At 39.7% G+C, this 144,179-nt stretch overlaps 1 protein-coding gene across 1 annotated transcript; it reads right to left on the bottom strand.

The window, feature by feature from the left end:
* Window positions 1-47,552: 47,552 nt before the first annotated feature.
* CD82 (CD82 molecule) lies at window positions 47,553-128,732 on the bottom strand. The gene is made up of 9 exons (XM_070936056.1): window positions 128,586-128,732; window positions 85,643-85,729; window positions 67,500-67,572; window positions 65,642-65,766; window positions 64,314-64,388; window positions 58,055-58,162; window positions 53,569-53,757; window positions 51,559-51,642; window positions 47,553-49,543 (listed from the first exon to the last, which is right to left on the bottom strand). Exons 2-9 carry the CDS (start codon window positions 85,703-85,705, stop codon window positions 49,466-49,468), a joined length of 795 nt encoding a protein of 264 aa, XP_070792157.1. The 5' UTR covers window positions 85,706-85,729; window positions 128,586-128,732; the 3' UTR covers window positions 47,553-49,465.
* Window positions 128,733-144,179: the final 15,447 nt, after the last annotated feature.

Raw genomic sequence — 144,179 nt, 5'->3', positions numbered from 1 at the left:
CAATGAAAAGTGTTATTATCAACTCACTTGATTCATCATGGGACAGTTTTATGTCACATTTAGACACTATCAATCTAGGATATTTATCCATAGAAAGTCTATCCAATAAATTGATAGCAGAAGACAATTCAAGAAGAAATCGTTCTAGCAATCACACAGAACACAAACCTTATAGGAAAGTAGTTTTCCAAGAAAAATATAATGAAACATTTAAATGTCACAATTGTGGATCCAGGGAACACAATAGAAGAGATTGTCCCAAAATTTCAAAGGAAAGACATAGGTCAGAATATAGGAACGAATACAATTATAGACAGTCTTCCATAGATAGACATAGATATAGAAGCCCACCAAATTACAAAGAGAATAGAGGGGGCAGAGATAATTCAAAGGATAGAAAATCTGGTTCACTGAATGGATTAAATAAACAAGACAACACTAAAATACAGCAAAATGAGAACAATAATTGGCTTATTGATTCTGGAGCAACTAATCACACCACTAATAACAAAAATATATTGTCTTCATTTACAGAAGATAAATTTGTAATAAAGGTAGCTAACCAAGAAAAGGTTCAAGTATTAGGCAGAGGAAATGTAACCTTGCCTGGTCTAGGAAAAATAGAGGGGGTATTGTTAATACCTGAAATACCTCATAACATACTAAGTGCCATAAAACTAAGTAGAGATTCTGACATTAATATAGTTTTCTCAAAAGGAAAAGCGACTTTGGAGAAGAATAAAATAAATATAGGCTCTGTGATGATTAAAGGAGGCCTACCTTATCTGATAACAAAGGAAAAATGGTTGCATAACATTGATTCAAATATGGAAGATTGTATTGAAGCAGATGATGAAAATATTAGCAACAGTGACAATGATGAATGTAAAATATCTCATGATCACGCAGATGCACACAATGAGAAAAAACCAAAAATAGGTAAACCAATTCATGATGAGTGTGCTCACATCTTACATAGGAAGTTAGGACATGCCAGTTTTCCTGTAGTACAAAAAATGACTGAACACGCAGAAGGTGTCAAAATAAAAAATTGTGAAAACTATTTGGAATGCTCAGTATGTAAATCTACAAAACTAAAAACTAGTCCCAGGCCAAGAAAATCTACTAGATCAACTAACAAAATTTTTGACTTAGTACACATGGACTTAGTTGGCCCATTAACTCCATCAATCACCTATAGAAAACGTTACTTCCTGACAATAGTAGATGATTATAGCCGTTATGGGTTTGTTTATACATTAAAACACAAAGATGAAACCTTTCAAAAATTTAAGGAATTTTACAAACGCATAGAAACACAACACAATATCAGAATAAAACAAATTATGACAGATAGGGGATGTGAATTCATGTCTAAAGAATTCTCCCAATGGTTAAAGGATAGAGGAATGCTACATTACACGTCTAGTCCATTTTCTGCTTTTCAGAACGGGATTGTAGAGAGAAAGAATTCCACATTACAAACCATGATTAGATGCACATTGGAGGATGCTGGCTTAAGCAAACAATTTTGGTCAGAAGCCTTACATTATTCAAATTACACACAAAATAGAACCTGGTCCAGTATTGTAAATAAGACACCATATGAAGTAATGTATAATAGGAAACCAAAATTAGCACACATGCACATATTTGGAGTCACTGCAGACGTACACATACCTAAACAGTTGAGAAGAAAGGGAGAAAACGTATCCAGAAGACTCAGATTTATGGGATATGAAACTGGCACCAAAGGGTACAGATTCATTGATAATAATAACAAATTTATAGTTTCCAGAACAGCTGTGTTCCATGAACAGGCCAACTGGTCTAAATTACATCTTAATGAAATATTTCCAAATAAATGTAAAGATACAAAATCTCATGGGAAAGGGACCATAGAAAAACAGAATATCAACAAATATAAAAGCAAAACCAAAACTTGGACAAATAGCCAACACAAAATAAAGACAGACACACTAACAAAAAAAGAAGCAAGATATTTGCATGATAACAATAGCAAACCTGAAAGAGTCATTAGAAACAACAGAAATCAAATGCCAAATAAATACAGAGATTACATAATGCATATGGATGGTGAGCCAATAACGCCTAATAATTATGAGGAAGTGTTAAAACTCCCTCGTGAAGAAAAAGAAAAATGGGAATTAGCTATGAAAAAAGAGATGGAAAGTTTACAAGGTTTAAATGTATTTACACCTGCAATTGCACCTAAAGATAAAACAATTATTGGTACCAGGTGGATATATAAAATTAAGAACTTAGAAGGAGGCAATACTCTATATAAAGCTAGATTAGTTGCACAAGGTTATGCACAGAAATATCCGGAGGACTATACTGACACGTATTCCCCCACTGTAAGAACAGAGAGTGTCAAAACAGCTCTAGTGGTAGCATCAGCACTCAATCTTGATGTATTTCATTATGACATACAGACTGCGTATCTACACGCAAAACTAGATAAGGAAATATACGTAAGAGCACCTCACAGTCAATACACCAACAAAAATGAAATTTGGCTGTTGAACAAGAGTTTATACGGATTAAAACAATCTGGTAAAAGATGGTATGATTGTTTAGTAAAAGTACTTAAGACCATGGATTTCAACGCTACCACTGCTGATAACTGTTTCTTTGTCAAAAAGGGTGATGATTACATTGAATTTGTGTTGATTTATGTAGATGACATTTTATATATAGGAAAACACAAAGAGAGAAGAGAAACTTTTGTAAATAAGTTAAATGAACATTTCTCGTTGAAATCTCTAGGTAAAGTGAACAAATATCTTGGTGTTCAAATTAATAAGACTAGAAGGGGATTCAAACTTACTCAGAGAGATAAGATTATAGAACTTTTAAATAAATGCAATTTAAACAATGCCAAACCCTGTGATACTCCTATGCAAACTGATTTTCTTAGAAATACTGATGAATCTTCACCTGAATTCAAGGATAACACGTTTTATAGATCAATCATAGGTTCACTTCTTTATATATCTAATTGGACTAGACCAGATATCGCCTTACCACTCAATTTATTATCCAGACACGTCAGCAAACCAACAATGTATCACTGGGAAGCTGTTAAAAGAATTTTAAGATATCTGAAAAGTACACTAGATTTTTGCTTAGTATTAGAACCTAGTGATAATAAAGAACCAAAGCTTGCATGTTATGCAGATGCGGACTGGGCTGGAGACACATCATGCAGAAAAAGTACATCTGGTTATATTTTTCTCTTAAATGACTGTCCAGTTTACTGGTATACTGGTAAACAAGAACTAGTAGCCACTTCAACGACAGAAGCGGAATATGTTTGTTTATCCAAAGCTGCAAATAACCTTGTATGGTTTAATGATTTAATTTCAGATGTTTGGAAAAAACCTGCTTTGCCTTTTGTTATGCATGAAGACAATAAAGCAGCCATTGAAATATCTAGATCTGATGCCATTGGACAAAGGTCCAGGCATATAGATATAAAATTTAAACATGTGAGACAATTATCTCAGGATGGATTTATTAAAGCAGTGCATTGTGATACTTCAGAACAATTAGCTGACATATTGACAAAGCCTTTACCTACTAAGCAACACAAATATTTAACATCTAAATTGTATGTCTTGTATTGTCCTGAATCTGAATGTAATTGGTGTTGTATAACGAATCGGCATTTAGAGGGGGATTTGTCAGATGTAAATGCCTTATTCTCTAATGTGTAAATAGTATATGAATGGGGTATCAGGGGTTAACTTATTCTTCACTTCTTAATGTATTCATAATTCACCACTCCCACTTATAGCTCCACCCATTGTATATATAAGGAGCCACCTACACCCTTTTCCTCGCTTCTATCTGTGAATATTCAGTGAATATAGAATGCCTATTGTAAATAAAAGGAAGTATATTTAAACCTTTAACTCTCACTAATATTATTGAGTCTGATCCTGAAAATATTGCAACACTCACATTGTCACAGACCCATGGTGGTGTCACGTGACATATAGGGAGTTTTTTCCCCTTCGCTAAACTGGGCCTGGGCGTGGGCAGTGTGTGATGCATCCGGCCTGCAGGCTGGGAATTTGACAGCCCTGCTGTAGAAGCAAAAACAATTTCGGCCAGGGTTGATTGTATATTTGTAAACCTGAAGGAGAAATGCTAAGCCAAGGAGCTTCAAGAATGGTTCTAAGTATAAATGCTATCCTGCTACTGGATTTAGAATAAGAACATTATATTTGCATAAGGATGAAATAGCCTACATTAATCCCAGAAATTCATTTTTCCAAAGACAAGAAAATCTTTTTAATCTGCCTCCTCTCCTCTTCACCACTGCCAAACAAATCCATAAAATGTCTCCATCAGCTTTCTTGCTGCTTAAGCAGAGTCTGGCAAGGGAAATCACACAGAGTCATGTGGCGTGAAATGGTCCCTTAGCCAAGATATTTACTGAATGATGCATTTATTGGTCTACTTAATGTTGAAATGGTTGAATATATAGATTCTTAATGTACAAGCACTGAAAGAAGTGTATGTACTTGGAGATTAGAATGGCCCCAACTCTGTTGGTCTTTCATAACTTGGCTGTGTACCCAGGCCTGGGGCTCCAAATTCATTAAGGGCCTTGTTTCTTGGCTTCTCTATTAATTGCTTAATTGGTTAATTATCTCAGCTGCTGTATGCATTTTATTTTTTTGAATGTTTTTATTCATTTTAAGTGTTTTATAGTTTTAGAATTGTAAGCTGTCCACAGTCACTTGATGGGCAGCTATATAAATTGAACCAATAAATGTAGCTCACATTATCAGTGAGAGAATGTTATTCAAATTGTTGCCCATAGTGTTACAAGATTATGGGTAACTGTAAATCCAGGTATAGATTATTCTTCTCAGGAGCCATAGAGAATTCTGCCTCCTCCTCCAAAGATTAGAGATGTGGTTTGAATAGACCACATTATTTGAGACTGGAACTATGTCTCTGGTCTTCAACAATGATCTATCAATCTTATGACTCTTGTACCAAATTGTACTGTTCACTTCTTCTTGAAGCCATGTTGGGGATTGAAAAAAGGAACGTAGAGGAAGGCATAAAGAGTCAATGGATTTTCAGGCTTTCTTCTTTCCCCAACCTCTTTAAATATTTAGAGTTTGTTGAAGGTCTAAATATGGGAAGATAGCATAGAAAAGGGCAATGAGATGCAAAGGTATCTTCTTCAGCATTTCTGCTCATCTCTCTGCTCTGCTCTTTCGGTCTGCAGCTGGGAGAGGTTTAGGGACTTAAAGAGCTCCTTTAAGAATTGAAAAAAAAAAAATCCTGGGATAGTCTTATCAGATTTTCTGGCAGTGATATATTATGAAACCTGTGCACAAAATGCATTTTTTAAAAAATGTATGATTGATAAAAAATGTCATATTTGAAAGCTCCTCAAGCTTGTAATTAATATCAGTCCAGTTCAGAAGCCAGGATACATTTTCTGATTGTGGTACGGCATATACTGTACCATATTTTTCGGAATATAAGACACATCAGAGTATAAGATGTGCCTTAGTTTTTGGGGAGGAAAAGAAGAAAAAAGCTGATTGGCAGGTGGATCGGCCTCCCAGAATACCCCTAGTCAGCTGTTCCCAGAGGTGAATTTTAGCAACAGGTTCTTTGGTTGTGAGCTCTGTGCCTTGCTTTTTTTTTTTTGCCTCTGAAACTTCTGAAACTCTGTTTCAGAAAAAACTTTTTTTCCTACCTCTGAAAGCCTCTGAAACAGAGCTTCAGAAGAAAAGCCCCTGAAGCTCTGTTTGGGGGCTTCTTTTCTGAAGCTCTGGGGGCTTTTTTTCTGAAGCTCTGTTTGGGGGCTTCTTTTCTGAAGCTTCATTTCTGATGCTTTTTTCAGCCTCTGAAACCTCCGTTTGAGAAACTCGGCTGGGCTACATTCGGAGTGTAAGACGCACCCAGATTTTCACCCTCTTTTTTGGGGGGGAAAGGTATGTCTTATACTCTGAAAAATACGGTACTTTACAGCTGATCTAACCTGTACCTCCATATTTCACTAAACAATGAGGTTTTACTTAGCTCTTTTATCCTAGTTCTCCAAAAGCATTCCCATCATTTGCTAAGAATTATAATCAGTGAGTGTTTTTGTATCACAGCCACCTCACTGACCTTGGCTGACCGTGTAAAAAGTAAGTAGACTCTGCTTTTGTTAGCACTTGGATGGAAAAACCACCAGAAATCCCACAGCAGTAGTCTAGACTGAAACATTAAATAACTAATGGGAAGCACATCAAGCAACTGGTTGTTACAATTTTTAATGGGTGTATTTATTTATTAGATGCCTAATCTTGCTTTTCTTTCTGCAGTTTGCAATGGAATGTGTGGATGAGCCTGGGGAAAGAGATGCTTCCTAAAAACTGATCAGACAGAAGTGGCAGGAGTTCCGAATGGCTTAACAGTCAAAGAAAGAAACTTAGGAAGGAGCCACCCAGAGGTGAAATGCTCCTGGTTCGGACCAGTTTGGCCAAACCAGTAGTGATGGCGGCCGGTGGTTCGGAGAACCGGTAGCGATGGCTGTACAAGGCTCTGCCCACCCACCCGGTCGTGGTTACTTTGTGGTTTTAACCAGGAAGTAACCTGTTTTTTACCCTCTGCGCATGCGCAGAAGGATTTGCGCATGCACAGTGGATCCGTGCATGCACATGACATGCACGCACGGTGCGTGCACTTCCGAAACAGGTGGGAAGGTAAGTAGATTTCATCCCTGGACCCACCCTAATGGATCGAGCATTTAAAAGTGGCAGTAGGACATATATATTTTTAGACTTGCAAGATTTGTTAATGTATAATAAAGTATAATTCATTAATCTAGTCCTATTTACCATGCCAGATGGATTCTAGGCAGTATCCATAGCTCCCTTTTTTCCCTCTTTTTCTTCAGTACAACACAACCCTGCGAGGTTAGGTAGAGAGGATGTCTGGTCCCAAATCACCCACTGAATTTCCATGTTTGAGGATGGACTTTCACTTACATCTCTTGTTCCAGTTTAGTATCTGGAACAATAATAGGGAAGTACATGTAGTCCTCAACTTACAACCACAATGGAGCCCAAAATTTATGTGGCTAACTGACAAATTTGTTAAGTGAGTTTGGCCCCATTTTAAGACCTTTCTTGCCTCAATTATTAAGTGAATCACCGAAGTTATTAAGTTGGAAAGCTGGTTGTTAAGTGGATCTGGCTTCCCCATTGACTTTGCTTGTCAGAAAGCTGCAAAAGGGGATCGTGTAACCCCGGGACACTGCAACCATCATAAATGTGAGTCAGTTGTCAAACATCTGAAAGTACCGTATTTTTTGGAGTATAAGACGCATCTTAGTTTTTGGGGAGGAAAATAGGAGGGGGGAATTCTGTCTACCAGGTATTCATCTGGCTAGTCCTTAGTCTGGTCAGCTTCAGCATTAGTTCACTTGCTGGTTTTGAGGTTGGGGCTGGTTGGGGCTGAAAAACAGCTTCAAAAGCTGATCATCAGAGGGAGCTCCAGTGACTAAAGCAGGTGAAGCACGGAAGGCGTAAGAGAAGGCAGCAGCTGTTCCGGGTAGCCATTTTGGGCATCGCGCATTGCGTTTTCAGCCTCCAAATGCTTGAAGGGCTCTCAAACGGAACCTTTGGAGCATTGGTAGGTTTCAAAAATTTTTACTACCAGTTCTGTGGGTGTGGCTTGGTGGGTGTGGCATGGCTTGGTGGGCTTGGCTTAGTGGGCATGGCAGGGGAAGGATACTGTAAAATCTCCATTCCCACCCCACTCCAGGGGAAGGTTACTGCAAAATCCCCATTTCCTCCTGATCAGCTGGGACTTGGGAGGCAGAGAATAGATGGGGGTGGGGCCAGTCAGAATTTTTACTACCGGTTCTCTGAACTACTCAAAATTTCCACTACTGGTTCTCCAGAACTGGTCAGAACCTGCTGAAACCCACCTCTGCTTTGGAGGCTGAAAACGTGACACACAGAGCCCAAAAATACAAGCCATTGTCGGTGACAATCTCTGCAACCAGGAAGAGGACACACGGAGACCAAAGGGTGGGGGCCAGCAGATGGGCGGGGTTACATTTGGAGTATAAGACGACCCAAATTTTCAGCCTCTTTTAGGAGGGAAAAAAGTGTATCTTATACGCCAAAAAATATGGTAAATCATGTGACCGTGGAAATGCTGCATCAGTCATAAGTGTGAAAAACGGTCCTAGGTCAGTTTTTTCAGTGCCGCTGTAACTTTGAACAGTCAAATTAACTGTTGTAACTCGAGGACTATCTCTATGTCCAATAAAAAAATCCAAGTAAAACCTGAAGTAGCTACCTGGTAAATTAGTCACATGGAAGAGATCTCTTTGCAGCACTGAATATGCCATTGTTAGATGTTTCCTGATGAGAGGAAGCATCTTGCAGTGATTAGAATGTTAAAAATTAAGACAAAAGATTTGGGTTCAACCTACCCTTAGCAATGAAGGTGGGGTAACCCAACTTCAAAGGATAAAATTGGAGTGAGAATATGAAGTGCATCACCTTAGCTTCTGGAAGATATAAATGCAACAAACAAGGCTTCAGGTTCACAAGTCAGGCAAACAATATTGTAGTAAGAAGACATTCATTCTGAATCTTTGCCTGGGCAACCTATTTGGGCTATTCAGCCTTCTTTCTTTCAATACTTGACATGGAAGTGGAAAATAAGCTGAACATGGAGCATTTCTGCACAGGAAACAGACTAGCAGCTGCTGGACTTGGAGGAAATGGAAAAGTATGATGGAACTAAGAAACTATGCGGAAGATCCCCCTCAGAGTAAATAGGTTGTAAGTACAGACAATCCCCATTCCTGATTCTGTGATGCCTATTCCTCAAGGAACCTGCGAGTTTCATATTTCAGCAATGAAAGTTATAGGGTAAGCAAGCAAACATAGTTAAGATTGAAAAAATTAGGGGTCCAGGTAGTGGTTGTGACATTTCTAAAGTCCTGCTCAACCAGATTGGACTGTTCCTATTCTCACAACATTACATTTTTGTTCAAAATGAACAACAGTCATATTGGTAGGATTAGTGTATAATTTGGTTAAATTACAGGTCAGGAAGCCTCAGTACAGACAGACCATTGCGAAATAGCCTGGCTCCAGATTGGCAAAAGAGTACACCAGGGTTGTTCACCAGTGGTGGGTTGCTCCCAGTTCTATCCGGTTCTTTAGAACCAGTAGTAAAAGCAGCGGGAGGCTCCATCCACCGCCCAGATGTCATAATTGACGATCTGCGCATGCGCAGAAATGTGCGTGCGTGCTCCTGTTGTGAACCAGTAGTAAAGGTAAGTAGAACCCACTCCGGAGGGAGGGAGGGAGGGGGAGAGAGAGAGAGAGAGAGATTGTTTGTCGTGGAGAAAATCTACCTATGGCAAGGCTGTCAAATTTGTGGCCCACTGGCCACTCCCACATCTGGTTTAGCAAAGGGGGGGAAGTCGCAATATGTCATGAGACAACACCATGGCGACGTGAGTTTGACACCCCTGACCTATGGGGTTACTGATGGTCAAAAATAACTTGATGACATATAATCAATCAATTAATCAAATGCATGTTTATTATATGTACATAAAATAAAATAAAATTTAGTTTTATTCCTAGACCATTTCAAGGTTTTTTCAGAAGTATATTCCTTAGCAAGTGTTCAAAGAGGCAAAGCTATTCCTCAATTTGAAAAGGGTGGTATACTTTTCTTCTAGGTCCTACAAAGTGTACTTGATGGGCATAATATATAAGCCACCATGTTGTTCTTTATAGGTGATAGATAGAGCTCTGATTTTGATCCAAGACCAAGAATGTGAAAAGAAAACAGCAAAATACATCAAAGCAAATCGGAGAATAATTCACCTTCACTAGGTCATGGGATCATTTATAAGCGTAGCTTTCAGGAAAACTGAAAAACAAATCTTTTTCACTCTATTAGCTTACCAGTTTGGTCATGATTAATATTCTACTCTGCATATAACAAAGATAATGTTGAATACACATCAACACTTCAGTTGGCCGTCAGTTAAAACTTGCAGTGATGTTTCCATGAAATCAGGTTGATGGATTCTCCTTTGAGAAAATATCTACAGTCCCTCCTGGGACTGTCTAACATTCAGTTTCTTTTTTAGAACTTCCTTTCTGATAAATTCCTCATTAAGCAGTGCTAGTTAAAAACAGCTGCCTACTTTTGACATACAGTTATTTCTTTCCTGCCCTGTGGAACTTTAGTATTTAAGAATACTGCAGTTGGACTGGCAGTCTGAAAGAAATCTTCCACCATAAATTGATCTTAAATCTGCAGGTGACATAAAATCTATTTCCCCAACTCTGGTTCCTCAACTTTTTGTGGCCAACAGAATGAGAAGAAAAATGCTAAAAAAAGAAAGTGGTTCCTGCTTTTCCTACCACGTGTGAGATTAGAAATCCCCTAAGAAAAATACCAAATGACATGTGATTCCATTCAGGAAAATGACTTAAAGGAAGTATCACATCAGCAGAAAGAAAGAAAAAATCAGGAAAAATATTTGTATTGATGTATTCTTAGAAATAAATTAATACAATGCATAGCAATATATAATTTTAATTTTTAGTGAATCCCACTCAACAAAACTGGTTATCTTACAAGGACTAAGAAGAAGAATGAAACATTAAACCATTAGTAAAGTACAATAAAAAAAATAAGTTCAGTAATTTCATAAATACCAGGAGATGGAAAAGAAACCTCTTGACCAGTTGCATAGCATAATACACAGCATAGCGGATACACACCTACTCCTAGTCCAGTGCCTAAAATAAAAGGCAGGATTCTTTTCAAGGCTGTTTTGAAGGACAGCAGGATCCTTCCATGCATCCGGTAGTACAACAGAGATGATATCCCTCCTGGTTTTCACAAGACGGCATTATTAATAGATGGGACCCAAAGCCTGCCTATCAAATCTCATAGGATGAGCAGAGACAGTTGGAGAATAGATAGGTCCTTAAATAATTAAGTTCTGTGAAAGACAACCAGCATTTTGCATTGCACCCAGAAGCCTACTGACCACCAGTGTTTCTTGTGTAACAGTGGTATGTATATATGTATGTATGTATGTATGTATGTATGTATGTATGTATGTATGTATGTATGTGTTTGTTTGTTTGTTTAATTTATCTATCACCCATCTCCCCAATAGGGCAACTCTGCGCATTACCTGTACATATTGAGGCATTCCCATTACTAAGAGCCCTGGTTGATGGTTAGAATGCAGTATTGTGGGCAAACTCTGCCCAGAGCCTGGGGTTCGATCCTCACAGGGCTTGAGATTGACTCAGCCTTCCATCCAGGGGTGAAATGCTTCCGGTTCGGACCGGCTCGGGCGAGTAGGTAGCGATGGCGGCAGGCAGTTCGGAGAACCGGTAGCAAAAATCTCTGCCCCTGCCCCCCCATGCCCAGCTGAGCCCGGCGATCATCAGAACCTTTTTTTCCTTTTAAATGGCTCTGACCAGCCAAGCTCTGACATCCCAGCTGAGTTGCCTGCTAATCAGACAACTCAGCTTGGATTGCCAGAGCTATGTAAAAGAAAAAAAGTTTCTTTTTTTCTCCCCCGCCCCCTCCCAGCCTCCAGCTTGCTTACCTTAACTGCTGATCGCATGACGATCGCAATCCATGCATCAGCAAGCAACTGAATCTCCCTGCCTGCAATCAAGCTCATCGGTGAGCAGCTCTTTCTGCCTGCCTGCCTGCTTGCCTAGACTTGTGGACTTCAACTCCCAGCAAAGCTGGCTGAGGAATTCTGGGAGTTGAAGTCCACAAGTCTTAAAGTTGCCAAGGTTGGAGACCCCTGTTCTATTGGGTAAGTTTTTTTCCCATTTGGGAGCTTTAAAAAATAGTTAATTGGGGTTTTTTTTAGTTGTTCTTTTTTTAGACCTAGCCATTTAAAGTTTAGGAAGTTTTAAATTTAGCTGCTTTTATATAAAAATAAAAATAAAATAAAATAATATTTGTGCAGCTTTCTGAGATTTAGTGTGTTTCTGTAGTGTTTCACTCTAACTACCCAAACACACAAAATCTCACAAAGCTGTATGTGGAATTTTGTGTGTGTAAAAAGTGTGAAAGTTGGTTTTTTGGGCTTTTTGTGGCTGTGTGAGGTTCCTGCTTGTTGCGGGGCCATTTTGAGTCTAGCACAGCTGCTTTTACATTGTGGGTGAGCCAGTTGTGTTGTGTTGTGTTGTGTTTTGTAGGTTAAAAAAGGGCAAAGAAGTGACATTGACTTGGCCACGCCCACCCAGTCACCTTACCACCAAGCCACACCCACTAATTAAGCCACGCCCACAGAACCGGTAGCAAAAAAAAATTAGATTTCACCCCTGCTTCCATCCTTCCGAGATTGGTAAAATGAGATTGTTGGGGACAATATGTTGACATTGTAAACCGCTCAGAGAGTGCTATAAAGACTATGGAGCAGTATCTAAGTGCTATTACTATTGCTACTATGTGTGCCAGCTGTAGCTTCCAAGTGTCTTCAAGAGCAGCTCCATGTAGAGTGCCTGAAGTGGCATAAAAGCACTTTACACACACACACACCCCGTAGCAGTAATAGCAACATTGCATTTTCTGCTGTAATGTATCATTTTCGAGATATTTGAATACAAATGGGAGGTTGAACGACTGGCCTTGTGATGCGACCAGAACAATCTGGAACTGAACACACTCAAAACCGTAGAAATTGTGGTAGACTTTAGGAGAAACCCTCCCATACTACCACCTCTTACAATACTAGACAACACAGTATCAACAATAGAGACCTTCAAATTTCTAGGTTCTACCATATATCAAGACCTAAAATGGACACCTTACATCAAAAACATCATCAAAAAAGCACAACAAAGAATGTTCTTTCTGTGCCAACTCAGAAAGCTCAAACTGCCCAAGGAGCTGCTGATACAGTTCTACAGAGGAATTATTGAGTCTCTCATCTGCACCTCTATAACTGTCTGGTTTGGTTCTGCAACCCAACAAGACAGACATAGACTTCAGAGGATAATTTGAACTGCAGAAAAAAACAATTACTACCAACCTGCCTTCCATTGAGGACCTGTATACTGCACAAGTCAAAAAGAGGGCTGTGAAAATATTTATAGACCCCTCTCACCCTGGACATAAACTGTTTCAACTCCTACCCTCAAAAGAACACTATAGAGCACTGCACACCAGAACAACTAGACACAAGAACATTTTTTTCCCAAACACCATCACTCTGCTAAACAAATAATTCCCTCAACACTGTCATACTATTTACTAAGTCTGAAGTACTATTAATCTTGTCATCGTTCCTATCACCCATCTCCTCCCACTTTTGACTGTATGACTGTAACCTAGTTGCTGGTATCCTTATGATTTATTGATTGACTGTTTCCTAATATGATTTGATTGCTTATTTGTACCCTATGACTATCATTAAGTGTTGTACCTTATGATTCTTGATGAACGTATCTTTTCTTTTATGTACACTGAGAGCATATGCACCAAGACAAATTTCTTGTGTGTCCAATCACGCTTGACTAATAAAGAATTCTCTTCTCTTCTCTTCTCTTCTCTTCTCTTCTCTTCTCTTCTCTTCTCTTCTCTTCTCTTCTATTCTATTCTATTCTATTCTATTCTATTCTATTCTATTCTATTCTATTCCATTCCATTCATGAATAATGGCTGAATAATATTAACTTGGACAGGCAAATTAATTCTTTTTATAGGTGAAATAGAGAATTAATATTAAATTTTGTATTTTATAGGGTCTTTCATAACACCAAGATATCCATTTTATGTTCCCCAGTTATTTAAACTGAGTATTGTCACTCACCAGAAAGAAGTATAGATAGAATTTCAAAAACGGGTAGCTATGGTGGAAGGTGGGTAGCTGGATATACCAGAAAAAGAATTAAGTTACATCCAGCTATTTTTTAAATCATTCAAGGTGTGTCATCTGATGTTTTGTGAAATAGGAAGTCCATCCTTTTGATCTTTCCTCTTTATGCGCAAAACGTTCTTCGAAGGCAGACAGGCACAGCATCTGAACTGCAATATGGGAAAAGAGTGCATTTGATTCCATTAATTCCAATTCCTCTCTCATATTTTATCCAGTGTGGCTTTGTGAGCCTCCATTTCCATTATCAGCCATTCGTGTTGTTTAAAGGCACTCAGACTTCTTCCGTCAGTGCAGACTTCATTTATGGCTTTGCACGTTGGCTTTGAGGAACTTTTGTCAAAAAGACCGTTTCTCCTAACCACAATATTGTGGTTTTCCTTTGTTGGTGGTGCTTCGTACAAAGAGCGTATCCTCAAAGGTGGAAAAAAAGCCTCCAAATGGATGCTGAACCAGAAATGTAACCCCTGGATGCAGTTATATTTTCATTACGCTTCAGCAGAATGGAACTTAATATACTGCAGTAGCTGCTGCAAGGAGAGGGGCTTATTTTGCTGAGTCAGTGCAAGATTGTACAAGTTTTGGTGAAAGACAAACCTCAGCATAAATGGAGGTGGGTTGTTCCACCTGTCCCCCCAGTGCTTGCCTAGATACTTTATGTCCAACTCATGATTGATTGATTGATCGATCAATTAAATCTTTATTCAGTCATAGACCAGCATGACCAACTCAAGATATTAAAAAAAAACACCAGGAAGATTGCAATTTCTTGACAAATATTTGTTTTAATTGCATGGTCTGCCAGTACAGATTCCATCATAGTACAAACAACAATATCACAAAGAGTCCTCTAGCTTTCCTAGCATCCTTCAAAATTTTCATTTAGAGTAGCATCTATGGATGTTAAAGGAGCCACTAAGGGAGTAAGTGGCATATAAATACCAGTGGTGAAATCCAATTTTTTTTTACTATTGATTCTGTGGGCATGGCTTGGTGGGCATGGTGTGGCTTGGTGGGCATGGCTTGGTGGACGTGGCTTGGTGGGCATGGCAGGGGAAGGATATTGCAAAATCCCCATTCCCTCCCCACTCCTGGGGTAAGGATATTTCAGTGTTTGGGGATGTGGGTTTTACATGCGTTTACATTTTGTTGCCTAGAACCAGCCATGTTCCTTCTTCTCCCAGTTTAGACTACCAAGGATGATTGGGAGTTGGGGTGGAGCGGCAAGCTTTCCACCAGCCAATAGTATCATGAAGAATGATTCTGCATCTCAGACTCTTCTGTAGAGCGAGAAAACTAAGACGGGACCTGTGTCTAAAACATTACAGGAAGATAAACAATGGCTTCAATCAGTGTTTCTCAACCTTAGCAACTTTAAGATGTGAGGACTTCAACTCCCCAGAATTTCCCCCGCATGCACATCTTAAAACTGCCAAGGTTAAGAAACATTAGCCTCACTAGATGACTACTGCTGGGAAGAATTTGGTTTGTGGTTGCTTGTCTTTGTGATGTTGCTCCCACCCCACATTAGTGATAGTATGTTAGGTCTTTATTTTAGTTTTATAACAGTCTAGTCGATGAATGGAGAAAAGTGATAGAGGAATTGCTTCTGCTTTTCCCTTCAGATGCCTCTTCCCAAAATATCCCCTTCAAAACAAATGTCCCTGCTTATTTAGGGCAACTAAGTCCTCCAGTTTGTTGTGTTTGTGTTCTAAGAATGATGGCATAGGTAAGCTGCTGCTGGGCTATGTACATATTCAAGAGAACATTCCCCATTCCTTTTAAATAGAGCTTTATGTGCCACCCCACATTTAAAAAGCATGTTTCCTAACCAAGTCTTGAATGGCCAAATCAAACGGAGTAAAATCAACTAGTCAAAGGAACTGGCAGGAGATTGGCTTCAAAGCAATTGACTTGACTTGCTGTCATGCTGTGAATGAAGTTGGCTATGAGGCAGCATTAGGTGAAGCTGACTATCTATGAGTTTGCCGCCTTTATTTTTTTTTTCAAAGCAGCGGTTTGGTGGTTCACACTGGAACCAGCTGAAACTTTTGGGTAACAAACCAAAGTTTGTGCTGTCTATGGAGATTCTTGGTCATCCAGGTCATGGTTGTCTCAAAAGTGCTTTTTCAAAAGGCAAAGGGACTTAGGGTTTTTTTTATTTTGTTTTATTTTTTTCCTTGAGGAAGATGTTTCGCTTCTCATCCAAGAAGCTTGTTCAGTCCTGACTGAATGAAATTTCAGTCAGAATTGAAGAAGCTTCTTGCATGGGAAGCAAAACATATTTCTCAAAGAAAAAAAAACTCCAATTGCCTTTTGGAAAAGCACTTTGAGGTCTCCTTTGGGTGTAAAGGTTAAAGGGAATGTCACCTTCAATTACCCTTTTTCCAATTGGAGACTTCTCTTGCTCTGGATCTTGTGGTTCTGGTCATAGAAAGGAGACTAGTCCACATTCAGATGTAAGGAATCAGGCCAGAGGTGGGTTTCAGCAGGTTCTGACCAGTTCTGGAGAACCAGAACTGAAATTTTAAGTAGTTCGGAGAACTGGTAGTAAAAATTCTGACTGGCCCCACCCCTATCTATTCTCTGCCTCCCAAATCCCATCTGATCAGGAGGAAATGGGGATTTTGAAGTAACCTTCCCCTGCCACGCCCACCAAGCCATGCCCACCAAGCCATGCCACGCCCACCAAGCCACACCCACAGAACCGGTAGTAAAAAAAATTGAAACCCACCACTGAATTAGGCCCTCCAACAGATATTTCATTTTCAGAACCATCAGCACTAGAATTCCAGATGCATCATGAAGGTCATTTCAAATATACCTGCTCATCTTAGGACAGCATTGGCAAGGAGAAGTCATCTTCATATTATTCTGCTTTAATATCTAACTTGTACTCCTACAGTGAACCAACAAGAAGAGGGGGGTAGCAACAGGCTTGTGGAAAGGCTAAGGTTTGCAGAAATACAAGAATAATAATGAAAAAAACATTTATTTATTTTTGATTTATTTATTTAGATTGTCAAACATGTACAAGATAACAGGTATAAGTATAAACATGGACATGAACATAGGAAATGAGTACAAATAAATAGGGACAGTAGGACAGGGACAGTAGGCACGCTGGTGCACTTATGCACGCCCCCTTTACGGACCTCTTAGGAGTGGGGTGAGGTCCACGGTAGACAATTTAACGTTGAAGCTGTGGGTGTCTGAGGATGTAACAACAGAGTCAGGTAAAGCATTCCAGGCATTGACCACTCTGTTGCTGAAGTCGTATTTTCTACAATTGAGTTTGGAGCGGTTTACCTTGAGTTTGTATCTATTGTTTGCCTGAGTATTATTGAGGTTGAAGCTGAAGTAGTCATTGACAGGTAGGACATTGTAGCAGACAATTTTGTGTATTATGCTTAGGTCATTAAAACATTAAAAGAGAAGGAAGCCAATACACTCCAACAATGATGGAGGGCATTCAATAGGACATTATAGAACTATAGAACTATAGAACTCTATAGAACTATAAGGTTCTATAGAGAATATGGAAGATGACCGTGACAGAAATATGCAGGAACTATTACCTCGGCAAAAGGGGCTGAAGTATTTTTTTAAAAGTCTGGATCAATGAGATAACATTTGGAAATGCCTCGGGTAACTGCTCCCCTAATTCAGTATAAGAAGAAGGAGGAGGTACAACGTAATCAGGCTTTCAAGATTCTCAATAAAAATAGTGTTAGCCTTCCTGTGGAGTTAATTTCCTGGTTTTGTCTACCTAGTGGAACTGACAGATGCTGACCAATTTTGGAGGGAAGCTGAAAAACTGGGTAAGACAAGATGAATCAGAGTTTCTTAGAAACTCTGGCTGGCTGGCATTGTAAATATTAGAAGGACACTATTTCTACTTTCCTAATTACATAATTGGTGGGTTATGCCCAATTAAAGAACAATGATAAAAGATCAGGCAATGCAATGACCTGAAATAAATATTTTGCCTTTAGTGCAAGAGAGGCACTCAGCAAGGTCCTGAGTAGACCGCTGGCAAATATCTGCCTACCCCGCAAGTCAGCAGCTGTCTGCTTGCATGGCACCAACCCAGATGTTACGTTATGCCTGCTGGCAACTCTGAGCACTGTATTCTAGCCATTTGAGTAAACACCACATGCCCAGATAGGCGAGAGACAGGACAAGTCAGCTAGGCATCTTTCTTAAGATTTTAATCCATTTGTCTTTTTAAAGAACAGCAACAATTTTGCACTGCTAAAAACATATACATTATGCATTAATTTAGCAATGTTTGTATGTGGACAACTTGTATAGCAGTACACTAAATGGGATTTATTTAATGCAGAAGCAAATCAATTTTAGGGTGGGAGAGATTACACTTTTATTTGAAGCGGAGGAGAAGCTGAGGACAGCATTGACATCATAAGATTGCGGTGAAGATTTGTTCACTGGAGAAGCCAATGAAAAAAAGAAAGTGTGAAGGGGGTTAGGTGATTCTTCAGGTTAATTCTAAACAAACCAGGAGTTTGTGGGACTGCACAAACCACGTCTTGTTATCTTTTTGCATTTATCGCATGTGTGATATGTGATATGTAAAAAAAAGAGACAGGGCTATAATCATGCAATAATAGCCACCATCTTTTCACCTTTTGACACTCTACCATGCTTTTGTCTTCATTCATGGCTTCCTCGTTTTAAACAAACAAAAAAAATCAAGATTTTTTTAAAATACTTTTTTTGTCATTCTCAACTTTCCAGAGAATCTTCCATCCTGTTTTTGAGACATCTGTTTTCTACATCAAACTGCTCACTCTATAGTATGCACTTAAACAGCTAACTTTTTTTCACTCATCACACATTTTTTTACACATGAAAGTGTATGTATATATCAGGGGTGGGTTCTACTTACCTTTACTACCAGTTCGCAATGGGATCGCACGTGCGCGATCCCTTCGCTCGTGCGCACGCCTTGCTTCTGCACATGAGCAGAAGCTTCTGCACATGAGCAGAAGCTTCTGCACATGCGCAGATTGCTGATGATGACATCCAGGGCAGTGGGCGGGGCCTCCTGACGGTTTTACTACTTGTTCTTGCAGCCCACCACTGGTATATATGTATGTACAGTATCTATACATAATACCCCTCATGCACACACACGCATTTCAAAATCTCACCTACAGTACTGTATTATGTAAGTCAAGACAAAATTTCAAATCACTCTGAAATAAGAAGTGGGAAAAGGTAGGATTTTATCAGGAGCATAAACAAGAACCCCAGTCAGGGGGCTCTCAATAGAGAGCCAGCAATGAAACCATGGCTCTTTCCCATGACAATTGGATTTTATGAGGTCTGGAAAAGACAGAAGAAACCTAGAGTTTCAAACAGAAGGACACTAAGATTATGATAGATCCATAAATGATAAAAACACAGGGTTGGAAGGTCTTCTAGTCTAACCCTCTGCTCAGTACAGATCCTCCATTTAGCAGCATCTCTGGTAGATAACCATCTACCCTCTGTTCAAAACCTCTAGCAGAGATAGTGGCTGAATAAACAAAGATAGGAAATCCACAGAAAATACCAAAGATGGAATAGCTGTCGGTGGCAACCACTGAGTGCTCCTTAGACCTCCAACCTCTAAGTTGGCTGAATTAAACACAGAAATCAAACAATCATCCAGATTGCCAATCTGACAGCTCTCTAAATACTGCATGGAAGTATACAGGTGAGCTGCAAGGACTGATCATGTTTATTTCCATTAGAAGTAAAAATTTTGAATCCATTTCTACACTTAGACACATCTGTGGGTTCAATTTCTAACAACAAGGAAGGTTTAAAGAGACTTAAGCAAAGTCTCTGATTTTCCCCACCTCTTTAGGATTACAAAAACTAGTAGAATGTTGGTGGTTCTCCTTTAATTGTTCTTTGGAGGATAACAATGGTCAGGATTTATTTTATTTATTTATTTAGTTTCTCAAACATGCACGAGATAACAGGAATAAGTATAAACATGGATATTAATACAGGAAATGGGAATGAATAAATGGGGACAGTAGGACAGGGAGGGAAGGCACGCTGGTGAGCTTATGCACGCCCCTTACAGACCTCTTAGGAATGGAGTGAGGTCAACAATAGACAGTTTAAAGTTAAAGTTATGGGGGGTTGAGGATGTAACAACAGAGTCAGGTAGTGAATTCCAGGCATTGACCACTCTGTTGCTGAAGTCGTATTTTCTGCAATCAAGTTTAGAGCGGTTTACCTTGAGTTTGTATCTATTGTGTGCTCCTGTATTATTGTGGTTAAAGCTGAAGTAGTCATTGACAGGTAGTACGTTGTAGCGGATAATTTTGTATACTACGCTTGGGTGGGACTATAGGTGGCATAGTTCTAGGTTGTCCAAGCCTAAAATTACAAGCCTGGTGGCATAAGGTATTTTGTTGCGAGCAGAGGAGTGGGGTAGTCTTCTCGTGAAATACCTCTGGCCTCGCTCAATTGTATTAATGTCCAATATATAGTGTGGATTCCAGACAGATGAGCTGTATTCAAGAATTGGTCTAGCAAAGTTTTGTATGCCCTAGTTTGCATACTTAGTTAGTTAGATTGCAGGTAAACATCTCCCTTTTCCTCCAGGTCTGCAAAGATCATTTTGCATAATCAGATGTTTCTGCCTAATGTTGCTTCCCTTTCCACTGCCTGCTCACTGATGCACTCAGTTATACGTGCATATTGAAAAGTATACAATGAGAGGTCTAAGAAAGGGGTAGAAAACAGGTAATATAATTAGTTATGTCAGACTCCCCATCCTGTCAACAACACACACACACCCCATTTTTAAAATGATCACTTTATTTTAGAGTATTGTTTCTCCGTAGAACATATTTTCCTTTTTTAATTTATTTATTCAATTTCTACAGCCGTCCATTTGTATTCTGTCTAGAAAAAAAAGATATTTTCTTAGGAAAAGAAAAATTAATTGAGAGTAGTTAAATCCCTATGGATAGAGAGATAGATGGGTTGATCTATAATTTTCCTAGCAGGGTTCTTTCTTGTTTTAAAAGTTGCGTGACAGACACAAGTGCTGCAGAATAAGTTGTTCTGGAGCACAGGGCAAGGAAACTTTTTCTGCTCGAAGGCGGCAGCAGTGTATTAGAGAAGCTGTATTGGAAAATGACTCCATAAAGTGAATGCTAACTTTCCAAGACCTTGTCAACCCACTAACTCAGAAATTGATGGACGTATCTTATTCATCTGTTGGGTAGAGTTCTGTGGGTGGCCTTCACATGTTATAAATGCATTTCAATAAAAATAAAATGCACCACATAAAATATAATAATTAAACATTTAATCTACTAACACAGTCCACTTTATATTGATCTACATAATAGCCACATAAAAAAATAATAATAAAACACTCTCCTAATGGCAAGAGAAGTTTTACAGCAGCATCGCAGTCTAACAATAGGTAGTCCTTGACTTACGACCACAATTGAGCCCAAAATTTCTGTTGCTAAGTCAAACGGTTGTTAAGTGAATTTTGCCCCATTTACAACCTTTCTGGCCACGGTCGTTAAGTGAATCCCTGCAATTTAGTTAAGTTAGTAACATAGATACTAACATACTAACATAGTTACTAAGAAATGAATCTGGCTTCTCCATTGACTTTACTGGTCAGAAGGTTGCAAAAGGTGATCATGTGACGCCAAGACACTGCAACCGTCATAAATATGAGTCAGTTGCCAAGCATTTGAATTTTGATCATGTGACCATGGGGATGCTGCCATGGTCAAAAGTGTCAAAAACAGTCATAAATCGCTCTTCAGTGCCGCTGTAACTTCAAACGGTCACTAAATGAACTGTTGTAAATCGAAGACTTCCTGTAATCCCAAATTTAAGAACTTTATTACCATTTATTAATCATTTATTATTACATTTATGCCCCACTGCATACTTCTTGCCTTCTATCGTCAACTATTTCTGGAAGGCTGAGAATTTTGGAGCCAATGGCATTTCCTGTATAAGGCCATTCCAGAAGGTTAGGGTCACTGGCAGGATTCAAATAATTTAACAACCAGTTCTCTGCCCTAATGACCAGCTGGGTGGGAATGGCCATGGTGGGCATGGCCAGGAGGTGTGACAGGCAGCACTTGGCCTCCTTAACCCCCCCGGAAGCAAAAACAGGCTGGGGGGGGGCATGCCGCACTCCCACACCTCATTTTGGGCCTAGTAGGTCTCCCTGCAGCCTCCTGGGAGCAAAAACAGGGCACAGGGAGGCGTACCACACCTCTCATGCCCCATTTTGTGCCTAGTAGGCCTCCCTGAAGCCTCCTGGGAGCAAATATAGGATATGGGGGGGGGCACACCAAACATTCCCATGCCCCGTTATGGGCCTAGTAGGCCTCCCTGTACTTACCTGGGAGCCAAAACGGGCACGTGGGGACTCTTGGAAGGGGCAGGGACAGGCAGGGCCTGCCAGCAATTTAAAAACCGTTTTGTCCGAACCGGCCCGAACCGGCTAAATCCAACCACTGGTTAAGGTTACATCATGAGAACACAGCTCCAAAGTCTTCAATAAAATGGGCCAAGATGAACACTTCCTTTGTTTAAAGGGGCACCCTTAAAAAACTTCAATGTGCGACCCCCCCAAAGTTAGGTGGAAAACAAAAATAATTCCAGTTATCACCTTAACTTAATCCAGTCTTTAACTGTATTACCAACACTATTTAGTTTCCTTTTTATTATTCCCTCCCCTTTATTGAAGTATATAGCTAGCCAGTATTCTAAACTGCCAGTTGTTAAATTTTAGCCAAACCATATTGTTGGTTTATTCTTAGCAGTTATTACAGAAATCAGATGTTTGCTTTTTCTGCCAAAATATCTGAATATGAATTGAATTAATCTGTCCATTCTCCAATTATGAAAAAGGCAGTCAAATTCTAGAAGCAACTTTTTCCTATTTCTTTAAGAGGCTTGAAAAGACCAAATGAGTGAGCTGAAAGAAGCAGATGCTCTTTTGCAGAAGAAGAGTAAAATCTTGAAATGTAAGGGATTCTTCAGGAAGACTGAGTGCTAAGCATGCATATAGTGGTGGCAAATTCTAGGTGTAAATGGATTAAGCAGCCAGGAACAATTCTCAGTTACACAATGTTGCTTTCTGGAGAGGAGGTGTTCTAGTCTTTTTATTTCCTTTTTTTGTTTTCTCATTGTCTCCTTTGAATGATATATAAATGTTGTTTACTTCTATGTCCCTTTTAATGGCATATTTGCCTGAATACCAAGCTTATAGCAGTTCCCTAATATTTTTTGGATTTAGCTTGGTCTAGGATGCTCACAGTTCCCTAGTTGAAACTATGATTTTAAGTCTGTCCAATTAAGGAGTTTTCTTTTTTTTCCCCAATACACTTTATTAAGCTTTTATTACATTAAAAACATAAAAAATTATTTCACTCAACAACAGCTATTTGTGGTGTTTTTCTTATGACGATAATTTGTGCATTATTTACAAAAATTAGATTGTGCGTATTTAAATTCTTATTTTATCTATTACTTATACTTAATAACTATCTATCTTTAATCTATCTCCATTCTATCCAGTTATACAACTGTTCCACACATTGTAAAATATCGATGCCTGTTTATCTTTTAGACTCAACGTTAATTTGTCCAATTCATGACCTTTTGTATGACCAGTTTCTCTGCAGGTGTGCATGGCTGTTTCCAATATTGAGCGTAGGCAATCCTGGCAGTGGTTAATATGTGTAGTACTAGATATTTTGTGCCCTTCACACACACACACACACACACACACACACACACACACACATATATATATTTCTTACTTCTTCGTAGGGTTTATGTATGTTTTTCTTCTAGCCAGGTTTTCCCTACGTAGCCAAGGTTTTTTTGTAGCTCCAGCTCAGTAGAATCACATCTACTCGGTTCTGGGCTTTTTTCCTTTCTAACACCTAGCAAGCTCTAACTGCTAGGTGGGAGACCTAAATAGATCCATTTCTAGCTTGTTAGCTGTCATCAGTAGGCCACACCCATATCTTATGTATCCTCCCTGTAAAGGTACAGTATACGTACAGCTATGTAGGGAAAACCTGGCTAGAAGAAAAACATATATATATTTGAAGATCCCCAATAGGAAGAGTTTCGGTTCTAAGTCTAATTGTTTATTAGTAATTTCCTGTAGCCAATCTTTAATTTTTAGCCAATATTTATGAACCTCAGGACAGGACCACCACATATGGTAGTATGTTCCCACTTTCTTTTTACATTTTCAACATATGGGGCTCATTTTAGAGTACATTTTCGCTAATCTCAAAGGGGCTAAGTGCCACCTGTAGAACATTAAGGAGTTTTCATCATGTATTCTGACTGGCAATTGGTGTTCATGGATGCACTTTGCTAGACTTCTGCCTGTCTGTCCTACATAATGGTTGTTACAGTTCTTACACTGTATGTTGTAGATGACTTGAGTTTTTTCTCTTCTTGTGGGGGACTAGGTCCTTTGGTTTACTTAAGGAAACAAAAAGACCAAAACACCTCCTTGCCTGCAATCAATATCCAGATAAGCAGTGATTAACACCAGGATTAATACCAAACCAACAATCAAGCACTAAACAATACCCCAATCAAGGAACTACCTACTCAGATAATCTACCAGTAAACAACAGTCTAATGAAAAAAGTACCAAGAAGAAAGCAACAGTCCCACCAACACTGACAAGACAAGCCACCATATATAAACAGATAGCAAATCCCACTCTTTTCTAGCACTGAAGATGTTACCTAGTTGGGTAATAAAATGTCTACAAGAAAACAACCAAGCTCAGAGAGCTCTAAGGAGTCCATAGTTCAACCCTCAACTACAAATATTCATCTTTATTGGAAACATTAAATCCCAGGACCAAGAAACAATGATAAAGAAAATCTACAAATGCATATTTTGTAACATATGTGCTTGTGACACTATCAGAGAAATCATATTGGATTTTACATTTAGGATGACCATTGCAAGTTATTCTTTGCCCCTATCCAAGCAAACTATAGTAAAAGAAAATAATAATAATTGAAATAATAACAGCTAAGTTATTTTCCAGGAAAAGCCATGAAAAAGGCTCATTCTCTCTCTAATAAGTCTTGGGAAAGTTCATTTCTTTCCATAAAGTAACTAGTTCTGCATCAAAGAACCTATGAAATGTGAAAGGGCAAAGAGCTTATTAAAGAGAATTCAACACACTAGAGAATTCCCCTTGCTCAACAGATATAGCTTCAAACTAAGTATGAAGAAGTATTTTGGTGAAACTGTTTATTATCATCCTTACACAAGCATCTGCTATCTTTGGTGTCAGTAACCACAGCTGTAAATCCTCTTGACCCACTGAATCTTGTAAAGTCTCATCATAACTACCAGATCCTTGGCCATCCGTATCTCACTCTCTCATGCTGTCTGCTCCCTAACTCTCACATGATGCAGCTGGTAAATGAAGTACTTCTTTCCTGCTTCTCACATGGCTGTAGAAGACGTAGAAACTGATCAGCAAAGCAAGTTAGGACATAATAGTTTTTATGTCACATAACAGGGTCGTCCTTAAAAAAGAAAATCAAGTCACAAGTAAGTTACTAATTTTTACTGGTCAAAATAAAACAAAATTATTTTCCCCCCATCCTACTAGCAGCTTACATGAAAACAGTGATAGTATGTTAAAGATTATAAAAATCAGAATGCCACATTTTATTTAAATTGATTTTCTGTTCTTCTTGTAGAAAACATGCTTCAAAGGGTTTGGAAACCCTTAGAACAGTTTCTGAGTGCAGGAGTTGTAGAGATGGTGGGAAAATTTTGGGCTACTCCTGTTATGGTAGTCTTAATAATACCTAGAACTACCAGTATTGGGGATTTCCACAATTGTACCCAAAATCATTTGGCTAACTTCTATAGGAAACTGTTGGGCAGAAGGATGGGTCATTTGTATAAGCAGTATTCCCATTCTGTGTTGGTCCATGATGCTTAAGAACAAGCATCAGAAGTAGCAGAAGTAGCAAAATAGGAGCAAGGTCTCTAAATGCTTTTTTCTGATAGTCATATGCCTCCCTCAGTCTTTGTTCAGGCAAATCACTAAAAAATATGACATATCAGCTTTCTCCTCCAGAACTCCATTCCAGACAGCCATGCAGTTTCTATTCACCAATTTATTTTTAAATTTAAAGAGTGTATGTGTATGTGTGCGTGTGCGTGTGCGTGTGCGTGTGTGTGTGTGTGTGTGTGTGTGTGTGTGTGTGTAGGCAAAGCGACAGTGTCTGAATGTCCAAATTCTTGGAAGGCAGGTAGTCATCCTTCCCACCCTTTTCCTAAACTAGTCTACTTATTGCCATCTTTCTTCCACCAGTCAGTCTCTCCCAAGCTGATAGACTCTTCCCCATCAAAGTGATGCACATAGTAGTAAGCATTTTATTTATTCCAAAGGTAAATAAGCTTTCCCGAGCCTATTGTTCAGCATGCCTCTAACTGAAATTGTAACTCAGATTTCAAACAAATGAGGGTAAACCCAAAGGTAAAATAAAAGAAATGCTCTATTAGTCTCATCTCAAATCAGCTCCAACAGCTTGCCTTTTAGAAACTGTTCTTTTTTTGTATGATAGACAAACTACTTCACAGAATTTGTATGGACATGAAAAAAAAAAACCACACACACACAGAGGGGGATTAACGGATTCTATCAACCTCTGTGATGTTTTATGGGTTTGGCTTCAAAAATGCCTGTTACAACCCAAGTGACAATATCCTTATTAGCATTTTACCTTGGCAGCATATATAGGATTCTACCACCTCTGTTCATGAGATAGCCGTTGGGCAACCCTTGTCATGCTATACAGACAAACAAATTAATTCATCACACTTTGCGATACTCACAGTTTCCTTCCATTTTCCGAGTCCCTGAGAAAATAAGCTCTTGCAAAACAGCTCCCGTAAATTATGTTGGTGTTATACCTCAAGCATTGCTCCTCCTGCTGCTGCTTCCCATACTAGAAAAGTGTTTGATCTCATTTAACATGGTTCAAATACCGTAGGAAACAACAAAAAGCTCAGAATCGTCCATCTTCCCAGTCATGTGTAAAAAAGCGTCTTACAGAATTTACAGGTCATAGTTTACAAGATGGGAGAATGTTTGTGCTAAGACTTTCTTATTATGAAACATCTTTAAGGTCTCATGATGCACAGCTCTGTTCTTTCGTTATTTGTAAATATTAAAGAACAAGCCTACGCTTTTATTTATTTTTTTTTAAAAAAAGAACCAAATATCTACATTTAGAAATAATTTACGCATTAAGAGTAACCATTATTTTAAAATATGCATTTACTATATAGGAGTTATAAATTGCTCCATTCCAAAGGTTTCTAAGCAGTGAAAAATACAAGAACAGTGTTGGAAAATACATCAGTGCATTAGTAGCTTTCTTGTAGATTTACACCAGGATCGTTAACTCCCTTCTGTTATTTCATATCTGCTTGAAGGCACTGGAAGAGATCATCCAGCAGGTTAGGCTTTAGTATCATCAGCACGCTGATGATACCCAGGTTTACCCCATTATTCCAGGTCTCACTGGAGATCAGAGGTGGGTTTCAGTAGGTTTTGACCAGTTCTGGGGAACCAGTAGTGGAAATTTTGAGTAGTTCGGAGAACCGGTAGTAAAAATTGACTGGCCCCGCCCCCATCTATTCTATGCCTCCCAAGTCCCATCTGATCAGGAGGAAATGGGGATTTTGCAGTAACCTTCCCCTGGATTGGGGAGGGAATGGAGATTTTACGGTATCCTTCCCTTGTCACGCCCACCATGCCATGCCCACCAAGCCATGCCACACCCACCAAGCCACACCCACAGAACCGGTAGTAAAAAAATTTGAAACCCACCACTGCTGGAGATGCTGGCCAAGTCTTGTCCCAACACCTGGAAGGTCTGGTGGGTAAGAAGTAAACACTGAACCTTAACATGATTGAGTGCTTATACTTTGGAGTTCCCTTACTGTTCCAGTGGCAATGCTGCAGTTGCACTCTACTTAAAAGAGTCTATGACTTGGGGGTACTCCTAGATTGCTGGTTCCTACTGGATCAGCAAATGGAAACCATACCCAAGATGACTTTGGTCCATCTCTGCCTGGTGTACCAGTTGCAGCACCTGGACATGAGGAACTTGCCTTTGTGGCTCATGCCACCATAATTTTTTCACTTAAATTACTGCCTTGCACTCTACATGGAGCTATAATTAAAGATCATCAGGAACCTTCAAGTGATATCAAAGCCCAAATGTGCAATGAAAGTCAGTAGGATACATATTATACCAGTGCTATAACAGGCCTTGCATTGGATCATATTCATTCAGAAGTGCAACTGAAAATCCTGGATTTCATCTATCAAGCTGTTCTTTTTCAGCGTCATGTTAGTTTCAGGGCTGCAATTCTTCCAACAAATTCAAGTGTTCTGGGAGCAACAGAGGGTTATACCCCATTTTCAGAAGGCCACCATCTTTGCTTCAAGTCCTAGGGTCCAGTTATGTTCCTCATCTGTAGCATTTATTCTGCCCAGTCTATCTTAGAAATTTTAATCAAGGCAAGGAAGTCAAATCTACTGTTAGAGAAACAAGGCTACCAAAACTCCACCAATATCAATCTCCCTAAGAAAAAAATTGTTAGGAAAATTATCTCTTTCATGTATGTATTTCTGGATAAATTCTATATTTTCTGTATTTCTTTTTGCCCAGCTACATTGCTATCTAGACATTGTGTGTGCGCATATATGTGTAAAGCACATGTAAAATCACAGCAATTTCTCTTGCCAGCACCTTGGCAAGCAAGCTTGCTTGCCAAGTTTCAATAATGTCTCTGCTTCAAGCAGTCGCAGTTCCAAGCCTACACCTGGAAAAGAAGATTTTTTTATTATTATTTCCAGCATTGGCTAATTGTAAAGAGTGAAAAGAAACATATTGGGAGACTAATGAGCCTCCATTTAGATTAAATGAGAACCTAAGGATGATGATGATGCCCGTAGAAAAGATGCTGCTCTAGCAAAGCAAGTAATGTCTGGGGAAGAACAATCAAATGCAGACTCTGGGTAGAGGAGAAACCTCCAGAACTAATCAGCGAGTGAGCAATGACAGTCAAGCGTGAACTGCCATCATCTGCCGGGGCTCATCTGAATAGCACAGATCAGCAGTGGAGCTCAAGTTCAGAAGACAGCTGCCTGCCATTTGCAATTAGTATTAGCAGCATGGGAGGCAAGCTGGCTGGCTACTAAATATGTTTTTCTGGTGACTTGAAATCCAACTTGCTTGCTATTTTCCCTAACCCTACCATTTCTTTGCCTTAACCCTTTTGCAAACAGATGTTCCACACAAAAGAAACTTTTAAGCTAAAAGGCAGCATTTTGTTTCTTGAATTTAAACAAACAGGAAGGAAAGAATTGATTTAAATTTGAAGCCTGCGATTCATTTGGGAACAAAATATCTCAAGGAAAAGGTATGCCTATAGATATGCCTATGTTTGCATAATCCACAGTAGGCAATAGTTAAATTCATTCAGGATGTATACTAGAGCAGGGCTGTCAAACTCCCAGCCTGTGGGCTGGATGCATCACGCACTGGCCACGCCCATGCCTGGTTTAGCAAAGGGGGAAAAAGTCCCAATATGTCACGTGACGCTGCTGTGACGCCATGAGTTTGACACCCCTGTACTAGAGTACGAAGATAGCTTTGAAGAAAGAATGCAAGAACCACTAAGTAATTGTCAGTTTAGACTTGGGGATGAGAAAGAAACTCAGGATAACCTCATTTTGATTCTGCTTGGTATAAGAGAGGGCAAAGAGATACTCTCTCAGGCTTTCAAGGTTCTGTTATTCTACCTGATAACAGTCCATTGTGTATAAGGGCCCTTTAGTTTTGTTGGCTTTAACCTTTTGGAGCCTTTTCAGATAAAATTGTAATTCCATATAGTACATAATACAGTATTATGTACTCACTCAGTTGAAGTGAGAGGGAAATCTGTTCTTCCTCCACCCCTCCACCCTCACTCATCCCTTCCACTACTCGCTTCCTTTCTACCAACTCAGACAAGCAATCAAGCAGCAAACCACCGCTTATTCAAGGAATTACTAAGAAGAAACACTAACAGCAAGCTACTGTATAAGAATAGAGATCAAGCCCTACTCCCTTCTAATACTGAAGATGTAATCTGCTAATGAAACATCTGCAAGCAAACAATCAAGTTCAGAGAGCACCCAGGGCTCCACAACTATTCTACTCACTCAAACCTTCTGTATGTGAAGGCTCAGAATATTGTCTTGTTCGGACTCTAGGTCAAGTGACTTACTTAGCCTGTTGGTGTGCTTCTACAACAGATGGCTGATTACATGACTACTTCAGATCTATAAGTTCTGCTTTTTCTAAAGCCTCATATGTAAGGACAGAACCTGCAAGCTTTGATTCTCCACTATAGGGCCTCAAACAGGCTCATAACATTCAACAAGTCACTCAAAATAATGTACACATTGCATCCAAAGAGTTGTGCAATTTTAGGACAATGAAGCAACTGCTCTAGGATATGGTAAAGGTAAAGGTTCCCCTTGCACATGTATGCTAGTCGTTCCTGACTCTAGGGGGCAGTGCTCATTTCCTTTTCAAAGCCGAAGAGCCAGCGCTGTCCAAAGATGTCTCCGTGGTCATGTGGCCAGAATGACTAAATGCCAAAAGCGCACGGAGCGCTGTTACCTTCACACCAGAAGTGGTCCCTATTTTTCTACTTGCATTTTTTACGTGCTTTCGAACTGCTAGGTTGGCAGAAGCTGGGACAAGTAACAGGAGCTCACCCCATTATGCGGCACTAGGGATTCGAACCGCTGAACTGCCAATCTTTCAAACGACAAGCTCAGCATTTTAGCCACTGAGCCACTGTGTCCCTTCTAGGATATGGGTAGCTGCTTATTTGAATGGATTACCCATGTGTAACACATTATCTCAAGCAGTTGCATTTTTCTTCCTAGTTCTGCAATAGGTAATTTTAAAATCTGTTTCTTTTGAAGCAAGTTCAGCAAGTCAGGGACAATATGAATATTCACTGTGAATCCCAAAAAACATGCACCTTGATTGTAATATAAACACAAGTAAATAGAAGGAAGTAACCTTGGAATAGTTTGACTTTCCATAATGTCTTGATGAAAACTACTACTCTCAAAGCTGCTAGCTTTCCTAAAGAAGATAGCAATAGCAACAGCACTTAGACTTATATACCGCTTCATAGTGCTTTACAGCCCTCTCTAAGCAGTTTACAAATGTCAGCATATTTCCCCCAACAATCTGGGTCATTTTACTGACTATGGAAGGATGGAAGGCTGAATCAACCTTGAACTGGTGAGACTCGAACTGCCAAACTGCTGGCAGCCGGCAGTCAGCAGAAATAGCCTGCAGTACTGCATTCTAACCACTGCACCATAAAACAGAGCTCATAAAAACAGTGCAGGAGCCAAAGAGTTAATATCACTCTCCTTCATACCCCAGCCCAGTGATGCTCAGGTACCCAAATAGATTATTACTAATTCAAACAACATGTAGGTTAATGAAGTTTCTGGATGGCAGCCTTCAATGAGAACAGGTCTTTCCATCTTCTGATTTTCTTAATTAGAGCTGCAGAACAAGTAAACTCTTTGAACGATGTTACTCTTGTAATTTAGGGAACTACGTCTTCTTAACTAGAGAGCCAAGGTACGCAACTTGTAATCATAAAGTCCCACATAGCTTTTGGAAAATGTTGAGTGTAGTTCTGCAGAGGTATGTATGTGTGTACGTATGTACGTACGTACGTATGTATGTATGTATGTATGTATGTATGTATGTATGTATCCCCATTTCCATGCACAGATCAACACTCAATCAACCGAGCTTGTTATTTATAAGAAGCTGTACATTTGAAAACAAATTATATTGATTGCTGCGGGGGTAGGGGGAAGACTGTACTAAACATTGGGATGGAGGGAGTATGTGACATGAATGATGGATAATAATATATCCTTTTATTTGTTTTAACAGAATAACAGAATTGGAAGGGACTCTGTAGGTGTTCTAGTCTAACCTGCTCAGGCAGGAAACTCTATACAGTTTCAGATAAAAGGTTGTCCAATCTCTTCTTAGAGAGTGTTAGAATTGTGGGTGTTGGAGCATCCACAACTTGTGGAGGCATATCGTTTCACTGATTAATTGTTCTGTCAGGAAATTTTTCCTTAGTTCGAGGTTGGTTCTCTCCTTGATTAATTTCCATCCATTGCTTCTTCTTCTGCCTTCAGGTGCTTTGACCCCCTCTTCTTTGTGGCAGCCCATTAGATATTGGAATACGATTATCCTTTCATCCTGGGTCCCCATTTTATTAAATTAGACATAATCAGTTCCTGCAAATGTTCTTCGTATGGTTTAACCTCCAATCCCCTAAACATCTCTGTTGCTCTTCTCTGCACTCTTTCTAGAGTCTCAACACCTTTTTAAAATTGTGGTGACCAAAACTGGATGCAATATTTCAAGTGTGGCCTTACCAATGCATTATAAAGTGGTACTAACACTTCACTTATCTTGATTCTATCCCTCTGTTAATGCAGCCTAGGACTGTGTTGGCTTTTTTGTCAGCTGCAGCACACTGCTGGCTCATATTTAAGTGATTGTCCACTAGACCTCCAAGTTCCCTCTGCTGTTAATACTATTGAGCCAGGTACCCCATATTCTATACCTGTGCATTTAGTTTATCTTGCCTAAATGTAGAACCTTACTTTTCTCACCATTGAATTTGATTTTGTTAGATAGAGCCCAGTGTTCAAGTCTGTCAAGATCCTTCTGTATCTTGAGCCTATCTTCTGGGTTGTTGGCTATTCCTGCCAGCTTGGTGTCATCTGCAAATTCTCTTCTCTCATCTAAATCATTGATTTAATGAAAGACAGACATGATTGACTTTAAAATGTGTTGTATGACCAAGCTGAAGGTATTTGCTCTTGTATACACCAAAGTTTCTTCCAACAACAGAATTTTCATTAATCTTCTAGGCCTGCTAACATAGCAGAGTTAAAGCAAGAAAACTGCATGAATATCCCAGGGAATAGGAAGTGGGAAGATAGTTTATTAACTCTCAATAAAGTTGGACATAACAAAAGATAAAAAAGAAATTACAGTCCAGAAATGGCCAACTACATCTATAATGAGAAGGTCACAGGACAGCTTTATGCAGTTACTCTGATACTTCCTGTGATGGGGGACCACTCTCATTTCAGATGCATGCAACATTTTGTAACCCTGCAAAACTTGCTGAATCCACCAATTTTGCTACCCAGAGAAAAAGGATAGGAAATAGTCAGCACTTTCCAACAGCTCTTTCAAAACAAAGTTTCAAGGAACAGAAACTGAGAGAAGATAGCACTTGTAATTGTGTTTCCCTGAAAATAAGACCCTGTCTTATATTTTTTTTTAACCCTGAAATAAGTGCTTGGCCTTATTGTCATGAGCTCAAAAGCTTGATTGGGCTTATTATCAGGGGGTATCTTATTTGGGGAAAACAGGGTAATGAATCTAGTGATTCACTCTTCTTTGCCCTTTACCACACTATTAGATTCATAACCTTGACTATCATTAACTTTAGTAATATTAAGTTTTCTTAATTATTCACTTAATGTTTGTATTTTATCTTGCAGTTAATAGGCATGGAGCAGAAGAAGTCTGGTGCAGCTAGGTGTCGGCAAAGGGCCATCATTCAACAAAAGGCTTATCATTGGCCCTGTGATCCAGCTGTTCTTTTTTTCTGTTGCTGCCTATTTCACTATCACTTTGGGAGAATCCATGCTGTGACAGGAGAAAAGGGAAGGGAAACTTGCCATTCCATGTCTTTTCCTATAGCTGGCTTCTGTGATTAAGCAGGCACTGTACAAGAAACATACACATGTAGATATTGCAGTTTTTCTCTGATTCTGATATGATTAACTATGATAGACATATCTCAAAGGTGCTTTTTCATAAAGGCAAACAAACAAACAAGCAAACCCAGGCCAGTTGTGTTTTGAAAAAGCACTTTTGAAACAACTATGACTTGGTTGATTGAGAATCTCCATAGACGTTTAGGATATACATAGACAGTCTTCTGAAAAGTCCTTGCAGTTCTCTCTCTCTCTCTCTCTCTCTCTCTCTCTCTCTCTCTCTCTCTCTCTCTCTCTCTGTGTGTGTGTGTGTGTGTGTGTGTTTCATATGGCTGCCACAAAAAGTCAAAAGAGCGGCATCTGTGTCAGTGGTAATTTCTGAATTTAACCACTGCTCCCACTAGGTTAAAACAAATGATAAGCTATTTATATCCATAGGATAAAATAATCACACATAACATGAACAAGCATTGTTTTATATCAATGTTTTCCTAGAGAAGTGTTACTTATTTATTTTTGTTTATTCAAATTTGTTATATCTGCCCAACCACAATGGATTCTGGGCAGCATATAAAATGATCTAAAATAGACTGGTTTGTCTTGTGGTTTTATTTTGTATGGAGGGGTTGGGTTAGCAGTTTGTTTTTTTTATATGCTGCCCAGAATCCATTGTGGTTGGGCAGATATAACAAATATGATCTCAGTATACATAAAAAGACAAAATACATTTGTCAAGAATTATAAGGTATAACACTTAATTATAGTCATAGGATACAAATAAGCAATCAAATCATACTAGGAAACAATATAAATTGTAAGAATAAAAGCAACAAAGTTACAGTCATGCAGTCATAAGTGGGAGGAGATGGGTGATAGCAATGATGAGAAAATTAATAGTAATAATAATGCAGTCTTAGTGAATAGTTAGACAGTGTTGAGGGAATTATTTGTTTAGTAGAGTGATGGCTTTCGGGAAAAAACTGACCTTGTGTCTAGTTGTCCTGATGTGCAGTGCTGTATAGCGTCATTTTGAAGGTAAGATCAATTCAATAGGCGGTGGCAGCAAATGGTAGCAAGCGGCGACAGCGGCAAGCGGTGGCGGCTAGCAGAGGTGATAGCCAGGGAACGCTGTTGCAGGCTCCAGTGTTCTCTGGCTGAGGCAGCAGACACAGAGGAGGCAGCAATAGTGCCATTTCTGGTCAGCCAGACCGCTGATTGGCAGGGCTACGGAAGGCCAGGATCCAGCTGTCGATCAGCTGACCGGTGGTAGGCGCAACAGAGTGGAGCCCTGATGAGCCACATACTGGGGCTGGGAGGCAGAGGCAGATTTTTTGTTTTCTTGTTTTCTTCCCCAAAAGCTAGGTGCATCTTATGGTCCGGAGCCAGGGGTGAAATGCTATTGGTTTGGACTTGTTCGGCCGAACCAGTAACGACAGCGGCGGTTGGTTCGGAGAATGTTGCATATCCAGGAAGTTGAAGGGTTCTGATTGGCTGTTAGAATGCTGTTGTTCTTATTGGTTGTTTCGTTGACAGCTCTGCTATATAAGGAGCTGTATTAGAGCGGGAAGTGAATTCTGAGGTAATTGCCTTGTTACTAAATAAAGTGCTGTTGATTACGAGCCGAGTCCGGCCTGTCAGTTATCCGACTGGGATGAAATAGTGGCGACGAAGGTGGTCGGAACCTGTGAAGGTGTCAGTGAGTGATTCTGTTCTACCCCTCGCTGGCCAGCAGATTGTGCGGGCTGATTACATAGCACAGGGAGAGGCAAATGGCGGCTTCACAACATTTCGCTCCTTTCAATCCAGCAACAGAGTCTTGGGAGGCATTTGTAGCCCGATTTGATTGCTTCCTGATTGCCAATGACTACTGTGAATTGTCTAGCGAAAGAAAACGGGCATACTTTCTAAGTTTCTGTGGGCCTGAAATGTTTGAGACTGCAATGACTCTAATGGTTCCTCAGTCTGTGCATGCGGGGACCTGGGAGGATTTCATGGCCAAGTTAAAAAAACATTATGCTCCCGCCCCATCCAGAATTGCCTGCCGTCAACATTTTTATCATCGGGACCAAGCTGAGGGGGAGTCCATTAGCCAATATGTGGCAGCCCTGCGTAAAGCGGCTAGGCATTGTCAATTTGTGGACTTAGACGATTACCTGTTAGATCGATTGGTTAGTGGCGTGAGAGATGAGAACCTTAAAAGACGCTTAATTGCCAAATCAGAGCTGTCTTTCCAGGAAGCTCTGGATGAAGCCTGTGCCGCTGAACTAGCCTCTCTCTCATTGGCGGATTTGCCCAGGAGTCACTGTCAACCCGCGAACAAAAGTGAACCAGTGCATTTTAACGAGGCAGAATCCAGTGACGACGACTTTCCCGGGCCGGACAGCAAGGTGGATCGCATCGCGGAAGCGCAGCGTACTGTGAAACAAGCGCAAGGGGACTGCCGGAGCTGCGGGGGTCGTCACCTCAGATCCGTGTGCTATTTCAAAGGAGCAACCTGCCACCGGTGTGGACGTCTGGGCCACATCGCGTGGGTGTGCAGGTCACTAAAACCGGCGGAGCTGCCAAAACCCTCCAAGGGGGATAGACGGGGCCCTGGCAGATGGGGGGCACGACAAAATGACACCACGGGATGGGGCCGTGAGCCTGGTGGAGTTAACTGGGTGCATCTAGGGGTGGCTACTCGCCCTAAAATTAACTTATCTGTCAATATTGAGGGCTCTCCATGCCTTATGGAAGTGGACACGGGATCGGCCAATTCTATCGTGTCTTGGAGCACGATTAAGCAGTTGGTGCCTCATATCGCTAAACGCCGCCTGAACCCCTGTCACCTGAAATTAAGAGACTATCAGGGAAACGAAATATCCATAGTGGGGTGTGGACAATTCCGGGTTCAATTTAAAGATTTTGCTGGTCGGCTACCATTGGTCGTAGTAGAGGCCCCATTGCCGAGTTTATTAGGTTTAAATTGGTTCCAGGCATTGGGGCTCCAGATCTAAGGGGTGAATGCTATACGTCCATCAGATTTGGATACGCTTGTGCAGGAATTTCCTACAGTTTTCAATGGCAAGTTAGGCTGCTACAAGGGCACCCCTGTCTCGTTTAGCCTGGATCCATGCATTCCCCCCCGCCGTTTGAAACCTCGACGGGTTCCTTTTGCACTGCGGGAGAGGGTGGATGCAGAATTGGATAAACTGATTGCACAAGGGGTGTTAGAGCCTGTGGAATTTGCCAGTTGGGAGACACCTATTGTAACACCTATTAAACAGGATGGCTCAGTCCGCATCTGTGCAGACTACCGGGCGACCTTGAATAAGGCTCTCCAGGGTCACGCTTATCCAGTACCTGTGGTGCAGCATCTGTTGCACTCCTTGGGCCAGGGGTCGGTTTTTGCCAAGCTTGACCTGGCCCAGGCATACCAACAGTTACAAGTTGATGACCAGACTGCTGAAGCACAGACTATTGTGACCCACCGGGGGGCGTTCCAGTGTCGCTGGTTGCAGTTTGGGGTTAGTGTTGCCCCGGGGATTTTCTAGAGCATGATGGAACGGATGCTGCAGGGAATCCCCGGGGTCATTCCGTATTTTAACGACGTGTTAGTTGCGGCAACTAGCACGCCTCAACTAATGGATAGATTGCGACAGGTTCTCCGGAAATTCAGCGACGCCGTTCTCAAAGTCAACAAATCCAAATGTAAGGTGGCGGTGCGGCAGGTGGAATTCTTGGGGTTCCTAATAGATAGTTCTGGGATTCACCCAACGGCGGCTAAGACAGCAGCTATTACGGATGCTCCAACCCCTAGTTGCAAAGCTGAGTTACAATCCTTCCTCAGCCTATTAAATTTTTACGCTGTATTTATTCCGCATAAAGTGACAATCGCAGAGCCACTCCGCCTGTTAGACCGAAAGGCAAGTTGGAAATGGGGTGCTAAGGAAGCAGCTGCGTTCCACGCTGTGAAGCGCCTCCTGGTATCTAACGCAGTACTCACACAGTTCTCTGCCCGCCTCCCATTAATGCTAGCTTGCGACGCATCCCAGTATGGGGTGGGGGCGCTGTTAAGCCACAAATTGCCTTCAGGCCGGGAACTGCCCATTGCATATTTCTCTAAAACACTGGCCCCAGCTGAGCGGAATTATTCTCAGCTAGATAAGGAGGCCCTCGCATTGGTGGCTGGGGTTAAACGTTTTCACCACTACCTGTACGGCCTGTCTTTTGTATTGTACACTGATCATAAGCCCCTATTGGGCATTCTTGCGGGTGACCGGCAAGCACCTCTGATTTTATCCCCCCGCATGACTCGCTACTCTGTATTCTTGGCATCGTACTCATACTCGTTGGTTCACCGCCCAGGAAAGGACATCACCCACGCAGATGCCTTGAGCCGTTGCCCCGTCCCGGACCTTCTTTCTGATCCCGTTCCTGTTTCCACTGTGTTTCTAATTGAGGATTCTCCACTGTTGGTCACCGCGGCGGAAGTTGCCCGTCTATCCGCGAAAGACTACATATTGTCCCAGCTGCTCGAGTGGATGGACAGGGGGTGGCCGCAAGGACCATTCGCACCGGAATTCCAGCCCTACGCTACGAGGAGACTCGAACTGTCCACCCAGGCCGGCTGTTTGCTATGGGGACACCGGGTTGTGATTCCCCCGCCCCTCAGAAACTCATTGCTACGCCAATTGCATAGGGGACACCCGGGGGTGGTGCGTATGAAAGCGTTGGGCCGGTGCTATATGTGGTGGCCACTCCTAGATCGGGATATCACAATGTGGGTCGATAACTGCCCACAGTGTCAGGAGCAAATGCCTATGCCAGCTAAAGAATATCCTGGGGAATGGGAGAAGCCAGGTGGGCGGTGGTCTCGCTTACACATTGATCTCGCTGGCCCATTACAGGGCCAATCATTCTTGGTGGTGGCAGACGCATTCTCCAAGTGGGTTGAGGTTGTCCCTATGCGATCCACTACTGCAGAGGCCATCATTAAGGCATTACGCCGTATGTTCGTCACACATGGGTTGCCGGATGTGATTGTATCTGATAACAGGCCCCAATTTACAGCTGCTGAGTTCGAGGGGTTCCTGGCACACCAGGGTGTCCGCCACTGTCTGATACCACCGTTCCATCCATCTAGTAATGGATGTGCGGAACGCGCCGTAAGGTCGGCGAAGGAGGCCCTAAAGAAGATAGGTCAGGGCTCTTGGGATGACCGGGTGGAGGAGTTCCTAATGGCACAGCATACTACTCCTTGCCAATTAACGAATAAGAGCCCCGCCGAGCTTTTAATGGGCCGTAAGCTCCGTACGACCCTGGATAGGTTACACCCCACATATGGACATGGCTGTCCTTTAGATTCTTGCAGGAGGTTTAAACCGTTCCTCATAGGGGACTTAGTATATGCCAGGAAATATGGAGGCCTGCCTTTATGGGTGGCTGGGACAGTAGTCGGGATAGCGGGGCCACATTCCTACTATATAGAGGTAGAGGAGGGGAAGACGTGGAAGTGGCATATAGACCAGTTGAGGGCACGGAAACTGCTATCAGACTACCGGAGCGGTGTGGACAACCAAAGTATCTGGAAAGACAGCACGGTTGTGGGGGCCGATACTCAGGATACTTTCAGAGCACCATCCCCAACATGTAGTGAATCAGGGGGTTTACCTGCACCGACTAGTAGCGGAGAGTCCAGGGAAGTTGGGGGTAGAAATAGGAGACATTCCGAGAACACTCAGGCACAGAAGGAGCAGTCAAAACCACTGCCAAATCTGGTGGAAGGAGTGGCACCCCGGAAGGATTCGCCGACGGCCGGCATATTTGAGTGATTATGCATGCGATTGATGCCAGTGTATGTTCAAGCTTGGTGGGAAGGAATGTTGCATATCCAGGAAGTTGAAGGGTTCTGATTGGCTGTTAGAATGCTGTTGTTCTTATTGGTTGTTTCGTTGACAGCTCTGCTATATAAGGAGCTGTATTAGAGCGGGAAGTGAATTCTGAGGTAATTGCCTTGTTACTAAATAAAGTGCTGTTGATTACGAGCCGAGTCCGGCCTGTCAGTTATCCGACTGGGATGAAATAGAGAACCAGTAGCGGCGGCAGCATGAGGCTCTGCCCACCTGCCTGGTCATCATTACTTCCTGGTTTTAACCAGGAAGTAACCTGTTTTTTACCCTCTGAGCATGTGCAGAAGGGTTTGCGCATGTGCAGAGGGCCCAAGAATGCATGTGATGCACGCGGCGTGTGCACTTCTGAACTGGTACAGAAGGTAGGTAGATTTCACCCTGTCCGAAGTTTATCAATCAAATAAGTAATTTGATTGCTTATTTGTCTTATGGAGCAAAAAAATATGATAATTCCCAAATAATTTTAGCATAGTTTAAAAAACAGGACATCCAGGAAAATCAACCCAAAATCTCAGTTGCACCTGTTTGCCTTCATTGCCACACCCACTGCAGCTCTCACCTCCTTCCTAAAACCATTAAATTTGACTTTCAGGCACCAAATTATTGTCCTTACCTGCATCACACAGAACAGATGATGAAAAGCTGTTAACACTGGAAACAGCTTAGATCTTTCCAGCATCTGCAGTTTATGGGATTTGCATACCATATTTCTTTTATTTTTATTTCTATTTCAAAAAGAAGAAGAAGAAGAATGACTAAAATCCCAAATAGCATATAGTAGTATCCTTTTCCAAGTTTCATTGTGAGGCTTGCCAGTTCTCACATTGCATTTTTCCTGAAAAGAATGGAGAATCCTGTACGGCATCTGCTCATAAAAGATAAGCTTGAATATGAGATGAACGTCCCTGCCAAAGGAAGGAGAGGGAAGAAAAACTAATCTGCTTCTTTCAATATATTGTTGCAAAATCTATGAAGACCCCTCTCATTTCCAAAGTTAATCTTTAGACAAAGTGGCCTTCCTTTTAGATAAAATCCAGATTTCTTCAGAGAAGGCCTTCAGTTATAGAGTCTGGGGATGACCCCTGCTGGCATAAAGTGAAAAGTGCCATGGATAAACAGGAAGAAGAAGGGATGAGAAAAACTGAGGGCTGAATGGTGCCAAGAAATGAAGCCCTTGATTGAAGGCCACCCTTGCTTGCTGTGGTCCTCAACATTTGTCCTTTTCCTGTTTGGTCTGTTCTCTGGCCTTTGTACATCTGCTGTTTCCTTCCCCAGGATGCATATGGGCTCCTAAAAGAGAATACTAGAAAGGTGCTCCAGGATATAACCTCATTCAAATGCAGCTGTTGCCAAAAGCTTAGACATTGGAGATAGCATTCTTCTTCATACCTTCATATTTCCTATCTGAAGTTGCCCTGATTTGATTAATGGGAATTATTCAAGGGTTGTGAGCATGCTTTTTTTTTTTTAAAAAAAAAAAACCCTCTTCCATGCTATTGTCACACATAGGTTACCGATGTGGCAATATAACAAGTTATGAATGGTATTTCGAGCCTGCTGACACCACTGGAGGAATTTATATCTTATTACTTTGAACCCACAAGTAGGCCAAGATAACTTTTCTTTTTCTGTGAAAATTGCTACTCATCAAACAGTTAGGAGTTCTGCCAAACATTGTTTTGTTACCGTTTACAGCTGTATTATTTTTCTGTATTGTGCTTGATTTATTTTGTGTAACAGCTGGAGCCTTTGGAGGGAGGGAATTTATAAATGTTACAAATAAATAGGGAATGAATGCTTTCTAAGACATGCTGGATCAGTAACAAAGAGGTTTAATTTTCTTTCTTGTGTTTCGGTAGCCATGATCAATCATTCAAAGCGATTAATTTTATTCAATCACTTGTTAAATAAATAACACAGTATTGAGCTGAGCTTATACCCTGCTTTTATTTCAAGTTCAACTTCCAGCAGTTCCAAATGCTGCTGGTGCTTCAGCCAGCAAAAGCGGAGCTCATGAGGGCCGTGTGCGGCCCTCCCGAGCTCCGTTTTCCTGGCAGAGGGTTGCAGGAGGCTGTGTCAGCCAAAAATGGAGCTCAGGCGGCTGTTTTCGCTGGCTCAGACCACCACAGTAGTGGTGGGTTGCCCCAGTTCGGACCAGTTCACAAGAACTGGTAGATAAAACCGGTGGGAGGTCCTGCCCACTGCCCCGGATGTCGTCATCGTCAATCTGCGCATGCACAGAAGCTTCTGCACATGCACAGAAGCAAGGTGTGCACAATCCCATTGCAAACCAGTAGTAAAGGTAAGTAGAACCCACCCCTGCACCATAGGTGCCCCTGACATGAGTGATGTTGAGCTGGCCATGCCCATCCTGTCCTCTGGAGGTCAAACACAACCCTGATGCGGCCTTCAATGAAATCGAGTTTGACACCTCTGCCTTAAAGCATTCCTTAGACTTGCTCTGTGGAATCATATAACCATCATATAACCTGATCATATAACCATCCTCCATGCACATGGATATGTACAAACAAGCTATTTCCCCTGACCAAGCTCTCAATATCAGTGCTTGGACTGGTGGTGTGGAGGCAGACATAAGCTTTTGGCAGACACAAGCAGACCCTACTTTTGCAAACTAGTTGGATTTACGTCACTCCTTCAACCCAACATTAAGCAGCAATGCAGAACAATCCTGCTTTACAGAGTTACTGGTCAACAGCATTTTAACTAAACCCATTACCAAATCTCAGACCATGTGTTCTGTTCATAGTTTAGTGTCTTATGTGAACAAGTTGAGAAAATTAGGATAATAAATTAGGGATATAATATGTCAACATGCTCTCTTAATTGCATAAGAAGACAACTAAGAAAAGCAACTATGAGGCAAGTAGAACCTATTTTGAACTTTTAAAGAGAAGACAATATAATGCCAGATATTTGGCTAAATTACTGTCTTCCTGCTCCCACTATAAAGCTGAAAAAAAATATTTCCATTGCTTTCTCAACGCTGTGCAATTTCATGAAAACTTTCAATATGTTCACCTTGTTTATTGCTGAGTAAATGAATGATAGTATTTTTTCTTTTTCTTCCTACTCAAGCTCATGTTTAAGGAATTTAAGCTTATATTATAATTAGAGCCAAAGGAGAAATCATTCCAAAGCCCACCAAAAAACTAGACAGTTAAAATAGATCCTATTCCTCAGACAACATGAAACAGAAAGAAAAGCTGTAATAAAGTTTGTACATAAACATTTCCCTGCACAGAATAACAATTGCCATCAGCACTAGTTTTGGAAGTGGTTGAAATGGAAGAATTTACTACCCTGTTTCCCCCAAAGTAAGACACCCCCTGATAATAAGCCCAGTCGGGCTTTTGAGTGCAAAAGGGCAAGCGCTTATTTCAGGGTTCAAAAAAATATAAGACAGGGTCTTATTTTTGGGAAAACACGGTAATGGCTAGGTCTGAGAAATGTATTATTTGTGCAATGTAGTGTTAATGTTACACTAGAGATGGATAATGTTGGGAGATGAGCTTTTGGCACACATTGTAACTTCTAAATCAGCACTAATTCTCATGTTGTCTAGTTGTTACAGATTAGTGCATATCGAGAGCTCAGTTTCTTACTGCTGACTGTGCAAGACATCAATTGGAATTAATACAGCCGAAACCTACATGTATGTGTAGTTTTGGTGGCATTTTCATGTAATTAGAAGATTCTTATGAAGGATGAGAAAATGAAATGACACCCAGTTTTTTGGGGGGAAATAAAGCGACACCCAGTTGTTTGCTACAGCTAAATTGAAAAGATTTTATTCTATATGAAAATGGAGACTCCAGTTCAAAAATTAAACAGAGTAACATTAATTTGGAAGAAACTCACAATGATCATATGTCTTTTATTATAAAGGACAGTATTTCAGAACGTTGTCCTTTAGATTTAATTATTTGTTACTGGTTTTGTTCTTGAATTTTTTTTAAAAAAAAAAAACCCAATAATTTTTTTTTTAAAAAAATTAACCTTATGAAGCTCTTTCAGATTTTTGCCTTTTCCAGGTTTGCCCGCCCCCCAGGAAAATATGGTCACTGTAAGCAAAGGGCAATGGAGACCAGGTAAGTATTCTCTACTTTAAATTCCTTCCTCTAAGCACACCAAAAATGGTGTAAACTTGCACTGTGTTCCTTAAAAGAGATTCGGGAGTAAGAAAAGGAAAAAAGGAATTTTAAAGACAATGCAAGATATCCAGGACTTTGCTAATTTCATCTCAACCCAATAATTTCCTGCTATTTTGCTGGTAGGACTTTGTTGCTGCAGTGAAACAAAAGTGCCAATCCAACCAGTCCAGTTGCAATGGAATAGTCTTAGGTGACCTGCTGTTGGAGATGGCATACAAAATGAGGAATGGGGGAGAAAACTTCTCAATCCTTGCAGCAAGATGAGAAACCTACAATTCTTGGTTAAATTGAAACCCTTGAAGTCATTCCTAGAAGTTCTACATGCAACATTATTCTTCTGTCACATGGTTCCTCTCACTATCCAATGGGATGGGTAGGAGGGGAAATGGAACCACCCATTCTTGGTTCTAGTCCCATCTCTGTTGTCATGAAGCTTTATACAGATTACATCTCCCTCCCTTTTCACTCAAGAATGATGCAGTCCTCTTGACAGAAGGTGGGAGGGGGAGGGAAAGCTTCCCTACTAATAAAGGAGCTTGGCTCTAACAGATCCTTTATATATTAATTCTATTTTCATTCTGCCTAAATTTGACTCTTGAGTGACTCACAAAAATATAGAGCAACATAAAAAAATATAATAAATTAACCTGTTTATCAAATATACCAAAAGAGCTACAAAATAATTAGAATATGGCACTCCAGGCAATCATCACATAGAATATAATGACCAGGGGAGTCCCATCTAGTCTTCCTCAAGGCCTGGGAGAGTAGTCAGGTCTTCAACATCTTCTTCAGCACCATCGGGGGGAAGCCAGATGGATCTCAAGGGGGAAACCTCATTCCAAAGGGCAGGTGTGCTACGTAGGTGAATGTCCTGAGTCCTGAAATATGGCATGCATGCTCTGCCAGATTATACCAGACAGAAAGCATAGGAGACAGTGAGTCAGTCAAATAACCTGATCCTGTGCCATGAAGGTAATAACTGTTGTAGTCCGCCAGCAATCTGCGGAGCTGGCAGCGGAGTCGGATAGTGAGGAGACTGGGGAATCTGAGGAAGGCCTGGATGAGGGCTCTGTGTTGGAGGCAGAGATGGGGCCAGGGCCATCTGGGAGTGATACGCGGACTCCGGAGCCTCCAGAGTCAGACAGCAGAGAGGCAGAGGAATAGGAGGAGCCTGTTCCTAGTGCGTGCATGCGCAGAGCTGCCAGAAGGCACAAACAGTTAATCAGGAGTAAGGCCTGGAGATGATTGGCCCCTTCCATAAGGCTTAAAAGAGGAGCAAAGGCATATGGGCACTTTGCAGGAAAGCAACATTGTTAGTTCTGTTCCCAGTAGGCATCTCTGTTTGATTCTGGACTCCGTGTGACTTTGCCAAGATGGTCTTTGGCAGCGTGTCAAAGGAGATAAAGGTTGGTGATTATCCTGAAGGACTTCTCCCAATTGCAACTAATTGGTTCTCAGCTGTCAATGAAAGTAATTCACAGCTGTTGCAATGAGAGGTTTTTGGGTCTACTCATGTGTTTTAATGACTCAGTAAGCCTAGGTCACAATAATCAGCATGTTGAATTTCTCCCCAAAACACATTAACCAATGGATCTTGTAGAGGTGAGTTGTCACATGGGCATAATGAGGTAAACCCATCATTGCTTGTGTTGTTGCATTCTGGACCAGCTGAAGTTTTTGAGTAGTCTTCAAGGGCAGCCCCACATAGAGTGCATGCATTAATGTTCTACATAAGGCAGTGAATAGACAAGGATGTGAATGGTTGTCTTGAGGACTGACCAAGTCCTATGCTATCTATTTTTGCTTCTACAAAACCATGTTGAGCAATGTTCACCTCACCTCACCAATTGAAATCCAAAGCAATTTTTACTTTACTACCCTTCACCCAGATATTGTCACTCTCTTACAAAGTTGCATGTTGAATCCAGGCCTTGAGAGTAAGCTTAATCCAGTCCTGTCCTTTATGCAGGGTATATTACTGCAGCAGCCCCAAACAATGGTAATTAAAATTCTCCTTAAATACCTCAGTTGTCTCAAATTTGATGATATGTATCTTTACGTATTATTAAACTTTCATAATTCAAATGTAAATTTAAATTCTATATTTTTACTTCTATATTTTACTCATTATTCTATATATTTACTCTTTTTTATTTAAAAGGAAACTGTTTAGATAATTCATTGTGGCACTTAAACAGAAACTCTGTAAAAAAAATTTTAAAAAGGATTAGTCTGAATTCTGGGGTCATTTATTTCTTGATTTGGGAGAAGTAATTTGTTGTAAAGAATTGAACAAAATTATGGACACAGTAAAAAAAAAAAATCTAAGCTAAACATGAATAGTCTAAATTCAAGAATTCTAAGTATTCTCCAGGCAATATATAAAGCTGTCCAAAACATTACATTCCTAGGACTAAGGATAGCTGCATTGACTTCATTATTATTATTTTTTTTAAATATAGCATCAGCACCCTCTAGTGGATTCCAATTTTAGAAGCTTGGCAAAAAGTAATAATAAAGAAAATGTTAGCTAAATGTGTCTATAGAGATTCTTAGTCATCCAGATCATGGTTGTTCCAAAGGTGCTTTTTCAAGAGGCAACTGGACTTTCTGGTTTTTCTTTGAAGACGTTTCGCTTCTCATCCAAGAAGCTTCTTCAGCTCTGAAGCAAAACATCTTCAAAGAATAACTAGAAAGTCCAGTTGCCTCTTGCAAAAGCACCTTTGGAAAAAAATGTAAGCTACCGTGTTTCCCCAAAAATAAGATCCTCTTATATTTTTTTTGAACCCTGAAATAAGTGCTTGGCCTTATTTTCGGGGAGGTCTTATTATTTTGGGATGTGTGGAGCAAGACAGGGCTCCTCTTGCCATCTTACCTGATTTCCAGTTCTGTTTCCCTAACCCTACCAGAGGAAATGGTGGGGACCAGCTGCGCATGCAGTGAAATATTTTTGGGGAGGTCTTATATTCGGGCGGGGGGGGTATTTTAGTGCATGTGCTCAAAAGCCCGATTGGGCTTATTATCAGGGGATGTCTTATTTTCAGGGAAACAGGATAGTTATCAAATCCTTTTTCTTTCCTTTTAATTGTGATTCTACTTTATGAGATATACTATATCACATTTCCTTTGGGAAGTGTATTTGTGAACTTATCTAGACCAACAGAAGTTTCTTTTGTTTCTTCTTATTTAGCACAAGTAGGTTAGGACCAGTGGTGGGATTCAGCCAGTTCGCACCACTTCAGGAGAACCGGTTGTTAACTTTCTGAGCAGTTTGGCAAACTGGTTGTTGGAAGAAATAATTAGGGCAGAGAACCGGTTGTTAAATTACTTGAATCCCACCAATGGTTAGGACTACATAAAGTAGGGAGGTCCCACACATAAAAGAACATTGGGGAAAAGTCATTGTTTGAAACAGGCTGCTAAAACTTATTGTGGCCAATCCAGTTCTATTGCTCAACAAATGCTCATCAAAGTAAGTATTCCTGCTGAGCGCAGGAGATCCCCATTTGCATCATTAGCCTCCTAAACAAAGATAGGTTGACACTACAACAAGAATGAAAGTAGAAATGTTTTAATTTTTTTTAAGCAAATGTTTTATTATTGAAATACCCGCCCATTATTTGTTAAATCTGTACATGCATTTGTTTCAATTGGAAGTGGTTTCTAAAAACAAACAAAAAAAAAAATCCAAAATGACTCCAATGTTCTTCTATTCAGAGCTGAATCCAAGAGAACAAGAACCATCGCATAAACACCTTATCAGTGAAGTTTATCAGATGAAGCATGAAGTGATGCATACACAGCCTAGCATTACAATCCATTCAAAAATGAAACAGCGATTGGTGGATGATGGCAGTAGAGCCAACCTGGACCATTGTTTCAAATAAAATGACCCATGTTTGCTAGAATGTTAATGTGAAATTATTCAAATGATGGACTCTGAATCATCCAACTGTCTTACTGCACAAAATCTATCAAATTCACCCCTTGTTACAGTTAAGAAATTATAATATTTGCAAGGTAGGAAAGCATGGGAATGCAGGTACTCTTAACTAGATTTGGTCTCTAAATTAACTCAGACCCATTTCATTTTCCCGCAATAGACAAAGATCAAGTTTCCTATTTGCAAAAACTACCTTCTGTGCCATGAGATGATGGAATGAAGCATTCATGCTTTGATCTATACATTAATAATTGTTAATGTAAGGAACTTGTAGTTCTGGACATGTTAACTTTTCCTGGTTGCCTTCTTTGGCACACCTCAAATAGAAGCTCTCCATGCAAAACCAGAGCCATGGTGTCAGGAGAGAATGCTAATGATACTGTGACCACAATCTGGACTTTCTTTTTCAGAGTTTTATGTACTAGCAGCTGTTCCATAATCTGGGAAGGAGAGATTTCCCTTACAAAACTGGGCTGTTTCCTTGCATTCACCTTAGAATATAGATGCTTGCATGGCTTTTGTATAGAGAAGCATCTCCCAGTACAAATATCAACAGTAAGTTCTTCACAGTGACTCCTGCAACATGGGTTCTGGTGGCAACAACAGTGACTCCAAGGTCACAGGATCCCCAACTAGAGAGGCAAGAAGAGCTATGTACTTTCCTTGGTACATATAAACTAAAGGCCAGAAAAAGTGTTCCCTACCACTACTGGCATGAAGAATAATCAATTCTGTATAAGTTCACCATAATAAAGACAAGACAAAATTACAGAAGATTCATACTAATGTGAGTGGAAATATATATATATATAGTCTCCATCACCACCTCAAATAAAGTTGGCAAACCAGGAGTAGATGTCAGAGAGCCAGGACAGATTCATCCTTGGAGATGCGGTCACTAAAATGACTCCAATGTAATGGACTCCCAAAGGGAGAAGTATGGCAGAAATGAGAAAAAATGATATCAGATTTTCCATATCATACATTCCTGTTTCAAAAGGTAAATGGTGGTATTTTAAGCTTGGTGCCTTACAGTCCAATTCTTGATCTGTCTGGTGTCAATTCAATAGATCAGAGGAACTGAAGCTAAAAAAGATAGAGGCATCCGATTATTTAGAGGAGAGATGCTCCTCTCTACAGCGTGTTTTTCTAAAAGCATGTGATTAAAAAAATATCAAACCACAACAGCTAGAACCCCCTCCCTCCAAATCTTCCTCGATGAACAGTATAAGGATTATGTACATATAGCAAACAGCTGCAACAATTGGAATATGTGAATACTCTAAGCTTAGTCACACTCGACAAATGTGGATAAAAGGAAGGGAGGAAGAGGTGCTGGCAATAAAGGTGCAGGATATCTCACAAGGAGGAGAAGATTTAAATGGCCTGTTTCATAAAAGAAAGTCAAGAGATAAAAGGAGACTGCCCAAGTCCCTCAAATAATTCATCAATACTGCACAACCTAATTGAGCTGCAGCAACACCGCAGAGTTGTCACCAGAGGGATGAAGACAGTCTGAGTTTAAGAAAGGGGCATTTTGTATGTTCTGGGGCAGCTCTCAAGACCATCAGTCTCTCAGTACTTGGGCACTTTGGTGTAGTCTTCAGTGTGAATGTTCTTGCAGAGGCAGATAGAGAGCACCATTCCCAGCAACTGCAAGAGAAAAAAGGAAGGAAGGATGAAAAGGATGGTCCTTTCACTTATAAAGAAATGGGGAATCCCTGGACAGAATTTAGCTTTTCAGATTTACACCAAACACATTCATATAATGGAATGTAAGAATAAGCCAAAGCGTGTTTTCTGGTTTTAGCAAGAGCACTTAGAGTTATATACTGTACCGCTTCATAGTACTTTTAAAGCCCTCTCTAAGTGGCTTACAGAGTCAGCATATTGCCCCCAACAATCTGGGTCCTCATTTTACCAACCTTGGAAGGATGGAAGACTGGGTCAACCCTGAACCAGGGAGAATTGAACTGCCGAACTGCTGGCAGTCAGCAGAAGTAGCCTGCAGTACTGCATTCTAACCACTGCACCACCACATGTTTTATTTCAACACCCTTTACCTTTTCAGTCTTTTTGGTTCTCCTCCTCCTGTCAAAACTGCAATTAAAAGGTCCTCCAGAGAGGGAGCTATATTTTTCTAGCATTACTGCAAAAAACACTTTCATTCTTGAATGAGTTTTGCTACAGTTAGTTTTTGCTTACTGTCGGTCATTGGGACTGGGAACTCCATTGCTAAGTGATACATTCATAATATGGGGCATCACATGACTGCACCAATTTATGACGATAGTTCCGGTAGTCCCCATTGCTGTTGTTAAGCGAATCCTATGAGGTTGCAGTATTCCACAGTCACAAAATTGCCACCTGCAATCTCCTGCCTGATTCCCCATTGACTTTGCTTGTTGGAAGGTGGCACAAAATGTGATCACATTTTGATATTGCAACATTGTAATTGCATGCAGGTTGCTGAGCATACAAATAGTGACCACATGATTGTCGGATGCTGCAATGAACACAACTATAAGAACCCCTCGTAAGTACCCTTTGTTCAGCATCATTGTAACTTTGAACAGTCACTGAATGAGGGGACTGCTGCATTTAGTTTCACATATTTAATAAAATGTTCCAAATAAAAATGTAAGAAGCAGCTAATGAACCATATTTAGCCTGCCGTGATCAATGATTTGTCATCATATTGAAACATGTCAGGACAAAAATGAAGCATCAGCAGATAGGAATTCATACATAATAAAAATGAAAATCAGAAACTTGCTAAGCTGAGGTAAATCTCAACCAGCCATGGGAGAAAGAACGATCATTCTAATTGAGAGACTGCCACAAAAAAGATGTAGAATTGTAGATGGAGCAAATATCCAGATCTCCTCAGATATTTGGGTTTTTTGGTTTGGATCCATTTACATCTGGTTTGTAGTATCTCCCTCAGGGGCATTCTCTCTCACTTTCCCCTCTTTGTTTTCAATCACAAACAATAATTGCTAGTGTGAATGAATTGAAGCTGGCAGGAAAACTTTTAATCAAAGCTATCCTCTTTAAAAGGCTCCAATCATCAGGTAGATCTAGATTTTTTTTAAAAAAAATAAATGTACTTTTAGCCAAGACATAATAAAAACTAAGGAATAGAAAGACCAATTCATACTTTTTGGAAAATTGATTATGGAGAATATATTTAAGTACATTTTTCACTTGGATATCACTTCTGGATTTTGTGTCCGTGATGAAAAAAAATATGAAACTTTGACTTTTGTTTTGTTGATCAGAAAGATTTGTCGTTATAGAATTGGCTAGATATATACTAATGTGTAAAAGCAAAAAGTTGAGGCTAGAGTGTTTTTAATCTTGTATTGTGCTAAAAAGAGTCGGAAGTCAACGCCTTCCCCTTCCCCCTTTTTTCCCCTTGTACCTTACACTTTCTTTTCCACTGTCTTTTTCCTTCCCCTAATTTCCTATTTCTATTTTTCTTTGTATTTTATATATTAAATAAATAAATAATAAAAAAGGAAAATTGATTAACTTCCACCAAGTACCAAGTATTCATAGGCCAAAGAGCCAATGTACTGTACTTACAGAGAATATTTTGCTTTGTTTGTAATTATAAACAGTCACTAACAAAAAAGTTTACAAAATGCAGGAAAATGAACACCTACCTCAATGACCGCAACCCCCGTGCACACTCCAAGGATGATGCCAAGGTTGTCTTGTAACCAATTCTGCACACCTTTCATACATCCCTGGAAGATACGTACCACATCTGATTTACCAGGATTGTAAGATTATGGATAATAATTACCAAAGCAGGACAATGTTATTGAGCTAGAACAGGGGTCAGCAACCTTAAACACTCAAAGAGCTATTTGGACCCATTTTCCACAGAAAAGAAAATGCCGGGAGTCACAAAACCTGTGACTTGATGTCACTCACTCCCACCCAGTCACATGACACACACACACACCCCAGCCATCCCTACCCAGCTGGTCATTAGGGCAGAGAACCCACTGTTAAATTATTTGCCACACCAGCACCCACCCTCCCTCTTTCTCTCTCTTGCAAGAGGCAACTGGACAGCAGAGAAATACATTTATCTGAAATTTTAACTATACGGCACATAACAAGAAACTGTGTCAGGGAGAACCTGTTATGACCTATCATCACTTAATTTCAATGTGAGGAATTTCAATCACTCTTTCACAACTTGACTTCTCCCTGATGGCACTGGATTTCTTTAACAGCACAACTCCGGAATGATAGGCGTGTAGTGCAAGTAGCCTCTGGAGAGCCATCGCATCCTTCCTTCCTTCCTTCCTTCCTTCCTTCCTTCCTTCCTTCCTTCCTTCCCCTCTCCTCTGATTTCACCTCTTTCCTTTAATCCTTAATATTATGGTTCATTATTGTTAGTATTTATTAAAGAATGCTGTGTAGCTTAGAAGCTCTCAGCAAAAATAACAGCAGCTGTTCTTTGTGGCTGAAGCTATCCCGTGCTGTTATTTTCTTTCTTTCTTTCTTTCTTTCTTTCTTTCTTTCTTTCTTTCTTTCTTTCTTTCTTTCTTTCTTTCTTTCTTTCTTTCTTTCTTTCTTTCTTTCTTTCTTCCTTCCTTCCTTCCTTCCTTCCTTCCTTCCTTCCTTCCTTCCTTCCTTCCTTCCTCTCTCTCTCTCTCTCTCTCTCTCCTGCCCAAATTTTGACCGATTTCCTCTCCGACCTCCCGATGAACAGATCCCAACCCCCCTTTTTGGACTCTGGACCACCGGGCCTTTATTTTCTCCATTTATTGGGGGAAATTGGATTTTTATTGAGTCTTCCCCCTGCCCCACGCCAAAAGGAAAGCCAGCTGGGCCAGCTATTTTGGATAAGGCCAAAATAAATTAGAAAGCTATTATTTTCTCTTTATTCCAGGATTCTCTATCTCTGACAAACAAGGATTTTTTCCAGGATATCTTATTTCCTTACTGCTGACTTGTGACCCAATTAGAGTCCTAAGGGATGTTGGACACTGAATGTGAACCATACCCATTAGAAATACTTCTGCACTAGAGGAAAAAGCAGCACTTATATATTCAAAGTGAAAAAGTAAATTTTGGAGCCAATAAAGTAAACTTAAGAACTGCATATTATAAAAATCTATTCCAGGATTTTGTCACCAAAAAGTCATTATCAGGATGCGTCTTGAAAACTCACAAAATATACTGCCAAGATAACAGCAACGCCAAGACTTTTATTTTGGAGAATGACGGGGAATGGGGAGTTTGTAATCATGTTAAGGAGATGCCCGTGATTACATTCACATACCTCTTTCAACACTTTGCCTTCAACCAGGAAGACAACTGAGAGCAACTCAAAAGTCATCAAAAAGAAGGCAAGATTTTATATTCTCCTCCCAAAAACTTTTCAGACCAAATGCCAAACAAAATGAGAGTGAAGGGAAGAAGAGAAAGCAGATAAACAAAAGCTGCCATCATTCATTCATTCATTCATTCATTCATTCATTTTGTCAAGCATATATAAGATAACAGGTAAAAGTATAAACATAATTTGAATACATGAAAAGAGTAAGTAAAAAGGAATATTAGGACAGGGATGGTAGGCACGGTGGTGCACTTATGCACGCCACTCTTTTCTTTTAAAAATCAAGAGACAGAACTTCCCAAAATGAGGCACTCACCTGCTTTTTAACTGGCCAGTCATCCACTGTTGAAGAGTTGGAAAAAGTATTCAGGGAGCAGAAACCCACTTCGGCCAGGGAGTTAAAGGAGTCATTGAAACAAGAGCAAGGATAGAGTGTCTGGTTTCTTTCCTGAAGAACTGTGTTGTTTTTCCAAGTTTCTGGCCCAGTCCAACCACAGCATTGCAACTATGTTTAAAAGAAAACATCACCTTGTTACTTCCTGTTCAGTGTCACAGGGCCATTTTGTCAACTATCGAAACGACTCTAACTGAAGCCATAAAAGTTTCTTGTTTCGTTTTTCAGTTGCCATGCTTGGGGGGGGGGGGGTAGGAGGGAGATTTGTGGAATGTAGAATGTTTCCTTTCAGAGTGCCAGACTATAACACTGATAAGGCTCGTGAGAGCTTGAAGCTGACCCAGCGTATCCTAGCAACGGCAGGATGGGAGTACTAAGAGGCTCATCACGTACTTGGTTGGGTAATGTGATCTGGGACACAAGAGGGGTGGCCAGTATCTATCTTTTAATTATGCCAGAATTGGCTTGACTTTTGAACCTGCCGATATGATGTGCCCAATAAACAAGATCTTTGAAAAAGCAACAGCCTCCGAGTCTTGAACTAATTGGGAGCATTACTCGGAACCAAGACACATTTTGTTTGAGAGGATTCTTTTGCTTCTCTCTTTTGCTAACTATTACACTTTCTTTAGTGGAACTATCTTGCTTAATAAAATTCTACGAGTAGCTTACAATTATTTAAAAAAAAAAACACTAGCAAAAATTGCATGGACTTGTCCATGTAGTTGCCAAGAATCAGAATTGGACAAACAAAACAAAACAAACCACACCTTCGCTTTAATATAGCAACACTCACTTCCCTTTACAATCTAAGATAGTAAAACTCAAGCAGCAAATGCCACGTTAATTGATTTGATAGATAAAATGAAGTTAGCTATTTTGTGAGTTTGGAATAAATTTTAAGGAGAAAAAAAAATAGTAGCAAGTCACATAAAAGCAGAATCCTCCTCCTTACCGCTTAGTCACATTAAAGGCAAAATATATCAAAAGTTAATATCTGCAGGATCCCTATATTTACACTGCCATGTCAAATGCATCTCTATTAATTCTAGAGAATTTATTTCAATCTGTACAATTTACAAAATGCCAACAAAATGTCCCTCTTTTAGAGATTTAATATGATTCTACTTGTCACGCTAGAAAAATAAGCAGGAGTGGGTTGAGTTTTTTCCCCCCCTTTGGGTAACTTTGGGTGTCACTTTATGTGTGTTGGGCAGCTGTATACATTTATTTAATAAATAAATGTTATAATTTTCACTGTTAGGTATGAGATGGGTAGCATATTTTGTAGCCATTATTACAATTTTTATTATTAAAAATGAATAGGCCTCTCATATGAAAGCACATATGAAACCACTTCACCTGTCTGGAAATGTGAGAAGTTCATTGTGATAGAACTGTGTCAGACTATCTTCAGAAATGGTGCTATTAATAAGAAGTCAAGGGCTTCTATGGAAATGGCTTACAGATCAATGGATAGAGCTGCTGACTGAGGAGCTGCCTCCATATAAGGTCTATTAAGAATTCCTTAACCAAAATGGCATTATAGTACACTGAAGCTGGATGCAACTTTTCCAGCACCCTATTTGCTTGTGAATTTCCTATCCAGTTTCAAATGGAGGGTAACAATTGTAAAACCCAACATAGCCACCAACAAAATAGATGCTCTCATAAAGTTGTATATTCTTCCACTTCCACAGTATCATCTGTTAGTTCTGGAATGGCATTCTGGAACAGCAGGCAGTTAGATTTCATTCTGCTTGAAGATCTCCAGATCCAATGCAATGCCCTGAATTGCTAGTTCTTTGAAAGTGATTGAAGAAATATGTTATAGAGGCACTTCCCAGTCTTATTCATAAACACCAGCTTGAGGACAATTGTTAAGAATAGCCAGTCACCAAAAGATGGAGCTCTTCTACTATTCTCTCCTTTTTGCTTGTGGTTGAAATAGGATTATATAAAAAGTTGGCAAGACTTTTAATTTGTGAAGAAAGACCAAGTAGGCCTTAATTATATAATATACTGTACTGTATGTAAATAAGAGCCGGTTTGCTGTTGGGAATAGAATATATAAATAGAAACCTGCTGAAAATGTTAATAGTAATCTGTGCAATAGTTACAAAACCATGAGAAGACATTATAACTTTTGGACCAACTGAGAGTTTACTTATTCCTAAGTAGCTAAAATGAATTTCATTATTTCATTTCTGGTTTTCAAAGACCCTAACTGATGTTATGTTTTGACTTGGAGATAGTCTACAGGTTTATGTTTTATGATAAAACACACATTAGTCTGTGAACTAATAGATCCAATTTAAATATCCCCAATTAGTTTAGGAAGAAAACCAAACTCAAATGTCTCTCATATTGAATGAATGCAATATAATCTCTAAAACAGAGTGATGAGAATCTGAGTGGATAAAGAATTAATTAAACACCAATGTCGAATTAACCTGACGCTGAGCTTGTCTATCGAAAGGTCGGCAGTTCAGCGGTTCAAATCCCTAGTGCCACGTAACAGGGTGAGCTCCTTTACTTGTCCCAGCTTCTGCCACTCTAGCAGACATTCGGATCAGCAGAAAAAGGTAATGCCTAAGGGAAATTCGTCCTTAATTCCAGCGTAAAGATTGCATAAAGCCTTAAAAGCCAATCTATCTCCTTGGACTTCGAAAAAGCAGGATAGAGTAGAAAGAGCATTAATACTTTTGAACTTTGGTTTGGAGAAGACTCCTGAGAATACTATAACAAAGAAGAAAAAAACCAAAACAAATGCATCATAGAATTAAATCAATCCAAAACTCTTATTCAGAGCTCAAATGATTTGGGTCAAATTATCATATGTTGAATACTTTATGCAAACTATAGTTCTTTTGAAAAACCTACAGTATAATGCTAGGAAAGGAAGGATAGTGAAAAAGAGAATGGCCAACAGCAAGGTGGATGGACTCAGTTACAGATGAATGCACCATCAGAAAACCTGAAGGACCAGATTAGGAACAGACTATGTATGATTATTAAAAGACAACTTGATGGCACATAATCCAGCTCTTTATTTATCTATATCCTACAAATATCTGGACCAAGTCAATATAAGTGGAAACCTCTTAGAGCTAACTAGTCCCAGTTTTATTTTTTGTTGGCTTTTTACCAACCAGATGCTGTGATAAGCTGAAACTATATTAGATGGCATTATAGGCTACATACAGAAGAACTGGTGTTTAAGCCAGTTGGGTAAGAATGACTGGAGTACAGAGATGGTTGCTGTCAAGAGCCATCAGTAGTAGGCAGATTATGGGGGCCACCAGTACCGACCTCAACAATGTATACAAACTGTGTCATTGAATGATTCAGGAGCCCTGGTTTATGTGAAGCCTACAATTAAAAATATGAAATAAATCATGTCTGAATTTATAAGAAAACTGTCTGTGGACCTTGAATGGCAACAAGTTTTCACATATGGAACTCGCTAGTAAATGCGGTCACAGTGTTGAAAATGTATATATAAATACACTGCCACGATGCAGCTTTGCACCTTGTAGTAATTGAATACGTGGACAATTCTGGCATGCTTCATTTTTCTGTGGTAACACCCAAAGTAGATCTCATGTACAGGACATGCCAAACTTTACATCTGGCAAATTAGATATTGCATAATTATTCACACATGTTGATGGATCCATATTCTCCACACATGTTCAATTTGACTGGAGAGATTCAGGTTCAAGTCTCTGCTCAAGTAAGAAACTCAATGATCTCAACTCTCTGTCTAATCTAAGTCACCGAATTAAAAAATAAAATACAAAGAGGAAATTATGTATACTGCCTTGAGCTTCTGAAGCAGTGTTTTTCAAACTTGACCTCCTTAAGATGTGTAGATTTCAATTCCACGCATCTTAAATTCCCCAAGTTGAAGTCTATCTTCTAGGAGTTGAGGTCCATATATCTTAAAGAGGCCAAGTTTGAAAAACACTGCTCTAGAGAAAAAACAGGTTGGGATTGCAGTGACTGATTGAATAACTTCCTTGGATATATAGTAGAACTCCATATCATGAGCATTGTTTGGTGAAAAGAGATTTTAACAAATAAGTACCTCAACAGGATCTCCTGCTTGTACCTTTGTACTGGGCATCTTGAGAACAATACCAGAGGAAAACAAAAAGACAGTATATTGATGATATGACCCACTATATGAAAGCAACGTGTTCCTCATATATAAAACTTGTGTTTGGCTCATAAGGTTCTTTATCCACTTACTTCTGCCTGTAGCCAATCTTCACATATCAATATTAATTTATGATTAAATTAGATGAAGATAACTGTTGATGTTACTATTCTCATTCAAGAAAAAGCAATATGTATTATTGACAATATCACTAACAGCCTCATTAACTCTTGCATTGCAACTTACTTGTAACTGGACATAGTCCCAAGCATTTTCAAGGGTCCTATTGTTGTCATCATAAGGATCGTAATTCTGGACAAGGTCACTAACAATCCCAGACATTTCTGCTTCAAGCTAGTAAAAATAATACAAAAAAATAATTAAGCACTGGTCCTGTGATTATTGATCCCATCTTGCAGGGGGTTGCACGTGCACGTGCTCACACCCATAATTCAATCTGCCCCTCCCCCCATGCATGCACCTGAAACACACACACACACACCTGCACTCCCCCTTTCGGCACGCAATGGCACAGTGGGCCCGGTAGGCCCATTTTTCACCCTCCCCAGGCTCCAGAGGCTTTCTTGGAGCCTGGGGAGGGCGAAAACAGCCTTCCCCACTCCCCTGGAGGCCAGAAACGGCCCGTTTCCCAACTTCCGGTGGGCCCAGAAGGCTAGAAAATCAGCTGGCCAGCACGCGCATGCGTGCTGGAGCTGATCTAGGGCAATGCTCGCATGCCCACAGATATGGCTCCACGTGCCACCTGTGGCACACGTGCCATAGGCTCGCCATCACGGGTATAGGGTCTCCTGCTTGGGCAGGGGGTTGGACTAGATGACCTACAAGGTTCCTTCCAATTCTGTTAATCTGTTAATCTACACAGATAAACACACATGCACGAGCACACACACACACACACACACACACACACACACAGGGCCTTAGACACCTAAATCTGCTATCATGCTGGCTGTTCTTGGAGTCTGCTGGATCACCCCATTTTTCAGGACTTCAGAAAGATGCCACCTTTTGTGAGAGAATGGTAAAACCAGAACAGAAGTAAAGGATGTCACCCTTAAGATGCCTTAGGGATATTTTTTCTGAAACTTACATGGCTTTGAAAAAAATCATAGTGATATGGATTTCTAGGAAGTCAATATAGGCCTAAAGTTAGTTAGTTTGTTTGTTTGTGTCCCACCTTTGCTATTTTTATAAATAACACAAATCATATCCAATACACCTTCTTCCTCCTATTTTCCCCACAACAACCTGAAAGAGAGTGTCTGGCCGAAAGTCATCCAGCTGGCTTTCATGGCTAAGACAGGACTTACAAAAGGTTACAAAAGGAAAAGGCACAGTGGCTAAAAACGATGTCTAAGATGTGATGATGTAATTGTTAGCTATTCTATTAGTATCTTAAGAACAAATATGAATATCAGCCTGTTGGTGCTGAGCTCTAAACTCACGGGGTTCATATTGTGGCAATTAGACAATATGGCAGCCACAGATTAAAGAAAGAAACTCAAGCAAACAAGTTCTTGCAAAATATAGTTGCTGCAAGATATTGCCAACTGCTACAGATTTGGAAAGAAGACAGCCATCTGCCTTTTTGTTTTTAGGACACATGTCTGAGCAAATGGCAGAAACCTCCTGCTGTGTGAGCCCAGCAAGTGTCAAGTCAGCAAAATGCAAACTCATCTCTTGAGCTATGAATGGCACAAGTGTCTGGATTACTATCTGCCAACTGCAAAGACGATGTCAGACAAGAACAGTAAAATGTTTCACAATTTCCTCTTAGTGAAACTGGAAATTACCACAAAGGTCAAAAGTTTCCATTAAAAATTAACTTTCTGGGGTCAAGTCAAACTGCAGTCCATGCTTTCAATTTTTACTTCCTCTACTAGCATCAAAAACTAAGGTATACTTGATACTACACAGAAGAATGTAAAAGGAATGCAATTTATAGTTATTTGAATATTGTGCAAGGTTTTTTAAAAAAATTATATTGCACCATGTTAAACATAGAGGGTCTTATAGTTATTGATCAATGTAGAATTTGTCCTTTTTTCAATTTGCTATAATAATGGACATGATAAGAAATGAAAATCTTCCTGTCTAGTACAGACATACTATGATCAGGAAAATTAACAATACTAACATAAACTCAGGACTATTTGCTTTTTGAAAATGCATTAATGTTAGACACTATGGGCACCAAGTGAGAAAATTTCTTTTCTTTTCTTTTTCATTTACTGCAGTGCTTTTATTTTCCTTTCACAATGAAGTGTTGGGCTGTTTACAATTCTCATTTTCAGGATGACTTGCAAATGTTGGTTTTCTACTATCATATGACAACGTTAAGGCAACTCATGAAAATCTTATATAAATTAAACTTGAAAAATATTTTCTGAGGAACTTGGAGAGCTACCCAGAGATTTATCTTTTTCTCTTATTCTGGCCTATCAGAGCAGGGACAGAGGGATGAATATGCAGAGAGCACTGCAATATCAGTCTGTGATATTTTCAACCTACATTAAATGAAGTTTCCATCAGCTATTTTAACAAATGGAAATAATTTGCACAAACTGAGTACCGGCTAGTGAACTGTATGACTGAATCTGGGTTCAAAGAGCAACGTAACAATATCAATATCTATGTATGTATGTATGTATGTATGTATGTATGTATGTATGTATGTATAAATTACATGAATGGGTCTTTAAGCAACTTGGAGAAAACTTAATTTAAAGACAATTTAAAGATTAACAGGGATCCATCAATGAATCTTTCCAATGAATAATTCATTAGATCTAAGCTCTAAACACACTCATGAAGTTTTAAAGCAAGCATTATAGAGGGGGGGAAATGCCTCTATGTCTCTGAATGAAAATGAAGAAACAATATATGGAATTTAGCAAATTCCTTCAGCCTAAATGCAGAAATATGGAATATAAATTAACCCAGTGTAAGAGAGGACAGATGGCTGCTTTCCCACCCAGCAGTCACATTATAGTTGAAACTTAGCCACTTCCATAATCCAAAATACTGGGAAGGAGAACACAGTCTGGTATTCTGAACCTCTCCTGCCAACAGAATCTCCATTTAGTTTCCTCAGAGGTTTCCCCACAATCGGTAAAAGAAGAAGAAAAACAGGCCTTCATCAATCCCTGTTATTAAAGCAAGCCTGAAGAAACACATGTAGCCTTCCATCTTTACTGCACACATCTACTGCCACATGTAGCTTCCATATTTACTCCACAGATGCTAAAACCAAAACCTTGATGGAAGAAAAAAAAGGGGGGAGGGGAAGAAATGAGTGATAGAAGCAATTACACTCTAGTGCCAGGAACAAATTTATGCAAAACCTCCCAGATTCCACAAGTCGAATTTCGCAACGACCACTCACTTTTTCCAACATTACGCATTATTGAAAATTCTCCTAGCACATACTTAAATTCATTACTCTCCATTGCCACATTGACTTCTGTAAGTCAAGATATTGGGGGAAAGGGGTCTAAAAATATACAATTGTCTTCAATTTAAACTAAAGGTTAAGTTTGACTACTCTTACCCTATTTTCCCAAAAATAAGACATCCCCTGATAATAAGCCCAATCAGGCTTTTGAGCGCATGGCAATTAGGCCAAACGCTTATTTCAGGGTTCAAAAAAATATAAGACAGTCTTATTTTTGAGGAAACACGGCAGGTTCTAATATTATTTATTTATTAGTCATATTTCTATGCCTATAGAAATATGTAATATATCTATGCCTATTTCTATATTATCTCCATTACACATTAACACTTTAATTACCAGTTCGCTTCCATAGAGAGGGACTCCTCAGGGTGCCGTCGGCCAAACAATGTCGACTGACGGCCCCCAGGGGGAGAGCCTTTTCTGTGGGGGCACCTACCATCTGGAACGGGCTTCCCCCAGAGTTACGAAACATCCAAGACTTACGCATATTCCGCCGAGCCCTGAAAACATTTCTATTCCAACAAGCTGGTCTGGCCTAACTCTCCCTTTTTAATTGGCTTTTAAACTGTCTTTTAAATTGGGTTTTAAACCTCTTTAGATAAATTTGGATGTTTTTTAATCTTTGAGCCTAAATTACTTAATCTGTTTCTTAATAGTTTTTAACTTCTATATGTATTTGTATTTATTATGGCTGTTCACCGCCCTGAGTCCTTCGGGAGTAGGGCGGTATACAAATATGAAAAATAATAATAATAATAATAATAATAATAATAATAATAATAATAATAATAATAATAATAATAATAATAACAACTTGCAAAACAGGTTGTAGAAAAATGAGTACATTTTTGGAAAAAAATGGGTATGTATTTTATATGTAAGTTTTGCATCAGAGCAGTTTTTACTCAGATTTCAGTATGATTTTCAGAATAATATTTTAATTTCTTTCTTTCTTTTTTTTTTTTTTAATTTCCAATTTATATACCGCCCTTCTCCCTGAGGACTCAGGGTGGTGTACAGCCAGAATTAAGAACATGAAATACAAATATTAAAAAACAATTAAAATATATATAAATTTAGCCCAAAAATTAAAAATCACAAACCAATTAAAACATTTAAAAAATTTCTTCTTAAGCCAGCCCGGCTTGCTGGAAAAAGTGGGTTTTAAGGGCACGGCGGAAGGCACTGAGGTATTGGATTCTCCTTATCTCTGGGGGCAACTGATTCCAGAGGGTAGGGGCCCCCACAGAGAAGGCCCTCCCCCTGGGGGTCAACAGCCTACATTGTTTGGCTGATGGCACCCTGAGGAGGCCCTCTCTGTGGGAGCACACGGGTCAATGGGAGGTCGTTGGTAGCGGCAGGCGGTCTCGAAGATAGCTAGGCTCTATGCCATGGAGCGCTTTAAAGGTGATGACCAACACCTTGAGGTTTATTAGAGGTTGTAGCACAACATTCATAGAAGTATAACTACTGAAATATACTGTTATTTCCTCTCATGGTTTGCAAATCTCAAGTGCGAATTAATTAAATTTACATTAAAATGTAAACTCAACATTCAAGAATCTGAAAGAGAGTTTTGCAGCTGAGTAACCCATTTTTCCTGGTCTTTTGTAGTCTCTCGGACATTAAAGGCAAAATTCATTTCCTTTCTTGTTTGGAAATTTAAATTCTACACAAGCCATAAATAACATCTCAAAACAGCAAATATGGGTACAGAGATTACTAAGATTATAAACCAAAAATTAGAGGTTCTTTCTAAGAAGCGGGATAGTGGAAAGAAGCATATTATAAGGGAGAAAAATGGTCTGAATGCTTTATTCACATATTTCAAGCCTGAAGATTCTATTGTTTTTTTTAATTTATTCATTCCTGCAGTGAATTTTGTCCACTTTTACTTCATCTAGAAACCTACTTTTTTGCCCAAATTAAACTTTTGTTATTGCTTCATTTAATCAGTTTCTTACCCAAAGTTCTTAGGATCTCATTTACTGTAGTGGTTTTAACTTCTCAACTGTTGTACAGTTTTGAATTTTAAATTTGAATTTTGTACAATTTCACTGTCTTGTTGAATTGAACTTGTATTACTTTTAATGGAAAACACTTAAAGCATGTAATAAATAGTCAAAAGTAGGCCCAGTATTTCTATTCATATTTATCCAGATTTCTTGTCCAATGCAACTATATATAACAAGCAAGAAACTAGTTATTCATTATTTCCCAGCTTATTAGTATATCTTTTAAGCAAAGGAGGCTTTAAGAAATTAATCATTATTAAACTCTAGATGATTAACAAAAATTAGCTATTGAAAAAATTCTCCTTAAATTCTATAAAGTATTTACAGTTAGTGTCTACACTCTGCTTTTCTTTTTCTTTTTTCTTTTCTGTTATTTGCTATTTAATAATTAGTCTTAGTTCCTGGTTTTAAGAAGCTGACAGTAACCTGTTTTGAAAACAGGAATTCAAAACCCCCTAAATAAAATTAAGTGCTTTTTTTTTCTTAAATATTTTCCTAAGTACATATTAAGAAATTCAAAATGTAAAAAAACATAAACCAGAAAAATCCATTTTGGTTAACTCACAGCTAATATTTATACTTCTGTGATTTTTGCTGTTGTAAATTTTGTAACAGAAAGTACCAGATTATCAGTCAGTCAGTTAGTCATATTCATATATATATATATATATATATATATATATATATATATATATATATATATATATATATATAATTTTTCCACCTAATCAGGAACAAATCAGATACTAACATTAAAACACCAGTTTTATTTTTATTACTTCATGCAAATTATAAAGAACGGTAGCAATCCCAACCTAAATGAAGAATGTCAGATTCGAAGAGTATTTTTTTTAAAAAAACAATGACTTCATAGCGATGCTTGCTGAAAAACTCTATGTCTAAATCTTGTTTTTAAGATATTACTTGAAAATACATAAGAATCAGAACAACAAAAACTCAACCTCATCAAGGAAACAGGGAGATGAAATTAGGAAAGAAAAGTGTCACTTACTGCATTCCTCTGGAAATAGATCAGCAGGCCGGCAGCTATTTGGGCTATGAGGATCAGCAACAGGCAAGTAAAATACTGCAAAACAAATAAAGAGTTTTTTCTCACATTTGTTACACTAGTACTTGGTATACAGATAGTCCTCAACTTACAACAGTTAGTTTAGTGACCATTCAAAGTTACAACAGCATTGAAAAAAAGTTACTTATGACCGTTTTCCACACTTAGAATCATTGTAGCATCCCTACAGTTACATGACTTATGACAGCTGGAATGTCCTGGGGTCATGTGATCACTCTTTGTGACCTTCTCATGAGCAAAGTCAACACAGAAGCCAGATTCATTTATCAATTGTGTTACTAACATAACAACTGCAGTGATTCACCTAACAACTGTGACAAGAAAGGTTGTAAAATGGGGCAAAACTCGCTTAACAATTGTTTCACTTAGCAACAGAAAGTTTGGGCTTAATTGTGGTCATAAGTCGAGGACTATCTGTACTGCCTCACAGGTGAAGTTCTTCAAGGGGGAGGGGGGTCCTACGGAAGACAGTACAGCCAGATGTAATCGGAAGCTTCAGCTACAAAGCCAGAATGCTTTCTTGCTAGGAGCCCAGTGAGTATTTGCTGATGTATCAGAAGGAGATTTATTTCCATTTTCTGCCTGTCTGAGCACAATAAGCTAACAGAATTTGCTAAGCTTGCTTCCATGAGGTGTTTTAATGGAAACCTGGCACAGGTTTAGACAGGGTAGCTGAACAGGTCTGAAATAGTGCAACAGTCTCTACTGATCTTTTCCATCCTCCCTGAACTTCCCAGACTTTCAGTCTTTCTCTGGAGGAAGAGAAGCTTGCTGGTAGAGAGCAAGAGATGGAAGACATTCTGGGGTGCCTTCTGCTTCTACTGTGAGATCCGTCCCCACAATAAAAGACAAGGCAACCTTGGAATGAATATGGGAAACACACTGTTTTGTCACCTTCTTTAAAAATAAAGATGGCAAATACAAATATGGAAAACCTAACGAATCAACAAGAACTCATTAACAAACAAAACAGCAACATCAAAATCAGCGAAGAGTTTGCAAATTGGACCTCCAAAGCACTGTAAGAGTGGTTATGAAGAAAGCTTTTCTTGGGAAAGTATTCCACAATCAGGTTGCAAGCACAGAATGGGCTCTTTCTGTAACAACTTCCAAAGACATACTGTATACTGAGTTGTCACAGATGTGGCAATGTATGCATATCTTCTGTGGTTTCCAAATGCTTCTCAATCACTTGTGACCTATAGCTCAAAGCCAGAAAGACTTTACCAGCATCTGCATGTCCTGCTTACCAGTCCCAAGAGGCAGCGAATCTCATTGACTGCTCCAACACAGCCCAGGAACCCCATTAACATGGTGAGAGCTCCCACTCCAGTAAGAATGTATGCGCCAACTTTTGAAGTTGATGATGAGGTCTCTGTGGAAACCCAAGGAGGGGGGAGAAACTACATATAACAGATGCACATTTATTATGTTCCAATAAAGCAAGATAATTGTTCAAGAGAGATAAAGCACTCTGCTTTAAGTTCTGCAGCCAAGAAATCAAAGAAACAAACAACTAAATCCTGTTACATGGATATATTGCGATGGGAACTGAGCATTCACTTATTGGTCATGTGATAGTGAGGAGATGAACACAAAGCTGTATTTTAAAAGAATGGTCCAGAGATAGGGGAAGGAATTGACCCAGAAGGATGGGGAGAGGATGAAAATGCATTCTAGTATTCGAGGAAGTGAAAATATAGGCCCCAATTGGTAGGTTTGCTTGTGGGAAAACCAAAACTAGCTGACTTAAGAATACTGGTTAGTGCTTCTTAGACTTTAATAAAACAAGAAAGGATTACTAGCCATGGTTGAAAGTTGGCTTTTCTAGTTTTTACATGGTGATAAAGTCTTATTGACGTACGCTTGGATGACCATTCTTGTATCCCCAAGTATTAGCCATGCTGGCTGGGGTTGACATAATATCCAGTTCAAAATTTGGTAGGGGTACTATATAATCCACTTTTGACTTAAAACACACATGAAATATTCAGTAGTGTTCTGTTTTTAAGATATTCAACTTTAGAACAGTACCCAGGTAGAAATTCTACACACTTCAACAAGTTTGTCGCACCAAATGCTGCTGCCTTTTTAACAAAGCAGCCTAAGCAGAACCTTCAAGACCAACCTTGCAGAAAGGCAGTGCCTCAGCTGGGCTCTTGATCTGTAGCACTTCTTGGTTTGCCGAGGAAAATTTCCCAGACTTTGCTGGCATAAGGCTACTCATTTCTATTCCCACTTGCACAATTTTTCCTCTATTTTTTTTTTCTGGGAAAAATTCCAGACTAACACAAGAGGGAGGCCTTTTTGGCAACAGAATGGAATGCCCTGCTGTGTCAAGTTCCTTCCCAAACTTTCTGTTAAGGTTACCAGGGAAAAAGGGGGAGGAGGAAACAAGAGAGTTGAAAAAAAAAAAAAGAGTCCATCTGGAAATCTCTGGGAAGGAAACAGGAATCTCTGCATGCACAATCTGATTACAAAATAGAAGAAAACTTTTTTAAAAAGGGTGCTCATATTAAAAGCTCCAAGAACACAGTAGCAATAACTGCATTACTTTGATCTGCCTAGGTTATAGAATTATAAACATTTGGTTTACAGATCACAAGAGAAAACCAGGTCATGTTCCAATTCTTTTTTTTTTTTTTTACTGTTTAAAACTGTAGATGAGTATTAAAGGGAGACAGGAAGGGGACACAGCTTAATTCAGCTTGCCATTTTTGTGTCTGGCTAATTCGTCTTTATAGATAACATTGCAGAAGTGATCCAGTTAAGAATAGTTATGCTATATGCAAATATAGAAAGCAGAAATAGCACATGCTGTTAACAGGAAAATATCTTCTTTTTAAATCATTATGAAATTTGCCAACTTTTCAAAACTACTCTCACATTTCTGCAAAAAGGGGTGAAAATGATCATGAAAAGAATTTTTCAAGGACAATTCCCTTAGTCTGACCTGACACGAAAAGCTGATTAGCTTTAAAACGCTTTTCTAAATCTAGCAGGAAGCCATCCCTGCTTTGGACTAAGATCTAAAGATGGGCTGCTCTTCAAATGTAGAGTACTTCTTTTTGTTACATGAATCAGTAGGAAACTTTAAAATTGTCTTACGTAGAACTGAAATGAAGCTTGTTTTGTCCACCAAAATCCATATTCCAAAACCTAGGATGACAGCACCCAGGATCTGGAAAAGAAAATTCAGTTACTTAAAAAGATCATATTAATCTTAAATTTTGTTTTATGAATTTGTATAATAGTTTTAATGAGAAGAGTCTCTAAAACAGCTCACAGAAACAAAACCTAAACTTTGAATTATGGGAAAAAAATAGAAATGAGGTTACAAACTACAAAAAGTCATAGCTTTTTTTGATTTCATGCCTTTATCAAAATTATTTCTACAAAGGGTCAGGATGAAGCATTTCCAGTAGTAAAAGACAGATAGTGTCTATGTAAACGTGCTGTTTTTAAGGAGGGGAAAAATATACCATATTTTTCAGAATATAAGATGCACTTTTTTACCCCCCAAAAGGGGGTGAAAATTTAGGTGCGTCTTATACACTGAATGTAGCCCTGCCCGCCCACTGGGCCCCACCCTTTGGCCTCTGCCTCCCAGCAGTTACCTCCTTGCAAGCAAACAGTAAGAAAAAACAGCCCCATTCAGCTTCAGCATAGGCTAATCAGCACAAGTTGATTAGATCGGCCTCCTGACTCTCAGCTGATTTGCTCTCAGCTGTTTTGCGCAAGCTCTTTTGCAAGCTCTTGTTTTGCAAGCTCTTTGCTTGCTGCAAACAGTGCTGGAACAGATTTTTTTTTCTACTAGCTAAAACGAAAGTGAAAGTAAAGCAGGCTCTGCTGCAACTTGACAAAATGAGGCAGGGAGAGAGATTTTTTTTTCCTTTTTGCTCACCAAAAAAGGTAGGTGCAAACAATGGGAAATTTAGGGCAAAAGAGAGTTCAAGATTTTAAAACACAAAAGAAAAAAAGGTCTATTTAACTAGGGAATTGTAATAATTGAGATGCTATTAATTGTATATTGTGTTGAAAGCAGAAATGGTTAAGTTATGGTTTAGAGGAATATATGGGGAAAATTATTTGGTTTATTATTATTGGTAAATATAATTAATTGATTTGTAACAAATTGGATTGCATGGAAATAATTGGAATATTCATGTTCATATTGATTAATATACAAAAAAGATAGTTATAAGTAATTGATTTATATAAAAATGTTGAATTTGTATTAAACAATTGTAATATTAAATAATTAACCAATGTGAGGATGGATATAAAAATAGATGACAATGGAAAGGGGTATAATATAGAATAGAAGGGAAAAATTGAATTTGATTAAGATTAGAGATGAGAATGAAGGGTAATATTGGTTTTTTTTAAAAAAAATAGATGAATAAATATGGCAAAAAGGAAATATAGAAATTGTAAATTTAATTAAGAGCCTTGGTAGTACAGTGGTCTAAGGCACCTTGTTATTAAGCTGGTTATTAAGACCAGCTGCCTGCAATTACTGCAGGTTCGAATCTCGCCAAGGCTCAAGGTTGACTCAGCCTTCCATCCTTTCTAAGGTAGGTAAATTGAGGACCCAGTTGTGGGGGCAATAAGCTGACTTTGTATAAATATACAAAAGGATGAAGGTTATTGCTGAGCACATTGTAAGCCGCCCTGAGTCTCCGGAGAAGGGTGGCATATAAATCAAATTAAAAACAAAATTAAAAAATTGAAATGACTAAATACTGTTTAAATTTGTGAACCAGCCAAATACTCTGTTCAAAGAAAATACATTGTATGTTTGTATGTGTGCTTGTCTAAAAAATAAAAAAAACTTAAAAAAACAACAACAACCAAAAAAGCTAGGTGCGTCTTACACTCCGGTGGGTCTTATACTCCGAAAAATACGGTATTTAGTCTTTCCAATATATGTGACAAATATATTGAATCCAGTCATGTCTTGAGTATCAGAGAGGTGACACACAGAGATAACTAAAAATAAGATTCAGCAGTGACTTGCACTTAATCAACCAGACATCTCTAACTTACAACTTTGCCAGAACCTTCCAATTTTCTCACCAGGTCAGGCCAAATATTCTCTTTAACATAAAATTAAAAACTGGGGAATGAAACAATGGTCCCTGCCATTATTCTATTCTATTCTATTCTATTCTATTCTATTCTATTCTATTCTATTCTATTCTATTCTATTCTATTCTATTCTATTCTATTCTATTCTATTCTATTTTTCCCACCCACTCCCATTTCTTGGCTTCTAGAATCATACATATGTCTCTGAGCACTCAGGAAAATCCCTATTTTATGATGTGCAATTCAACAAAGATAGAACATTTCTGTGGGTTACAGTTCCATTTGACCTTTATAGCCAGTGAAGTTCCTGTTAAAGAGTGGCATAAATGCATAAACAGAAGTATAAACTGATTGCTGAGATCATCATGTTTTTTTCAAATGAGATATTTTTTTAAAAAAACCCCAATACTTAGATTTTAAATGAATGGCGAAGCATGCTTCAATTTTCTACACGGGGAACCAATCCACCATACAAGCCTTCCCAAACAGCATAAAATGTAACACAGGTACAAACTTGAATGTTCAGTGAAAAACAGATTCAAGTTTAAAAGAATGCAAATGATCAACTGTCTGCAAGGAATATAAATCCTTCCATTCCCCACCATCCAATCAGAACTGAAGAAGCTTCTTGGATGAGAAGTGAAATGTCTTCAAAGAAAAAACAGAAAGTCCAGTTGCCCCTTGAAAAAGCACCTTTGGGACAACCATGACCTGGATGACTAAGAATCTCCCTAGACATTCAAGTTTATAATTTGCTGTGCATCTCTACTTTTAAGGCAGAAGAATTAGATGACAGCTTTGTGCATAGGCTTAACAACATTCCATAGGTTTTCAAACATCCCTTCTCTTTCTAGCATGTCATTAAATCTCAGACCAATTACTATGCTTATAATAAAGTACACAATGGAGCTACACCCTTTGTATGAATGATAAGAATACAAGGAAACAGCTAATGGAGGACTAAACAAGGCCCTCCATGTGTAATTGTATAGAAACAGGAAGCAGCTCTGCAATCCCTTACAAAGGATACGTACACTAAATATTTACCTACCAACCAAATTCAATGAGGCAACAAATCATACAACAGTCATACCAGCAGTAAATCCGGTGGCACAGGGCCACGTCTTGGCAAGCAGGTTGCAAACACACTGCAGTGCAGCAGTGTGCTGTAAATGGCTGCCAGCTGGCAATCTCCACCCATCATCAGAAGTTGCCATCAGCACCAGTTGAGAACAGGGCAGCAATTATTATGCTGCTATAATCCATTTTTGCTCAGCTAATCGCAAAACATTCCTGGGGATGGATAAATAAATGTGGACAATTCTGTAGACTTCCATGTCAAAACAGAGTTCAGCTGTGCAAGACAAAAGAAACCTTAACAATGGAGGAGTCCCAATTCCTTCTCTAGAAGATAAAACTCAGGATTCCTTTGCATTACAACTCCTCTGTATAGGGGATGAATGATATCAAAACTGACAACTGTTAAATTGTATTCCAGGGTTTATTTTATGATTAAATAATAGGAGCATTAGGATTTTGCAATTAGAAGGAACAGTAAAGGGAAAAAAAGGGATCTTGTCTTTAATAGATTTGACAAAACTAATAGCACAAGAGTGCCGTTGCATTCTGTGAGATGTCAGAAAGGATCCATCTCAACAGAAACCAAAAGAAAAGTATACCCTGATCCTTTTTACTCCTCCAACCTGGATTCCCAAATTCTTGCTTTCCTTCCTTATTCCCATGATAAGGAGACTCTACTCTGGGGATTGCAAAATTCCAAATGAGAAATTTTTCACTGTTACCCTGTTTGCCCTAAAATAAGACATCCCCTGATAATAAGCCCAATCGTGCTTTTGAGCGCATGCACTAAAATACCCCCCCCTGAAAATAAGCCCCCTCCGAAAATATTTAAATGCATGTGCAGCCAGTCCTTGCCATTTCCTCGTTTCCTCCACGTGCCCCAAAATAATAAGACCTCCCCAAAAATAAGGCCAAGCGCTTATTTCAGTGTTCAATAACATATAAGACAGGGTCTTATTTTGGGAAAAACACGATAGAAAACTTGCCCACAAGACATGGTACTGCAGTTATGGTCATTTGAGCTACAATCCTTGAGCAGTAACTAAATTAACTGTTTTGGACACAAGTAAGAACCTCTGCTGCATTACATTCCTAGAGGGCTGTTTGTTGCCAAGCAAGAGAAAGAAAGTAAAATGCACAATGTAATATAAGTTGCTACTGAAGCAACTTATATCTGGCAGTACAGGTGGTCCTTGACTTACAATAGTTTATTTAGTGACCATTTGAAGTTACAAAAGTGACTTATGACCATTTTTCATACTTATGCCCGTTGCAGCATCCCCCATGGTCATGTGATTTACATTTGGATGCTTGACATCTAGTTCATATTTATGACAGTTGTAGTGTCCCAGGGTCATGTGACCATCTTTTGCAGACCATCTTCTGACAAGCAAAGTCAATGGGGAAGCCAGATTCACTTAACAACCATATTACTAATTTAATAACTGCACTTAACAAATGATTCACTTAACAAATGTGGCAAGAAAAGTCATAAAATGGGACAAAACTCACTTTACAAATTTCTCACTTAGCAACATAACCTCTGGGCTCAATTGTGGTTATACGTTGAAGACTACCTGTATAAATTGGACCATCAACACAATGCTGTGGTCTGCAATCTTAAAAGCTACCAGCTTCTCTCTTTTGGTCCATCCAGATTTTCTATTTACCTCTCCTAGCCCTCTTACTGTCCACCCACCCCATTTTTCCCCCATAAAGAATGTTAACACAAAATTTGAGGTAACCACATTGTATCTTGTGCCTTCATCATACAATTTTGACCACATCATGGAAATTATTCAGGATTTGGGAAAAACACATGACTACTATATTTTACAAAAGGAAAATAAGTGACTAGTTAAATTATAGCAGAGGATTATATTTTTTTTAACAGCTGGGTGGGAATGTTTCCTCTCTGGAAAGAACAACTAATTTCTGAGCAAAAAAATGTAACATAAAAAAAAAAAAGCTGTACCAGCATTTAAATATGAAAACATGCATGCAATGATATATGTAGTGGGACAAATTCATGACTTAAAAAGCCTTAAAAAACCTCTCACAGCTACTCACAGCTATGAATTGAGAGAAATAGAACAGCCTTAATTTTGCAATGGGCAGAACAATTTCAAGAAGTATTGTTCCTTTAATGAAACACAGTATCATGTTCAGGAAAAGCTTATGAACTAAAACACTAACAGCAAGAGAGGAAAAAGGAGGAATGAGTGCAGCGTTGAATACACTGCTTCACTGCGTGGCAAAGTAGAGCTATTATATGTGGATTGCAAAAATCTGGATGACTATTACATGACAGCAAAGAGAGTGCTCTTTATCTTGCTTGTTGGATCTACTGACTGTAAGCCTTTTTACAGCCCAGATATAGTTATCCCAGAAACACTATATGAAATATGAACAGCAATCTTCTTTTAATATTGCAGTGTGCCAACAACACTTTAAAATGCAGAGACTGAGTTCTTTCCAGCTGTGGTTCTGAAACGACTTGGATGCTGTTATTGCTCTGGTTGCCAAGATTGTGTTTGTACACCACTTGCAGTACTGTTGAGTGAAATGAGTTACACATTCATAAATAACATTCTGGCAAGTCCTCCAGAGTCTGTTCCTTGTGCCCATATGCTACTCCAGATAATATAAACTGTACTTTGGGACATGTGCAGGATGCTTCATGTGTACAGCGGAGACTGCTAGCCTGGCCTGCAGCCTTCAGTTTAGAAGCTAAATGATCAAGAGGCTTTTTATAAAAGTAATTGCTCATGACTCATATCTCCAGAACTATGGATAGATAATATTGATTATACCAGATTATGTTAAACAAGTTTTTTTTATTATAACTATGTCTTGGGTAGCCTTGAGGACATACTAACTCAAAAAGAGCCTTGATAGTACAGTGGTATACGCACCCTGTTATTAACACAGCTGCCTGCAATTTCTGCTGGTTCGAATCTCTCCAAGGCTCAAGGTTGACTCAGCCTTCCATCCTTTCTAAGGTAGGTGAAATGAGGACCCAGTTTGTGGGGGCAATAAGCTGACTTTGTATAAAATATACAAAAGTATGAAGGCTATTGCTTAACGCATTGTAAGCCACCCTGAGTCTCCGGAGAAGGGCGGCATATAAATCAAATTAAAAAAAAAAAAAGCAATGGACTGAGTAAATGGTCATAGCTTAGCTGCATCACAATAACCAGTAGACAAGGTGTGGTTTCCAGAAACTAAACACTGAAACTCACTAGTGGTATATCCATCTGATCTAGTAGATTTCCTGTTAAATCTTCCACAATGGGTAGCAGTTATGTGTATAATTTATTAGGAGGGGCTTTCTTAGACCATAAGCATTACAAATTCCAAGACAAAACTATCATCCCAAATGGTTTGTACCAGCAGTGACAAAAGAGTAGTTCATATAGATACAATTTCGTTGTATGGGTATACTGTGTATACACGTATAATGACAATAGTTATTTATTACTTATTTATTATTTATTATACCTCCTTGAACATCATAGGGTGGAAAAATAAATCCTATGCACACTTGCCTGTGAACTCAATAAAATCTCATCACTGAGAAAATAAAACATTGTCCTATTAAGACAGGAGTGTCAAACTCATGTCGTCACGGCGGCATCACATGATATATCCAGACTTTTTTCCCAACCGCTAAACCAGGCGTGGGTGTGGCCAGTGCATGATGCATCCGGCCTGCAGGCTGGGAATTTGACAGCCCTGCATTAAGATGTCACACAAATAAATGTCTAGCTTTATTTAGTTCATCATTAATTACCAACAAGATTCTGGTTCAGATTCCCATAGGCTGTCATGCCTTCAAATGGGATGAAAGCCCAGATTTCCAAATCTTGAGGCAAATTGTAGAGCCATGATAGGAGCCAAAGAGAGGAACTCTAGAAACCAGCTGCTTCCTATAGTCTAACCAGTGGAAAAGTCTTGATGGAAAGAATTCCAGTCGTCTCTTCTCCTTCAGCTTCTTCTTCCCTGCTACTTGTTTCCCTCTTCAGCCAGTCCTCAAGAGACTTCCCACTTCTTTCTGTGCATGCTGTGGGAAAATACTTTGCTGCTCAGCTCTGGAGTTATTCAACCACACAGCTTTGATCCACCTCCTGTCAGTTCAGAGCCATCTCAACAGAGCTCCGAGAACATACTTGGCTTCACTAGCTAAAGTCAAAGGGAAGGGGAAAGCTGGGAGGGAAAGACTGAAAATATCTACTTCGCTGAAGTGCTGTGGCAACCCAACCACGAGCAGGGATTATCAGAAGACAATGCTCTTCTGTAGACCATTGTGGATTGACAGCTTCTTCTCTTCAATCATTCAGTTTAAGTTCCTTGAAGTGCCTTTCACCTTTTGTTGTTTGCCATGAAAAAGTTGCCACAGAGATTGGTATCATGTGACACCTGAAGCTTCAAAATTCAAAACATTTTCAAACATCAAGTAAACCTGAATTACCTGTCCTTCTGGTTCTCAAAATAGGATCCTGAAAATAACTTGCTGGTTTTGTCCCTCACGCCCTATAAAGGAATGTATGGATCATCCCAACCTTCATGTCCTATTTCCTACAGTAACATTTAATTTAAGGTATATATCTTAAACACAGTGTATGTCATTTTCCTGCCATATGCCTATGGATAATGATGAACTAGGGAGAAATAAGCATGTTTTTTTCTGACAGAGATGACCTAAATAAACATTATTTTACTTATTTCCTTTTGCATCACACTTTTTATCCCCAGGATATTCAAGGAGGCTACTCCTTGACCTAATATCACCCAGCTAGTCCCTGACCTAATATCCATAATATCCAGTAGTCATATAGATAATTTTTGGCTGCAGATTTGCTTTAATTCCTATGTCTTCCATTGCTAGAGTTTATTAGCATAGCATTACAGATTCCAACAATGCTAGAAGACATTTAAGATATAAGAACGGTGCTCATATTCTGAGAAGCTCAGACTAGAGCTACGACAAAGAAGACTCAGTCTTCCAATTACACACACTTCTCAAACTAAGCATTATGATCCTTTGAAAGCAAACATAAATACAATGGACACTCTGTTAAAGAGCTTCTGAACACAGGCTTGCTATGTACAGGAATTAGCTGTGTCGTCCATTAGTCTGAGGACAAGTTCAAATGGGTATCCAATGAATTTTACATCGCCTACTGACTGACACAAATTCAGTCCTATCCCCTTGTAACAATTTTTCTTTAAAGAGTGTCTTCCTTTGTATGCTAAAACCATGTATAAATGACCTTTGGTCTTTGGCAGCCTTAAATGGAATGCTGATTGCTCAGAAGTTAAAAACAACAAAGCATACAGCAAAAGGAGGGGAGCGGGGAAATAGTCCAGAAAGCAAATTGAAAAGCAGTTCCAGATGTGTGCCAGATGCACTATCTGGGCACATTTTATTGTAGACAAGCTCTACATAGCCCAGAGTTAGAAAGTGGCAAAGGGAGAGGTTATCCACACTTGAGAAAGCAAACCTCTCATTTTACCTAGCGATTTAGTAAAGTTGTGGGGCAGCACTAAGCCTATAAAAGGGATGTACAATTACATGGATGAAAAGGATCAAAACTCAAAGCACTACTGTAAGTGAAGTCTCAATACCACAAACATCTTCTGCAACGAAGGTGCCCCAGCTCCAAATGGTATCGGAATCTCACTTTATTTTTCATTTTGCTATGTTCCTCTATTCATCACTGGGAATTGGGCGGCCATATAAATTTTTTAAAATGTTATGATTTCTACCATTTTACGTTATTTTTTAGCCGTTTCCTTTTTCTTAATATAAAATACAAATAGGAATAAAACAATGGAAAAAAGAGGAAGGGAAGAGGATAGAAGAGACAGGGTGAGGGAAGAAAGAAATAAAGAAACAAAAAAACCAAACTTCCAACTTTTTCTGATGCAATAAGATGCATAATAAAGTATCAACTTTTTAGTTATACCAATTAAGAACTATTAGCCATTTCTATAGTGGTAACTCACTCAATTGTCAAAACCCAAAGTCAAAATTTCATCCCCCCCCTTTTTTTTTCATGCAGAAAGCCCAGAAGTGGTTCCAAGTAACCACAAAATTATTTACATTCTTGTCCCTAATTAGTGCAGTCAAGTTCGCCTTCCCTACCAGTTCCATTATCTTTTCAATCCATTCCTCCATTGTAGGACTTAAGGCTTCTTTCCCTTTCTGGGCATATGGAATTTTTACAGCCCTTTCAAGCTTTTCAAGTATCTGAAACTACATTGACTGAGAATGATGTTTCCCAAGCTTGGCAATTCCAGACACATGGATTTCAACTTCTAGAATTCCCCAGTTGGCATCACCATTGCTCAGAATTCTGGGAATTGAAATCAAAACATCTAGATCAGTGGTGGGTTGCTCCTGGTTCGGTCCGGTTCATGCGAACTGGTAGTAATGGCAGTGGGAGGCTCCGCCCACCCGCCCGGACGTCATCATGAATGATCTGCGCATGCACAGATGCACGTGAACTCACATTGCTAACCGATAGTGGAGGTAAGTAGAACCCACCCGATCTAGATGTTGCCAAACTTGAGAAATCTTTACCTAGAAGAATGGACAGAGAAAGAGGAAAAGAAGAATGCAAGAGAAAGAGAAATCAGAATGTCCATAAAAGGCAACTGAAAATGTCTTTACTGAGAAATAGATGTTGGAAAATAGGTCATACTGCCTAGAGTTTTGATCCTACTATCAAACACTTCATCATATATTATTTTGAAAGGCAACATATGGCTCACTTGTCATTATAAATACAATTAACTCACAAACATAGTGTTTCAAAATCATGTCTTAAAGGCAACTTATGACAATTATACTGCCATTCTCGACTTTCCAGAAACAGGAGATTAACATTTGAATATATTGGCCAACATTGAATGATCCTATTGAAATACCTAATTTTTAGGGACCTTTGAATATGATGTTCATAAAACCTTGTTAGACATATGCATTCTTTATAAATGAGCTTATATGCTTGAATTTTGTTATTTATAAAATTAAAAAGATACTAGACTGCATTCAACAATATTTAAGGAAAAGTAAGAACCAAACGCTTAGCAAGTCATACTGCAGCAATGCGATCAAGAGGTTGTTTGCCAGTAACTTAAACACAGCACTTGCCATGCTGTTGTGTTAACATTTATGCTGCTGGTGGGAAAACAGATAAGGGTAGATGACAGGTGCAGTCAAACAATTAGAGCCCTTAAATAATGACTGTCACAGGGGAAAAAAGATGAAAGGACATCCATACATTTGGGGGGAAGAGTTAAGATCAGGTACTCCTTAAAGTGTGGGAAAATCCAAGAGACTATAAAACTGTGGGATAACTCTTATTTCACCTGGGATTATATGGAGAAAAGGTTTTATACTGTCTAAAAATGTTAGCACATTTTCTGGCTGAATTTCAATAGATAATGACTAGGCCTTTGCATAGATTAGTGGAGATTTATGGTATAAGGACACTTACTTTCATCCCCCCATTAATCTACATAATCAAGAATAAGGTTTATAGAGCAGCACAGAGTAAGCATGTACAAGTAAGCTAAAGAATAATAATGCAGAAAAGGTACCTCTGCTTGAGTGTCACAGTGGATGAAACCTATGGCAAAAGAAATCATGCTGAGAAAAAAGCAAACAGGGCTAGAACATGGAATGTATGAAGCCTGGGAACCTGGATATCAGCAAGCAAGAAAGAAATGACATTTAGCAAACATACACATTTTGGCATTAACATCATCAGCATTTGAAAATATTTATGTTCAGTTAGGTAAGTTTACGCTATTCTGGAAATAACAATATCAGAAGGAATGGAATGGAACTGGCAGTGCAAAAGAAAACTCTCAAATGAATCAAACGATTCTGAGCAGCACAAGGTAGAACGATGAATCTTTGAATCTATATATCACTAATGTTCTCATTAGCATGTTTACTTGGGCAAACAATGCAAAATAGGGCAACACGTTTTGAACCACGGTTACCTCAAATGGACTAAATTACAGCATGTGTTCAAAATCGTGAGTGAATGCAATTTGGGAAAATTGTGGTTGCTTCAGTGCTGTTGCAGAAGTCACATGATATCCCTTTTGGCAGTTTCCCAGGCAGTCTTGCAATTCCCCCTCCCTCCCTCACCCAGCAGTGGGGAATTGACTCATCACATATATACAGGCTAAGCCCAAGAATGATGCAGAACAGCGGTCCCCAACCTTTATGGCTTGGCAGCCTGACGAGAGGGAGAGGGGAAGTGGGTCGCGCAAATGGCAGGCTGGCGCACATATATGCATGCATACTGGCCAGCCACTCATGCTGCCCAGATCCAAACAGGTCACAGCCTGACAGTGAGCCACAGCCCAGATGTTGGGAACCCCTGACATAGAACAATTCAGCCAGAGTTCAGTTCTTTGTTTGCTTATACAATAGATAGAATCTTGTCGGACTAAACCTTACTATTCTCACTCTAACAAAGTTTATCCTGCCTCTCTTTTCTCTATCCAGCATTATGATCAATAGTCCACTTCGCAGCAGAAACTCAGCATGTTGAAAACACGGTATATGTAGTAAGAGGTTACCCCAAAGCGTTCAATGAGCTTACAAGGTGTGGTGATGATTCATATCCAGTCTGCAGCAGACAGTCTTCAGAAATGGGAGGATTTGAAGGACATCAAGCAGGATGACAGGGTTGAACTACCCTTCTCAATGACTGGTACCCTATAATGTACAACTATTGAAGAGGTCCCTTTTCATCTCAATGTAGAAATATGATCATCTGTCAAATCCATCAAGTATATCATCAAGTATACCACACAGGGAGAGTATACCACCATCAAGTATACCACACAGGCAATGTTTGCACTGAGCAGAGAAAACGAAATCACACAGTACTTGATAGGCAGATTTAGTGGGCCCTCTGAAACCGTTGCATCAATATTTGGATTTCGAATTCACAAGAGGGAACCAGCCATTGTTCAAGCTAACCTTCCAAAACAGAATCAATATTCTTTCAAGATAATGCCACTGTGCAACAGAATGATGATATTGGTGAATGACCACGCTTTTACAAAAACACTGTATTATGTGGATATTCCAAGCTTCTATACTTGGACTAACAGGAGATGGGAATGAAGGAGGATTGGGAGAAGAAAACTCCAATGCTGCAAATTTGCTTCGATGTGTGAGACTTCTTGTCTAGGATGACAGCTCCATGGTTAAGAGGGAGGGCTTTGAAACCATACCAGAGTCTTCATGATACATGTGGCAAGAAAAAGGACTTTGGGAGAATATTAACCATTTGCTGTTACAATTTTCATCAACCTTTACCAGTTGTAAAATGAGGAAATGGTGCTGATGTGGAGAATTCAGGCATTAAAAAATCATACTTATGGAGATTTTTGTCAAGTTTCAATTGAAGGGAAACATGTGGTAGAATCAGGGAAAAGGAAGATAAAAATTCAGAGTTCTTACTGGATGTTGGAAGAGACAAAATTCAGAAAAATCAAAATGATTAAATAGGACTACCTGAAGATATGGTTCTGTCAGCAAAACATATGGAAGAATGTGTAAATTTCATCTACCACATTTGACAATCCTGTAGAACTGTTTTTAGAGAACTCTATCATGGTTCCCCTCAATGAAATGAGGATAAAAATCATCCACATGCTTTAGCTCAGGGCTGTCAAACACAGTCCGGATGTGTCACGCACTGGCCACGCCCAGGCCCGGTTTAGCAAAGGGAAAAAAAGTCCTGCTACGTCACATGATGCTGCCATGATGACACGAGTTTGACGCCCATCCATTAGCTGCTTCCCTGGAATGATGAAATAATATTGTTCCTTTAATGCTCTTTCTCAAGAGCCTTGATAGTACAGTAGTCTACGCACCCTGTTATTAACACAGCTGCCTGCAATTTACTGCTGGTTCGAATCTCTCCAAGGCTCAAGGTTGACTCAGCCTTCCATCCTTTCTAAGGTAGGTGAAATGAGGACCCAGTTTGTGGGGGCAATAAGCTGACTTTGTATAAATATACAAAAGTATGAAGGCTATTGCTTAACGCATTGTAAGCCGCCCTGAGTCTCCGGAGAAGGGCGGCATATAAATCAAATTTAAAAAAAAAAAAGTGAAGGCGCTAACTCTACTCATTTTCCACAGCATGGAAGATATAATCTCTTTGCCATTTTAATAACAAATTTAATAAGGAACCTTCCAAGAGTTGGAAATGTGATGATTGTGGAAGAACTCCACAGTAATGTCATTGTAGCAAAGATAAATTTTGATGCATGCAAAAAATGACAATGTCATGATTCCAACAATTACACTCAATTCATCAGAAGGTGAAGATGTTCCTCTTCAGTGGACACAGTTCTGAACACAGTCATGCTTTGCTGTCACTATATATAAAGAGGGAGAACAAACCATGGAGAATGATTTATCTGGAGAAACCAGTGTTTCAGCATAGTCAGCTGTATGTGGCAGATCAATCACAACTGTTGTCATCAAAAACATCCTTTGTTAAACAAGAAGCATCTATATTTGTCTTGCTACAGATCTTTCTTCTTTAATAAAATGATGGGTTCATTTTCTTTAATTTTAAAACCAAAACAGCAACAATCACTCTGTTTGTTTGTTTGTTTGTTTAAGTAAGGAAATATCTCTAAAAGGGTGATCCAATGGGTCACAAGTTGTTTTGTCCAAGATATACAGCCAAATGTCACAATTTCCAAAATCTGTGCAGGAACAACAGATACATTTGAAGAAGAAATAAAACAGTTCTGTGCTGACATTCATGAAGTGCTACACCAAGTGCCAATATATATATATAGTATTCATTATGGAAGAGTCCAACACCAAAATTGATGAATGTCACTTGAATATATGGCATCTCAAAATGGACTGTACTACAACCAAACCGATTATATCTTACACAGCCAACAGTGGGGAAAAAAACATATTTCTTTACTTTTGCTGCAGACTGTGGTTTGGACCACAACTATTTGTAGCCAAAGTCTGTTTCAGGTTCAAATTTGAACACCCAGGAAATATGATATGAAAAAAAAATTATGTTCAGCTGAAATTAAGAAACAATATCAATTTGCTTAATTCCATGGAAGAACCACCAAATAGAAGAAAGGAAAAAATGAAAAACATCAATAAACCAGCTCAATAAATCAGTTCAGAAACATGTTGCATATACACATTTAAAAAACTGAAAACAAGGAAATAAATAGGGAGCAGAGGAAACTATCCAAATCACTGAACCAAAAAGAAATCTAAAATTATGGGCAATAGAGATGAAGCAAAACGGCTAAATGCAGAAGTTTAACCTAAAACTAGAAAAATAATAAAATTAGATTTCACGGAACATGCATGTAAATTTCAAAATTATGTATATATATCCTTCATCAACTACGGTAAAACTGTTCATTGCACTGCATATGAAGAGTTATGGAAATACCTTAAAGAAAGGGTCATTCCAAAACACTTGATTCACTTCTAGTATTCTATCGATTTTTCTATTAAATTTATATATTGAGGCAGTTTTGAGGAACTTTAATTTAGATGAATTGAAAATTGAAATAAAAGCATCTAAGATATCCAGCTAACATTGCTATACTGTAAAATTGAATATAGTATATAAGTGAAAGCAGAAATTAAAAAACCAAGATGGCTTCTGAACATCAAAAACAATATAGTTGTGGTGATAACTGGAAGATAAAAATCAGTATGAAAATTTATCAGTCCAGGACTTTATTTTCCTCGGGACCAAAACTGAATAAATAAAGACCCCAAAGTTAAACAATGGGAGCACTGCAATGACTATCATGGAAATGATTTCAAAAAGCAATGTTTTGATACCAAATGCAGAATAATGAACACTATCATTTTTCCTATAACTACCTACAGTTGCAAAACACAGTTTGGATAATAAGAAAAGTAGATTGGGGGAAAAAAATGACTCCCTCAAATTATGGGTTTGGAGATAATTATCTATATCCCTTGGACAGCAAAAATGATGAACAAGAAGACCAAGTTGAACCAGAAATATCACTGGAAGCTAAGATTACCAAGCTAATTTTGATCATATCATATATTTGAATTCCTTAGAAAAATCAATTATGCTAGGAACAGTTGAAGAAACTACAAAGCAAGACCAGCAAATAACATCCTTGAGAGGTTCCATCAAGCAAAATACTGCTTTAAACCTAGAAATATTAAATAAAGTTGTAAAATATTGGAGAGAATTTAGAATAATCTATAAAGTCTCTGAAAGTTGGATGTGACTGAACAGATGAAAAGAAACAAGCAGAGGAACTACTTCAATATATTGATGCTTTCTGAAATATGAGGCATGCATTTCATCTCAATAAAAATAGTTTGATGTTGGTAATTTCTAATATGGTATACAATGATAAAAAAATGAAAATATCTTACTACTCCTAACTAGCAGAATAGATATAGGTCTCAATCCAGCTATTAATGCAAAAATATCAACAAATTAGAAACAATATACATTTCACATCTTATTTTTATTTCCAGTTTCTGATTCACCATGGTTTTTTTTTTTTAAATACTTTATTGAGTTTTCCAAAACAAAAAAGAAAATATACCATGTTTTATCATTAGACAAATGCAAAAATGTAATCTAGATAAAATAACTCACCTGAATCTTGGTGAAATAAATAAAAATAAAAAGTAAAGCTAGAAATAAAACATACAAGATAGCTTTCTCTAACAGTTTTTCCTGTACTTGGAGGTTTCAAATAGGCTTGCCAGCATCTTCATTTCTTTATTATCTTTATCCTTTATTATCATTTAAAAGATAATTTAATACATTTTGTTCTTATAAACAGCCAGGAGAGAAAGCATGGGTTATAAAATCTTCTTTGGAATATACTCAACTTTTAAATAGCTAAAATACTGTAGAAATAATAAGTTTTAAATCCACAGTGTGGGGTAGTATTTGATTGGTAGTCTTCTACAGCAGGAATATGGTAATAATAATAATAATAATATACATAAATTGATTACAAAATCCACATAACACAGTCACCAAAATTATTCCCTGGAACATCTGTAAAAAATTATCATACACCAGCAATGAAAAACTGAACACAGAGTTGGAAATAGTAGCAGAAAACAAGGGGTTAAAATATTGTAGGATTTGTGAATACAGATTGATAGTCTTGATTCATAATGCATCAGATATAACTGTGGCTGAAAAAAAAAAGGGTAATTGATATGGCAATACCAGGGAATAGTACAATAGAAGGCAAAGAATTTGAGATGATCACAAAGTAATAAGATCTAAAAATTGAAAGATTATGGCATAAACTTGCAATGGTGGTCCCAGTGATTTTGGCATGCTAAATGCCATAGCAAAAAATCCTGGATGGCATTTAGAAAACCTGCGCATTGACAAAATTTGTATCTGTCAATTGCAAAGAGCCACTCTGCTTGAATTGCACATATATTATGCCGATATATTATGACATTCCAGGTTTTTGAGAAAAACTCAATGCTTTTGAAGGCCAATACCAGCTAAAGAAGTGGCAGCTTCACATATTCTTGTGAATAAATAATAATATAACAAGATTCCTCCAAACTTTTCATACCAAGCCAATATTAGTGCTGGAACCATAATTTAGAAGCTTTTGGAGACCCTCAGATTCTGTGGCCCCTTTGCATAAATTTATGTCTTAATTAAAAAATCAAGGTACGAGTGTTTTTGTCAAAGGAACACATCTAAAGAGGGAGTGAAAGGGGGAATTGTCAATATTTGTGACTAGCTCACTGCAAGAACAGCAGAGATCTATCAGTTAACTATATGGCCCTCTACAATGGTGACATAAAGAGCTTTGACAAAGACATCATCTTTAAGAATGGTTGACCTTTATGTCTAGTCTTTTTTTTCCTGATTTTTACCCTAGAAATAGATTTACTGCTCATCTTGGCCACTGCAATGAAGTTGCATAAAACAGAACATCGTTTTAGAATGGGCTTGATTAACATGCATTGGCCACCAATTTGGCTGTGTGTCAAGGAGAGTGTACAACACACAAAACACATAAACTTTTACAGATAATACACAATCAATACCATGTCTTTAGCCGTTCTTTTTTTCCCTTTGAGAATTATTTTATATGGGAAAAATGTAAGGCATTCATTATTCCGTCTAATTAACAAGTTACTGAGTTGTGAAATAAGACTATTAACATAATATTTTGGTGATTTCAATAATACCAAAATGCTAAATAAGTCTGAAGTTCTTAATGAAATTTAATCATCCAGTCTACATTGTTGTAACCCAATTAAAGGTATCTTCACAGAGTTGATTAGTTTAGATTGCATAAAATGTTTCTATTATGTATTCTATTATTCATTTGCAATGTGCCCTTTATATGGGTCATCATAAATCAAACACCCTACAGGTAAGACGGTATCCTGACTACAGTTAATAATATCTCTGAATACAGTAGCATTTTAATACCCTCCTAAATGTTTGAGGATCCCAGAAGTCATTAACTATTCCTCCTAGTGGCTGGGCCATGGTTACTAAGGCTATTTCCTAAACATTTAGAGACCATCATGTTGTCTAATTCCTCTTTAATGTTTTCAAGGGGGAAAAAAACCTTAATGTCCAGATTGTTACCTAGCCCTCCATACCTTCAATATTGCTAAATATTCCTCCATTCAACTAAACATAAATGTATTTATTTTCTCCCATATGATCATTAAACATCACATTCAGTTTATGCCTTGTGTTGGTGCCCTTTGGCAATGAATTTGTCATAGCTGGAACCCTTGTTTCTAATAAGTCTTATAATTTACTTGTGCTGTTAGGCTAGGAAAGAGAAGAAAAAACTTACGGCCCACCAAATGGTGCTGAACTACGACTCTCAGAAGACTCACTATGTGTCATCAATGGTGAGAAATGAGCTAGGGGTATTTCAGCAACATCTGGAGGGCCTTCTGATTCACTTCTCCTGGCATAAATCCTCTCTGTGCTAAAATTTAAAAGCAGCTTATTCAGATTCTGTCTGCAAATACTTACAAAGAAAAGGAGGTTGAAGAGGAAAAGAAAATATTTTGTGACTTTCAAGCAGCCTGATGCCATCTTTCCTCTTCTTCTTCTTCAGATCTAGAAGTAGAAAGAACTAGATGAGTAGCCATCCTTAACATTATTCTGCTCTTCTCACCCACCCTTATTTGCATACAGATATGCCAACTAACTCAACATAGGATTCACATTGTCTTTTCCTTTTGGTATTTCTTTTCCAATCGATGGTTTGATCTGTTAAAAGGAAATGTTATGTTCCTCCTATTCAAAATTTGAGCTCGGAACTCAAAAAAGAAAGAAATCCCTTCCAACCATACACAAACAGAAATGAAACAGCTGTGCAATATGCCTTAGTTTGTGTTGATATTTCAAAGTTAGAGACCAATGCTGAATAGAGACAATGTGTATTTGTCTCATCTAGTCAATCATCAGAGACTTTCGCTTTCTATGACTCACCAAAAACTTACCTTTTCCATAGCTGTTAAAATAGGAAATCAGCTGGCAATTCTCATGACCCGTATTGAGCAACTAGAATCTGACAACATCCTTAATGACCTTCCACAACAATGCAACAGGAAATAAAACATGACAGTCTTAAGAGCAGCTAGCCCTTCAACCTGCAGCAGATCAGCTCAGAGCTTCCTTGTGTGAGATAACAATTCAGCAAAGGATAGTGGAATAAAGCCAGATATTATGCTCCAGTCTAAAACCTGCTTCTAATCCTGTTAGGTTATTTAGGTCAATACCAAGATCAGAATGGAATTGGAACATCTTTCTCCCCAGGCACTAGCACATTATATTATCTTACACATTATCTTATTTGCTACATTACATATTATGTATTATACTCCACATTAAGGAGGAAAATGTTTAAGCAGGATAAACAAACGGAAACACGTTACTGAGAGTAGCTGAGAGAAGCATGAATGCAGATAAGATGCTGTAGGGTATGGTCAGCCTGTTTTCTAAAATTGGTATTTTCTATCTTAAGCATTTCAGAAACAGCTCTTCTTCTTTCCAAGATAAATAAGGGGAAGGGGAGGAAGAGAACTTCGGAAACATTTTCTTAAGTTTAAATTATATGCACATTGCAAAAAAGTAATTGTCCCATGTATTTTAGTAATGTAAGTATAACTGCTATTTATACAAGCAGAATTCGGTTGGGAGCTGGGCATCCACTCAAGATACTGCTTGAGCAAAATTCAACTGAAGTTTGCAAATGCCACATTCAAGAATGCTCTTCCAAGTGAACACCCTTCAGCAAAAACCTTAAGTTCCCAGAGTTTCTAACAACTTGGAATTCTGGGAATTGAAGTTCCAACATATCTGCAGGATGCAAAGTTGGGCATCAAAATGGTCTCCCATAGAAGATGGTATAATAGGTTATTTTGTTTAGGATGCTAAATGTAGGGTTTCTGAATATATTTAACTCAATACTTGGAGTTCACATCTTGTTCATTTGGGCTTCATTAGAAAAACATTAGATGTTTTTCCAGTAGGTCGGAGGATGCACATTCACAATCTATTCATTCAGATTTTGTAATATAAACCCAGCTAGCCTTCTTTTTAGAAAAGCTAACATCAATAAGACCAAACCCATAGCATGTTTCGCTGCTCCACCTCTTTCTTCTTACACCATCTCGGCTTCCAAATAGTCTACTGAAAGAAGTGTAAAAAGATACTGTGGGAAAGAGAGGGAAGGGTCTGAGGAAATTTCCAGTTTTTTTTTAAAAAAAAAATAAAAGAATTTCAAAAGCCTCTGCTGAATAGCTCCTCACGAACCCCAGGGAAATCCATCAGACAAAGCTACAGCAAACTATTAGCGCTGCATTATTAGTCCAAATTCCTGTTTCGCATGTTTAACATTCACCTGTTAATGCCCAGCTATCATGTCCTGCAACATGCACAATATTACAAATGCAAAAGGCCAACTTTGGACTTCATGCACAAAAATTGGTATAAGCATCTGTCCATAGACCGAATTCAACTCAAGATATAATCTGAAACTTTCCTAAACAGAATTAAATCATTGTGTCTCTTTAACAAACTATATTATCTTTAGCTCTAAATTATTGAAAGAACATCAGAAATCTATATCACTAGAAAGTCACATGTTCTTTTAACTATATTCAATTTACTGGTTCCATACCCCAAAGAGCCAACAACACCGGTCATTAGACAACCTACACAAACAAGCATTCACAGCTACAGTCACTACTTATCCCTATTCCACTCTTGCTCGCTACTACTACTACTGCTACTCCAACTACTTCTCATGAGGACTATTATTCCTACTCCTTGTGAGTTTTACTAGAGAAAATTATCTCTTTCTAGCTGTTTTACTTCCATACACAAACACCTCCTTGCCTCTCCTCTTTCACACACCAAGTTCTCTCAGCACAGCGCATTGTCCTGCTAACTGGGGAAAGGCTTAAAGAGACAGGACAACACAGCACAGGTGCTAGCTATTTTCTGGGTAGCTTGCTCTTTCTCACCCAGAATCAGTGATATTATCAATTCACCAGTGGTGGGTTGCCCCCGGTTTGGACTAGTTAGTAAGAAGTGGTAGTAAAACCGGCCGGAGGCTCTGCCCACTGACCCGGACATCATCAGGAAGCTTCTGTGCATGCACAGAAGTGGGCGAGTGCGTGCGTGTTGCCCTGTTATGAACCAATAGTAAAGGTAAGTAGAACCCACCCCTGCAATCCACCAATGAACAATACCATGGTATATTACTGTGGTAGAGCCTATAACACAACTACTCTTCTATACACAAACTATTGTTGGCCCTCCCATATGAGGGGTACAGTATACTGCAGGATCCAATCTGAGTTGGCTGCCTGGACCAAAGGTTTAGTCTTCCATGCTTTCAGACTCATGCTGGAGCCCATCCTCACAGAACTTCTCTCTACCAGAATGTGTTCCACAACATTCCTGCAACATTATCCTGGAATGTATATATTTGCCTTCATTCAGTATATGCTTACATACAGAAATTAAGATATTCACATAATTTGGGGGAAAAAACTAAACAGAGAAATCACTGCACAAAGGCATTACCTTTCTCAAAGTAATTATTTTTATGATGGGAGCATCATATTTCTTATAATTACATCCTTTACTGTGAAAACTGGATTCCAATCAAGAAGGGAAATACCATTTCTTGCCAATTAAATTTTTGGAAACCTTTAATTGCTCGTATGTGTGCACACACATAAATACACACATTCATTTTCCATTCAGAAAGATTATTTTCCCTGTGTTAATAAAAAATCATCTTTTGTTCTAATTTTCAAGTCAGTAAACAAGTTATCTGCTTGCCCCAGTAATCCCTTGGCAATGTCATTCAGCTGGCCCAGTGGGAAAATGAAATGGCTCTCTGAAACTCCACAAGTGCACAATGTTTTCTACAGTATGTGCATATGTTAGGTACACTCAAGAAGAAATTACTACATGAAAGGACCGTCTGAGCTTGTACTGTCCTTACCCATTGTGCTCATGGCATTTTGTTTCTGTAATTGTATATACAGTAAGTCAATCCTCCTGGCCTTCCTTAAGAGCCTAAAGACCTGGCTCTGCCAGTTAGCTTGAGGTTCCAAAGACAAGATTTATAAACATAGCTTTATCTCCAAGCTCTTTAATCAAGCTATTTTTTTTTTAAAGTTAGGGAAGAAAGACAACAAAATGAGTAAGTATGGCGATCTTTTGAATAAGCGTTCTATATACTTTCCTTATACCTGCAGCAAACTAATAAGCAGTGGCAGAATTAATAATCTCCTTGTTTACTAATAGGAGTCAACCCATCCCTGGGGGCAATCCGCCAGGAAGTTTGTAGCTACCAATCAGATTAGGCTTGTCAAATACAGTCAAAATGAAATATCTGAAGACAATGGCTTTATGCAGTTCCAGTACATCAACGTTTTGTAATTAAAAGTATACAACATCAGAACTGTTTCATCATCTACCAATGAAACCTTGCTGTTAAGTCAGTTGCAAAAATGAATTGTGCCAACCATTCAGGAATTTTGAAGCTGGAGAGATTTTTAGTTTGAATTAACTGGATTTTATATTTGTAAATCGGGTTCTAAATCAGAAGGCATAATGCCTGCTACTGTGTGGCAGCTGGAGGAACTTACAGAGATCGTAACTGCTATTCTAAACCCCAGTTCCACAAGCCACTTTGTTTTGTGAAGGAAAAAGAATTTTGCAGAATTGTATGCAAAAAGTTAGACATCTAGTCAAATTGTATTTATCCCTGCATCCCTAAAAGAATAGAAGCTGATAGAATCTATATAAGGGACAGAGTTAAACATCACAAATTTGAATGTATACTTAAGCTGTTTGCAGGCAGAAATAAGAATATAGCAGGTGTAGAATTTAGACACTCTTTCAGTTAATATTCTGCAACAACTCTTTTACAGAAAGAACAAGTTCCAATGTCCCAAAGATGCTTTTTCAAGAATCAAAAGTATCTTTAGGACAACCATGATCTGGATGACTAAGAATCTCCATAGACATTTAACAATTTCCAATCTATTTCTAAAACAAACCAGAGACTTTCTATTCCTTTTTTTATTTTTATTTTTGCAACCTTTTATTTGCAGTACTGTTCTAAATCAGAAATATTCTTAGAATATTTGCATGCACTGTGTTGAGATTTTTTCCAAGATCATGACTTTGACAGTGTAAAGGTAAAGGTTCCCCTCGCACATACGTGCTAGTCGTTCCCAACTCTAGGGGGCGGTGCTCATCTCTGTTTCTAAGCCGAAGAGCCAGCACAGTGTGATGACAATTCCATGGTCATGTGGCCGGCATGATTAAATGCCGAAGGCATAAGGAACGCTGTTACCTTCCCACCAAGGTGGTTCCTATTTTTCTACTTGCATTTTTACAAGCTTTCGAACTGCTAGGTTGGCAGAAGCAAGTAACGGAGCTCACTCCATTATGCGGCACTAGGGATTCGAACTGCCAAACTGCCGACCTTTCTAATCGACAAGCTCAGTGTCTTAGTCACTGAGCCACCACATCCCCTTTGGACAACTGTAGCCCTATACAATTCCCTATATCTGGATTATTCCTCCTGCTGTTTCTTGGCAATGACTTCTCCGTTTGTTCTTCAGGTAGCACCTGAAATGTGTAAGCTTGAGATGTTCAATTGCATGTAGAATAACTTTCAGAAAATCATACCGTGTTTCCCTGAAAATAAAACTGTGTCTTATATTTTTTTGAACCCTGAAATAAGTGCTTGGCCTTATTGCCATGCGCTTAAAAGCCTGATTGGGTTTATTATCAAGGGATGTCTTATTTTGGGAGAAACAGGTAAGTAGAGTGTGGATTCACATAAATGCCTTTATACAATTAACGTCCTCTTACTGGCTTCTCCCCTAATTAGGGTCAAGAATGCCCCCAAAAAGCACATGAGCACTTAAAAAAAAAAGCTAAGGGATTTATTACAAAAAAAAAAAAAGCTAAGAGATTTCTCATAGCATAAGGACTTTTTCCCCTGACCAACAGGTATAATAGCTTCAGCTAAAAGCATAATCTTCATTTACAATAAAAAAAGAAATAAAAAAGGCTCATTGGCAGTAAAGGATGATATTCATAGCACTCCAGAAACATATTTCAATTCTTATTAATCTATAGCAGGGGTCCCCGGCCCTCGGGCCGTGGACCGCTACCGGACCATACCTGGCGGGGCTTGGGCCATCAAAGCAGTGGATGAGCATGCAAAGCTTCATTCAGGCATGCCCAGGATTTAGGTTTCACCCATGAAACCATTCCCCCCCTGCCCCGCTTCTGAAATGGCCAAAACTGCTACTGCCACCAGGCCACTGAGCCAAAAAGGTTGGGGACCCCTGATCTACAGCATAAATCTGATCATATTGCTACATATAGAATAAATCCAAAAGGAAGGATTCACTTTTATGCCAAAGTAAATCCCCCAGTCTAAATAGTACAAAGCAAGCTGAATAGAGAATCAAGGAGAGGAACCGGTTTTACATATGGGAAATAGATATGAAGAACTAGTTTCTTTTGCATGAAGTTGTTCATGCAAGAGTCATCAAACTAAAAAAAACAAAAATAGTTGACAAAGAAAGATTGTGAAAGAATAATACTTATCTTTCTTCACAGCTAATTTTATTCCCGTGGATAATGTGTCACAAATGGAAAAGTTTACTGTATGTTATACCATAGCTTTGTATATTTTTTCCTCCTCTAAAAAAATTTAATTCTTAAGTCCCAATCACACTGAAAGATCTTCCACACTCTCATTCCAGCTAATAAGTTAACTGTGAATCTGGACTGCACTAAAGGATGACAGCGGACTATTTTCTCTTTGCAAGCAGAAAAATGTCTTGATCAAGAAATTCTATTTAAACATTGTAAAAATGCAAACTTGAGTTACTGTATATTGTTCCTGCCCTGAACTGGAATCTTTTTCCGCACCCAGAATACATATTTCCACTGCCGTCTACCCACTCCTAGATACGTAATCTCTTGGAAAGTCCCTCATGCCAATTATTAGACAGAGACAGACAGACAGAGAGACAGGCAGGCAAGCAGATAGATAGGCAGGCAGGCAAAGCCTTGAATCCACAGCATATTCTCCATAGTGTAGAAATGGGAGGTGCCAGTCTGGGTATTCCTTGCTCTAGCTCTATGTCCTGAGCTGAAAAGTTCTGAAGATCCGCCTCCCTGGTGACGTCTCTTCAGTTTTTTTCAGCTCAGCACAGCTCATGGTTGCAAAGTTTTAGCTCCTGAGCTTTGAGCCAGTTTAAATAATTTCTTTTTTCCCTGGATTTTCTTTCTTTTTACTTTCTTTTTATTTTGGAAGCTGCTTTCTCCTCGTTGCTTGCAGGTACTGTTTAAAGGGAAGCTCTCCGGTTTTGGATTGAGCGTGGGGGGGGGTGGCTGTTGTTCTCCCCTCAATCTCCCTTATCGTGTGGGCGGCTGTGAGGGGCTAGCCGGCTGGCTTTCGCCCCGGTCCCTCCAAAAATTCTTCGGAAGCCTCTCAGGCTTCACAGACAGCCGCGGGAGCCGCGCGCGCCATTTTGAAGGGCCGCGGCCTCCCTTTGATCACCGCTCGTCAGCTGGGAGGCGGAGAGGCATTTTTGGGCCTTATTTGCCGGTTTGAGGCCTTCTCTATCTTGCTGCAGCCGCACCAGCTGGAATTGGCTGGTGGTTTGGAAGAAGGTGCCTTGGCTGAGGAGTGTGGGCCGGGCGCTGGGCCACGCTACTCCCTGGCTGGCAATGGCGGCCTGTAAGTCGCGGCGGCCTTCGTCCCCGCGCATTTTTTGGCGCGAATTAGTCCAGCCGGCTGTGATCCCCTGGCAACCTTTGAATACAGAGCTGGTGTTTTTTTTTCTTTCCTTGGGAAGCAGAGGAGAGAGTGGATTTCTGACCAGCGCAACTTTATCTGCGGGTTTGCTTGGCGGCCTGATCTGGTATTGCTTCTGATTATAGAGAGAGCCTTTCTTTGAACTGGGCAGTTGAGGAGCGGCCATTTTGAGACCTGGGAGCCATTTTGTATTTTTGTTTTTGTTTTTTTGTTTTTTGCAGAGTCTTTGGAATTTGGTTTCCTGTGACTGCCATCTGACTTACCATCATGGGGGATGCTGACAGGCAACCATCTTTCTCTGCTGAGGGCTCCTGGTCACCTCTACCTGATAGGGGTAGGGCCTCTAGGCCACGAACTGCCAGCCTTGCTGCAGCCAATAAAATTAAGGCCAAGGCTAGAGCTCGCCCCGGGCGTTCCAAGGCTGAGGAAAAGTCAGCTCAAGTTAGGCACCGTGCTTTGGACAGAGAATTTGCAAAGGCCGCTGCCATTAATATGGCTGCTGATCCCCCTCAAGCCACTGTGCCTGCGCTTCAGCCATCAGTTCAGCCTGTGGAAGATTCTGTCCCTCAGACTGTCCATTCTCCTACCTTGGCTGGGCCATCCAGGGCATGGTCTCCAGAATTGCAGGCCGAGCCCCAGCAATGTCCAGGGCCTTCTGGTACCAACAAACGTCCTGAAGCCACCTATACCCCCACAGCGGCTGGCCTTCGCCAGGATGAAGGGGGGGAGCAGGAGGTTCAGAATTCCATGAAGTCTTGGGTGGAGCAGGCTATTAGGCAGGGCATTGCAGAAGGGATGCAGCTTCAGTCACAGATGTTTGCCCAAATGTATGCCCTTAGACCTGAGGTGGAGTCCCAGGGATATCTTGCCCCTTCTGAGGATTACCTTGGACAGGTCTCTCCTTCCCCTTCTGAACTAGTTGACTATGCAGAAGATTATCTGGAGGAGGGAGAGATTTCGGATGGGGATCAGATCCAACCATCCAGGCCCGCTTTCAAAGGTTTATTTAATCCAGCCCTTTTGAAACCACTTCTGATTAAGGCCAGGGCCACTGCTCGATTGGGTCCTGACCCAGCACTCTCTGGTACCCTGGGTGCTGGAGAGCAGGATGATTATCTTTTCACAGAACAGGCGGTGGAGGCAGATACTATTCCTATCCCGGGAATGTTTCTGGACATGATCCGTAGACAGTGGGCGACTCCAGCTCTTCCCTCCAGGGCCTCAGGGCTGGACAACCAGTTGTTTACGGTGGATGCGGACATGATCAACTTGCTGGAGGTTCCAAAGGTGGACACTCCGGTGGCGGCTCTCACCTCTTCTTCTGTTTTACCACCTGATGCAGAGGACGCCTTAAAGGCAGAAGATAGGCGAGAGGAGACGGCACTTCGTCGTGCGCACCAGGCGGACGCCTGGGCTATAAGAGCTTCCTCGGCAGCATCCTTTCTCACCAGAGCGTCGGTCAGATGGCTTCGCCAGCTACAAGGCCATTTGGCACCAGATGATGTTCGGGCCCACCAAGACCTTTCTAAGATTCTGGCTGCAGCTGAATACACGGCGGACGCTACCTTAGCAGCTGCCAGGTTCTCTGCCAGGGCCATGGCTTCGTCTGTCACCGCTAGACGTATGCTATGGCTACGCCACTGGCGTATGGACGGGAAGAACAAGTGGAAGTTGGCTTCCGCTCCCTTTGAAGGGGGGCTTCTTTTTGGACAAGCTTTAGATCCCCTACTTATCGAGACTAGGGATAAAAGGAAGGTACTCCCGTCCCAGAGCAGGCGAACGGATTTCCGTTCATCCCCTTACTATAGGCGGCCCTCCTTCCGCCAGGGGGGAGCTGGGCCAAGCTTTCCCCGTCAGCAACGGCCCTTTCACTCCTCCAGACCTAATTATCAGGCAGATAGATCAGCCTTTCCCCGGGGTCGCCAACAGTCATCCAACAAGCCCTTTAGGGGCTCCGGTGGCAGAGGGGCCAGGAGATCTAAGTGACTATCCGTCACTGGATCCTCTTGGGGGCAGGCTCGGCCTGTTTGCAGACCGCTGGGACGACCTCACTACAGACAATTGGGTGAGGGAGACAGCAAGAGCAGGGCTCTCCCTCGAATTCCTTTCATCCCCTCCGAGGCGTTTCCTCCACTGCCCCGTTTCTGGAGACCCGCTCAGGCGGGAACTCATGGAATCGGCTATCCAGCATTTGCTGGATATCCGGGCCATCCAGCCGGTTCCACGGGGGCAGTGGGGGCGAGGGTTCTATTCCATCCTATTTGTCATCCCAAAGGCCTCGGGAGGGTGGAGGGCAATTCTAAATTTGAAGGGCCTCAACGAGTTTATCGTTTACAGGAGGTTCAAAATGCACTCCCTGCATTCCATTTTAGCCGGAATCAGGGAGGGAGACTTCCTAGCCTCCATAGATTTGACCGAAGCCTACCTCCACATCCCAATTCGGCCGGAGCATCGTCAATACCTGAGGTTTTGCTATTCAGGCCGTCACTTTCAATATCTTGCCCTGCCGTTCGGGCTGGCCTCCGCCCCCCGGACGTTTACCAAGATTCTCTCTGCCTTGGCGGCGTATCTCAGGTCTCTTCCCATCAGAATTCAGTGTTACCTCGACGATCTGCTCATTCAAGGGTCCTCCCAGCGGCGAGCGGAACAGGACTTGGCCACGACAATACAGGTATTGAGGGACCACGGGTTCTCGGTGAATCTGGCAAAGTGTCATCTCGTACCGTCTACAAGGTTAGTTCACCTGGGGGCCCTGATAGACACGATAGCGGGACAGGTCTTCTTGTCCCCGGACAGACAGGACAGTATCAGGGCGCTGATTCAGTCCATTCAGGGATCCCAGACAGTTCAGGTAGCCCGGCTATCCCAATTGTTGGGGAAAATGATTTCTTGTATGAACATAGTTCCCTGGGCCAGGTTCCATGCGAGACCACTACAGTGGTTCTTGCTCCCCTTTCAGAAGGCAGGAACGAGCTCATCCAAGATGAGGGTTCAGGTTCCCCCACGGGTCCTACGATCCCTGACCTGGTGGACGTCGGGGGCCATCCGGAAGGGGTGCTTCTTCAGGGAACCCCGCAGGGTGATAGTAACGTCGGATGCCAGTCTGACGGGCTGGGGGGGCCATTGCGGGTCTCAGGTGGCCCAGGGCCGCTGGTCCTGCCAGGATCTATTCCATCAGATCAATTGGTTGGAGCTCCGGGCTGCCCGTCTGTCTCTTCAGACCTTTCTACCGCAGGTGAGGGGGCAGCATGTGCTCCTTCTCACAGACAATACGACGACGAAAGCCCATATCAACAGGCAAGGGGGAACTCGTTCCGGGCCTCTAATGCGAGAGGCGGAGACCCTCTGTCTTTGGGCAGAGACTCACCTTTTGTCCCTGACAGCGGACTACATCGCAGGGACGGACAACGTAGAAGCCGACTGGCTGAGCTGAGCCATTGTGGATCCCTCGGAGTGGAGGCTCCATCCCAACTTGTTTGCGGAGATAGTCGACCGGTTCAGCCGCCCGGTAGTGGACCTCTTCGCCTCCCCAGCGAACGCACAACTCCACCTTTTCTTCTCCCGGTTTCCTGCCCCAGGAGCGGCGGGGGTGGACGCTCTGCGGACCCCGTGGCCCAGGGGCCTCCTTTACGCATTCCCTCCCCTACCCCTGGTCCCGGCCGTCATTCGGAAGTTGATACTGGAGGGGGCGGAACTGGTTTTAGTGGCTCCTTATTGGCCCAGACGCCCTTGGTTCGCCGACCTGGTCGACCTGTCGGTCGCCACTCCCTGGCGGATTCCCCCGGACAGAGTCGCGCTCAGCCAGGGCCCGGTTCAGCATCCGGACCCACAGAGACTGCAGTTAGCCGCTTGGAGGTTGAGCGGGGCCTCTTGAGACGGGAGAACTTTCCGACCAGGGTCATCAGGACTATGCAGGCGGCCAGGCGGCCCTCCACCACGCGAATATATGAGGCAACGTGGAACAGGTTTGCCGGGTGGTGTGCCTCCAGACAGTTGAGCCCGACTTCAGCATCGGTGGTGGAGGTGCTGGAGTTCCTGCAGGACGGGTTGGACATGGGACTTTCCACTAACACTCTACGGCGACAGGTGGCTGCGCTAGGCACTGTCTTGACATTTGGGAGGTGGGGCTCCCTTGCTAACCATCCGAGGGTAAAGATCTTTCTGCGTGGGGCGACTAATTTAAGACCGCCGCCCCTTCACCGTTATCCCACTTGGGATCTCGCTAAGGTTCTTCAGGCTTTGACTAAGACACCTTTCGAACCGTTGAGGGAGACTAGTCTCCGTCTCCTTTCGTGTAAGGTTGCTTTCCTTGTGGCCGTCACGTCTGCCCGACGGATCTCAGAGTTGGCGGCTTTATCGGTGCGGAAAGACCTCTGTATTTTTCATCCCAACAGGGTGGTTCTGCGGCTGGACCCTGCCTTCCTTCCTAAGGTCAACTCATTGTTCCACCGAGCACAGGAGTTGATCCTGCCAGACTTCTGTCCTCAGCCTCGGCACGCCTTGGAGCAGAGCTGGCACACCTTGGATGTGAAGAGGGCCCTCCGTATTTACATTTTTAGAACCTCTTCTTTCCGGAAGACGGAGGCTCTCTTTGTCTCTTTTCAGCCGTCGACTCTTGGCCACAGGGTGACCTCCTCCACGGTGGGACGCTGGATTAGGACGTGCATCTCATCTGCATATGAGCTTCAGGCTCTCCCGGTGCCTTCAGGGATAACGGCCCACTCCACCCGCAGTGCTGCCACGACTGCGGCCTGGTCTACTCAGGCGTCAGTGGAAGACATTTGTAGGGCGGCCACATGGACTTCTCCCACTCCCTTCATCCGTCACTATAGACTTGACTCCTTCGCTTCGGCGGAGGCGGCCTTTGGGAGAAGGGTTCTGCAGCGGGTTCATGAAGATCCGGGGTCGTCGGCCCAGGACAGCTCCCTCCCTTAGGGCTGGTCAGTCTTTGGTATATCCCAGACTGGCACCTCCCATTTCTACACTATGGAGAAGGGACGTTGGTCTTACCGTGATACGTTCCTTCTCGTAGTGTAAAATGGGAGGTGCCAGCCCCACCCTGCTTGAGGCTGCCTGGACCGGCTCCCTTGGTGGAGCATGTTGTTTCTATCTTTCAGTCTGCGTACATTGGCTTGAACTGCGTACCATTCGCTTTCGCTTCGCTGGCAAAACTGAAGAGACGTCACCAGGGAGGCGGATCTTCAGAACTTTTCAGCTCAGGACATAGAGCTAGAGCAAGGAATACCCAGACTGGCACCTCCCATTTTACACTACGAGAAGGAACGTATCACGGTAAGACCAACGTCCCTTCTCTTTAAGACAGGAAAGCCAAAATAGGGTTCTTGCCCAGGGTATATTTAAAGTGCTATGCACCAATCTTATAATTATATTGGCAGACAATTTGCTGCCCCTCTCCCCCTACCGATTGTTATCTTGCAACAGGAAGAACCAAATTGTGGTGCTTGGATAAATCGATAAAAGAGACTAGTGGATTTTTTTCCTGGCTTCCTCCCTCCAATAAAACAGTACCAGCTGTTACAAAAACAACCAAGTTAAGAAATAGGAAAAGCAAACAAACAAACAAATTTCCAATCACTCTTCTTAAATGGTTTGAGATTGAAGCAATCTTAGGAAGCTGAATAGACCAGCAGATTTAACTAAGGTAGGAAAACTGGCTTCCCACAGCTGATCAGGCCAAAGAAGAGGAAAGTGAATAGAATAGGGCAGCTTTTTCAAAGCCCCAAAACTGATGATCTTGAGGATTTCCAAGTATATTCTTACCACCTTTCCCAGTCCCATCAGCTGATCCCCAAACTGGGAGAGATGGGAAGAGGAGGAGAGAGGAAGCTAAAGGAACAAGTAGAAGGAATATGGGACACAATAGTAAAGAGTTTTTTACTGCGGTACAAAACTAAACAGGGTGATGCAGCAAAAAAAAAAAAAAAGTTTTTCCCCATTGCATTGTGCAACCTCTCTGCCCTATGACATTGTCAGTTGAACAGCAATATTTGTTGCACTGAGCAGCTGCTGACAGGCATGGGGAACAGTGAATAATTCTTCAGGAAAGAGTCACCAACTACATTACACAACCCATGGGAAGCCCAGTCAGTCTATTTTTAAACATGGATTGAGCACTTTTAACCTATCAGCTGATAGGGTAACTTGGATTACACTAGATTGCCCCAATGTACAGAACTGAGATTGCCCCAATGTACAGCCCTTCTCCTGGGTGTGTCATCTGTTAAATGGGCTACTTTCTCAACAGCACTAAATTGGTGGGGGAAAGTTTCCCTCCTGTGTTATTCCACAGTTGTTATACAGAATACCCAACTTGAAAGAACCAGTTTTCCTGCTCTGCAAAACAAAATAGCCCTAGAGGACAGGGCTCAGAATGGAATGGGTATGCCATCATCAGACTTAGTAGCTAATAGAATCTGGGCCAATCGTACCCATTGGGGCTTCATCTTATTATGCCAATGACAGATCAATCAAAGCATGTCAGATTGCAACCACTGTAAAAAAATGTGTGAGAAGGGAAAGCATTGCTTTAACACTGTGGTGGCACAATGGTTAGAATGCAGTACTGCAGGCTACTTCTGCTGACTGCCAGCAATTCGATGCTCACCGGCTGAAGGTTGACTCAGTTCGATCCTCACCGGTATTGTTTTTTTCTTTGTAAAAAAACTTTTTTTAAAATAAAAATTAATTAATCAACTTGAAACCTGATGGACAAGTCATGTTGGGATTTTCTTCATTTAATTCTCCAGAATTAATATTCTCAAGAGTTTAATTGCTTCGCTGATGGTAACAATTTTTTGTTTTGCTCAAAGAAGACACATAAGCCACACCGAACCAAGGCAGAAGACTGTATTTTCACTTCCATCCTTCCGAGGTCGGTAAAATGAGGACCCAGTTTGTTGGGGGCAATATGCTGACTCTGTAAACCACTCAGTGTGCTGTAAAGCACTGTGGAGCACTATGTCTAAATGCTATTGCTATTAACAGAAATACAACTAAGGATGACATAAGGTTGCCTCAGGATGGGCTGGAGATCATATGGCTAAAACAGCAGGAAGATACTTCATATCTACAGACCCCTCACATCCTGGACATAAATTGTTTCAACTTCTACCCTCAAAATGATGCTATAGGGCACTGCACACCAAAACAACTAGACACAAGGACAGTTTTTTCCCAAATGCCATCACTCTGCTACACAACTAATTCCCACAACACTGTCAAACTATTTATTAAGACTAAGTATTACTATTCTTCTTCCCTTCGTTCCTATTACCTATCTCCTCTCACTTATGATTATAACCATGTTGCTTGAATTTTTACAATTTATATTGTTCTGTTTGTTTCCTAGTATGATTTGATTGCTTACTAATAACCTATGACTATCACTCAGTGTTGTATGTTATGATTTTTGATTATTTTTTTTCCTTTTATGTACACTGAGAGCATATGCACCAAAGACCAATTACTTGTGTGTCCAAACACACTTGGCCAATAAAGAATTCTATTCTATTCTATTCTATTCTATTCTATTCTATTCTATTCTATTCTATTCTATTCTATTCTATTCTATTCTATTCTATTTGTCTAGTCTAGTCTAGTCTAGTCTAGTCTAGTCTAGTCTAGTCTAGTCTAGTCTAGTCTAGTCTACAGTGGTTTGATGCAAGTAAGGAAGAGCGCTGACAAAGATCTTGAGCATCAAATCTCAATTATGGAATGGCTTTATCACGTGTAAAAAGAGAAAGGTTTTTTCCTATGGGTTAAACTATGTAGGTTACATAGAAATAGTCAATATGAAAAATCTTACAGGGATAAGACCATTATTTCTCAGCTCGTCAATTCAGTATAATTGCCTACTGAATTATAACAAGGTAATGCTGACATAATTACACTTTTTTTTCCTAATTTCCAGTTTTTTCTAATCATCAAAACCACAAATCATAAGTACATTTTTCCCCATTTCATGCAAAAAGACCGGGTTTCCAATCAAGCATAAATGTAACTATCAATTCTTTTCTAATCATTTTCACCAACAATTTCTCCATTGTGGGTAGTGTTGAACTTTTTCATTTTTGAGCATCTCACTGCAATTATAAAAAATGTCCCATGATATTTTTTATTTATTTTTTTATAGTTGCTTATCCATTAGCTTCAAAAAAAAGTTTCTGGTTTCAATTGTACTTTAACCTTTAAAATCTTCTAATTTAATATTCACAATTCATAAATTCTTCATTTAATCCTCCAGAATTAATATTCTCAAGAGCTTAATTGCTTCACTGATGGTAACAATTTTTTGTTTTGCTCAAAAAAGGCACATAAGCCACGCAGAATCCAGTCAGAAGACTGCATTTTCACTTCCTACTGTAGAATGTTCTGCACAGTTTATAACCACGATGTTGGTTATGTGAGCTGATTTAATCCCATGCACAAAAGCTTAAACCCAAGAGGTAATTTGTTCGCCCCATTTCCTTAACTACTATTGTAACATTAAAAGGCTTAATCCCAACATATCTTGTGTCCAAGTTTCAAGTTGATTAATTAATTTTTATTTTAAAAAGATTTTTTACAAAGTAAAAACAATACAGATTTAAACGAAAAAGAAAGGAAAGGAAAGGAAAGGAAAGGAAAGGAAAGGAAAGGAAAGGAAAGGAAGGAAGGAAGAAAGGAAAGAAAGAAAGAAAGAAAGAAAGAAAGAAAGAAAGAAAGAAAGAAAGAAAGAAAGAAAGAAAGAAAGAAAGAAAGAAAGAAAAAGTGTAAAGTAAATAGAAAAGAAATGAAAGAAAAAAGACCAAGAAAGAAAAAAAGTAAAATATATTTTTTACATCAGAATTGCCAAATAACAGAGTTGGGAGGGGACCTTCGAGGTCTTCTAATCCAATCCCCTGCTCAAGCAGGAGAACCTATACCAGTGATGGCTAACCTTTTTGCCGTCGTGTGCCAAAAATGGGGAGAGCGCGGGGGGACACTCTCGTGTGCCCACACACATAATTCAATGCGCCCCCAGTGCATGCGCACACGATCCCACTGTGCTCCCCTGCTTTTGGCACGCGACAGCAAAAAGGTTACCGGTGGGCCCAGTAGGCCCATATTTTTCCCTCCTCAGGCTCCAGAGGCCTTCCCCATCCCTCCAGAGGCCCTCCGGAGGCTGGAAATGGCCTGTTTCCTGACTTCCGGTGGGCTCGGAAGGCCCGAAAATCAGCTGGCCGGCACACACGTGTGCTGAGCTGAGGTAGGGCAATGCTCACGTGCCCACAGATATGACTCTGCGTGCCACCTGTGGCACACGTGCCATATTCGCCATCATGGACCTATACCATTCCAGATAAGTGGCTGTCCAGTCTCTTATTAATTTAATTTAAATAAATTTAAAATGCACTTATATTTTATCCTCTAAGATTACATCTTAGGTCTCTTCTTTCCACATTCTACTTTTTCTAATTATCAAATCATAACTTCATATTTTTTAATGTTTTTATCAAAAAAAAAGTCCATAAAGTGTTTCCAACCAGTGACACTGAAATTATACATTAAATGTCAGCACTGTCCCATAGCTTAGAGGATGTTTTCTTAAAAATCTAAATGTCAGCATTGATAGGTAGTGTTACCATCACCTAGGTACCATATCGAATCACCTAGAAGCACCATATTCTTGAGCCAGGACTAAAGTCAGTCCTATTCGCTGTTCAGTGAGGTTAAATGTTTACATACATCTTAACATCCAATGAAATAACTGAGTCACATATACTGCCAAAGACAAAGGAAGCAATATCAACATCAATCTAAGAGCAGTCTTTATACATTTAATATTTCCAGCTTGCGTGATTTAAAGGAAAATGTGACATTAGATTCGAACATTAATCAAAAGCTTAAAAACACTGCAAGCATTAGATTTCTGGATTCTTCCATGTTACTTTTCACTAACCAACCTCCAATAATGGCCTCCATCCTCATTTTTCTCCCCTCTCCTTGCCCTAATTCAAACAACCCAACTTCTGACATCAGTATTCAATTTTGTCTAAAGCAGCACAAGCTATTTCATGTCGTTATGCTGAGCAGAAGTTGTTGTTCAGTTGTTGTATCAAGCTAAATGGGAAATTTCAGATTTTTTTAAACAAAGAAAACAAGGAAAATCTTATTAGCGGCATCACGTTGATGAACAGATTTTTATACTCACTGGGAATGGGAACAGAGTGGAGCTTATTACTGAGTAGTTGGGTGATCCTAATGCACTAAGTAGAACAGCATGAATACATTAGTTTTTTAAAGAACTGGCGAGTTTCATAACCAAGTCCCGACACTGATTTTTTGACATTATCCTAAGTCTCCTCTACCATTTGTTGCACCATGGTTGAAAAGCCACAAGAGCATTTATCACTTTGACCGGACCGAATCTAAGCAGATGGAGCTCTGGCTAAGTGAGGGGCTGGGGAAGAACATACATATGGTGTCAAGTACCACAGGAATTTGGCAACTGAAGAAGAGGCTGGATTTATACAAGGAAGTACATATGGAGAACCGGGGTGGGAGGGATTCCAAGGGCTCCAGACAGGCATATGTGATGTTGCGTTTCAGTCCAGATTGTCTGGAGATGGGCTAACCAAGAACAAAAGCAGGCTGGGTGGCCTCTTCCAATTGCACAGAGCATTATGTTTTAAATTTGTAACGTGGAGATCACATGCCCACCAAACCTGAACAGAATCAGATTTGCGCAACTCCAACTTAAACTGGGCTTTTTAAGAGGCGTGAGGACTGTAATCTCAAAAGTTATGGCTCCCTTTATTATTCCTAAATTCATATAAGTCAGTAAGTCAAGTCGGTAGAGAACTATAAGGAGTACCTAGGATTCTCAGGTTCTTCAAAATGAGCTAACAGGGATACATTTTGTTTCTTGTAGCTGAAGGATGGAATAACACCAAAAGATCCATGAGCCAACAAAGGATGGCTTGGAATGGCTGCAAAAAACTTCTACAACTGAATATGCAAAAATAAAATATAAAAAAAAAATATTTGAGGCATTTTGCATAACTCTTCAGCCCAAAAGGTTCCCAGAGAGGTTTTTTTTAATGGCACATTCTTGCTCTCAAGCTTACAATGTAATTGACCCAGTATAAAAGGAAAAGAGATTGGGAGGGAAAAAGAAATAAGCATGTTCAAGCATTTGTTCCTAATTTAGCCTTTTGGCAATTCACACTGAGGAAATTGATGCCATCAAGAATGCCAGAGTAGAGAGCTCCAAGGATGAGGCGATAAGAGAACAAAAAACATGTCTAGTACAAACTTCTCTGATGTATGTATCCAAATCAAGAGTTGTATCTACTACCTCTAGTCGATAAATAGCTGGAAATATCCACATTTTCCCACATCTGAATAGACTTAAATTCTGCATTCACAGGGTTCTAACACTAACAACCAAGAGGCACTTCACATCTATTCCAGCTTCCCTTTGACAGGTTGGAGGGTTTTTTGGAAATCTAAAAAAAAAGAGTTGGGTACTTAGATGATTTTGGCAAACTAAGCAGGTTTGGATCTCAGGAACAGCAGACCATCAGAACATTCCAGTGCTTTAGGCTAGACTGGAAATCAGAAAATTATCCCCAACATAGGTTAATGGCAAATCGTTTCCCTATTATTGCCAAGAAAAAAATATGAATGCATCCATGAAATCCACAGGAATTCAGCTTGAGTTGAAGGAGACTCATAAAAAGTGGAAGACCTGGAAGGATTATACATAGAAAGCAGCCTCATTTGGATCCTCTGTAAAATTCTGGGGTTGCCTAACAAAAGCCTAGTCTAAATGCATCCAGAGGTTTTTATAAAAGCCTTCCTGTGTATGTTCAAAACCAATTCTCCAATCTATTGTCTATCTATTGGCAGAAGTATTTATTGCCTGAAACTATGCTACCCATCAACATGGTGAATGTTCTCCTCTACTAAGAGCACAAAACGCTTAAAAGCACCACAAAAAACCATGGCAAGAACTTCAGGACCTCTTATTCTCCACAGTTAATGTATCCCAAGCACCTAGTGATGCTAGAACTAAGTAAGATTTTTTTTTGCCTAACATGCTCTAAAAGCAAGGCTGCCTTCAAAACTAACTAAAAGCATTCTTTAGTACAAAATGAGATTTGGATATTTTCAGGGTTAAACCATACTATACCAATTTAATACCAACTAGGCTACGGGTGTCAAACTCGCAGCATCATGTTGCTGTCACATGACATATCACAACATTTTTCTCCTTCGTGGAGCTGGGGTGGGAGTGGCCTGAGTGTGGTGCACCCCGCCTGCAGGCCACCAGTTTGACACCCCTGAGCTAGGCCAACACCATTCTAGGTTCAATTTAAATTGCCGATATTGGAAGCCATAAATGGCTATGAAACTGTTCATTGAAAGATCATCAATGTCTAACTGAATCCACCTAGAAGTTAAGCATGGCCATGGAGGCCTGCATCTACAACTGTTAGTTCGGAATGTCAGAGGTTTTCAGTGGTTGACTGATATTTGAAGCAGTCTTTCTATGGTAGGCTGACAGCTACTTTGTTTTTAAACTGTTTTTTGTTGTTGTTGTTGTTGTTGTTGTTGTTGTTGTTGAAACAGTAAGATGGGAGTTTTTGAACCATCAGTTATAATATGGGCAGGGGTGGGTTCTAACATTTTTTACTACCGGTTCTGTGGGTGTGGGTTATTTTGTGGGCGTGGTTTGATGGTCATGTGACAATTATTTAGGATTTAGCAGAGATACTGGTCTACCAGGCTTTTAACTGCCTGCAGAGCTGTACCGATCTACCCATTTATTTTTGCAGGCACTGGTCTACCCGTTTATTTTTGCAGGCACTGATCTACTCATGTATTTTTGCAGGCACTGGTTTACTCATTTATTTTCTTTTAACACTGATCAGCTATAGGGCGGCCCTTTGAAGCCCCGCAGCAAGAGTTTAAACAGTTTTTTTTCCCTCTAGCCATCAGCTGGGACTCAGGAGGCAGCAATAGATTGGGGGTGGGGCCAAATAAAAGGTAAGAATAATGCGGGGGTGGGGGGAGCGGGGGGCAGAACCGGTTCGGTGACGTTATATCGTCACCACTACCGGCTCGGGAGAACCAGGCCGAACTGGGAGGAACCCATCACTGAATATGGGTATTAGTTGCCCCATTCAAAATGGTTTTATATAGTTTTTATGCAACCATTTAAAACATTTTACTACTTTAAATGAAAGAGAGAACCAAAAAGATTTTGCTTTGGAAGGTGATATCTGTACAAGTTATGTACCTTGAGACATTTATTCCCCATAATCAACAGCCTCAAAATTTATGATAAGAGTTTCAAAACCACAGGCACACATAATGACTATCAAGAATTAACTGGATAAAACGAGAACCAGTACAGGGTAGGGCAGCTGAGAGATCCAGGAAGGCCTACTTATGTTACCACTTCATCACAAGAAGGGAAAAAAATGAGAGCCAAAAATATGTGAAACATTTATTTCCTATATATCTATATATATAGGAATTTCCAGATCAGATGCAATTTGCTGAAACCAATTACATTGATTGAGTCAGCAGATTCTTTTCACAATGGAGCATGTTTATTAGGTCAGAATGAAGTTGCAGCAAGGAGCAAGAGGGTTTAGAGAAGAACTTCTAGCCCCAGAATTAGCTATATATAGCTTGGAAGAGAAAGGCATGTTCAGTAAGGTGTACAAATGACTGTAATAGTACTTAGGAACTGTAATCCTAGGGATACTTATTTTTTTAAAGCTGCACTCATCAAACATGGAGAAATTCTACTATAGAATGAATAAAGCACCTATTTGGCCTATAAGATTAGATGCTGCATGAAGTGAATCTGGGAAGTTAATTGTTAAACAGGGAAAAATACCAAGAAAAGGTAACGTCTATGAATTGATTTTTACAACATAAATGAACATTGAAAGGATATCTTAATTAGAATTTTACAATAGCAAACTTGATAGGACTTCTCTTCAGTCTGGATCTTACATTAACAGAGGCTTATTGCCAATGTAATTTCAGAAATATAAAATATACAGTTCCACAATTAAAATAGAAAGGCTATCTTTAAAGATAGCCTGTTCAGTACACAGGCTTTCATAGGAGGGACTGCCTACTTCAAATAGCTTCTGCTTGTCTTGCAGAGTGTGTTCCAGGTCCTTTTACTCAAAATGCCATCTATCAGCTCAGTGCACCCTTTCTGTTGAGGTATTTGCTCATTGGAATAGCACCCCATTTTCTCCCACCCTGAGATCTAGATGATTGTCAAGTCTGAGGATGTTTGGAAAGGCTTGATAACATGACAGTTCTCTTAGACTTTGAGGTAGAGTGGTGTTGAGTCCCTGTGGAATATTATCGAATTACGTATCTTCTCTCTTCCAGAGGCACATGATCTTCAATTCCATTGTTTTCCTGCTTTTAATGTTGTAAGTCTGGTGGAAATGAATAGCTTCTGAATCCAAGGAAATGTATAAATGAATATATAAGCGATATGAAGAATACATATACTTCCACTTTACCACAAGTGCGCATTAAAAAGCAAAGATAGTAGCTGCAATAGCCTGATAAACTTTAGCCTCTTTTTTTACATGTATTTCACACACACCACCACAAAATAAAAGTTGGGGCTTCCAATTGTGCAGTTGCATCAAAGCCACTGTCATCCTGCGGATACTCTCCGCATTCAGAAAAATGGGTGTTAGTTATTACAGCAATAGCACTTAGACTTACCATGTTTCCCCGAAAATAAGACCCTGTCTTATATTTTTTTGAACCCCAAAATAAGCACTTGGACTTATTTTCGGGGAGGTCTTATTATTTTGGGGCGTGTTGAGCAAGACTCCTCTTGCTGTCTTACCTGATTTCCAGCTCTATGTTTAAATATTTTCAGGGAGGGCTTATTTTCAGGGGGAGGCTTATTTTAGCACATGCGCTCAAAATTGGGCTTATTATCAGGGGATGTCTTATTTTTGGGGAAACAGGGTATACACCACTTCATAGTGCTTCACAGCCCTCTCTAAGTGGTTTACAGAGTCAGCATATTGCCCCCAACAATCTGGATACCCATTTTACCAACCTTGGAAAGATGGTAGGCTTTGTCAACCTTGAGCCGGTCAGGATCAAACAGCTGGCAGTTGGCAGAATTAGCCTGCAATACTGCAACCTAACCACTGCACCACCACAGCTCTTATATATGTAGTGCTTATGATATAAAGCAGCGGTTCTCAACCTTCCTAATGCCGCGACCCTTTAATGCAGTTCCTCATGTTGTGGTGACCCCCAACCAAGGGTGGGTTCTAAATTGTTTTACTACCTGTTCTGTGGGTGTGGCTTATTTTGTGGGTGTGGCTTGAAGGTCATGCAACTGGTTGGGCATGGCTAGCTGGTCATGTGACCGGGTGGCCATGGCTATATGTATAGGGACTACTCAGAGGGCTGAAAAAAGTCATTTCTGACAGGTCCTCGCACTTTTGACTGGTCCTCACACTTATGACCATCCTCACATTTATGCCTGTGCAGCATTCTTAACAACCATGTCACTCATTTCACAACTGCTTCTCTTCACATGGTATAAAATAGGGCAAAAAACGTAAAATGTGAGGACAGTCGTAAATTCGAGGACTGGTCAAAAGTGCGAGGACCAGTCAAAAATAACTTTTTCAGCCCTCTGAATAGTCCATATGCATAAAAGGATACAGCAATAGAGAGGGATGAAGGAAGGGAAGGGAAATTAGAGTAGGAGTGAAGGTAAGAGAGGGAGGAAGAGAGGAGGAGAAAGAGAAGAAAGAGGAAGTAGGGAGAAGAAGAAGAGGGGGGGGGAAGAGAAAGTAAGAAAGAAAGAAAAGACAGAGGTGGTAGGTTTGAGGAGAAAGATTGCTGTACAATACAAAAGATGAAAGGGAAGAAAGCCAACCCCAAACAAATATTAAGATATTAAGATAAAGAATGAATTGTTAAACTTTAAAGAATAAAAGAGAACAAATAGCAATAAATAGCAATAATTAGAAACACATACAAACATACAACGTATTTTCTTTGAACAGAGTATTTGGCCGGTTCACAAATTTAAACAGTTGTAGGAGGTTAGCACCCACCCCTTTCCTAGAAGAATGAAATATTTTGGGAAATATTAAAAAGGCAGAATATTATATTTCCCTACCTGGATGAGAAATGGAGAAGCATATTTTACAGACAAAGCAGCTCCCACCTTCCTGCCCCCCACCCTTTGTTAATGGGCCAGAGGCAGAAAGTCAATCCTTTGTCAAAGGACATTTGCAACACAATAGCAACAGAAACTAACACAATGGGCCCCATCAAGCCATGTGATCCTGTCCACCATTAAACCATCTTTCCAAGCAGTCTCCATGTTTCCAGTGTCTTTTTCCCCACTTGGAGCAGAACCCAGAAGGATATTTCTTCCAACACAGTATTTAGTCATTTCAATTAAATTTACAATTTCTATATTTCCTTTTTACCATATTTATTCCTCATCTATTTTTTAAAAAAAAAAACAATATTACCCTTCATCCTCATCTCTAATCTTAATCAAATTCAATTTTTCCCTTCTATTCTATATTATACCCCTTCGCATTGTCATCTATTTTTATATCCATCCTCACATTGGTTAATTATGTAATACAGTTGTTTAATACAAATTCAACATTTTAATATAAATCAATTAGTTATATAACTATCTTTTTTGTATATTAATCAATATGAACATGAATATTCCAATTATTTCCATGCAATCCAATTTCTTACAAATCAATTAATTATATTTACCAATAATAATAAACCAAATAATTTCCCCCATATATTCCTCCAAACCACAACTTAACCAATTAATAGTATCTCAATTATTACAATTCCCTAGTTAAATAGAGCTTTTTTTCTTTTGTGTTTTAAAATCTTGGAACTCTCCTCTTTTGCTCTAAATTTCCCATTGTTTGCAGTTTTGCACCTACCTTTTTTGGTGAGGAAAAAGAAAAAGAAATCTCTCTGCCTCATTTTGTCACGTTGCAGCCTGATTACTTTCAATTTCGCTTTTTCAGCATAGCTAGAGGGAAAAAAATCTGCTCTAGGAATTTACATCTTTGCAGCTAGCTCTTTGAAGCCCCGTGGCAAGAATTTAAAGTTTTTTTTTCCCTCTAGCCATCAGCTGGGACTCCGGAGGCAGCAATAGATTGGGAGTGGGTGGGGTAAGCGAACGGCAACTGGGCGATCCAACAGAGGCAGAGGGTGAAGGTGAGTGAAGGCATGGGGGGGGGCGAGAAAGGGCTTCAGCGACCCCTGTGAAATGGCCGTTCGACCCCCAAAGGAGTCGCGACCCCCAGGTTGAGAACTGCTGATATAAAGAAAACAGATTAGTGCATTCCCACACAAGCGAATCTAAAGATTCACTTGCCCAAGTTTTATTCAATATATGATAATAGACAGGGTATGAAACACACACACACACACACACACACGAGAAGGGGAAAAAAGAAAAGAAAGTCTCTTATAGGAAGACCCTGCTCACTGATTTGCTATTCATGACAACTTCAAGAAACCCATCATACTAGTCAGTTTCTTCTGCTTTAGCTAAAACTGCAAAGAAAGCTACAACATGAACCTGTTGCCAAAGCCAGCAATATCAGAAAGTCCACTGAATTAGTTTAAATCTCCCCAAAGCAATTCAAAGGTACCTAATTCAATTCAACACCTCAAATCAAATCATCAATTTGATCTCTGAGAGTGAATCTCTTTTAAATCATTGCTCCAAAATGAGTCTTTACACAGTTCTAATGCCTAGGCTCCAGGTGTACTATTTTCTATTACTATTGTAATAAGATAAATATAGATGCCTAAATAACATTAAGTATAAGATTCATCTGAAAAAAAATTTCAAAAGTTGCAGAATATTTTCTACTGACTTCAGAAATTGCTTTGACTGGGTTATACTAGAGAGACTCAATGATGCATGAAACTTGAGGTGTGCAAGCCAAAAGGGTAAAGAATGTTTGACATAGGAGGTTCCATAAAAAGTACTAAAATTGTAGCTATTGCAGTAATATTCCATAAAGTTCAGAATAATTAATATAATAATCTTATGAATGAAAGCAGGGCAATTTAGTATCACTATTTTTCAGAATCTGTGTATGAAACCTGAGTGATACATATTACATTACTAACCCTGAATATTCTTTGTTTTCTATTAGCAAAAGATAATCCTAGTTAACATAGTTTTGGGCAGAGAGAAGAAACTAATTATAATGTTACTGAGTTAAACTCAAGCCTCTTGATATTAGGTTATTTCCATTCCAAAGAAAACACATGTTTTGTAACGTTTAATTATATTACACTTTATGTGGCATAACATGTAATTTTGCATTTGCCCTAGAGCAAATAAGAACTTCTGGGGATCTTGTTCCTGATGCTATGATGCAATTGGGGAATAAAGCTACATGCTTAATCTCCATAGTACAATCTTAAAGATAGATCAATTTATCAATATTGTATGTGTGTTGCATCTTCCTTCTAGTTCAGAAGAGCACAACTTGAGTCCCTAAACTACCATGCTGTTCCTCAAATCACTGGAAGCAATTCTTAACTTGCAATTAAATCATAATTTTTAAAGTGGCAGAAGGGGGAAATAATACAATAATAATTATATTCATTATATTCATTTAATTACATTTCAATTTAGATGTATGCCAGGAGTAAAATCTACTTACCTTCCCAACCGGTTCAGAAGTGCATGCGCCGCGCGTGTGCACGGACCCTCTGTGCATGCACAAAAAAAGGTTACTTCCTGGTTTTAAATGATGACTGGGCAGGTGGGCGGAGCCTCACACCGCCATCGCTACCAGTTCTCCGAATCACTGGCTGCCATCGCTACCGGTTCTGCTGAACCAGTCCGAACCGGGACATTTCCTGATGTATGCCCTGTCCTAGCCTTCTTTTCAGAAAATGACCCCCCCCCCCAGCATATTACCCAAAGAACAAATGTGGACTAGATTGACCATCAAGGACACAATTTTTTCAGTACTCAAGAAAATACTTCGGCTTTGGGAATGTCTTCATTCTCAGTTGAAATTATGAATAGAAGGGAGAGAGCTGCACATTCAATCTGCTGAACACTATCTTTCCAGCAGCACTACTGAAATAACAGATTCAGGTTAGGTGACTGGTCTCCGGTCAGGGCCAACTTCTACATATCTGATGATAAAGGTGTCTCCTATAGTGTTAACAAAGCAACCATGTAGGCGGTAAGAAGAGTAAAGAAGTAGAACCACTTTCTCAAATCAAACAGGTAACTGTTGGCCTTCTTTCAAGAACTGTTACCCAAGGAGTTGGCAGTAAAATGGTGGGAGGATCACAATTCAATTCTGCTATTGACAAGAAGATATGCAACATTTCATGGGGAAGGGATATAATTATAAAAGAAGAGACTTGTTAATTTACTGCAGGTCTTAATGTCACTTACAGTTGAATGATATTATTTAGAAAGATGATTATTCATGAATCCATCTTCTAATCCAACCTGAAGACTGTCAACCCAACTTCTTCTAGAAGACAGTCATCAAAATAAGCTAAAAAAATAGCGAAAGTGGCACCAACAAGTTTTTAAAACTGATTTGTTGTTTTTAAAAAAATACAGTACTTGAGTTTCATATGATTTAATAATATTTTTTTCAATCATTTTGAGAAGTTAAAGCGAAACACAATGTTTAGACCTAGAAACAGTCTAAACAAAGAAAAATAATATCGCTGAAAATATAGCTTATATTTTCTTAAAATAGTTTTACTATTTTAGATTAGATGGCAAAAGCAAAATAAACTAGCTTCATCATCATCAGAGGATATGGTGTTACACTGGTTAATAAAGTTATATTATCAATTAGCCTAAATCTGTACCAAACAAGTTAAAGGAGACTGTTCAAAATATGGGATATGATGTCTAACGCTATTTTCTTTTGGAAATCAAATTTATTTTAGAAATAATACTAAATTCAAAAAATGTTCACATTCAAATAACAAAACTACAGCTTAGTACTACTTAAATGAGCCTTCTCCTTGTTTGTGTGGTCTATCTTTCTTGACCACATAGTAGCAAATTATTCCTTTGCGCTCAGAAACACCATTTAGAATTCCTTGCAATTACTTTAATTTAAACAAGGTAACTTCATAAACTACAGTTAACACTTACTTTTTTAAATTTAAGCCTGCTGGATGTTACACAAAAGATTCTGGCTGAACAATAAGAAACCATATTTCATGGTTACAGAAGGGAAGAGGTTTGGAAGAAGACTAACCACATAATGCTAAACATAAACAAGTTATGTACAACCTAGGTACAAGACATCTTCGATGCTGTAACAATGAGCAAAAGCAGATTATAGTTTCTCTTCATATTTTGCTTCCCAAAGATGGCCATAAGTAAAAACATCATACTTATTTCTATAGATCACTAATATAAATCATCAGGCTTCTCATTTTCAGCAGTCCACTAGGGAGACTCCCTGGGAGGCTTAATGTGTGTATACACATACATGCCTACATACATACATACATGTGTACATCAGTGGTGGGTTGCGCCCGGTTTGGACCGGTTCTATAGAACCGGTAGTAAAACCGGAGCGAGGCTCCACCCACCCACCCCAACATCATCAAAACGCTTCTGTGCATGTGCAGAAGAGTGCGCGAGTGAGCAAGCGAAACGAGCGTGCACGGCCCCGTTGCGAACCAGTAGTAAAAGTAAGTAGAATCCACCCCTGGTGTACATACACACATGCACACATATAAACACGTGGATAAGCAATAATCCAATTTACTTTTGACACAATGAATCTATGAAAACCTTTTCCTGCCAAGACTGCCCAATCCTGCCTACATTTGAAATCCAAAGAATAGTTGCATTCAACTCTCCAGAGGCCCAATTCAGAATATTCATATGCACTTGATATTCAATAATATCAAAGTCTTTAAGTTAGCACGTGAAGAGAATTAGAACATTCTTTACAAGATTCAAAACACACTATTATTTTATTTTATTTTATTGAAATATTTGGTTAACAGTATGCATTACAATTCTAAAGAAAGGGAAGAAGCCGATGAAAATGCACTAAACTATCAGCATTGTTAGAGATTAGTACAGGCAAAATAAAAAAACCATTCTTGCTTAATACATTCCAAGACTTGATTTCCTAATCAGGAGATGGTATTTCTATTCGATACAGAGCACAAACAAACAATCGAAAGTTACTACAAAGGTACTTAAATCTTTTTTGGTACAAGACAATTACTTACAGTAATTTTTCCTTCCTATTAGGTTGGAGTAAAAAAAAAATGGTAAAAATTTATCCCTCCTCCTTAGAATAAAGTCTATGTTATTCTTCATTCATCCTATTTCTCAAGTTGCAGCTCTTTTCCCCTCCAAAAAATGTGTGATTAGCTGAGATCAATTGCTTAATTAATATGCAAGCCATCACTCTCTTCCTAGGCTACACTTTGCACTGTATCACCATTGCGAAGTAGAAGTAGAAGCTGATATTTTGGTTGGCCTGTGAACACAAACAGAAACTTTTTTATTCATAGGGCTTTATTTCGTGCCTACCAGGCCTTACTATTAAAGTTCCTTTTTCCTTATTCACTCCACAAGCTGAATTCTGGTGTGGGGCCAAGGCCATTGGCTGACTCCCATTATTATCCCCTGCTAATCATTCAAGTTCTATTCTCAGCATCTGAGAGCAACAGCAAAATCAGGAAACCAAGAGGAGGAGAAGCTGCAGACCGCCACACATGCTGCATATTAAATGAAGGATTCTTTTGTAGTGCCAAGAAATGTATGCAAGCAATGCTCCCAGGAACTTCACAGGATATGGAGAGAGAGAGAGAGAGAGTGGAGAGAGAGGGGGGGGGAAACAAGTAGTGAATAGACTGGGCCCAATCTACATTGCAACCACTGCTAATCTGGTATCATACTTTTATCTGATGCTCCTAGAACAATGAGTGCTGATCAGAAGGCTCTGAATACTGTGAAAGAATTACCATAGTAGAAAATTTCAGAAATGGAAATGATCTTAAGAGAGACTTAAGTCATTAAGCTGTGTCTATTTGCTATCCTTATAGGTCGCTTCCTCTTAATCTTGCATCTTTGAATGTTTCTTATGTCCTTAGAAGATTTCTTCTACACCTTCTTCTTCTTCATACATCTTCTTCTTCTTCTTAATGTGGAAGAAAGATAATTTAGACCAATAAAGAAGAATATTTGTAGCTCAGGATTGAAATGAGGGCTAGCACTGATAATGTTAACTATTTTGGGTAATGAAAAGTCTGCAAGAAAACAACCAAGCTCAGAGAGAACCAAGATAACTTAGAATGTGCTGCTTTTTCATCATCTGACTGTGGAATTACAGACTGTGACAAAAACGAGGATCCAGTTATTAAGCTAGTTTCCTTAAATTAAAAAAATATCACTGTAAGACAAGCTTCAAACCCTGAGGAAACCAATACTAGATATCATAAATGATCCTGCGGCATTTGTAAACAAATGCAGGACTGTTATATTATATTGTTACATTTTATCTTCTCATTCAAGTAGCTCAAACTAAATCCCCCCAAATTAGCAGCACAGGCTGACTTCTTTTCTACACCCATGAGTCTTTTCTTGTAGAGAGGCCCTCAAAGAGCCCACCAAGGTGGATTTTTTACCTGACACACCTCACAGCACTTTGTGCAGAAACCTGGAGCAAACAGTGACAAGAGGGAACGTAATGTTGTCTATTTCATAAATGTTTGGAAAAATAGAGGTGAATGGGGTAGGTAAAAGTTTCCAGTCCAGAAGAACTTTCAAAGTAAACTACTTTCAAACTAAGCTAGCAAATAGCAGGGACTGTCAAAGTAATATATTTTTTTTTAATTTGATTTATATGCCACCCTTCTCAGGGTGGCTTACAATGCATTAAGCAATAGCCTTCATACTTTTGTATATTTATACAAAGTCAGCTTATTGCCCCCACAAACTGGGTCCTCAATTTACCTACCTTAGAAAGGATGGAAGGCTAAGTCAACCTTGAGCCTGGTGAGATTCGAACTTACAGTAATTGCAGACAGCTGGTGTTAAATCACAATGCTATCAGTCTGCTGAGCCATCAGGCCCTTTGAATATTTTCAAAGTAAACTAGCAAATAGCAGTCAAACTGGCAAAACTTGATGCTGACCATATAATTGGAGAGTTGAGTGATTCCAACCAAGCAAGTTTGGTCTAGAATTTGAGGAATGCATTCTTCGGCTAGAGGTGTGAGGAGGTATTTAATGCAATAAGTATCAGATTTCTACATAACTGAATATTTTTTGACTGCATGCACACTATTTCAGTTCCAGGCCTTTCAATAAAGAGGACTGTCTTGTAACAAAACTACCACCCCAAACACAAGAGGATCAACGGGTTTCCAAAACATCTATGTGAAGAAAGATGAAATAAGCGTTTGGCAGCTTCTGCAGAGGGAGGTTGGGAGGAAAGTCTCATGCCAGAAGCTTTGCCCATTTTACGACTGCATTAATGTATCACATGCCCACTCCAAAGGGGCAGAGTCTGAGGTTCAACAACAAGACTTTCAATCTACCAACAATAGCGGGAAGTGTCTGTAAATCCCAAGAAAGCTATTCTAACAAATATGGAGCAAATATTTATTTATTTTTTTATTTTTTATTTTTTATTATTTTTAATTTGATTTATATGCCGCCCTTCTCCGGAGACTCAGGGCGGCTTACAGTGCGTTAAGCAATAGCCTTCATACTTTTGTATATTTATACAAAGTCAGCTTATTGCCCCCACAAACTGGGTCCTCATTTAACCTACCTTAGAAAGGATGGAAGGCTGAGTCGACCTTGAGCCTTGGAGAGATTCGAACCAGCAGTAAATTGCAGGCAGCTGTGTTAATAACAGGGTGCTTTAAACCACTGTAGTACCAAGGCTCTTAATATAACAAAAAATCTGCCACTCATAACATAATCCTAAACCAAGTTATTGTTTAACAGCAAAGAATTAGCCAAAGAATTCATATTCATCTTGTTTATACATAATATAATGCCAGGATGTATGGAAAGATATATTATGCCACACCCAAAACAAATGGTTTTACTGCTAAGCATTATGTGGAAAGCAGGTCAAAATATCTGGCTTGGGCAATAGGGGGCAAACTACAAAATAGTGCTAAGAAACATCTAAGTAAGCCTTTGAGTCAGTATTGAGCCTTGGGCACTGCCTGGACAAGTCACTCAATGTTTACATTCAAAATAAAAACTGTAAAATTAGATGATTTTTCTTGTGTTAACGATTTTAGATTTAGCTCTAGTCTTTAAAAATGTCTGAAAAACCAAAAAGGGCCTATAATCCCAGACTACTAATTCAGTAGTCTCACAGTCTTGGTCTATATCAAGATCTCCTTAGTGCCACAACTCACTGCAGCTACTCACTGTTCCTTCATCAGTTCTTCATTTGGAAAATATTTATAAACTAGCCAAAAATCTGGGAAATATTAAATAATTAGCAGAAGCTAAAATTGTTTCATACTGTTCCCTTGCATGGAAAGAGGGAAATTTTGCTCAGCCAATTGTCTTTTCCACATGCATCTTTTATCAACTGCCACATGAAGTTCATTTTCTTCTACTGCTTGCTTTCTTAGGATCTTTCAAGAATATTATTTCATTTTTACTGTTGGTCTCTACTGTCCAATTGATGGTAGTTGGATGCAAAGTAACATTGCAAGATTTCTCTCCTCATCTATAGAGTTTGTTATTCCACTCATTTCTCATATTAAAACTTGCTGGATACCTGCTTAGAAATTTACAATCCTGGACTACAAAGCAATATTCTTCCTCAGAACAAATGACAGCTGTTTAGAAGCTTTATGTGTTCCAGTTGGAAAACCCCAAATTTTACAACTGGAAAATAGCAAAATCATAGCAATTATGCATTATTTAAAAAAAAAAAAACAGGAAGATGCAGATGCCTCTTTCCCCTAATACAAACACCCATGAAGATTCACACAAGGAGGTTAAGACAAAGAAATAAGGTATGAACATCAGAGTACAGCCACTCAGAATAGTAGACTTCAATCTCTTCAGCGCCCCCCCAAAATTAAAAATCTACTAGTATTTGATAGATATATAATGTCAGAATATTTGTGAAGATCTTTTTTTTCTCTCTTTTTCAATAGCTACACATATTTTACAATATGTCCTGGTCACCCCTCTTTTCAAGTTGTGGTATCATCAGACCCCTTTTTTAGATGTGAGCACTACAAATCAATTGCAAAATTAATATAGTAAATGAGCAAATGAGTCTGAGATAACATCTCAAATCATGTCAGCCTCTCTTTCAGTTCTAAAGGCCCCATTTTAGTGATGTCATCAGCACCATATTGCCAATCCCTACCTTGTTTCAATGAGCCTATATCTCATCTCTTCCCTTCATCTTGCAAAAGCTAACAGAGCATTCGTGCATTTATGAATAGGAAAAGTGGTTAGAATGCAGTACTACAGGCTACTTCTGCTGACTGACTGCCATTCGGAAGTTTGATTCTCACCAGCTGAGGTTGACTCAGCCTTCCATCCTTCCGAGGTGAGGCCCCAGATTATTGGGGGCAATATGCTGACTCTGTCAACTGCTCATAGAGAGCTGTAAAGCATGGTGAAGCTGTATATAAGTCTAAGTGCTATTGCTATTTACAAGGGCTTGCTGTCTGCATGATGTATCAACCAGCTATGCTACGCTAAGAATGCTGCATATATGCATAAAACATTATGACACATTGGCAATCAGGCTGAACCTTTGGTATCTCCAGTTTAAAAAGGAACAGACATGGATGAGATTCTGGAAAGGAGGGGAAACATGCTGCATATAGGCTGAATGTCTCTGTGACAGAAGGGCACCCTCATCTTTAGCCTCTAAGTGGCCAGAGAGGTTTTAGCCATAAGCAGGTTGAAGTCATGTGGAATAACAAGTTTCTCCAGACTGTTACCTTTTTCTAAGATTCACCATATCTGACTCATTGTTTACTGCAGTTGATCTGAGCTATCCTCAAGGCCTCAAAAAAACCCTTAGAAGGTTTAAAAGCAAAGATGAAACATTTCCAGAAGTGACAGACTGGTTTTTTTTTTACCTTTCCCTAGGAGTGGGGGGGGGGACGGGGGAACTATTGAAAAAGCTGAAGTTTATGCAGGCACTCGTTTGTAACTATCAACATTTTTTAAAAAAGAGAACACTTTTCTCTAAAATGAATCATCTGTAACTTGGCAGAAAACACTGCCATTTGGATTCTTCAACAGCATGAATTTTTCCTTAAAACATTCCTCTTTCTTCCCTGTCTAAACTTTCATATCTGTAGATACTATAGCAAGACCAATTTCTTCTACAAGACACACCAAAGCAATGTTCACACATTGTGTAAAACCATCGTTTGCTGATACAATTGGCAGAGTCCAACATACCTCGCTAAGCCAAGTTTTACAACCCAAAATGACTAGGTTCAAACTGCCACTAAGCCTAAATCAAACAATCTCTAATTGCACAACTATGAAACCAAACTGAAGGGTGTTTATAACAGAGTACAGAGGTGTGTCATTAGGAGAAAATGCTGCCAAGTTTACCATTTTGTTTAGCAGGCTGTCTTTTCCATAACACTATCAGTGCACACAGTGTTTAACACAGGAATGCAAGCCAAATGAAGTCCATGCAAAAAGAAGACGACAATGTTTTGAAGGCAGTTTGGAACATATGAAGAGAAAGGGGATACGAATAGCATGAATGCATTACATTTTGAATTTTAACACCACTTTAATACATATGTTCATCTATCTCCGTCTACTTCCAATAATTTCTGACTATCCTGTACAATCAGACCGACTTGACATGCTGCAAGGTGGCCTATGACAATTCTCCACAGCCAACTTGTCATAGCCAATTCACCACAGCCAACTCACCACAGCCAACTTGCCATGGCCAACTTGCCGCAGCCAACTTGCCGCCATGGCCAATTCGCTGTGGGACAAGAGTTACACTAATATCAAAGAAAGGATGCAAAAGGAGGGACAGAATGTTAGCCGTGGCAAGTTGTCCTGCAGCAAGTTGTCCGTAGTGAGTTGGCTATGATTGAGTTGGCTGTGGGTCATCCCATTCCGTGTTCCAGGTCCTATGTAACAAATTGTTATCTGTTGATAAAGACCCAAGAAATAAACCTTCTCTGTTTCAGCATCCACCCACCAGAACAGCACCCTCCCAGAAATCTCTTAAGGCCCCTAGCCTGCATATGTTCTAACAGTCCTTAAAAGCATAGTTTTTCCTACAGACATGGATGGGTGGTAGGATTCTTATGGGATTATTTATGTTAGGTTTTATTCTTTATTGCTCTGTCTGGATGTTATTGTGTTTTCTTTGTATTATTTTTGCATTCTTTTTCAACATTCTATGCTACTCAGAATCACATTGTTATACTGTACATAGCTGGGTAAATATACAAACCAGATTTTTAAATGGGAGAATATATCTCATTGCTTAAAATGTATACGCTTTACCCCGATGGTCTCAGCTGCTGACTGAAGTCAGAGAACTGCGTGCACAGGAAATGTTTGTGAATGTTACAAGGCATAGCTTTGGCTGGTCTTCAGAGGGCACAGTACACAATAGTCACAGAAGCAGCCAAAGTCAGCTTGAGATCTGACCCTAAAGAGTTGAAATTATCTCTCCTTTCATACCTCAGTTAGCTTTTCCATGTAGTGGAAGTTAGATACACACCAACTCTAAAAACACAGTAATAACAGAAGCAGGGGGGGAAAAAACAGTTGGCAGAAATCCTAAATTTTGTGAAATACAGTTCACACCATAGGCCAGCTATTCCCAGCCCTTGAGACAACAATTGTGCTGAGACGACAAATTCCCAGAGTAATCAAAGTCGTTGTTTCAGTCAGCATGAGAACTCTAGCCTCAATGAATCTGGAGGGCACTGCATTGGCTTAAGAGCAGAGACCTCTTCAGTGTATACAGTACACAGTACACAATTTGACCTACCGTAGTCTACTACCTCTACTAGAAAAACAAGTGGAACATAAAAAATTAAGGTAAATTACTTGAGACCAAAATAGAAACCTGTGGCTGAAGATTTTATGCAACACTGATTTCCCCCATTCACACTGGCAAGTAGCCAAAATCTTCAAACTCAGGATGTCTTAACTTCAAGAAATCTCACCATGCAGGCAAGGAAAAGTTTAATGTAATTTCAGGTGGGAGAGAAGAAGCAGTACTTCATATACCATGCTTGACTCACAGTTTGCATAACCATGGTTTGTTGAATAGACCACAAGTGTCTGGATTCACACTTTACATTAAGTCACAACATTCACAACCAAAGCAGCCGAGTTCACCCATCACAGTATGCTGAAACCAAATGAATGCTATTTGAATCTTGCCAGTTTTTTAATCTGAACCAGTATTGTTTTCAGGTTACCAAGAACATATATTTGAGGTCCTCATATGTCCAGTACCCAGAACACTGATCTGTCAAGTTCCTGCTACTCCTCAATCCTTGATTGCAATTGCAAACCGGTAGTAAAAGTAAGTAGAACCCACCCCTGAAGGAGAGACAACATGAAAGCTGACAATAAAAAGGGAATAAAATTCCATAACTCACTTCTAGGTGCTGGGAGGAACAGGGAGGATTGCCTGCAATCCTTCACTCATCTGAAATGAAATACCACTCAGTTCTCATAGGCAGATGCAGCAGCCTTGGCAACAGATACATGCAGGATGCCAGGATCTTAATAGTATGGATGCTGTCTATGATTAAGATACCTGCCAAATTCACCTGTGGTTTGTTCTCTTGGATTTTAGATTTTAATTCACAATAATGAATTAAAAGAAAACAAACATCCCTTATGAATAATGCAGACTGAATGTAATGTACAACTGAATGTAAAGTGTAAGATGTATATGCGGGAACAGGAGGCATTGATATACATTGTTTCCAATATGCTATAGATGGTCTTGTTAAAGACATACAAAAGATGAGAGAATATTATAACAAATCTGTCTGGGTGCATAACTTCATTCTATTGTCATGTTCAAGTTGAAAAGATTAACATTTACTTAATGGAATAGCAATTCTGCCCACCTAGCACTGTGAAAGCATGCAAATGCAAATAGATTAATAGGTACCACTTCGGTACCTATTCGGGAAGGTAACAGCATTCCATGTGCCTTTGGCATATAGCCATGCTGGCCACATGACCATGGAAATCGTCTTCGGACAACGTTGGGTCCCTTGGCCAAGAAACCATGCCCTAGAGTTGGACACGACTGACAAGGATACCTTTACCTTTTAATAGCATCCAGTCCTGTGGAAGGTGGGGGTTTTTTTTTGTTTCTTGGCAGTTTCAAGCCAGTATTGACTGCTGGCAATTGCCTGGATTAGGTAGTCCCTGCAGTTTTCTTGGCAAGGTTTTTGGGAAATGGTTTGCCCTTGCCTCCTTCCTAGGGCTGAGAGAGAGCAAATGGCCCAAGGTCACCTAGCTGGCTTTGTGCCTAAGGCAAGACTAGAACTCAAGGTGTCCTGGTTTGTAGTTTGATGCCTTAGCCTACCAAACTAGCTCATGAAAGGATTAGGGATTTTTTCCCTCTATTTTGACATAAGTCATAGTTTAAACAAACTGCAACTCAAGTCACTCTTAGAAAGATTCTAGCTTCGGGATATTAAATCAGCTTAAGCCTACATTTAACATAACCGCAGTGTTATTTGTCATCCTTATGCTATTTTATTTAAAATGCTGCTGCTGTGACATAGACTGCTGCAATATGTAGATCCCCTTCTTCTACCAAGATTTATATTTTACACCAAAACTGAGAGGTTCAGCTTAGACAGGATATTATTTGCAGTTTGGTTAGGTCACAATATCAAAAACTAATGTTTGGAGTCACTCAGTAATGGCTGCTTTACTGTTCATTGCACGAAATAAACATTTTCTTACTAACTTGAAATATTCAGATTGCTACCCTGTTTCCCCGAAAATAAGAGCCAACCAGAAAATAAGTCCTAGCATGATTTTTCAGGATGCTTGTAATATAAGCCCTACCCCCAAAATAAGCCCCAGCTAAGATTTGTCAGCCAGATGGGTGTATTTAGTACCATATTTCCCAAAAAATAAAACCTAACCAGAAAATAGGCCCTAATGCATCTTTTGGAACAAAAATTAATATAAGACCTGGTCTTATTTTCTGGGAAAGACGGTACAGAGAACAGTACATGCATATGCAATAATCAAGTATCTGATTGTAACACAACTAGTCCAGCATGTCTGTTAACATTAAAATTCCTCATATATCTTTTGGCAAGATGATGCTACTATAGAAGTTGTAGCCCCAATATAACTGTTGCCCTGTGGAAGGACCCACAGGGTAACAACTGTCGTATGGTATATCTGAAATGCTCAAGAAAAACAAAGATTCATTTCCCTTTCTGATGAAGCAGACCTGCTTCTATAGCGATTGGTTTTCATGTAAGAAGTGCCTCTGACTCACCACTTTATATCGTCTATAGATAATTTGAAGGATTACAAACCAACTTCTCTGGAATGGGTCAGCTGAGAATGCTTATATTTTTTATGAGGTTTTGCAGAAAGCTAGTTTCTGCCTTGCATGTTAATGATCCCTTTGCATGTACAGTTTCAGAAAATTACTTGTTTTCTTTTGAACCTTCCAAGGTTGGCCTAAGTCCATCCATAAAATTGCAAGCCATTAGTTCCTGAAGTTTCCATTTCAGTGTTATGCCTATTTTGCATGTTGGTATGCCCAGCCAAGAAGCATCCAAGACTACAATAGCAACAAAACAAAAGGCAAAAAGTTCAAGCCAACTTCATACTCATGGCATACAATTTAGTTCTTGCCACTATAATCTGAGACAACAAGGTAGAAGTTTTTTGATCAGAAAATATAAATGCACCCACAAATGAAAGCCATTGTAAAAGATTAAATGGAAGAGACAAACAGTTTAGTTAGTACATTTAAGAGTTACCAAATGAAAGCATGTAATTTGCATGTGGTGATCCAAATCTACAGGGAAAAATATTATTTCAACTGAAGCATGTAAAATTCTAGGCAAGGATGCTTTACTTTTCAAGGCACAATTCTCCACATTAAAGTATTTTGTGAGCATCCACACCCATCATCTAGGTTGCTATGATTTACTAGATTTATATCCCATGTAGGCTGCCTTGAAATCCCAGGATATTCAAGGCAGTCTACAAAGGCCTTTCATTTCATTTTATCCCAACAACATGTGAGGTAAGTTGGTCTGAGAAATGTCAGGGCCAAAAATCACCCAATGAGCTTCCATACATGAGATCAAACATGAACTAGAGTTCAATACTGAATCCAATACCTTAACCACTATATCTCATTAGCTGACTTCTATTCCACAGGATGAGAACAGGAGGGGAAGTAACAGATTTTAGAGGAAGACAAGAGTTATATTTTAGGAAGTAAATCCTAATTTCTTAATATCTGCCAATTCTTCTCATTCTTGCAGAAGAATCCATTTATTTATATATTTAAAATATTCCTGGCCTAGCAAAATTTTCAATTTTATCCCAAATTTTAAATATGACAAAATACTCTCCTAAGCAACCTGAAAAAGATCCCCAGCTACATCAACGCAATGACATCCTTTTCTGAGCTATAGTTACATAGGACTATAATCCATTAAGCACCTAATCACCAACATTTTGATCAAGATGGATCAGGAAAATCTTTGAGCTAACTCAAATTGGGCCAGGAGAACTATCATATTTGACTACAAAATGTACCAACACATACAATTATTTGCCCAACTTAATTGGTTTATCACTCTGAACAAGTGAAACTTCCCTTGAGAAAACTGCCTTTTTAGGAAATTTATAAACCACTCCTTCAGTTGTTGTGATAAATAATGACCATAACAAAGTTCTGTCCTAGGGGACCAATCAGAATAGTGCAGCCCCTAACAAATCTCTATATGGGAGACCCAATTTTGGAGAGCCTCAATTTCTTCATACCTCCAAATTACAAATGGCACACAAACCTAGGCCAAATAGGCTCATTAGGTACATTAGGCACTTCATTAGCAAAATACGATTGTCAGATAAATTCAATGTATCACCAGGAGACACCACTAGCTGAGTCAAGCTTGGAAGTCAGGGCAGGTGGAGATTTTCCAGGATACGTGCCTCAACATACATCTTCTGTGTCACACCTAAGGCTTTTAGTAATATAGTTTTAAGGCCAGGCCCCTTTGCTCATTTTTCCTCTTCAACTGATTACATACAATCCCCCAACCCGACCCCTACATCTAAAATGATGAATTTCAGGGAATATTTTTCACCCCTCTCCAAATATCCTCAGACTTCCAACTGCCAGCTATTATGGCAATTATGTCTTATGAACTTTCAGCCTGGTACCAGTACCATCAGTCTACAATCTGAAGATTGACTGCATTTACCAACTCTATGGCAAAATAACCCACTAACTCTCTCCACACATATGTACACACTCCTGAGGGCCCAACCATACATGACACCAAATGCTTATGGGTACACTTTTATCCTGAAAGAAAGAGGCAACTGGGGAAATGACTGTAATTGTTACTCTTCTCTCTTTCTCCAACACCCCACCCCAAAAAAAAGATGCAAGTTGAAAAAGAAAGCAAGAGCAAGACCTTTCATCAAACCTTGGAATTTCCCTTGCCCATCCAGTTTCCCAAGATCCTCCAGTTCTCTGAAGACAAAAAATGAAGTGATTCAACAAACAAAGCAAAAATGTAGAAGACCACTAGATGGCAACAAATAGTTTCCGGCATCAGTGGAATCCAAGTTGTTCAGAACTTTGGAGGCCCAATATGGCAGATCTGGTGTAGAGCCAAGAAGCAAACAGCCTCTGTTGTACATTTGATTTGCTTTATTCTGGGCAGTGTAGCATGTAGATTTGGCCCTCCAGATTCATTTTCTCATTTATTACCTCTTACTCCAAATACCTAGAACTTTCTGTCACATGGAAGCTGTTTTACATATTAAACCATCCTTTATTTTAACCATAATGTGTTGAACATACAGTAATAATTTTATTTATACACAAACCATGATTTACCAATCCTGACTAGGTTGTTACATCACACAGTGCCAAAAATCAAAGAAGATTGAGGCGCCTATCAAAAAAACAGCTAAACTAACTTAATCTTAGCATATGGGAATCCTATCTCACAGTGTTGACATGTTGTGTGAAACTGTATAAGATTACTTACTTTTGATTTAATTTTTATCAACTACAGTAGCTGGTTTTGAAATCTCAATCTCTGGTTTATGAATTGGAAACTTCAGTGAATCAAGCAATCCTGATTTAGCTTCTGTGAACCCGGCAGGCAACAAAACGCAAAAGGTTGGCCACTAAAGAAACAACCATTTTCTCACTGGTAGAAGACCTCCAAGGTCCCTTGCAACCTTATTATCTTGTGTTCTGAGATAGCAGAAGAGATTCTACCCAGGGGTCCAAATCTTTCCTACTGTATTATTCAAAGTGATAGGATAGTGAGCAAAACAACTGCTCTTTCAAAAAGAAAGCTGTCACATCTATACATTTGCTCAGTCCTTATGAGATTCTCTGACCTTCTCAGTAGGACTTGAGGAAGCAATAGTACCATTGTTCAGCAATTGGTTACCTCACTTTCCCTCTCCCCTCTCCCGTTCTTCCCCCAATGCAGTGCTTTCCAGGTGTGCTGCACTAAAACTCCCATCATCCCTGTTGAATGATGGGTAATTAATATCTGACATAACACCAGGCTACCAAGTTCGGAAAACTGGAATATCTGCATGCTCAGTCTTTCTCTTTAGACAAGGAAGTAAGAAGCTTAGTAGAAAAATGACGGGAAAGAAGTAATGGGTTGCTTAGTTGCTCACTCTCCCTCCATGTTAAACTAAGCATTCTACCTGATGACTCACCTTTTCAAGTGATAATAAGGAGGGCTGGACAATTTGAGCTTAGCACATAGTTCCAAAGGCCAGATGGCTACTTCTGTGATGACCTAGCCTTTAAAATGCCCTACCTACAGAGGGTATAAGCAGGATGAGATGGCTACAGAATGCAGAAGTCATTCTCCATAACTGAGATGCCACAGAGAGTGAGCAAGCAAACACAACTATCTATTGTTTGCCTCCCTCCTCTCTCAGCCAGGAGTAGAGAGACAAACCTGGGAATTTCCAGCCTTGGGCAGAGGGAAGCTCCCTGCCCTTCTCAGTTGGCAGTAAAAAGGAGCACCTTGTTCTTTATTAGTGGTTTGCTTCTCACTTCCAATCAGCTGTTTTACCTTCAGAAGGAGGGTGTGAAACTCAAAAGCCTATTTAACATATGATAGCCTCAAAACTGACTTGCTTGCTTTTCATTCACCACTGGAGAAAGCAACAAGCCAACACTTTGGCTTCAGTAATTTGGCAATTTGCTGGACTTCAGTCTTCATGCTCAAAGAGCAAAGAGAGTGTGTGTGGGGGGGGTGCTTGCTTTTCGAACCCACCCCCTTCTTACACCCTGATTAACAGCCAGACAGCTTCCAAAGGCTATTGCTGGTCAAGGAAGAGGTTTAGTGTAAAAGGAACCCACCAGTTTCCCCTAGAAGGGAGGGAGTTCCCACCAGCCCTTCTTCAAACCGGTGCTGTTTACCTGGAAAATCCCTTTTTTTCTCAAGTGGAACCATTTCCTAGCAATGCCCCTCATGCCAGGAACAGTCTTCACCTATTGAACTTCTGCTTGTCTTGCCACTATTGTCCAGAGAAGCAGAAGCAGAGCCAAAACAACCCAACCTGAAAACTATTCGGGGAGGGGGGGGCTTTTCTCTTCCTCCTACCTCCTTCCTTCTTCCCTGAAGAAACAGTCTATTGCCCTACCCAATAAATTATAAATAATCGAGCTTCGGATCCTCGGGAATAGGCAAAAGGACCAAGAGAAGACCCGAGAACAGGCCTCCGGAATGTTTTTTTTTTTTTTTAATCAGTTGTCAAGCTGGCTCTTCGTAGTGGAGACGTGGCCCTTCTCCCCCCCTCCTCTCTCTCATCCCCAGTCCCCTCGAAACATAAATCATTGCCCTACACAATCCTTGGATGCCTTCAGCGCGCAGCAAAAAAAAAAAAAAAAAAAGAACTGGGAGAAAAAACTCTGCTCGGGGGCGGGGGGGGGGGCAGATCGATCGTCATGTGGGAATGCTCAGACACGAGATCTATCCAGTCGAAAATAATAAGGGGAGGGGGAATTTTAACGGAGGGAAGACGTACGGAAAAGGCAAAAGCGACGAAAGATCCTTTAGGAGGAAACTGAAGGGGAGACTCTCCCTCGATCCAGATAAGCCCCCCACCCCACGCCATCGGAAGCAGCGGCGGCCAGCAAGGGCAGGCAAGCCCCACTTCGCGGATCCCGTCCGTCCTCGCTGCCCCCCCCCACCCATTCCCCTCAAAACCACGAAGCCCCGCAATCCCACAGCCCAGAATCGCCCTCCACTCAGGGGCAGCAACGACGCCTGGCGTTACCTGAGACGGAAGCCCCGCCGTGCAATGAAAGCGCCCTGGCTAGCCTCGCGGGCTCAGAAAACAACGCGAGTCGAGGTGGCTTCGGCTCCGCTTGGCTTCGATTCTCAGCCCCAGCTGCTTTCAGTCCGCTCGGGAGGAGGAGGAGGCGGCGGCAAGGGCCAACCTCTGGGGCAGCCCAGAGACGCCTTCCACGTTTTAACCCTCGCTTGCCCGAAAGCAAAGGCAGCCCAGCAACTCTTCTCGTTAACCTGGAGGCCAGGGGGAGGGAGGTTGAACGACGCGCCTTATTTTCCACGTTGACTTTAAACGCTGCCGATCGGGTGTTTCACAAATACCGGCGGGACCTCCGTCCGCCCCCGCTCGTTTGCCTTCTGCCTTTGGATCAATCAGGTTTTTCCAGTATTTGCTCACTGCTGGCGTTTTCGCTTCTCCCGTGCTAGGGAAGTTAAACGCGGGAATTTCTGATCCCCTTACTTACACGCGTGGGTATTTCGGGGTAAACCTATTGCTCCAAACGCCCCACTAACGGGCCTCGTGGTCGCACCTTGCGCTGAGCTACGCGCGTGCAGAATAAACCGGGGTTAGCTAGATGACACTGCTGCGCTCGTGGATTTTCCAGGCTTATGATCCAGATTCACCGCCCATGAGCCAAACCAAGTAAGGCGCACTGTGGCTTAGCAAAACCACAGGGACAAAATAATAATAATAATAAAAATAGTCTTTTCGGATAACCAAGAGTTACGATCAGTGGGGTGCGGGGAATTCCGGCATCTGGAATTATACAAATTTCTCGATCACGTGGCAGCGTCTCTGCAGGTGCACTGTAGCCGTGGAGGCGAGAAGGACTTCCTTCTGCGGTTTAGAGACGGCCAGGCGCGCTGAGATCTGGGCATTTATTTTCAAATTTTTCAGGAATGGAACAGAATCGTATACATAAGATTCCAGAATTCCTAATTAACGGATCAAGGAGTCATTCAGAAGGAACTAAATGCATTGCGATCCAGGTCACAGCCTGGCGTCCTCCTGTCCCTTCGATTATATTATGCACCTTTGGTTAATATCCTGAATGTTCCCTCCAGGCAGAGACGCAAACTATTAAGAAATGCCCTTTGCATCGAGAGTTAGACATGCCTGCACGTCATCCAGAATGTAAACGGATAGAGAAGCACCAGAATGCCTGCAAGGATCGGCGTAAAAAAGAGAGAGAGAGAGACTCTGGAATTGCTCCAACGGGCACACGCAGCAGCCTTCTTGCGTATACAACCTGTTGTCAGTGGCCATGCCAGAGGAGAATTCTGGGAATCGTAGTGCTGGTTCCCCCCCCCCCCCGTGGAACAATTCGCCGGGGTGTTGGGGGAAGAGTTACATGTTTCAAGAGGGGGTGGGAATATCTAACTTTCTGGAATGCCAAAATAAGTAACTGAAAGTAACCTTGCTTATTTTTTTTTCCAGGGGGTGGGTGTGTGGATAAACCTTCATGGCCGCTTCATAATCCTGTAGTTACAAAGTAGAAACTGTCAGACGCACCAGAGGATTTTAAAATGCATGAGTAGGGCGTGTTCTCCAGCCAGCTGGAGGTCATGGCAGCTGCAGCTTTGTTTTCTTTCAGCCTGTGCATAATATTTCATGAATATCGGTTTGGGTCACAAATATGCCAGCAGCTGCCACCAAAGATGATGTGTGGCAAATAAATAAATAATTAAAAAAAAGCTATTCTGGGTCAAGTGGGTATTTGATTGCCAACTGTGCCCAACAGCTGGGCAAGGGCTATGATTCATAGAAACAGCCACTTGTTGCTTGTCCTATTTTCCTCCCAGCCTGTTGGTTTCACACCTGCAAGCGGTGGGTGTGGCCCTTTGAGAGAATTCCAAGTATTAATTCTTCCTATAAACTTAAATCTGGGGGTTTTCCTTGATCTAAATAACTAGACAAAACCAGGAAGAGAAGATTCGTCACTGCTACATAAATTTGGGGGATTCTCTTTGACTGGCATGCCTTTCCCCAAATAGGTGAACCTGACCTTTCCTAAATTATTATATTTAAAAAGCCGCCTTTTCAGGGTGGAATGTGTGTTATAATTTTTGATAAACTGGTTTTTAGTATTCAGTTACTGTCCAATCTACAATTTTTACTGTCTTGAACTACATCCATCTTCAATCCGTTTTTGCAGCCCTTAGAAATCTCTGACCTCCAAACCTTGGTGGGAAGTGAAATGTTAGCCTCCAATAAACTCAGACATTCAGAGAAGTAAAACAAAAAGGAACCATCATGTCTCAAAACTGTAAATTATCAAACATCATGTCTTCTACAATGATTTCAGTGCACTATTACTGTGCATTACTTATTACCCTCTTAAATTAGTTCATCCAAATGGCTTTATTCCCTTACATAATGGTATATACCCAAAAATGTATAGAGCAGTTGAGTGTGTTGTCATTGTTCACAAATGTTTGAAAAACAAATTCAAGTATTCTAAGTCTCCATATAAGTGTTTGTTGAAATAGGTCCTCTCTCGTTTGAGAGTATAAAACATGGGTTAATATTACAGGAAGAGAGATTGCAACCAAAAGTTAAGCGAATAAGTCTGAACAGTAAGGGCAGGCCAACAGAAGAACCGGCTTTCCAGGGAGAGTGGAGTGGTAGTCAGATCCCTTCACTAGATGTTTTAGGCATCTATCAGCATAGCCTTCATTTAAATATATGCCCCAAATGGAGATTTAACATTGGGACCTAAATGGCATTTTCCAACTTTAAGATTCCAAAAATTAATATAAATTTTAAAGTAGCTATGAATTTTATCAGACAGAAAAGGCCAGGTTAATGATGGACATTTTAATGTCTGTCATGAATTTTTTTTATTATTATTAAATTTCTATACCGCCCTTCTCCCGAAGGACTCAGGGCGGTGAACAGCCAGAAGATAAAACACAGAGATACAAAATTTAAAATAAATTAAAACGAATTAAATAATTTGGCTGAATTTTAAAAGACCCCATAATTGAACAAATTAAAATTTGTATTTAAAATTTAAATTTAAAAAAGGAGAAGATTTAGGCCAGGCCAGCTTGATGAAATAAAAACGTTTTAAGCACGCGATGGAAGGTGCGCAGATCCGGGACCCTCCGTATCTCCGGGGGGAGCTCGTTCCAGATCGTAGGTGCCCCCACAGAGAAGGCTCTTCCCTTAGGGGCCGCCAGTCGACATTGGCCGACGGCACCCGGAGGAGCCCCTCTCTATGGGAGCGTACTGGCCGGTGGGAGGCAATTGGTGGTAGCAGGCGGTCCCGTAGATAACCAGGTCCTAAGCCATGGAGCGCTTTAAAGGTGGTAACCAGAACCTTGAAGCGCACTCGGAAGACCACCGGGAGCCAGTGCAGCTCGCGCAGGAGAGGTGTTACATGGGAGCTCCACGTTGCTCCCATAACCACCCGCGCGGCCACACTCTGCGTCAGTTGGAGCCTCCGAGTGCACCTCAAGGGGAGCCCCATGTAGAAAGCGTTACAATAGTCCAGACGAGAGGTGACGAGGGCATGAGTGACTGTGTGTAGGGAGTCCTGATCTAGAAAGGGATGCAACTGGCTGATCAGGCGAACCTGATGAAAAATCCTCCCGGTCACGGCTGTCAAGTGCTCTTCTAAAGACAGCCGTGAATCCAGGAGGACACCCAAGTTGCGAGCCCTTTCCGTGGGGGCCAATGATTCGCCCCCAATAGTCAGCGATGGCACCAGATGACTATATCGGGACGTCGGAAACCACAGCCACTCGGTCTTAGATGGGTTGAGCCTGAGCCTGTTCCTCCCCATCCAGATCCGTACGGCCTCCAGGCACCGGGATATCACTTCAAGGGCATCGTTGGGGTGGCCCGGGGTGGAGATGTACAGCTGGGTGTCGTCAGCATACTGATGGTACTTCACCCCGAAACCATGGATGATCTCGCCCAGCGGCTTTACATAAATGTTGAACAAAAGAGGCGAGAGGACCGATCCCTGTGGCACCCCACATATGAGGGGCCTCGGGGTCGACCTCTGTCCCCCTGTCAACACAGACTGTGACCGGTCGGAGAGAAAGGAGGAGAACCACCGTAATACGGTGCCTCCCACCCCCAACTCTTCCAACCGGTGCAGCATGATACCATGGTCGATGAGAGATCTAATAGGACCAAGACAGAGGAGCAACCCCTGTCCCAAGCCCTCCAGAGATCATCAACCAATGCGACCAATTCCATTTCTGTGCTGTACCCAGGCCTGAAACCTGACTGGAACGGATCTAGATACGATGTTTCATCCAGGTACTGGAGAAGCTGTCGCGCAACCACACTCTCAACAACCTTCGCAACGAAGCGAAGGTTGGAGACTGGACAATAATTAGCCAATACTGCCGGGTCCAGGGAAGGCTTCTTGAGGAGAGGCCTCACCACCGCCTCCTTCAAGGCGGCGGGGAAGGCACCCTCACCCAATGAAGCATTTATAATCCCCTGGAGCCAGCCTCGCGTCACCTCCTGGGAAGCCAGTACTAACCAGGAGGGACACGGGTCCAACAAACGTGGTCGCGTTCAATCTACCCGGAATCCTGTCCAGATTAGAATTAGGATTAGGATTAGGATTAGGATTAGGATTAGGATTAGGATTAGGATTAGGATTAGGATTAGGATTAGGATTAGGATTAGGTGGGTGGATGGATGGATGGATGGATGGATGGATGGATGGATGGATGGATGGATTCCAGAAAGCAATTTACAACCAGTTTCCCAAAGTTATCTATCAAGAGTATGGGCCTCAAGGGCAACCTATTCAGATTACAATCTCAATTACTTCAAGTCTGCAACTACTTTACACCAAAATAGCCTTCTGCATCTTGGTACTGATCACATGGGGTTGGTCTTCCATTTCCAGAATCCATAGACAGCATGAAGTCCAGGTCCCAGAGACATCTGATTAGGAAAGGCTGCTGTGTATCATATGGTGAAGAAGACCTCTGGTATTAGTCCAGGAGTAGTTAAGCTTGTAATTGGGAACAATCTCTGTTGCATCCCTTCTGCAAATAACATGAAGTAGCACAGGGGCTGATTTGTTGGACTGGCATTGTGGAGAAGGAAGTTCATGTTCAAGCCCATCTTCAACTACGGAAATGCATTAGGTGTTTGGAAGCCATATTTCCCTCTTTTAATCCAGGGCTATGCTTGTCTATTGAGATTGTCAATTACCCAGGTCATGGTTGCCCCAAAGATGCTTTTCCAAAAGGCAACTGGAGTTTCTTGGTTTTTTCCTTGAAAACGTTTTGCTTCTCATACAAGAAGCTTCTTCAGTTCAGAAGTTTCTATGGGATAAGGCTATGCTTGCTGCTATGAGGTCCTGAATATAACTCAAACAAATATGGCAACCATTTTGAGAGCTCAAATTCCAAATAAGTCCCAGAACTGAGAAAAAGTATTCTCTCTCTAGGGGGCTTCATTGAAATAAAATGCAAAATGCAAAGATTTAAACTGAACAAAGTTTCTCCATTAATATATTGTATCCCTAATTAGGGTATTTTCAGAGTTCGTTCTCTTTTTTGTGCTTTTTGAGTGTCTGGTGAAACCTGTGAATCCTTTCTTTGAAAAATGTTTTTAATTGCTTTACAAAGGAAATTAATGTTCAAATTTATAATTGAAAAGAATACATAATAACAACATAATAAATTCAGTTTATTAAAGATAACAGTTTTGGCATCTGGAGGTCATAAATTAGGCTGTTTATCTACATTCAATTGAACAAAAAGCAAAATCTCAATAATAGATTACAGAAAATAAAGTAACTTTTTTTCCCCCATCCAAGTTCACAGACCTCTAGAAAGCTATTAGGACTCCAAAGGAGTCTGTGAACCCCAGGCTAAAATGCCCTTTTCTATTTTAAGTAAAAAAAAAAATCAGACCAATATTCTGAACATTTAATCTATGTTTGTCAGTCCAGTAGTTGTGATTCATCCAGAGGTTTATCTTCTGCTGACAAATCTGCCTCCTAGCTCCTAGCAACAGGACAATAATAGTAATTGTCAATTTATCACCTCCAGATTGGAGGACTTACTTTGTGACAAAAGTGCAAAATCAAGAGACCCAGTAGAGATACAGAAACTGATAATTTGAGGGTTTTTTTCTATTTTCAGTTTACTTCATCCAAGAAGATAAGGTCTATTGTCATACTGTAATCAGCTTGCTGGCAACCATCTTGTCTTACAAAATTTAGGAGGAATCAGGTATTTTTCAGACTAAAATTTGTTTAAAAGGTTTTTGCTTTTATGAACTGCAACTCTTTTCATCAGACGCCTTTTTAAAAAAAGCTGATGCTTTTTAAGAAAAAGAAATCAGAAATGCCTTTTAATGAAACAAAACGTTTGCCTGAAGAGCTGCTACTAGACTCCTTCTGAATCTTGTTTACAATAGATTAACTCAGGTCTCTTTTTACGTTTCTCTACAAGGCTTTCACTCCAGATCGTCACTTAAAGCAGGGGTGTCAAACTCGCAGCGTCACGGCAGCATCACATGACATATTGGGACTTTTCCCCCTTTGCTAAACCAGGCGTGGGCGTGGCCAGCGCATGACACATCTGGCCCGCGGGCTGCAAGTTTGACAGCCCTGACTTAAAGGATGATTCCACCTTTTGGAGACAAAACCAAGCTGTTCAGTTGTTACTCAAACAGGCAAATGCCTGGCTGGTTGTGCTACCATTAAATGCATGTTTAAGCTAGAATTGCCAGCTGTCATCTGGCAGTCTTCCCATGCTTTCAACAGCTGCACAATCAGTAGGCACTAAACAGGCAATGTTTTCTTTAAATCAGAACAGACTGCCTGATGAATTTCTACTTTTTGAAAACTGAAAAGAAAAGAAAAATGTTTCAATTTCATCTGTCTGTGGTTGCTGAAAACTTGTCCCCAAACATTTTGCTAACGCTAAATGGGCTGCAAAAATGATGAGCACCAGTAGGTCATATCAAATAGCTTGCTCTAAATTTTTGCTGCCATCTAATGGGCATCTAAGGGATGTAGTGGCTCAGTGGCTAAGATGCTGAGCTTGTCGATCAAAAGGTCGGCAGTTCAGCAGTTCGAATCCCTAGTCCTGCATAACGGGATCAGCTCCCGTTACTTGTCCCAGCTTCTGCCAACCTAGCAATTCAAAAGCACATAAAAAATGCAAGTAGAAAAATAGAGACCACCTTTGGTGGGAAGGTAACAGCATTCCATGTGCCTTTGGCGTTTAGTCATGCATGACCACGGAGACATCTTCAGACAGCGCTGGCTCTTCAGCTTTGAAACAGAGATGAGCACCGCCCCCTAGAGTCGGGAACGACTAGCACATATGTGCGAGGGGAATCTTTACCTTTACTTTAATGGGCATCTAGATATCTACTGAAGATATTACCTAGTTGCAAGAAAGCAACCAAGATCAGAGAAAACCAAGGACCCCACATCTAGATATATGCAGCTCAGAGCAGTCTAAAAACAATTCACTATTTGTTTTAACAGGCTATATACTGTATTTATTTACAGTTTGAAACGGTAGTATCCAGAAGCGGTTTTACATCAGGGATGACACTCCAAATGTGTGCTGCATTTCAGCCTGCACTCTTAACATGCTTCACTATTAACCAAGCTGCAAAATAAAATTTAAATCAGGCAATCCCAGTCCTTTTTATTCCTTTGCATCTTGCAAGACTTTATATCTAATTCTTGGTTGGTCCTCTTGCCATGCAAACCTAGATATATCTTACTGCTATTGCCTAAATGGTGAATTAGTTGTCAAAATAAATATTCTTTGAAACAAAAACTTTATTCAAGACAATAGATTCATTTTTATCACATATATTCTCCCCAATGACAATTTTAATTTCTCCCATCTTAACATGTGTTTCTTAATTTCATTCCATGTCTTGACATAATTATTTTCAAATAATATGCAATTAATATTTGGCATGGTAATACCCAAATGTTTTACTTTTTTCAGACTTAAAATGAGGGGATTTTGTATTAGTTTCATTTTAGGGTTTTTTCATGTATTTTGTTAACCTCTTTATCTTTTGGTTATTTAATTATAAAACCAGCTAATATACCAAAATACTTTAGTTTTTCCATTAATATTTCTATTACTTCTGAAGGATCTTCCAAAATTATGACTAAATATTCAGCAAATACCTATTGTGTATATGTTTGCTTTTTAATTCTCATTTCAACAATTCTTTCATCTTAGGTCTTAGGTCTCTGCTCAATACTTTCAAAACTAATATGAATAACAGTGTCCATTTCTATATTTCACAAAATTTGTTGATTGTTCATTTACAATTCTCTGTGCCCTGTGTGGGGTGTAAATTGATTTTACTCATTTAATAAAACCCTTACCAATGTCCATATCTTCCAAAAATTTATACAAGAGTGTCCAGTTCAAATTGTCAATGGCCTTTTTTGCATGAAAAAAATCAATACAGCTTGTGATATATTGTATTGTTCTAGGTATTCCAAACTATCCAATATATTTCTACTATTGTCTCTCAATTATCTTTTGAGTAAAAACACACACTAATTCCACCAATAAAGTCCTGTAGTATTATTTTCATCCTCTCAGCTAAAATCATCATAAATAACTTATTGTCATTATTTAATAATGATATGGGCTATAATAATAATAATAATAATAATAATAATAATTTTATTTCTATATTGCCCTTTTCCCAAAGGACTCAGGGCGGTGTACAGCCTAATTAAAAGCACAAAGACAGATTAATTTAAAAATAATTAAAATTATTAAATAATTGGCTCAATTATAAAACCCCAAATTTAAAATCCCATATTTAAAACCAATTAAAATCTTTACATTGATAGCCCGGCCTGGCGGAACCACAAGGTTTTGAGGGCACAGCGAAATACACAGAGATTGGAGATCTTACGCATTTCTGGGGGCAGTTCATTCCAAAGGGCAGGGGCTCCCACAGAGAAGGCCCTCCCCCTGGGTATCGCCAGCCAACATAATTTGGCCGATGGCACCCTGAGGAGACCCTCTCTGTGGGAGCGGACTGGCCGGTGGGAGGCTACTGGTGGCAGAAGACGGTCTCAAAGGTACCCAGGTCCAATGCCATGGACCTGGGTACCTTAGCTTTTTGGTGAAGTAAGATCTTAACTTCCCTTAAGTATTAATAGTATATTAGTTTATATTCAACTGTCTGGTATATTTCCAGTGTGTAAAATAAAATTCATAATTTTTACAGCGGATGTAATAATTTAAAATATTTATAATGAGACTGATTAATTATCTGGTCCAGACATTTTCCTTATTTCTATCTCTATTATGGCTTCACAAAGATAGGGTTCAATTCCTAAATTGTTTCTGTTTTATTGTGATTTTTGTTTTGTTTTTTTCTTTGAATATTCATCAACCTTTGCAGTGAATGTCTTCTCCTTTACATAATTTACAATAATGTTGACTTTGGGGTATATTTATCTCCTATTATGCTATATCCATCTTGTAAATGTAATTTTTTAATCTCTTTTTGTTTCTTCCACTTGTATGCCAATCATTCCCTTGATTATTTATAAATAAAAATTTCTTTTCTTTTTCAAGTTTGTTTTCCTTTCCACTTTTTTATTGTTAACATGGATAATTGCCATTGTAGGAGTTTAACGTGAAATTATTTTCTTTTCTTGGAATTTCTTCAATTCTTCTTTCTTTTTTTATCTCGTTTAAAATCACTTCTGTTTTTTCCTTGCCTCTTTTTCATTTGAGCTTGCTATTATGTTGCATAAAATGTCCTCTCATGAATGTTCTACATATGTCCCAAACCACCCTAATGTCTGTATCTTTATTAAGATGGTTATCAAAAAATTATTTCAAGTACATTTTGCAATCTTCCATTACCTTTACTTTCTTTAACAATATATCATTTAACTTTCATCTGAAGGAACTGATTTTTCTTTTAAATGCTAAAATCACTGGATTGGGGTTTGAAAAGACCTTTGGCAGTATTTCCATTTTAAGAAGACTTGTACCCAAACTTTTGGATATCCAAAACATATAAATTTTTGGGGAAGGCCTATGTCTTCCAGAAAAATAAGTATATTCTTTTGCATTACCATTTTTTAATCTCCATATATCTAAAAGCTCTAAAATAGTCCATTATATTAAATAATGGTGGGTAATTTACCTGGTGTTATTTTGATGTCTTTCTCATAAATTCTATTTGGTGGACAAATTACTTCTTTTCAGTCTCCCATTAAACTCCAATTTTCATCTGATAAGTCCATTACTTTATGCATAAGGCATTTATGAAATGTTTCTTTATCCTTGTTTAGAGTATAAATTCCCATTATGAAAGTCTTGATCCCATGCAAGAGTAGTTTCATCCATGACAAATCTGCCATAATCAGATAGTATTAATTCTGGTTCTAATGGGGGTTTATATAGAAAACAACTCCATTTCTCTTTTTTGATTCATGCTGAAATAAATTCCTCAGTTAAATATTTGCAGACCATATATTTTGTATCCTTTTTTCTAATATGCATTTATTGCAAACAAACTATATCTTGTTTCAATGTTTTAAAAATAATGGAATAATTTTCTTCTTTTTGAGGAGCATTTGCTCTATTTATATTCCACATTTAAAAAATTAGGTATTAAAATCTTTATTTACATCAAAAACTTAGACACCTTAGAAAATTCTAGCACCCAACGTGGTGATCTTCTCAGTTTCTCATTGTGAGTCTTATTTAGAGTCCTTTATCATTTCCATTTCCATTTCTGCTCTTTAAACTTTTTTAGAAATTCTTTTGCTTGTTGGACTGAGTTCAATCTGAATCTCTGTTGTTTAAAAGTGAAGATCACTCCTTCAAATTTATCATCAAAATGGTATCTTTTTCTGTTTGAACTTCTCATTAAAAAACAATGTACTGTTTTTGTCTGCCCAGTATTCTGGTCAAGATTTGTTTAAGTACAATTATATTGTATCATTAATTTTCAGTCTGATAGCAAAATGTTGCTGCAAAACCTGATCCCTGGTTTTCTTTCTGGCAAAGTGCAAAAGAATATTCCTTGCACAAGAAATATTCCTATTTCTTAATTTTGCAAATCATTTATTGATTCATAGACTTCATTAATTTCTGCCTCCGTAAGGCAGAAATTCATTTAATTCCTCTTCATCTCATTCCAATTTTTTGTTAAAAACTGGATCCTGTAGAACAGCTATGAGTCAGAAACTGAGGCTGTTCCAGTATTCTAATAAATTTATCTCTGACCCGATATAAATGAAGCACCTAGAAACAAGCAAGTTTATTACTAGAATCCAGTATTGGTTTGTTAAAAACAGATTATGCCAGACAAACCTTATTGCCTTCTTTGATAAAGTATCTAAAATTAGTGGATCAGAGAAATGCTGTGGACATAGTTTAAATAGATTTCAATAAGGTATTTGACAAAGTAGACCACTGTTATTTCTTGGTAAAATAGGGGGATAGACAGCATCACCACCAGATGGATTCACAATTGGCTGACCAACCACACTTAGTACATAGTTCTCAATTACCTCTACATGGAAGGAAGCCCAGTACTCTTCAACATTTTCATAAATGATCTAGATGAGGAGCTAGAAGGGGAACTCAACAGGTTTGCAGTTGACACCAAGCTGGGGAAAATTGCTAACACTTTGGAAAATATACTCAAGATTCAGATCATAGACTTGAACATTGGGCCCTATCCAATAAGATGCAGTTCAGTGATGAGAAAAATAAGGTTCTGCACTTAGGCAGGAAAAACCAAATGCGTAGGTGCAGAATAGATGGTACCTGGCTGAACAGTAGTAACTGTGAGAGAGATCTAAGTGTCCTAATGGATCACCATTTAAGTTTGAGCCAGAAATGTGCTGCAACTGCCAAAAAAGCCAATACAGTCCTGGGCTTCATCAACAGAGGGATAACATCAAGATCATGAGAACTGATAACGCTGCTTTATGCTGCACAAATGAGGTCACACTTGGAATACAGCATACAGTTTTGGGTCCCCATGATACAAAAAAAAAAAAAGATGAGATCCTAGAAAGTGTGTATAAAAGAACATCAAAGATGATAATAGGGCCTGGAATGGTTGAGGGAGCTAAGTATGTCTAGCCTATCAAAGGGAAGAATTGGGGGAGGGGACACACATGATAACTGTCTTCCAGTACTTGAAAGGTTTCACAGAGAAGCATGGATTGACTTACTCTCCAAAGCATGAAAGAGCATGACATGAAGTAATGGGTGGAAGCTTGTTAAAGAGTGAACCAACCTAGAAATAAGGATAAATTTTCCAACAGTGAGAACTCTTAATCAGTAGAATAGTTTGCCCCCTGGAATTGTGAGTGTTCCATCACTGGAGTTTTCAAAAATAGACTGGAAAACCATTTGACCAGCATGGTAGGAGCAGGGCGTTGGACTTGAAAACCTCCAAGGTCCCTTCCAAATCTGTTATTCTATGTTCTATGAAGGAATGAGACTTCAGTGGATGGAAAACTACAGCTTATACACATAAATCTTTGTCAATGAATAGCAGTAATAAAAGTGTTAATATTTATTACACTGTGTAATTTTTTTTTTGTTGGATAATGGAAGAAAATATATTTTCAATTTTAGCACTGGATTTCCCCTCACTGCATTAATAACCATCCAACTATATGCTCAATAAAAATCTGCAGATGATCTATTACGTTAATATTTCCGACAGAGATTTTAAAAGCCACAGGGCTTCCTTTTCTTGTATTTTTGAGTTATTTACTTCTGGGTTTTTCCCCAGGAAGATCCCAGTAGAGATACTTTAATATCATAAATTCTGATATAGTCACTAAAGACTTAGGCTCCTACAGATGAATCTGACAGTAAATCATTACAAAACTTTCATGAGCATTCTGGAAAAAAAACCTCTTTTTTTTTTCTTTAATCATTACTGCAGATTTTATCTCCTTTTCTGTGTTTATCCAGAAAGACATGGAACTGAGGTGTGGCTCTTGTAAGGTGTAGATTCTGTAGTACTTCATAGCTCCTCATAATATCATGGGAGGGTAGAGTAAGATCAATAAATGCTAGAGTTTACTTATTCTTACCTAAAGCCTTTTGTTCACACAGTTTTTTCAACTGTGATCATTTGTGTTTACTATTCAAAGCAAAAAGGGATTGAAATGGGAAGGCTTTGATAGAACTCATCTGCTCATTCTTGTTTTCCCATCTTAAGCCTTATCCTGCCTCTAGGAATTTGTACTTACTCCCTACCAATACAGGTATCTTTATGTGCTGTGCATGCTAACTAAAGCATTTGGTTGATTCCTCTGGTTTTACTGTCCACCCCATGGACAACTGGAATATTTTAAAGTTGGTCAGTACTATAATACAATTATTTTCCAGACAGCAATGTATGCCACCTTCTGGACAAATTTAACTTGCACATGTGTTAAAATATTTATAATCATATCAATAGAAGAAAAAAAAATAGAGAAAAAACATGCTTCATTCTTCAGTGAGGAGCGCTTATCTGATTGCAAAAGAGAGGTTATTGGAATTCTGCCCAGAAACTTTTTTCTCTCTCAATCTATCTCATTCTCTTTTGATCTTAATGTTTTCCCAGTTAATGATTAAAATATTTCAATACTATAAATATATTTATCACTATAAGCTATTCCTTTGAGTATAAAGTCTGCCTTTTCCACATCTGTTCTTATCCCTTGCTGTGTTGTTTTGGACAGATTGAAAAGCTTTAAGTTTATGTACTGTATAGCTGAGTTTTTTTTTTAAAGCAAATTGTACAAGTAGCTGCAATTTGCTCAAGTTTCACTGGGTGTCACTATGTAATCTCAAATGTTATCTTAAACATTTTCCCCCTTTAAGAAAGTAAGGAAATTGGGTAGACACTGTTTACACTGTCTACATGTTACTATATTAGAAAACACTAGAATAACCTTTACAATAATTCATACAGGTCTGTTTCTAATCAGTTGCAATATACACCCACTAAGTATATGCATACATATACAAATACAATGTGTGTGTGTGTGTGTGTGTGTGTGTCATATATATTGAGCTGGGAAATCAACTCCAAACTGGAAGCCCATCTCAGGCTTTAATTGTTATTATTGTGAGGTAAATTGGGTTGAGAGAGAGTGACTAATCCAAGGTCACCCAGTCAACTTTCATGCCTAAAGCAGGACTAGAACTCATTTGTAGCTTGATGATTTAATCACCAGACCAAAGTGGCTTAATCTATTTATTTATCTAGTTTTTGTCCTGCCTTTTAAGTAAGTGTTTGTGCAACTAACAATAAGACAGCTATGTAATAAAAAACTATGTAATAACAAGCATACCTTGCATTCATTTTGAGACCTTATTCTAGTGATGAGCAGAAACAGAATGATATATATAACTATGGTTAGGAATCCTGTTTGTAAAATCACAGAATGAATTATAACAACTGATTTGTAGTAGAATGGTGTGGCTAAAATGTTGGCCTTGCAAATGGGACTCTCAGGTTCACTGAGTTGGGTCAGCAAATGACTTTTCTGTTGGTCTAACCCGCTAGGTTTAGAATTTCTATCAGACAACATATAGCAATCACACAGAACACACCCTCTGGTCACTGACAGAATCCAAATTCAAATGGTGAATAGAACACTTTTAATTTTCCCTCTAAGAGTGCAGAGAATGTCCATAGAGGATGGCAGCAGATCACGTGATGAAAGTTCTATATGTAAAAAGTGATAAGGTATCAATCGGTAGTGGGTTTCACTTACCTTCGCTACTGGTTCAGAACTGTGAGCATGTGTGTGTGCAGAACCTTCTGTGCATGCACAGAGCATTGGTCATGACCTCCGGGCGAGTGGACGGAGCCTCCTGCCACCACCGCCGCTACTGTTTCGCCCGAACCAGGGTGAACCGGTAGAAACCCACCACTAGTATCAATCATTCAATTGTAGCTACCACTTTTGACAATACCTCAGTACCAGAATACCTCTAAGAATGCTTCTAAAACAGGGGTATCCAACCTTGGCAACTTTGAAGACTTGTGGACTTCAACTCCCAGAATTCCCCAGCCGTTCAAGAGTTAAAGTCCACAAGACTTAAAGTTGTAAAAGTTGAACACCCCTGTTCTAAAGCATCATTTTCCCCATTCCCAGACCCTCGAATAGTCACAAGTACTAACCAGGTTTCAAGTGAATGATGTTTGGAGTCACATCTATGAAAGACATTAACCACTTTTGAAGAATGGTGTAGGCCTGTATAAAGCAAGAGCAATTTACAGTGATATTGTGTTGCCAGAAATTTCCTCATAGCACCAGGAGACAATTTCCCATTACTAGAAATATTGAGGAGACAATCACTCAGTGTGAAGTAAATTAAAAAAAAAAACAGTTTTATTTAATTCTGGAAATTGGAACGCATGTTGCTTCATGATGCAGCTTCTGAAAGGTTCAAAAGCATTGCTGAAATAATACATTTGACTCTGACCTAGAATGGTGAATATTTCCATGATTTATGAGCAAACATATTTTGCAGTTTCATATATTCATAAATTATCTTGAGAGAATGACCTGAGTTCTGAATATAATGAGCCTTATTCAAG

Source organism: Pituophis catenifer, unplaced genomic scaffold, assembly GCF_029215685.1.
Source record: "Pituophis catenifer annectens isolate HBS135680 unplaced genomic scaffold, rPitCat1.0.hap2 SCAF_1, whole genome shotgun sequence".
NCBI lineage: Eukaryota > Metazoa > Chordata > Lepidosauria > Squamata > Colubridae > Pituophis > Pituophis catenifer.
Note: the sequence above shows the minus strand (reverse complement) of the source record. Positions and strands in the feature narration are given on the sequence as shown.

Coding starts and splice junctions, on each gene's coding strand:
- CD82 (XM_070936056.1), bottom strand. CDS start 85,705: ATGGCATCAGGCTGCTTGAAAGTCACAAAATATTTTCTTTTCCTCTTC. Junction 64,389..65,641: donor TTCGCTGCCTCTTGGGACTG/GTAAGCAGGACA, acceptor TTTGTTTTGCAG/TATTTTACTTGCCTGTTGCT. Junction 53,758..58,054: donor GGGACTATGTCCAGTTACAA/GTAAGTTGCAAT, acceptor TTTTAAACATAG/TTGCAATGCTGTGGTTGGAC.